The following is a 144,179-nucleotide window of genomic DNA, read 5'->3' as shown; positions in this document are numbered from 1 at the left end:
AGTGAAATATTTTAGGACATTTAATGGTTCAAACAGTATTCCATTCATTTACATTTTTGAGAAAATTATTAGAAGTATTTATACCAAAAATAACTCAACCAGTATAAAGATCTCAAAATAGGAGAGGATGAATGAGTCTAAAACAGTGCTGAATTGAAACTAATGAAGTGAGTAGTAAAATATCCACATATATTAACGTGCTTGGAAACTGCTTGAAAAGGATTCTTAAGATAGGAAAGGTAAATATAATGTACTAATAAAAATATCTGTAACGCATACGAATGATAAGACACTAATACTGAAAACATAAAATTTGACAAAATAACAATCTTAAAAATCTATGAAGATGATGAGTACAAAGTTTGCAGAAGTAGATATCCAAATGGTCATTAAACTCACCTTTTCTAGTATTACACTTCCAGTCATCTTTCAACCCACTAAGATAAACAATCCATTGATTTTTGCCACTTGTCACTGTCCCTCATTTCCTCTCATATCCTTATTTTTTTTTTTTTTGTGAAGAAGATCGGCCCTGAGCTAACACCTGCCAATCTTCCTCTTTTTGCTGAGGAAGACTGGCCCTGAGCTAACATCTGCCAATCTTCCTCTTTTTGCTGAGGAAGACTGGCCCTGGGCTAACATCCGTGCCCATCTTCCTCTGCTTTATATGGGATGCCACCACAGGATGGCTTGCCAAATGGTGCATCAGTGTGCACCCAGGATCCGAATCGGCGAACCCTGGGCCGCCGCAGCGGAGTGCGGACGCTTAACCGCTTGCGCCACCAAGCCGGCCCCTCATATCCTTATTTACCTCTTTACCTACCAGAGATTTTATGGTACATTTTATTAATCACTCTGTTGTGTCAATCATACACTCATTAGTTTTTCTACCCCTTCCTCATATTGGTCTGGCCAAGTTCCAATCTTGGCAGCAAAGGGTGGCTGGAGAAATCCACACAATAGTGCTGAATAGTAACATTTATATTCATAATCATGACTATACAGCATTCTGATTTCATTCACTTTTCCACTCTTCTAGAAGACCATTTCATACTTTCTTTGCTGTTCTCAACCTACAAAACCACTTTTGCTTTCATGACAAAGGCCATCAGAAGAGAATTTCCACAAACTCTTGTCAACCAGCTTATGTGCATCTGATCCGTTATGTTCTTCCCATCCTTTTCTGTGGATGTGCTACCCATGTCATACAATGTCAACCCTTCCAGAACTGCGTTAGATCCCATGCCTACTTACTCTCTTGACTCTTCAAGAATATCACTCCACCAATATTTCCCTTTTCCTTGCACAATCATTCCCTCATCTCATGAATGTTATTTCTTCCATGATAAAAACAAAATGCAAAAATCTCTTTACCCTACGTTGGCCTCCACAATCGCTTCATTTCTCTGCTCCCTTTACAGCAAACTCTTAGAAAATGTTGACTGTATTCAGAACCTCCAGATTCTTTCCTCCTTGAATCCAACCCAGTGGATTTTATCTCCACCACCTCATCAGACTGCTCTTGCCAAGTTCACCGAAAGCCTTCACATTGCTAAATTGTATGGCAAATCTTAACTGACTTATTATCAGCATTGAACACAGTTAATTATTATTTTCTTCTTGGAATCTGCCATTTGGCTTTTGGAACATTACTCCCAATTGGTTCTCCTTTTATTGCACTGGCTAGTCCTCCTGAGTCTCCTTTGCTGCTTTCCCCTCATCTTGAACAACTTCTGAATATTAGAATCTTTCAGGACTCAGTTCTAGAGCCTCCTCTCTATCTACACTTACTCCATGGATGAGCTCATCTAGTCTCACTCCTTTAAAAATCATCTGCAAGCTGATGACTTCCAGGTTTACGTTTCCATTCTGAACTTTTCCTCTGAACTCAAAACTTCTCTCTCCAAAAGTGTACTCAGTATAACTATTTGGCTGTCTAATAAAGCTTTCAAATATAATGTGCCCTAAATTGAACTCTCAGTTCCAACCTCCATACCTGCTCCCACCACATCTTTTCCTCATTTCACTAAATGTCAACTCTATCATGCCAGTTGTTCAAGTAATATAAGCTTAGAATCATTCCCAACTCCTTTTTCTCTGAGATTTGCAGCACCACCTTCAAAATATATCTAAAATCCGACCTCTTCTCACCACATCTTCCACTAATACCTTTTCCCAAACTTCTGGTACCAATGGCTTTGATTATTGCAACAGTTTCCTAACTTGTCTCCATGCTTCAGCCCTTGCCCTCTACAGTCCACTCTCAACCCAATCGCCAGAAAGCTCCTATAAAGGAATAAATCAAATAATGTCACCTTCCTGCTTAAAACCCTTCTGTAACACCCCATCTCACTCAGCGTTTAAACCAATACTGCAATGGCCTTCAAGGCTCTATATAATCTTGTTTTCTTTTATCTCTGTGACGTCCTTGATCTTCATCTCAAGGATGGAGATCCTTGCCTGACCCCTTAATATTCTTAAGGTATTTTAAGCATGATCCTGCCTCAGGGCTAGAGGTCTTCCCTGAATTTGTAATACTCTTTCCTTATAGATCTAGATGACTCACTCTCTCAGTTGTTTCAAAGGTCATCTTATTAGAGGATTTCTCTGACCACTCTATAAAAGCTACTAGCCCACTCCCAAATCCATTCCACCTTGACCATCTTTTATTTTTCTCCATAACACGTATCACCATCCAATATATTATATAATAATTTCATTATTTGTTTAGAGTCTGTCGTTCCCAAACAATGTAAGCTCCATGAGGGCGGGGCTTTGATCCGCTTGTATCCTACTGTATGCTCAGCATGTGGAACAGTAAGTAGCAGGTGGTTAATAACATTCACTAAATGAATGAATGAACACATAAAAAGATGCTCAAACACACTAAACGGAGCCTGACTGTTAAGATAGTAAGATATCATTTGACCTATTACAATGACAAAAAATTATTGTAGTATCTACTGCTGCTTGTGGGAATATAACTGCAATAGGCTTTCATAAAAAATGTTTATTAGAATTAAAAATGCTATATTTTTCAGCCAGCAATCTCATTATTGGGAAATCTCTTCTAAAGAAATAGAAGCAACACCATGTATTTGTTGTAGCATTGTTTGTAGTGGTGACAAAAATACATTTTTATTGCCCACTGATACGGGTTTGGTAGAATAAATTGTGATAAATCTATACTACAGAAAGGGTCAATTATATTGACCTTGAGGACGCTCAAGATATATAGAAAATTAAAAACGCAAATTGTAGAGTGCTAAAGGCCACTTGTCAAGAAAGTTAGATTTATTATTTACTGTATCAAGAGAGTATTTGGATTTGTTTTAAGTGATTTGGTGAGGGGTTCAAGGGAGCTGGGGTTTGTCCTGTGCTGAGACAGTCAGAAAACAGGAGCAATTCTATGATGACTATCTTAATATTTTATCTAGGAAGAAGAAGGAATGGAGTGAGGCTAAAGTTGTCATTGGTGAAGAACTATCAATCACTCATGTTAGCTGAAAGAAGGATGTTTAATTATTTTTGTGGTTCCACAGTGTTCTTGCTTTTCTTTTAGCTTAGACATAATTACAGAATGATCTTGTTTTTCTCTCACCTATCCAGTCACAGAGTGATTTCATCTGATATTGGTGTTCTGTGAAATCTGTTATGTTAAATAGGAAACATGGCCAACGTGATAATGCTGGGCCAGCTACCACCTGATAGCTGGCTACCGTCTAGGCTACCTTTTTCTTTCTCAAGATTAATGTGCAAAATGTGATATCATTTTAATAAGGACATATCATAAACAGCAACAACATCAGCAAATCATAAATATATTGTATATATCTGTGTGTATATATGCACATATACATGCCCATACACACATACATATTAGAGGCTATGGAAATGTGTAGGAGTGTGGAAATAATCAGGAAAAATACACAACAAATGATTAACATTAGCCATGGGAATGGGAAAGTAGGAAAAGCTTGAAGAGCAGAGAAGGAAAAATTATCAATTATTTTATTAAATAATTATGAAATCCTTCACTGGTTGCCATGATCATGTATGTGTAATAGCTGTAAATCTGAATGGGAAAGTTAATAAAATTTGAAGACAAAAGAAAAAAAAACAATTTAAAGTCCTAAGGAACAACTTAATTATAACCTAGGACCAGGAGCCCCCAAGTTTTCCAATAAAACCCAGGAGTTGGAATAGGGGGAGAATAGGAAGGAAAAATCATCTTAAAGTTCTCAGTATACATGCTGTGTGAAAGAGAAAGCTATAAATGAAGTAAAATTCTACTAAAGATTTTCTCTTCTGGAGGATAATATTTTATTTGATGTGTGAAACTATATATCTCTGATAATTTGAAAAACTTTTGTATTATATAAATATAAAAATAGAAAAGATATTAGAATTTACCAATAACCTGGGGAACAAAATGCATTAAAAGAATAAATAGTAATTTTAAAAACTAACTAAATAAAAATGTTAAAAATCTTGAGCAATCTAAAAAATAAGAGAAGTGGGAAAGAAAGAAAGAGAAAGAGATTAGTAAAAACAGATAAAATAAGCATTTTTAATGACAGAAGATACATGTCAGGAATAAATAGGACACTGAGTTTAAAGTTATGGTGTGAAATATACAAACAGATAAAATCAAGGATATTGAGGATATTATTAATATCATTGTGTTTGACATGATTGATTGATATAAAACTTTCTCACAGAGAATGCACAGTCCTTTCATTCATCTATAGAGCATTTACCAAGTTAATTATCCAATAACCCCAAAATACAATAAAATGTAAATATGATACAAATTAAGAAATTACACAGACTATATTGTCTGATCAAGCAATACTAGAAATTTATTATTAAAAGTGAAAACGAAATCACTATCACCTTGAAATTTAATGAATAAAGAAATGACTCACTCTCCCCAAATCTATTTTTATTTATTTATTTTATTTTATTTTTTTGCTTGAGGAAAATTATCCCTGAGCTAACATCTGTGCCAATACTCCTCTGTTTTGTATGTGGGTTGACACTACAGTATGGCTGATGAGTGGTGTAGGTCCGTACCTGGGCTCTGAACCCACGAACCTGGGCCACTGAAGCAAAGCATGCAAACTTAATCACTATGGCATGGGGCTGGTCCCCCAAAATCTATTTTTAAGATATGCAAGTCTCAAAGTACTAACTTTAAAGTCCTTCTTTTTCATAAATATTCCCCCAGATTTTATGCCCAGATGGAATTTTTTTTTCTGGATCATGTAAGAAACTGGGTTCAAGAGCTGGTAAGTACTATAGCTATGATTATATGCATAGGAAATATGAAATGAGATTTATTTCATTATTATATAGGAAGTGAGACCTAGTAAGTATATAGGTTATAGAAAGAAGTGTCTTATTTTCTGTTAAATGACCTGTAAATTATCTTACAAATCTGGAGTTCTGTAAGAAAACTGTTTCTGTATAGATGATTCCTAAACAGAACAATTAATTTGAATATTTTAAGGCTTCTTTTCTTTAGAACCGATGACAATAGTCATTACCTCAATTTTTACATAACCTCAAAATACATAGTTCAGTAGAATTGAAGGCCTGAATAGAAGGACAATTTACTTGAATAATACTATTTTTAGTCAATAGATGACGAAAATTCTCAGGACTAGAAGGGACTCAAGAGTTTGATACTGCAGTATCACATTTCCTGGAAAACTGCTGATGTGTTCATGCCAATGAATTTAGGAGACAAATGAAGCCAGAAAATATCTTTTTATCTTCTAACTGGGACATGAAACTGTTTATTAAGGGAGATAACGAATGGAATAGTGCAAGCTACGAATTCTTTCATTTAGCTGAGATGGTAAATACCAGTCAAAACAAAAATCAAAAGCTAATGACACCTTGGGATTTCTCTACCAAGGTTTTTATTTCCTACCCAAAGCTCCCAGTACATAGTTGTAAATCCTAGTTGTATGTCATTCCAGTTCTTCTATGTGAGCCACTGCCACAGAGCAGCAGCTGACAGATGGATGGTGTGGTTCTGTGACCGGGAAACGAACCTGAACTACAGAAGCAGTGAGCATTGAACTTTAACCGCTAGGCCATCAGGGCTGTCTCAAGGTTTTTTTTTTTTTTTTTTTTTTTTAATAGTGATTTCTAAATCTCATTTTCCTCTGGAAACTGCTTTCTGTACAACTGGCATCTCTAATTAGTGACAATAGAGTAGAGAAAAATCTAAAGAAGTTTCTAACTATGATTTTATCACTAATGTTTTGTAGCCAAAATGTAATAGAATGAGAAATATGTAATTGATGGAAATGAAATATTATTCCAAAGCTTCCAATTGTTGAGAAATTCTCAATTTCTCTGACCTTGATTTCTTCAGCTACAAAGTAGAAGTCACAGAAATTTGTGAAGATTCAACAAGAAACTGTTTGTAAAAGCATTTTTAAAACTCTAATATACAAATGTATCATTTGACAGCCATGAATGTTAGGCCTTAGTTGAACCCAGAACTTACTCATGACTACTTTTCCTTCAAGTAGTTTATCTGGCTTTAGGATGTGCTGCACCTACGTGAAGGTAGCTGATAATGCTGACTAGGTATGATGAGTCCAAATTACTAGGATTTTCATAATTTCGTTGATGGAGTAAAAATAAAGTTCATCTAGATGTACTTGTACCTATTAGATATTTTGTTGTATTTATATAAATATGTGACATAAATATATGAATATATAAAATATAAAACAAATATATGATATAAAACAAATTATATGTGTGTACATGTATACATAGATATGCAAAACCAATATGAACACACACAACATGTTTAACAGGAAATTTCATGGCTATTCTTAAGTCACTAGTATCCTTTATATCTAGCAAGAAAAGTCTTTCGGGTTGGGGCCATTGCTATTTATAAATTAAAATAATAATATAAGTATATTGTAAGTTTAAGCAGATTTCGTTAGCAGCATATAGATCCCATTGATACGTTGTTTAAAATAATTTAAAACAGTGAAATGGTATCAATTATTATTTATTATTAGCTATTAACATTTCTAAAAATACTTCCATTACATTTAATTAACATCTAAGATTGTCTGATGTAATTTCCAAGACAATGGAAATAAAATATGACTAGGTTTCAGAATACAGCTGGAAAATAGTTTTGTCTCAAGAACAAAATTTCACTCCCTGATTCCATGAGAAATTAACAAAACCAACAACAATAATAATAAAACAACAATGATAAAGAAGGTGTCATTATCCTATTTTTGTGTTTTAATACGTTTTTTGGAAATCATTCACATTTACAATTTAATGAGAAAGAAAATTTTCTAGGCCTTAGGAATTTTTCATTTCAAAATTGTTCAATTAAGAGTCTAAGTAGATTCAAATTTCAGAAAAACTGGATTGAATGTTTTTATATATAGATTTAATATAAATCTTATATAATCTTCACAATTCTATGAGAAAAATGTTATTTTACATGGTAGGAAACTAAAGCTCTCCTATTAAGACCTTGTCCAAAGGTGAGTCTGTGTGTATACGTTTAGTAAAGTTAATATTTGAACAATTATCAACTGACTGCAACATATTGTTCTTTCCATTACATTGTGGTGTAGCCAGAATTAAAGGCAAGATTCTCTTTTCATACTGGACAGCTACATAGAGAAATGGGAAGTGTGTGTATGTGTGTGTGTGTGTTGGCAGGGCATGCACTGAATTTGATGGGAGTGGCTATAGTTCTTGTGAAAATGTTTCCGTGGCATGCAAGTAAATAGTGCCAGAAACTCTATGAGCTCAAATTAACTAATCTCATGGGAGATTCCACTGCAAAGGAAAGCAGAGGGTATTGTCACGTGAGAACAGACTAAAAAAGATAACTTCTCCAACGTTTTAAGTAATAGTTACAGTGTGTACATCACGTAGCCATCCCTGGTTTTAGGACAAAACACTTCTAGCAATTTAGAAGACCTTATCACCAATCACTTCCTCCTTTTGTGTCAGAGGAGACCACTATCCTCACTTTTTGATAATCAATCCTTTTGTTTTCTTTTCATAGTTTTACCAGATATATATTCATCACTAGACAAAGTAGTTTAATTTTGTTTGTTTTACATCTGTAAGGAGCTATTCTTTAGAGGAGTTTGCTTTTTGTACATACTCTTTATCAGATTAAGGAAGTTCCTTTTACTCCTAGTAATCTATAGTTTTTAAAGATCATGAATAGACGTTGAATTTTACTAACAGTTTTTTCTACATCTATTAAAATTATCATATTATTTTTCCTTCTTTAATCTGTTAACATTATGGATTATATTACTGATTTTGGAATGTTAAACTTGAATTCCTGGAATGATCCTGACTTGTGCTTGAAGCTTAATATACATAACTTAAAAAGTTTTTCTAATATTTGTTTTATTATTTTCCCCTATATTTATCAATGTCATTTTCCTGTAATTTCTCTTTCTTGTACTTTCCAAATTGTGTTTTGGTATTATGGTTACCTACCCTCATGGGAGAAAATTTAAAATTACCTATTCTTTGAAACTTTGGTAAAACTTGCCTAGCAATCCATCTAGTCTGGACCTGGAGTGTTTTGTAGGAATTTATTTATCCACTGACTCGATTTCTTATATGGTTACAGGGACAAATATATTTACTCTTTTTTCTTGCATCAGTTTTGGTAACTTATCTGTCCATTTTTGATTTAACTTTAACTTATCAATGCATAAAATTAAACTATATTTTTAATTTGCTCCTGCACAATATATTATCCTATGGCACTTTAACTCTACTTACCCTTTGTGACTTACATGATATTATTATTAAATATTTCTTTCTTTCTCTTTTATGTTTTTCAACTTCCTGAGGTTTTTTTTTTCAATGTTGTATTCAATTAGTAGTTAGATTTAACCATGTATGAACCATTTTCTTTGCTCTACATATAAAATACATGTATGCATATGTGCACACATATAATAAAATTAACAATATTTATGTAAAGATTGAAAATACATAAAATAATACTACATGTTATTCAATGTTAAATATATATATAATAATAGTACAAAGAAATATAAGAAAATTCAAAGAATAGAATTCACAGTTTTGAGGAGCAAATGAGAAGGCAAGGTATAAAGAAATGATTTACAATATTTAATTTCTTCAACTGGCTATCCAATTAGCATTTATTTTATCTCACTTTATATATGATATTATTTATAATATAGTATTAAAATAAATTAAATAACACCTCTGCAATTAAAGTTAAAAATTCAATTTGCAGACCGACCTGGTGGCGTAGTGGTTAAGTTTGTGCTCTCCACCTCAGTGGCCCGGGTTTCGCCGTTTCAGATCCCTGGCGTAGACCTACACACTGCTCATCAAGCTGTGCTGTGGTGGCATCCCACATGCAAAATAGAGGAAACTGGCGCAGATGTTAGCTCAGGGCAAATCTTCCTCACCAAAAAGAAAAAACAATTCAACTTAATGCTTTCTACAAGAAATTCATCTGAAAAAAAAATTAAACATAAATAAAGACCTGGGCAAAAATGTATCAAAAAATGAAGGCAACAGGAAAGAAAAAGGTTTTATGAAATTACTGCTAGCAAAAAAAGCCCAGATAAAGTACCTTAAAGAGTCATGTTGTATATTGTAAAATATAATAAGAATGTCTAATATTCACAAATATTTTGCCATGAATAATGCAGACTCCTTTATTTCCTAATTGTTTTTCTATCTGTTCGTTCTATCAATTATTGAGAGAGGATTATCGTAATCACCAAATATAATCACCAAATATAAATAATATAATCAATCATATAAATAATATAAATAATAATGGATCTATGTATTTCTCATTTTATTTCCATCAGTTTGCTTCATATATTTTGAAGCTCTGATGTTAGGTACATATACATCCAAGATTGTATGTCTTCTTAATGAATTGACACTTTTAATTATAAAATGACCTTCTTTATCCCCAGTAATATTCTTTACTCTAAAAATGTATTTTATTGGGTGTTAAGATAACCACTCCAGGTTTATTATATTAGCATTAGTATGTTATGTGTATTCTCATTTAACTTTTAAGCTTTTTGTTTACAGATAAAGTAGAGGTTTCTTGTAGACAGCGTACAGTTTAGTTTTCCTTTTTTAAAAAATCTAATTTGACAATATCTAACTTTTAATTAAGGTAGGTAAGCCATTTACATTTAATGTGATTATCCATATGTTTGAGTTTAAATTTACCATCCTGTTTTCTATTTATCCTCTCTCTTTTTTTTTTTCTTCCTCTCTACTTTCATTTGGATTAATAGAGTATTGTGTTCTATGATTTTGTTTTATCATTTCGTTGGCTTTTAGATATTTCTCTTTGTTTTGTTTTTCAGTGGCTACTCTAAAGTTTATGGTAAGTACCATCTTTAGCATAATAATCTTAAACAGTATACTCCCTGTACCAGAGGAAGTTTGCACTGTTTTGCCATACGTTTTATTTCTATGTAATAAACTTCACAGTACATTGTTGATATTTTGGTTTTAAACAGTCATCTAACCTTTAGAGATATTAAATAAAATAAGAAAAAAGTCTTTCATATTCACCCACATAGTTATCATTTCCAGTACTCTCCATTCATTGGTATAGAGCCAAATTTTCCTTGGGGATCATTTTCCCTATGCCTTTAACATTTCTTAGGGTGGTAGTCTATAGAAGATTAATTCTTTTGGCACTTGTAGCTGTTTTTTTAAACAGTCTTTAATTAGTATTTATTTTAAAAATTATATTTGCCAGGTGTATAATTGACTGGGTATATATATTAATTAGAAGAGTTTTATTTTCTTTTAGTACTTTATAGATGCCACGCCACTGTTTATTAGCTTGTATTGCTTTTAATGAGAAGTCTGCTTTAATTCTTGTCTGTGTTCCTTTGTTAATTAATGTATTTTCTAATTTTTTCTCTGTTTTTAAGATTTTCTCTTTATCACTGATATTCAGCGTATTGATTATGATGTGCTAGCAGTGATTTTTCTCTTTTTTTAATTGGTCAATTGAACTGCTTGAATCAATGTGTATACTGGATTTATCAAATTTGAAGAAAGCTTAGCTATTATTTCTTTCAATATTTGTTTTTGTATCCACTCTTTCCTTTAGGGACCCTAATTACGTTTATGATAGGCTGCTCTATTCATTCTCTCTCTTTTTTTTTTTTGAGGGGGGAGTGGTTAATTTTCTCTGTGTTTCATTTGGTGTAGTTTTTATTACTATATCTTCATTATTTTTTTATACTGTATCTAATCTTCTATTAATCCTATGCAATGTATTTTTAATTTTAGACATTGATTTTTCATCTCTGGCAGTTTAATATGGGTCTCTTTTTAGATCTTTTCTTTCTCGTCTCACATCCTTATGCTTATCTGTATGTTCTTGACCATATTCTACTTATAATAGCTGTGTTAAAGTCCTTGTCAACGAATTCTATCCTCTGGGTCATTACTGTGACTTTGTTTATTCAATGAGATGTCATATATTATAAGTCATATATTTATACTTTGTTGAATGTCATAACTTTTCATTGAGAATTTAACTTGCTGGGTGCTGGACTTTTATTTTCATTCTTTGGTATTCTTTTAGATATGTGGAGTTTTTGTTCTAGTAGAGAGATATTTGGAATTTGATCCATTAGAAGGTTGCTATTGAGTTGATTAAACCATATTCAGAACATATTTTATTTTAGGGTGAATTTCACCCCACCATTGAGGCAATATACATTTAAGGACTCTAGAGTGTTTGGAGGTCTTTCCACTCTGGCGGGGGAAAATATGAACTGTTCCTAAACCACCTACTGTTTCTGATGGTCCTTTCCCAGTCTCAGTAGTTCCCTCACAAGCATGTGCAGTTCAATGTTCAGCCGAAGACTTGAGGGGACTCCGATTGTTATTATTATTTTTAATTTTAAGAGACTCTTGCAGAAGTAACATATCTCATATTTCTCAGAAAAAATGAATTTAATTGAACATTTAATTAGTTCCTGGTAATTCTGTTTACTCCCATTTATTTTGTTTGTCATGATTTTATGCAACACCCCTGTCAATTAAGCATCAGTTACGCTTATCATAACTCACAAGAGTCTTTTGCTTAAATTTTTAACAATTGCAATAAATTTATTTTATTTTTTTATGGAAAAATCTTTTAATTCTAGAGAGAAATTGAGCTATTTTATAACTAATCTCTACTCTACTTTAGAAGATTATAGTGCCCTATCAGATTATATTGCTTATCAAATTACATTGCCCTATCTGATTGTATTATTTTTCTTTGCAGAAACTTTTAATACAGCTTTGTTTTTATTTGAAGTTTAATTATTTTTTATTTGGTCAAATGTTCCGGATGGAAAGCATGTAAATAGCTTTGAAATAACATTTAATATTATTACATAGGATATAACTGTCATAGCTTTAGTGTCTTCAAAAGTTTTGCAAACTGAATCTCTCTCTCTTTCTCTCTCTCTTTCAGCTAAGTCATTCGTGTAACTTTAATAGGAAAGTAAAAGACTATGTTATGATTTTTTTTTCCCTCTATATCAAGTAGCACTGTCTATGCCACTGCGAGTATCCAGGAAAACAGATGCCAGATGATCTCCTTCCACACTCATGGATGCCATTAAGGTAGGAAAAATAACTCTGTCCAGTTTTGTACTTTTTTTTCCTGAGATTAATAGGTTGTCACATCTGTAATTACAGTAAAAGAAAATTCAGTCATATATTTATTACACAATAAATATATAGTTATATATTAACTAAATACAAATATGTTATAAAATATGTCTCCAAATGTATTTTATCAAATTTTAATAGCTATTGATTAAGGTCCTATTTCAATATTTTAGTGCTATGATTTTTATCTCTTTATACTACATATTTTTTTATTACCACCATTCATTTCTTATTTTTACCTCTTAGCAATGTTTTCCTTGAGTTCTTTCTCATTGTTTAATTTCTTTAATTTGAAGTCATAGAGAATAGAGTAGTTCTGTACTTAAGTACTACAATAGAGATAAGAACAGATCTTATTATATTTTCATCAATTGTTAAATTATTCTAACAAGGCATTAATGTTTTAAACTTAAGCTGATTCAAGTGTGAGTTACTGGGATCTGATAATGTTATCTTATTAATATTTTCAACACCTTTGAGTGCTCTGTGTATCTCGATCTGGTGAAACATCCATTTCTTGTTTAGTATTATGCATCCCAACACACTGCCTTACCTCCTCTGTAGGTCTGTCATTTCCCAGAGTTATATAAATTAGACATAAACAAAGATTTTTTTTAACAGAAAATGTATCTGAGGAAACATATATATCTCCATGGCATGAAAGAGAAGAAAGTAAATATTACTGTACTGGCAAATACACAGGCTTAGATTTAAAGGTGGTGTCTGAAGACATTAAAAGAACAAGAAGCACTGCTCATTAAACTAAACTAAACTAAAATAGTGAATTGAAGAATTTTGTCTGCTAGGCATTAATCCTTTCTATACTCTATATTTTAAATCCAGTAAAAATGATTTTAATGAAAATGTCAGAAGATGCTACTGGTGGTTGAGATTTTAGATTAAATATAGCTTTATACATCTAATGCTCATTTCTAAAACAGAACATTGGCTATTGTTACTCATTGTACCTGGAGATCTAAGACCTAGGATACTTTAATGAAATATTAAGATTTTGAAGATTCATAGACTTTATGATTGTGATTAGAAAGTAACATTAACAGCATCTTTGGTTATGCACACTGAATTTTGATTTGAACAATAGATATAAAGAAAAAATATAAGGTTTTTAAAAATAATTTTGATGATTCAGAAAAAAATAACTGAGTTTCTCTGTGGTATTTTTGCATCCCCTTGGCATTAATAAATATATAATGTCAGAGGAATGGTTTCAAAAGCAACAGAATATGAAAGATAAACCCTATGTGTTCCCAAAATATATCTGAAAGAATTCATGATTTTGTGTCTTAGAAAAAAATAGAGAGCTTAATACTAAATTTTCCTTTGTTGTTGCATGGGTTGGTAGCTGAATGGTTGTTTCTAGAAGATATATGGATAAGAAAGGTTAATTTACTAGTTACCGAATTAATTAAAATTTCCCAAGAACAAAAGGAAGAAAATGTATTTATTTTTCCATATCAGAAGGCAGATTGATTGAAGTAAGAGCGTTGTACTAAGGTTTAGCTTTTCTCTTATTTGAAAGTATATAGGAATTGCCAAAGCTATAGGACCTTGTATATTAGGGAAAGGGAATATAGAAATGTCACTTTGGTGAATGTAAGTATTTCCCCTAGCCGTGCTGAAACCAATATAGATATATATATTATTCTTAGCTTTAGTTTTTTCCTTTACCATATTCCATTATCCCAATCTCCAAATCTCAAGCAATATTAATAGAGTCTATTAAATTGACAATAGTCTCTTCTTACTCAATATTGAGTACACCAGTCCTCAGAGTCAGAGCCTGAAAATGGAAAAGCAGGGAAAATCAGAATTTGAAGAGGATGGAATATGAAAATCAAAACTACAGTGAGATATCACCTCATACCTGTTAAGATGGCTACAATAAAAACAACAACAAAAGATAACAAATGTTGATGAGAATGTGGAGAAAAGGGAACATTTGTACATTGTTGGTGGGAATGCAAAATGGTAGAGCAGCTAAAGAAAATAGTATGGAGGTTCCTCAAAAAATTAAAAATAGAATTACCATATGATTTAGCAGTCTCACTTCTGGGTATATATCCACAAGTATTGAAGTCAGGATCTCAAAGAGATATCTACACTTCCATGTTCATTGCAGCTTTATTCATAATAGCCAAGATATGGATACAACACGTGTCCATCAACAGATGAATGGATAAAAAAATGTAGTATATGCACACAATAGAATATTATTTTATTCAGCCTTAAAAAAGAAGGAAATTCTGCCATTTGTGACAATATGGATGAACCTGAAGGATGGTATGATAAATGAAATAAACCAATCAGAAAAGGACAATTATTACACGATTTCACTCACATGAGGAATCTAAAATAGTCAAACTCTGAGAAGCAGAGAATACAGTAGTAGTTGCCAAGGGCTGAGGAGTGGGGGAAATGGAGAGCTGTTCAAAGTGTGTAAACTTTCACTTATGTTAGATGATAAGTTTGAGAGATATACTGTACAACATAGTCCCCATAGTTAACAATATGATATTGTGCTCTTCAGAATTTGTTAGGAGGGTACACCTCATGTGTTAATGTGTTAAGTGTTCTTTCCACAAAAAAACACAAGGAAATTGGGAAATGTTGGATATGTCTATTACCTTGATTGTGGTGATAGCATCACAGGTGTTTGCATGTGTGCAAACTCATCCAATTGTACACCTTAAATATGTGCAGTTATTTGTATATCAATTATACTTCAATAAAGCTGTTAAAAAAAACAATGAGAATTGGAGGAAAAAATTTGAAGAGGATGTGAGGAAAAAGCACTAATTTAATATAATGAAATGTGGCTGCTGTTGTGTATTTTGGAGTGTTTACAATTGTTTTTCATACAGGTTTTGTATATTTCTTGTTAAATTATACCTAAAATTACTAATTTTACCTGTTTGTCTTTATTGTTATTATGAATAACATTCATTTTATTGTTTCATTCATTTCAAATGTTCATTAAATATTTTATTGTTTCTTCTACTGGCTATTGTTTGTATATATGAAGTTATATTTTAATTTAAATTTTATATCTTACTCTTTTCGTATACTCTCTATAATTGTAATAGTTTTCCAAATATACACTCATATGAACTGTAACTAAAGACAGATTACCTCTTTCTTTCCAATTTTTATATAACTGGTTACCTCTCTTGCCTAATTTTGTTGTCTATATCTCCAAACATATTTTTTATAGTCGTGAAGATGTTGGCCTTCATATCTTATTTTTAAATTTAGTAGAAATGACTAATGTTCCCTCATAACTTAAGCTGCTGGTTTATGAATCATGTTAAAAAAATATTAATTGGTTTCTCTTTAATTGAATGTATTCTTTGTCAGTCAGAAAGTCAGAATTAAGTGTCACATTTCATCAACTGCTTTTTTTATATAGAAGTAATTGTATAATTTTCTCCTTAGTTCTACTAATAAATTATATTCATAGATTTCCTTTTAGTGAATTATTTTTGTAATGTACCCCACTTAACTGAGATGTATTTTTTTACAATGTTTTTGGAATATATTACTAACATTTTACTTAAGATATTTTTATTGGTATAGGAAAAAGGGGTGAAAGGAATTTACCAAGAATTAAGAGGAAAAGGGCACACACAATTCACACTTTTATTATTTATCAACCACAGAGTCTAGATAGATCTCATCTCATTCTGACAATGAGAACTATATTTACTGTAGTGTTCAAAATTCACAGGGCATAACAAGGATGATACCTTTTAAAAATTACCTTTTAATCACATTATGGTTAAGCATTCAGTCTCTGTAGTCAGATAGCCTACATTCAAATCCTGACTGTGTCATTAAGTCTCTAAGTGACACTGAGCAAGTTACATACTTTTCTATGCCTTGGATTTTTCATCTGAAAATAGAGATAATAACATTACCTACCTCAAAAGGTTGTTGTAAGAATTAAATGAGGTAATGTACATAAAATACTTAAAATAGCACATGGCACATTATAAATGCTCAATAAGTGTAAAATTATTGAAAATGCAATGAGAAATTGAAATTCATATAGAAATTAATAAAGTGTAAAATTGATCACAGAAAAAGAGAATTATTCATGAGGATATTAAATTTGAGAAGTGTTTTGAGAATGCATTGTGTAGTAAACAGTTTGTAATATGGACACCATAATTCCACTCCCACTCTGACTCTAGGTTTGGCCAGATAACTCTGACCCTGTGCAGAGCTCTGCTGAAGTAAAATGTGACTTCATAGCATAGGCCTCAAGGGACCTTGCAGATATTGCCCTCACTCTCTTGGAATAGTACTCTGAAACTGTCATGTGTGGAGGCTCCATATAGCTAGACTCTGGAAAAAATCAGCAAACAGCCAGCACCAACCACGAGCATGTATGTGAGACTATCTTAAATAATCTAGCTAAGTAGAGTGTATTTGTCAGAGTTCTCCAGAGGAACAAAATCAACAGGATGTGTGGAGAAAGAAAGAGAAAGAGAGAAAGAAAGGGATTTATTTTAAGGAATTATTTCATGCAATTGTGATAGCTTGATAAGTTCAAAATCTTTAGGGTAGGCCAGTAGGCTGGACACCCAGAGAACAGTTGCAGTTCAAGTCCAAAGACAGTCTGCTGGCAGAGCTCCTTCTTGCTTGAGAAAGGTCAGCCTTTGTTCTATTAAAGCCTTCAACTGATTGGATGAGGCCAACTTACATTGTGGAGGGTAATCTGCTTTACTCAAAGTTCACCAATTTAAATGTTGACCTTATCCAAAAAACACCTTCACAGAAACATCCAGAATAATATTTGATCAAATATGTGGGAATTGTGGCCTAGTAAGGCTGACACATAAAGTTAACTATTACCTAGAGCCACTAGATGACTTTAACAGAATGAAGGATATCTGGCATGATTGGCAGAACTGCCCAGCAGCACAAACTGCTGACCCAAAACACTGGTAGCAAATAAAATCATTTTATTAAAGCTACCAAATTTTGGGTTAAGTTTTTTCATAGCAATACATGAGTGACACACATAGGAACAAAATAAGTCATATTCAAAAATGCTTGATATCAATTTTACAATACTAAGATCTAACCAGAACAAGAAAGAATTTTTTTAATCAAAGTTATCAAGGAAAAATTTTTGAGTTAAAAACAATACACATATATTGGATGAATTCATTACCTAGACACATTATGACAAAAAAAATTTATAGGAATAATGTAAATCACACACATACACTAACAACCACACACATTGTCTTTTTGACAGAAAAAAACATGTGAACTTTAATGTTGTCTTTTGTAACCAGAATTGGAAAAAGACAATAGAGTATGATCTAACTGATATTTAGTGAAAAATGTAGGGATCAAAGAAATCAGTTATCACCCATGCTGTCATCTAGGTGTGAAGGTGAAAGATATATTACTAGCTATACAAAGACTCAGAAAAGTTTTTATCTAAGGGCTAGTCTTGAAATATTTACTTGAAGACTTATTCTATTTAGCTGATAGGTTAATTATATTAGCAACTCAAAGATGGAGAAATTACTCTATGGAACATGTGTTGATTTTCTTTTATCCAAATTATACCCAAAGTCCATGAATTCATACAGAATATTTGTAGTCAGGTGTATGCAGTCTAAGTGGACTTGAACTTGAAGGGCTGTTGTCTCCAATGTTCTCCATTGTTTTTTCTCCATTACCATCACATAGAGAGCATTTGTGTGTGTGTGTGTGAGGAAGATTAGCCCTGAGCTAACATCCATCGCCAATCCTCTCTTTCCTGAGAAAGATCGGCCTGGGCTAACATCCATGCCCATCTGCCTCTACTTTAAATGGGACACTACCACAGTATGGCTTGACAAATGGTGTGTACGTCCATGCCTGGAATCTGAACCTGTGAACACCCCAGGCCACTGAAGAGGAGCAAGCGAACTTAACCACTATGCCACTGAGCCAGCCCCCTAAAGTGCATTTTTGAGGGACTAATTACTACTTACAATCTGGATGAAATTCATTGCCATATTAGTTTATCAATTAAAACAATGATGGTTATATTCTATTCCAGTACTTAATTATTACTAAATATGACATATTTGGAATGTATGGAAAAAGACATATGAAATTAATTTATTTTTTCTCCTCGAAAATGGTTGCACAAAGAAAGATAATGGTAATTTTCATTCCCAAGGATGTTTTGATATTCACAGGTCATGAGATTGGGTTCATATTTATTTATTTTTTTTTGCTGAGGAAGATTCACCCTGAGCTAACATCTGTTGCCAATCTTCCTCTCTTTTGTATGTGAGTCACCGCCACAGCATGGCTGCTGATGAGTGGTGTAGGTCCATGCCCAGAAGCTGAACCTGGGCCACTGGAGCAGAGCATACTGAACTTAACCACTAGCCCACTGGGCCGGCCCCTGGGTTCACATGTTTTAAGTTAGTCATTCTCTTTGTTCCTTTTCTGACTTTCTAGTTTTAGGGAGGCTATTGCTTGATGGTTAGCAGCTTTGAATATGCATTTAAAACTTTTGAAAGAATACAGTGCACCAGGGAGACTATTATGGTTATTCAAAACAGGATAAATCCCCATGTCTAGAACGTACTTCAGAACCATGATCCTCAAGACCCAAACCAGTCAAAATCAAATAAGTCAAAGAAAGGCTCCATTGAAGGAGTTGCTTTCTTAAACCAAGTGACTTTTTTAGTGATCTCATATAGCTGAGTTTCAACTTCTCCAGAAGCGTCAATGCAAGTGCAGCAAGTGGTGTTGGCCATAGCACAAACACTTTCTTGCTTAGCTTAAAGATAATCAAGGGCTATCCTATTATAAAGAACAATTTTGGCCAGAGTTTCTAGGAATTTTTCTTGGGCAGCTATTGCTTTGGCAGTGGATTCTGCAGTGTCTTCAAGAGTTAAGGAAAGGTTTCTGATCACAGCTTCATTTGCACTTACTCCTAGCCAAGGAATCAGTGATATACCAAAGGAAGCTAATTTTGAATTATGAATGCCTTCTTGAAATTCCCATTTGAGCCTATTTTCAGAACTAGAAAGTTTAGAGCCACGGAGACCAGTAAAATTTAGGAGTCTGTAGACTGAACAGGTGATTTTATTCTGGTTACCCTTGCCTTGTGTCCTTTTCTGTGTACAGAGCCCAGACTCAAGGTTCCCTGGATTTTGGGTTGTTAACCAGAGACAAAGAAATGGACCCTCAGGGTTAGGAAGTCTGATACAATAGAAAGGGGGCTGAGTTTGTCCCAGAGATACCGAAGCATTGGAAATCAGGAAGAAGTCTGTGACAGGCAGAACTACAGAATCATCAGTATCATGGCAAACTCAACAGTCGTCTGGAGGTTGGATTATCCCCCTTTACAACCACCTGAGATATGTGAACAATGGTAATATGATTCCAGATCACAGCAAGGCAAAATGTGGGCAAAAGAATCATAAAGACCTTTGCCATGTAGGAATTAGGAAAAATATTGTCAGAGAGGAAAGGAGAAAATGGAAAGAAATGTTTTTGATCCAACATCTTGGGAGGAAGCAGCCTACCTTGAAATCAGCTACTTATCTTCCTAGTCAATTTGATTTTGAGGTTTCCAGCATTTGCACAGGACTATATGTCAGGTGGAGCCTTATTTGGTTGTGAAATACTCACCCAAGTTTTGACACCTTGTAATTGGGCAGCAGTGTCAGTAATCAAGAGTTCTTGATAGGGTCCTTTCCCTGAGTCTCACTTTTGCAAGAGCATCAGAGCAAAACAATAATTGTCTGTAAATGACAAAAGACTTAAAAATGCCCATTGTTAAAGATCTTATGAGAGTTCATTGTAGTGGAATTGACAAGAAAATTTGGTTTCTGTAATACACAACTTTTTAAGATAATAACTGGAATTATGTCTGATAACATTATACCAGGACATATTAGACTTTAGGAATTTTATGCAATTTCTGGAGCTTGTATAAACCTATACAAGTACAACATAAAGAAGTCTTAGTATTACTTCTTATTTGATGATGCTTTCCATGTAATTTAACATATCAAATAACCCTAATTATTTTTACATCTTCCTTTTCATAGGGAGAGAGAATAAATATTTTGAGATGTTCCAGGAAACCCCTGGAAAATCCCAAAGTTACTCTGAGGTTAAAAAGACTTCATCTGGAATTTGATTTTTGGAAAGTTTGTCTAAAATATCTATTTAACCAAAGTGACAATAGACAATGTTAAAGGCAAATACAGAAGGTTACATAGTTGTGAGCAAAACTTAGCTCTTTTAATATCAAGAAGACTAGGTTTACTAAAGTAATCAAAGACCTGAAAAAGACACCGTAAAGCACAATCAATTATTTTGGAATGATACAAAATCTTTGCTGTCTATGTATATTACTCAAAAGAAGATTACTTGAAGGGTAATTACTAAAAAGGTAAAAAAAAAAACGTTTCATGATCTGTTATCAAAAGCAGACGAAAAGTCCAAGGAAACTTTGTCTTTTTTTTTTTTTTTTTTTTTTTTTGTGAGGCGATCAGCCCTGAGCTAACATCCGCCAATCCTCCTCTTTTTCTGCTGAGGAAGACGGCCCTGGGCTAACATCTGTGCCCACCTTCCTCCACTTTATATGGGACGCCGCCACAGCATGGCCCACCAAGCAGTGCGTCGGTGCGCGCCCGGGATCCGAACCAGCGAACCCCGGGCCGCCGCAGCAGAGCACGCGCACCCAACCGCTTGCGCCACCGGGCCGGCCCCTAAACTTTGTCTTTTTAACAGAAAGAAAACTGACGTCTAATTTTGCACCAGTGTATTTTTGATATAAAAATGTATTTTTTAAAAAACTTAAGTAAATTCATTCCAATCTTAGCCAGCTTGACCACGCATAAAATTTATTTCCCAAGATACCAATCTCTGCCTGTAGGGTTCAATGGAAGTGAGAGTGGTGTGAGTCCTTTTTGTTGTTGTTGTTCTAAATATAGAGTGGAAGGAAAAATATTTGTGGAATTAGTTTCTTGGGTATACTGACTCTGGTAAAGATTTATTATGAGTACTTTTGGTTTTTATTTATCCTTTTCCTCCCAGAGATGGTCACTCTTATTCTTTGTCTCTGTCTGTTGTGTCATTTGTGATAAGGAGGAAAACCATAGGGTAGAATGCAGGCCTAGGCTCTATAAGCTTGCTGTTTGAGCCAGCCTCACAGACTGGCAAGTTCACAGTTTTCACCAGACCAGCATCTGGTTAGACCAACTTTGTTATTGGTTAATGTTCACACATGGTAAGGGCTGTTTCTAAGGGACATCTTGGAAGATGAAGTCACAAAATTGATGGGCATGGGTCGAGCACTTGAAAGCTGTTAGAGCACTAGCCACCTAAGTCACTTGGTGGGTGAGAATCACTTGGTCCTTGTGTTAGAATGACTTGGTCATGTAATGCATTAGATTGACACTAGGGTACCCAATGGCTTCAAGAAAATTTCCGTGCAGCAAAGTACTTCATAAAACACCTCATGATCCCCAACCCAGCAACACATCCCTTTTAGGTATTAGCTGGCCCTGAGAGATGCAAGGCTTAGCTAAAACTGTTAATGTGCATATAAGAAAAATGAGATAGGTTTTCCTTTTGTCATTTTTGTGTCTCAAGAGCTCAGCTTTGTGACCAGTGAGAATATTCTTTCTGTTCTCTGCCAGCCAGAAGGTGTACATACTAGTGTGTATCTTGGGGACCAGTCAATTGGTTGGGGTTTTGAGACACAAAGTCACAAGCAGTACTCTCTTTGTCTGACTGTGACAACTCTCAAGGGAGTTTATCATGAGGGGTCCCAGTCCATAAGGGACTTTTGTGTGTCTCAACTTTTATTGTTTTGTTAGTGCTGGAAAAGTCCCATTCCAGTACAACATGCTCAGTGTCACAGATTAGTGGGTCTATGACTGGAGGCATCTCACATTCTCATGAGAAACTGGAGATACCATTTTCACTACATCATTCTTGCCACCTGTAACAATGAAGAGGATTACATTCTTAGACTGTCTTTGGGAGTGAACATTTGGATCATGGGTGCTGCATCTTCTGCACCCACTCAAGCAATGCCTCTTGCGTCCATGGTAAAGATTTATTCTAAACCTGTAAAGTTACCTCCAGGTCTTTCTATGAAAAAGCTTATTTAATTGAGTCATTATTGGAATAAATAAACTGAAGATTCTACTCATAAATGGCCAGATGATGGATCCTTTGAATTGTAAATACTTCCATATTAAAAGAAAATTTTTAGAGAGCTCTCATCCTAAACAGCTGTCTTATTGGTACCTACGGGAAGATCAAATTGAAAAGAGGACGTAAGGAAGTATAACGGCTAGCCTTAGGGATTCCTTTAACAAGATGAAAGAACAGAAATTGGACTTAGCAGAATAATTAAAACCACATCTAATGTAAATTCCCCTTCTCCTCCCTGTTACACAACCCTTTATACCCAACTCCCTGTTCCTGACTTTCCAGAAGATCTTTTGGATCTCTGTATCCCTAGTCTAAACCCCTCCACTCAAAACCCAGCTCCATCTTTTCAGCCAATTCCCTTATATCCTAAAACTCCTCCAACTTCCCCAGAAAATCCTTTAAACACCCAGCTGCCTGTTTTGACTTCTCTTTCTTTACAAGATTTACATAGAGAACTCTGGCCTGATCTCCAAGTCTGGGGTATACAGGTTACTCATGTAAATACCAAAAACTGGGAAGTGAATTTATTTATTTATTTATTTTTATTTTTTTAAATAATTTTATTTATTTATTTTTTTCCCCAAAGCCCCAGTAGATAGTTGTATGTCATAGCTGCACATCCTTCCAGTCGCTGTACGTGGGACGCGGTCTCAGCGTGGCTGTAGAAGCAGCGCGTCAATGCGATCCGAACCAGAGCCGCCAGCAGCGGAGCATGTGCACTTAACCACTAAGCCACAGGGCCGGCCCCTGGGAAGTGAATTTAGCAGAAGCACCCAAAAGGGATGTTAGAGGTCACTTTTCTGTCCTTATAACCCCTCCTACTTTCCAGGGTTATGTAATCAGTCTCTGCCAGCTTCAGGCATTCCCATGAAATGTCCTTTGAGGATATGTCCTGGACCCCCCTCGCAAAAAATTTATGTTCCTTGGGCAGCAGCAGATCTTTTAAATTATAAAGCCCTTTTATCTCCACTTTTGGAAGATCCTACCAAATTTGCAGAAGGGTTGGAAAGATTAGTGACCATTCACAACCCCACTCACAGGGAGCTAGATGGGTTGCTAAGGGTGTTCTTCCCACCATGATTACACTGTAGTTATCAGACAGGCCAGACAGCCCCCTGGGGAAAAGCCCCTTCACAGAAGAAACAGATGACCGGAATCCCTCCCAGGCCCTCCTACAAATGACCAGGAAATGGCTCAGCTGGAGTCTGATATTCAAGGCTTGGTAGGAGTAATGTTAGAGGCTTTCTCTCCTAAAGTGAATTGGTCTAAGGTTGAATTATGTGCTCAGAAAGAAGGAGACCATTCAAAGATCTTTGTTGAGTCCTTTATACAGACTTTCCAAAAGCATACTGCACTGACCCCAGAAGGTCCAGAACATAGAAATCTTTTTTAAATAATTTTATTTATTTATTTATTTATTTCTCCCCCAAAGCCCGAGTAGATAGTTGTATGTCATAGCTGCACATCCTTCTAGTTGCTGTATGTGGGACGCGGCCTCAACATGGCCGGAGAAGCGGTGCGTCGGTGCGCGCCCGGGATCCCCGGGATCCGAACCGGGTCTGCCAGCAGCAGAGCGCGCCGTACCCAACTGCTAAGCCATGGGGCTGGCCCCATAGAAATCTTTTAATTTCTGCTTTCGTGGGAAATTTTCTCTCTGATATAAAAAAACTAATTCAAAACAGTGTGGTTGGGTGGTCCAGGCAACCTCTGATCATCATAATGGATTCAGTCACTTAATTCTTTAACACTTGCTTATAAAAATACAGGAAAAAAGAGTTAAAAGCAGCAATTCTTGCTTTGCAACTTGAACCTTTAGAAAAGCAAAAGCATGACTCTGAGACTAACTTAAACGGCACTCGGAACTCTCTTTATTTGCCTCCAGACAATTACAGATATTGTAAAAGATCAGGACATTGGCAAAAAATTGTCCTGTACTTAAGAGAAAGGAAAGTTTAAGAAACAATCTTTCTAAACCCTGTCACCGCTAGATGGTTTCTTTTTCTCTTCCTGTGGGACAATTCCCCCTCAAATGATGGGGTCATCTGATCTTCAGCCACACCCCAGAGTCCACCATTAAACTTCAAATAGAGGATTGTGAACTGGATTTCTAAATTGACACTAGTGCAACTTTCCTGCTTGGAGGATTTATCTCTACCTGTCACCTGTGATTCTATTCAAGCTCTTGGAGACTCTTGTTGCTGAAAAATTGGGACCTTGTCACCATAGCCAAATCAATGAACACAGGGACAAGGGATTGAGGAAAAGAAAGAGTAATTTTTAATATTGCTAGCAAAATGAAGACGTGATAGGCCAGTGCCTCAAAACTCACTGTCCTCCTGAAGTGTTAGTATCCAGGGTTTTTAAAAGGGGAATCCGTGGGAGAGGATATGTCTTCAAACATCTGGTGGGTGATTATATGAGGGTGCCAGATATTCTGGCACTGAGCCAGCTGTTATCTCTATCTACAGCAGAAGGTCCAGCAGTCCATTGATCAATCTTCCCGTGCCGTTCAAAATTGGGCCTTGGGAAGAAGAAGGAAACTGCCACCAATTAATGATTACAAAGTTTCCAAGATTTTAGGTAGGGGAGGGGGAGTTGTGGCTTTGCAGGTTGGTGCCCTCCCACCAGCCGCCGCCAGCCGCGCCGTTTGCCGCCACCATTTGGCTGATATAAGGGAATCTGCATGTGGGTATCTTTGGTTGTCTGTCTCTGTGATGAATGGTGGATTTCAGTGCCAGGAAGTCAAGGAGTTGGGGGGGCTTCAGCTTCTTGATATTGTCTGGATATCACTTTCCCTGTAACAAAACTTCAAAGGACCTGTAATTAGCCAAACTTCAGTGTGAGCCCCAGTGTGAGGCCACCTGGGCTTTAACAATTTGTAACCTCCATTTACCTTGTGAAATTTAGGGATACAAAGGTTAAAAAAACTGATAATTACATGTGAATGTAACTTTGAGCGCTTTTGGTTTTAACCCCATATATGCTGGGTTCAATGTAGGGGAACTGATTTCAGGGTTGGCATCAAGGAAGAAGTTACAAGACTTTTTAGTTTCTCCTCTGTTACACTCTGGGCAACCTATTTCATTGCCCCTGTCTCATCATGCCTTTCTAGTTTCCAACTCCTTACCAGAGAACCTTTTTGGTAGAGATTTGTTATTTAGATTTAATGCCACTATAAAATGTAACAAGAAAGGCATTTTTATTTCCCTGCCCTCAGATCAAACCCCAAATTTCCTACTTTCCTTACCAGAAACTCATCTTGATTTACATTCCTCCGAAGAGGATGAGTCTTTAAAAGATGTCCCAACTAGTATCAAGGCTACGCGTGCAAATAAAGTTGGATTGTTACTGAATGCAGGGCCTGTGGATCATTATTTGGAAAAAGAATAAACCATTTTTATCAATAGCCCAATACCCTCTTTCCAGAGATGCAGAGTGAGGAACTGAACTTATAATAAACTCTCTTTTGTGGCAGGGTGTACTTGTCTTTACTTCCTCACCGTGTAGCTGTCCATCTTGCCAGTAAAGAAAGAAGGTAAATTTGACTCAGATGGAAACCAAATCTATCAATTTGTACAAGACCTAAGAGCCATAAACTCTTTTGTAATTTCTTGTCACCCTGTATCCCTAATCCAGCTACTATTCTTGCCTCAATTCCTGCTGATGCAGCCTGGTTTACAGTAATTGACTTCTACTCAGCTTTCTTTTGAATCCCATTGCATCCCAACTCACAACTTCTTTTTGCATTTATATTTAGAGGGAGACAGTTAACACAGACTTGCATCCCTTAGAGATATTGTCTCTTTCAGTATTCTCCCAAGTCCTTAAAGTCAGCTTGGATTCTATAGCCTTTACTTAAAGCTCCCTCTTGTCCACTGTTATCTTTTACTTTGTAATCAAACTAAGCAGTGAGCTCTTATAGACTCCCTCATCTTCTTAGAGGCACTAGTTGAATGAGGCCATAAAGCCTCCAGAATTAAACCTCAGTGGGTGCAAACAACTGCAACCTACTTAGGGCATCAGATATCTCAAGGTATTCAAAAGCTCACTGCAAAATGCCTTGAGTCAATTTTGTCCACCTCTCTCCCCCAAACGAAAACACAGTTATGTAAATTTCTAGAAGGCAGCTGGCTACTGCCACTAATGGAGTGTTAATTTTGCTGCCCTTGCTAAACCTCTGTATGCCTTCCTCCAAGATACCACCTCAGAGCCCATTTCCTGGCTTTCACAGGCATTAACCTCCTTTGAAGTCTTAAAATTAACATTGTCCGCACCCCCACCTCTGAGTTTACCTAATTTTGGCAAGGCTTTTCATCTATACTGGCATGAAAATAATGGGATTGCTGCAGGTAGTCTAGGACAATCTTTTGCATCTCAAATACATCCTATTTTTCTCATGCCAGTTAGACTTTGTGGAATCAGATATGCCCCTATGCTTGCATGCAGTAACTGCATCTGCCACCTTGATTGACAAAGCCAGTACTCCTACCTTGGTCTCCCCCATTCACCTCTATGTTCCTCATGCTGTGTTTGCTCTCTTACAAGTTCATAAGACAAAGCACCTCTCTACACGATGACAGACAACTTATGAACAGGCACTTTTGACTAACCCTTCCATCACCTTATATCATTGTAACACTTTAAGGTCAGCTACTTGACTACTTCTCCTTGATAATGGAGAATCCCACTGCATTCCACATGATTGCCTTACAACTATAGAAATGGTTTCAAAGGCACAAGAGAATCTCTTACCCACCACTTTGGACAACCCAGACTTACTTCTATTTTGTGATGGCTTCTGTAAAACAAATACCTGGGGAGATGTAATAACTGATTACGCCATAGTTTCTTCACATGAAACACTCAAGGCACATTCTTTGTCCACTGTAAAATCAGCCCCAAGCTGCTGAACTCATAGCTCTTACTAGAGCTTGCACATTGGTGGAAGGGAAAACTGCCACTATTTACACAGACTCCAGATATAATTGTGAAGTCTGCGGTGCTGGCACAATTTGGAAATCCTGTGGATTATTGACTTCTGTGAGTACCCCTATTGTTAATAGGCATATAATTTCTGCCCTATTACAAGCTATTCACTTCCATTCTAAAATCGCCATGGTCCACTGTTCAGACCATACTAAGACAGATACCATATCTTTCGAAAATGATAGGGCTGACAAGGCTGCTAAGTATGTAACCCCAAATGGACCCCTTTGTTCTTTCTCCACCCAATTTCTAAACATGCCTTTATCCCTTATTGAGACTATTAATTATCATGCAAATGCACCACAATCTGAAAAAGACAAATAGATACAAAAGTATGCCAAACAATTTTCAGACAGATCATACATTGGGCCAAATAGACTTCCTATAGCCAGTTTTCTTTTGATCTTTTGGCTTGCATTATCTCCCACCAAATGGGACAAATGTGCAGATGGGGGTAGTTAAGGAACTAAAAGACAATTGATTTTTCCCAGGCATCAACAAAATTTTTGACCAAATTATTTCCCAGTGTATCACTTATAAATCTTACCAAATTTCAGAAAGAAATCAGTATATCTTAGGAAGTCCTCCTAGGCCTATATTGCCCTTTATGGCACTCCAAATGGATTTTATAGATTTGCCCCCAATTTTAGGCTATTCTCACTGTTTGGTTATTGCCTGCATGTTTAGTGGATGGACAAAATGCTTTTTTATTAGATGGGCTACAACAGTGGTAAAGAAATTAATAACTGATGGAGCCAGGCCAGTGGCATAGTAGTTGAGTTTGCGCACTCCGCTTCAGCAGCCTGGGGATCATGGGTTCGAATTCTGGGCATGGACCTACACACCGCTCATCAAACCATGCTGTGGAGGCATCTCACATACAAAATAGAGGAAGATTGGCATGGATATTAGCTCAAGGACAAAAGCAAAAAGAGGAAGATTGGTAACAGATGTTAGCCGACGGCCAATCTTCCTCATGAAAAAAAAAAAATATATATATATATATACACACACACACACAAAACAAATAAATTAATAACTGAGATTATTCCTTGTTTTGGCATTCCTTTATGGATTGAATCAAAGCAAGGAACTCATTTTACAGCAGAGATAAACCACTTGCTTGAAAAACTCTGGGATACTCATTAAAATTTTATACCGCATATCATCCTCCATCATCAAGGCAAGTGAGACATAAAAATCTAGACATGAAAAGGACTTTAGGAAATATCTGTCAAGAAACTGGACTTAAATGACCAGAAGCATTACCCTTGGCTTACAAAGATCCAGAATACTCCAAATAGGAGACATAGATTGACCCCTTTTGAAATAGTGTTTGGTCATCCAATGCCTACTGGCATCTCTAAACCTTCCATTCTTGGGTTAAGTGAGCATTAGGAGAACTTAAGTGAACAGTTTGATGCTATGACTAATTATATACAAAGACTGACTAGCATATTTGAAGCATATCACCAACAGGTAAAAGAGGTGTGGCCTCCACCCACTAACAAGCCTTGCTATCCTTTTCGACCAGGAGACTGGGTGTACATCAAGGTCTTTAGAAGAAAGCATGCACTGTCATCTCAATGGGAAGGACCTTATATAGTACTTCTAGTCACCTACATTGTCATCAAAATAAAAGAAAAATCCTCCTGGATTCAAGCAAGCCATGCCAAAATAGACCCAGAGCATCACTCTCAAGACAATTGGGAGACAATTCCTATAGATGACCTTAAATTAAGCATTTCCAGGGACAATCCCAGGCCCCAGAAGTAGCTGGTATCATGAAGCAGACAGCATTTCCAAGATCGTGGATCAAGAAACCTCACTTTCACCTATCCCACTCTCCCCTTTTTAAGACACCCTATACATACACACACACACACACACACACAAACAAAAAACAAAACTATAAAAAACACCTTCTCCTATTAATGAATATTTTCTCCACCATTTATTAATCACTTATTGGAAGATTGACTGGAGAGTGCTGGTCTCTATCTACCCTACTTTCCCGCTGAGAGTTTCCACTATGGGCTCTCTTTCAATCTGTGTCTTGCTCTTATTATCTTCTACTTTTTCAACAAGTTGAACATAGACCAAACACCTCTCTATGCCAGTTTTCCAAACCTTGACCATGTTAACTAATCAATCGGACTATTGGTTATATAGACATGTAGATAGTACAAAAGAACCTGAACTAGTTTTCATTCCCGCCAATGTGAATATCTGGTGGACTAAGTATGAAAGATGGAGGAATGACTGGGTATGGTAACCATGACTAGAAAAATATTACTCTGCCTCTTCTTCTGGTAGATTATTTGGGTCCAGGAAAACCTCTATAGAAGCTCAAGGACTGTCCTTTGCCCAGATAAAAACAATAGGTAAAAATTTTTCTCTTTGTATTGAAAACAGACATGCTACTAGATGTTTCCTGGGTGATATACCAGGACAATATTGCAATCAAACTTTGTGGTTGGATTCCATAAATGTCATCTTCAAACCTGTCAAGGGAAAAAGTGACTCTAGTGGTACCTTCTATGGCACAGATGTTTGCCAAATCACCAAAAATTTTGTATGGTTCACAGGCTATTCTTGTATGACTTGAGGTATCTCAGCTGTTCCTCTAATTAAACTGCCCAGTACTCCAAACTATGTATTGGTGGACCAAAAATCTGGACTAACTTGACCAGGTGTCAAAACCAAGCTTCATAGCTGCAAAAGCTAGACTGCAGGCCTCCTATATCAGATATTTTGCAATCTGTTTTGCTCTTACACACTAACAGGATTACATGGAAAGTAGTGATGTACAGACGTTAACAGTACTAGTAGCAAAGATCACGGAATGTCCTAGATCTAGGAAATTATACATTGCGCTTTGACTTTATCTTTGAATCACACAGGAGTTTTTGTCTTAAGTGTTGACAAGGTATACAAAGGGTTCCCACTTAAATGCTCAGGATAATGTGAACCCGAATAGCTGGCTCATTCTGTCAATACATGCCCCACCTTAAATGCCAGCCCAATTACAAACTTGGGCTCCTTTGTTCATAAAGTAATGCTACATAAATGTATTGGATAAGAAGTCACAGAAAATCTGCTTGTGTATCATCACTCCAAGTTCTTTTCAGTGTTGAGGAACTTATTCTCAAGTTTTGGAACTTATGAATTTGAAAAGATGATCTTAAATCTTTCTGTGGTAATAGAACAAGAGTTCAACACTACTTTTCAAACTTTGGAAATACTCCTGTCAAAAGTTGACAGCTTAGCATCTGTTGTACTCCAAAATCATTGTACTCTATATACACTGAATGCCCAGTAAAGAGGAGTTTGTGCAATCATTGGTAAAAAATGTTAATTCTATGTAAAGCAAACAGGAGAAAAAGTGTTTAACTTACGTCTATTAAGAGAGAAGACTAACACTTTCCATCAGCTAAATGAAGCACAACCATTTCACTGAGCTGATCTATTCCCAGGATAGGGAGACTGGTTTAATAGGTTGTAGGGAAATGTGTTTTGACTTCTTGTTCTTTTCTGTTTGTTCATCCTCATTCTAATCTGTATTCTTTTCTCCCTTTGCGGATCACTTACTACGCAGCTACTAACCTGATTCTTCTCTCTGTAGACACCAGCTCAGCCTTTAATGTGTGGAACTTCCAGGTAAGTTTCAGATGAGGGAACTCAAGGGGTTTAAAACAAGTGTCCTCAGAATGTACCACTTTGGCATGCAGGTTATTTTGAGCTGAAGACCATAAAGGCCCAAAAGACTCAGGAAGAGCTTTTTACCAACCCCTTTAACTACCTAAAAGAATCAAACAAAAGACATGGTCAAGGAAGAGAGCTATCACCAGACACAACTACAAATACTACGGACTACGTGTGGTAAACTGGGGGGAGCTTAACAAGGTCTGTTTGTTCAAATTACTCTCTGTGTCCCATTGTCTCTGCACGGCATGACAAACATTTATTTATTATACATTTGCTCTTCCATCTTCCTATGGAATGTCTTCTTTCCCTTTGGAGTCTCAGACACCTACCTCTTTCTCCTTAGCTCAGTATGGTATATAAGCCTCAATTGCCTGGCTGTCTTTAAACATTTCATATCTATGTAAGGCTCCCACACATATAAAATTAAATTTTTTTAAATCCTGGTAATCTATCTTATAGTCAATTTAACTAATAGACCCGGCAAAGAAAACTAGAAGGGTAGAAGAAAAATTTTTTCTCCCCTATATCTTCAATTTGCTTCTTTAGATCAGGGAGAAGATCTTCAACTAAGATGGAAATCAAAAGATATCTACATTCTAGATTTAGAACTTTGTCTTTGGAATGTTTTTCTTACCCTCTATGTATGTTTACCTTAGAGGAGAAGACCTAAAAAAAGTTCCTATCAGGATCTGAATAGCAGCTTCCAATTTGACTTCCAACTTCTAACAACAGAGCTAATTTGAAAAAAATCCTTTCAAATATTTTGTCAAGTTTCATGCACAACAAACAGTAAATATTCCTGGCAGTGTTGAAAAATGCCCCTTTGGATGTGTCAATGTAAATAATCCATAATCAATGTATAAATCAAAATTGGGGTGAGTTTATTATGAGCCAGATCTGAGGACTAGTCCAGGGCCCTCCTTCCCCAATAAAGGAAGGGTACCAAAGAAGTGGGGTGTACAGAGTGGTTATATACCACCTTGGAACCAAGAGCATACAACAAATATGATAGGAATGTCCCTTTTACAATTGTCATAAGATGTTTAGCTGGCAGAGCAAATCAGTGGTCAGCAGGTCAGTGATCACAAGGTGAGTGCTTGTCATTTATTCATCATTTTCCCACTTTTTATCTATAATCTTTTGATAGATATATCATTGATGATCAAAATATTTTCCCTCAGGGGCCAGCCTGGTCATGTAGCAATTAAGTGCGCACACTCTGCTTTGGCTTCCTGGGGTTCGGATCCAGGGCACACACCGATGCACCGCTTGTCGAGCCGTGCTGTGGCAGTGTCCCTTATAAAGTAGAGGAAGATGGGCATGGATGTTAGCCCAGGCCAGTCTTCCTCAGCAAAAAGAGGAGGATTGATGAGAGATGTTAGCTCAGGGCTGATCTTCATTGCAAACAAAATACTGTCCCTCAGCACAAGGGTGGCTGCTGTCTGCCCTGGGTCCATCATGTCCCTCCATGCTAGGCTTTTATATCATTTATTTGCCCAGTTATTCACATTGGGGGGAAATAGTTGGACAAGCATAGAGGTATATATTAACAGAGGAAGCATTTCATAGGTTATAAAATTTTTCAATTAATTTCAGGTAGTTGCACAAACATTGTATATGCGCTTCTCCATGCTCACATTGTTTACAATTATAGAATGGGTACAGTAACAATGATGACAATTCAGTGTTTGAAAAGATTAATTTTAAAGTGAGTTCTTTGCATATCAAAAAAGGGAACCAATATCTGAAGGGGGACAACCAAACAAATCAAGACAGTGTGGAGAATCGCTTAAGGCATTCACCTATTTTTTTTATTTGCTTTAGTAGAGATAACACACTGGAAAATTCATCAGGTATAAAAACACAGCATTCAGTTTGAATGATTGCACATGTACCATCTTGGAATTACAGTTTCTTTGTAATAAGAAGCCAGATGTTGACAAACTTATACATGTTTAGTGATAATATTTCAGTATTTTATTTTATTTGAAAATGACCCAGATATTCAGTGAATTTTTTATCATTTAATTTCACCTAGCAAAACTTCGAAGTTTCAAGTCACCAGAGAGATTTTAGAAGTTATCTTAAATATACATGCCATAACACATAATTATTTTTAAAAGATCAACCAACACTTTTATCTTTTTCACGTTTAGTTAACTCATTCCTGATAATTATTTAGATTGCCTATAAAACTTCATGAGACATTAGTCAAAAATTAGCTATCATTTTATGTTATTATTTTTGCTAACAAGTTTTGTAATAGAGATATCAGCTTATTTGACCAATGAGCGTAGAATAAAGGCTAGATGTCTGTAACATATCCAATGCTGATAATTCTGATGACACATTGTGGAGAAGACACTCAAGATGCTAGATTTTTGGTGAGGGCACTCTTATGGCTGTTTTTCTTACCTTTTTTCCTTTTTTTTTCTTCAGTCTTAGAAATTGGTTATGGGCTAGATTACAGTTCTCAGAGAGGCGAGATGATAAGCTTTTTTGAGATAAAGGAGAGGGATTGTTTCCGAACTGCCTCTAGAACTGTTTTTCCATTTTGCAAGGGTTTGTAAGTTGAAGATAGTTGCTCTCGGAAATTTGGGTTGTAACTTAAATGATACTATAGGTTGATCTACCTGTCCAACTACATCATTCCTAACTTGCTTCTTTCCCCTTGGGTTCTTAGTTTTATTTTAACTTAGGGAAGAAAGCCTAAAAAATTCTTAACAAACTCTGAATACCAGCTTCTAGTTTGGCTGAATTTCTGATGGTAAGTTGCTAAATCCTTTCAAATACTTTTTCGAGTTTCAGCTGGAAAACAGTAACTACCTGGTGGTATTGAACAATTCTCGTAATCTTTAACATAGCAGTTTCCTAGAAAATCTCTCAGAGTCTCATTAACTCTGGGAGTAGATTACTGGGGGTGTCTGTAAAGCTATAGCTTAATATATTTTCATTCAGTTACCTCTTGCAATTTAATTTTTGTTAGATTTTTCCAACAAAAGTTTCAAGATAAAAGGTTATCTTGGAATTTTGAAGTCTTTGCTTTTAAGTGCACTTCTTAAGTGATCTTATCTAATGGGAATGTTCCTTCTGAAGGCCAATGTAATTCCCCTAAGGCTGGCAGCAGTTTGATAGGCTCCTAGCTGTGAATGGAGTGCAACCTACATTTCTGTCTGACTATCTCTGACCACAAAATGAGGTGCAACCACATTTTTGTCTGACCATATTTTGGGCCCCCAACCTAATGATTATTAAGCCAAGCCCTCAGGGTGTGAAATAAGCTTGGTAAGATTTATTTTTGCCTTTTCTTGTAAATATTTACAGCTTCCAGACCTTTAGTTTGAGCAATTGTGCTGGAAATTGGTGAGCCCACCTCTTTAAATATTTCTCTATTACCTGGCTCTTAACAAGGAGCCCCACAGTGGCCACTGTAATTTTAGATTATCCCAGGTTATCTTACCAGCTGTTTACAGCTATCCCCATTTTGTTAAGCACTTGCAAGTTTCAGCATGAAGCCAGCTGGAGTTCTGAGGGGGGCTTCCCATTCGGGAACTGGTTGGCATTTGGAAGCTCAATTTCTCCTTGTTCTTTTAGTTTTATTTTACAATAAAGTCTGAACAATTTCTAGGGACAGTGTAGTGGGTCAAAAATGTACTGCTTGTGAGTATTATTCCCTAGAAAAAGGTCATAAACACTCTCTTACACGCCTCAGTTTCTCCTACTGGCAGTCTAAAACTACCATGGGGGCTTGGAGCAAGTGAGCGACCAATCCTCATATGTGGGTCCTTAGACAAGCTGTGAATTATTTAAAGTGAAAGATCATGATGGAATTCCCTATGGGACTGCTATGCCTCTCGAGGCTCAACCTCAAACACTCCCGCTAAGTCCTCAGTCACCTGAGAATGCCTTATGGCTGGAAGGAGCTGGTTTCCATTTTCTTTGGAGCTGAATGAGTTCAGACTCTCATTTCTCTATCAAGCAGTTCATTCAGACTTTATAAACACAATTCTTTCCAATTTAAAGGCAAATTAAAAAGGTCAGCCTGCCCCATTCACTCTAAATTTCCCCTTAGGTTCCTCTGGCCTAGGAAATTCCCCTAGGTTTCTCTTACCTAGGATATGTACCAGTAACCCCTTAAGACATCTAGTCTTAAGGCTTGAAACAGCCCTTATAAACTCTGACCATTGGGGTCACCTGAAGAATGCAGTGACCTATGATGGGGGGTGCTCAGTGGTCCCCTGTTGATACTGAACACCAGTTCAGTATAGATTCCAGGTGCTCTCCAGTGGGTTTCTCTGAAATCCTGCCACAACTACACCAAGAAATGTCAATGCAAATAATCCATAATCAATCTATAAATCAAAATTAGGATGAGTTTACTGTGAGCCAGATCTGAGGACTAGCCTGGGGCCTTCCTTCCCCAAGGAAGGAAAGACACAAAGAAATGGGTATATAGAGTGGTTGTATACTGTCTTTTAACAAAGAGCATACATCACATATGATAAGAATGTCTCTTCTATAATTGTAATGAGATGCTTAGCTGGCACAGCAAATCAGTGGTCAGCAGGTCAGTGGTCACAAGGTGAGTGGTCACAAGGTAAGCATGGTAGGTCAGTAATTAATCCTTAGTTTTTAGGGAGAGATACTTATCCTAAAGGAAATGTTGATGTGGGGAAGGCTACATCCCTATCTTTAAGGGCATCATTCTTATCTTTGGGGCATAGTATATGTCTCAAACAGATATATAATGCATTCTCAACAGGCCACATCAGGTCTTTTTGGAAAAACAAGGTCAGGCCAAATTAGTTTTAACCCAAATGGCTTCCTCATATACTCCAATATACCCTATTGCTTGTCATTTATTCAACAGATGAAAGAGGCCTCCCCAAAGAGGGTGCAAATGATACCACCCTCCCAAGATCTAGAACCACTGCCAAAAGATAGCCAAAAAAACAGGAGGACTTAGATAATTGCCCTGAGAGCTGGAAAATGGTAAGACACCAGCTGTAAATGGTGTGCAACCCATATTTCTGTCCAGCCTTATCTAGCCACAAATGGGGTGCAGCCCACATTTCTGCCTGGTCATATTTTTGCACCCCCAACCTGATGGTTGAGCCGCCTGTATACACAAGAAACCATAACCTTCCTGCCCCAGGCAGGCAGAAAGCCAAGCCAAGTTCTCAGGACACAAAACAAGACAAATAAGAAGGTATCTGCTGTTCCTGGGTGGCAAAGGGTCAATAACCAACAGGTCTGGATTTGGAAAGGAGGGGACAGTGTGAAATTTTATTTTCCTCTCTTGACTGGATACTTCAGACAGATTGAGTAGAGCTGACTCTGCTAAGAATATGTCCAGACATACTTTGTTCACAGGGGGTGGGGACAGTGAAGACCATGATAGGAAAGGCAATATTGAGTGCAAATAGTTGCTAGGGAACCAATAGAAGGATAAACTTTTAACAAGAGGTTAATCTGCTTAGTAATGTAATGAGTAGGGAATGCTAAGAGTGAACAAATCTATGTAATCTTTTCTCCATGTTAGATCATGTTTCTCATCATATTACACTTACCTAACTGGGATTTATTTAAGTTCAACCTCTTAATGGCAAATGAGCACTATTAAAGTTCCAGCTAGAAACTTCAGGTAAGAAATTTAAAAACCTCATAACAAGCAATATATAAGCAATGTATAATGTACATTTGGACTTATTTTACATTTGGTGTGTTTCATTATTTCCCTTTGAAAAAGTTTTCAGTTCTATTTTGAAATAATTTGGGTTTCTTTTCCCCCAGATTTTACGTTTCAGAATAATTTTATAGATATTGAGAGAACTGTATTATAAAGCAGCAAACTGAGAGTTTTATTTAAGTGTCAGCTCATTGTCTGCTTTAAAAGTTCGTCTCTTCCCGCTAGTTCCTATTACTGGAGCCTTTGTTTGCTCCTTCATTAGGCAGACATAAAATAAAAAATAAGCCTCTTAAATTGTTTTTAATTTCCATTTCACAGATGAGAAAACTGAATCTCAGAAATGTTAAGTATAAAGTTAATCTAGGATTCTTTGGCCTAAATGGTTCTAAAATATAAATTCTTTTCATAACATCATGCTGACTCTAATATACTATGCTGATTTTTGCTACAGTTATACACGAAATTTTCTTGTCTTCCATTGATAGACTGTAAAACAGATATGAGAAGTATCTCTTTGATTCATTTTTCACCTAGGAGGGAGTTTTGTGCCTAACAGTTGCCCAATAAACAGATATAAACTGAATAAACTATGTTTCAATTGTTTAAAACTGGATCTGATTCCCTACTAGTAAATAAAATGACCAAAATGACAGTGAACTGTGACCAATTGTTCATTCTAGTGGATCATGACTGCTGTTTCAAAGTCTCCTGGCAAGTAATTACGGACCAGGCTGACACCAGCAGGCAGAAATTTTGCGCATGCCATAAGATCTTACTATACAGAGCTTTGAATTGAAATCCACCTTGTGAACTAACCTCATGATTCCTCTGCTAAGCTTTGACTAGTACTTTGTAAAAGTTAGTTTTAATGAAGCAGTCAATATTTCACAGCATCATCTTTGGTAATGGTGAGCTCAGAGGAGACATTATTAAAAAGTAGAGCATTTCTAATTTCAACAGAGTTATTAACACAAAAAGAGTCATCTCAGCTTATTCACAGACACATGCACACACATGCACATTTTTCTTAGAGGCCATTTTACTTGGATGACTGAATCCTACGTTATCATATGTGTTACACAAATTTATATGGTGCATTTTATATGGTGTCAGCATGTTTTGAGAAGTTTATGGCTCATGTAAATGGTACCTTTTAGTTGATAAGGGGATGTGATGCACTGAGAGAGCAATGTATCCTAATGGTAAATAACAATAGACTCTGGGAACCAAAGAACATTAAGGCTGTAACCACCAGTTCCTTTCTTATTTTGCGCTATGAACTTGACAATTCCTTTCTTTGATGTAGGAATAATTATAGTACCTATCTCATTGGATCTTATTTTAGTGAGAAACAAATGAGATTAACATATGTAAAACACTTTGCACAATGTCTGACACATAGCAAGTACTTAATAAGGGCTAGCAATTATTAAAGGCTGAGTCTAGACGTAAAGTAGTCCTTATTCCCACAGGCTAGCTAGATTTTGAGCAGCACTTTCCATAGAAGCATGCTTAAATTAGCAATTCTCTTCAAATAGCTCCTATTCTAGTAACATTATCCGCAATTTCTTGCATATATTACTTGTACATAGTTTATTCATTTACTTGTAATTTTTTCTCAGTGATTCATTAACATAAAGTATTTTCCTAAACATATTCTTAAAGTAGTAGTAAATATTATGTTTGCTCTATTTGTTTGTACTTCATTTTTTGTAAGTATTCTTTGCGATAATCTTATCTATTAACAATTAGCAACTAGTATAATAATGTTTAATTGTTGCTAATGATGTTATATAAAATGCATTACGTATTGGAAAACCTATAGTATTAGCATATCTACATTTCTGAGTGAGTTCTGATCCTATCTGAGGTTTCAGTATCCAGGTCTGAGTTTAGAGTTGAGATATGCAGTGGCTTCAAGCAATTTAATAATAAGAATTTAACAATTATGAGATGCAAAGAAAGGGTTGAAAGATCAAGTTCAAGAAAAGTATAAGAGAGCAAGAATTATAACCAAAGATTAAGCAACAGGTTGAGAGGTAAAACACAGGAAAACCCCTAACTCTATAATTATGATAAAATATGGAGCTATCATGACTTATGTCCTTTGGTAAAGAGAAGGCTCTTAAGGGTATCAATGGTTTGAATCTAAATTGAGAAATAATTTATCTTTCCTTTTTACTTGAAAAGCAGAGAAATTCATTTGTGGCACATCTCATCAAGTCTTCTACATCAAGCTACATCATGTTAAACAAGAACATTCTGCTGTTGTCTCTTCAGATAAGTTTCCTAGGAACCACTCTTGGTGGGAATGTTCTGATTTGGCCAATGGAAGGCAGTCATTGGCTAAATGCTAAAGTAATTATTGATGAGCTGATTAAAAAAGAGCATAATGTGACTATCCTAGTTGCCTCTGGTGCACTTTTCATCATGCCAACCTCAAACTCATCTCTAACATTTGAAGTGTATAAGGTGGCCTTTGGCAAAGAAGTAATAGAAAGAGTGATCAAGGATTTTATTTTGACATGGATGGAAAATAGACCATCTCCTTCAACCATTTGGAGATTCTATCAAGAGATAGCCAAAGTGCTCAAGGACTTCCACATGGTGTGTCAAGAAATCTGTGATGGTGTTCTCAAAAACCAAAAGCTGATGGAAAAGCTAAGGAAAAGCAAATTTGAGGTCTTGGTATCAGATCCAGTAATTCCTTGTGGTGATATAATAGCTTTAAAACTGGGAATTCCATTTGTGTACTCTTTGAGGTTTTCTCCAGCCTCAACAGTAGAAAAGCATTGTGGGAAGGTACCATACCCTCCTTCCTATGTTCCTGCTATTTTATCAGAACTCACGGACCAGATGTCTTTCATTGACAGAATAAGAAATTTCATCTCCTACCATCTACAAGACTACATGTTTGATACTCTTTGGAAATCATGGGATTCCTACTATAGTAAAGCTTTGGGTATGTAACAAATTTTTTATTACTGTTTGAAATTAAAAAAACAGAGCTTTGTATCACCTCTTGTTTATTTCCCTATGGTTATTCTTTTTCAGTTCTACATATTGATCACGATCTATTACTATCATATGAGAGTAGGAAAGAAGATAAAAGACAATATGCTTTGGAACTACAATGTGTTGTTTTCTAATTTTATAGATTTGAAGATACCAATTAAGTTTTTTTATGGACAAGATATAGTGACAAATACCTTTGTTTAAAACTAGGGCTGGATTCTCATTTAGATATTGCTTTGAAAATAGAAATTGCCTAGAAACTTTAGTGGTTTGTGGGGAAAGCTGAGAGAGATTAAGCTTTCTAGCAGCTCATCATTAATACAGACATTTATATGTGTATGTTTAGAAACATTATGTAAATGAATAATCTTTGATCATTGCTCATAGATTTCCTATTGTTTACTGGGCACTCCCTTAGATAGAGAGGTTACAATAAAAACTAAGATGAAGTTCCTGGCTTTAAGGATTTCACAGACAAGCAAAGAAGTCAGACATAAAACGGAACTTGTAATATGAATGATGTGAATAATGGGAATATGTATAAAGTACAGAGATGTCATAAAGAAAATAGGCAGTATGAATGTGACAGGAGAGAGTGGTATTATGAAAAATAAAAATTAAAAAATGAATTTTTTTTTTGATATTGAATTGCTGAGTTCTTTGTATATTTTGGATATTAACCACTTAGGTATGTGATGTGCAAATATTTTCTCTCATTCTGTAGGTTGCCTTTTCATTTTGTTGATGGTTTCCTTTGCTGTGCAGAATCATTTCATTTTGATGTAGTCCTGCTTGTTTATTTTTACTTTGTTGCCTTTGTTTTTGGTGTCAAATCCAAAAAATCATGGCCAAGAGAGATGTCAAGGAACTTACTGCTTATGTTTTCTTCTATGAGTTCTATGGCTTCAGGTCTTACGTTCAAGTCTTTAATCCATTTTAAGTTAACTTTTGTGTATGGTGTAAGATAGGGGTCCAGTTTCGTTCTTTTGCATGTGGCTGTCCAGTTTTCCCAATGCCATTTATTGAAGATACTGTCCTTTCTCCATTGCATGTTCTTGGTTCCTTGCTGTAAATTAATTGACCATATATGCGGGGGTTTATTGGTGAGGAATGTTAAGGGGGGTGAAAAGAGATTAAAATGGTTTCAAGATTTCTGACTTCAGTAAATGATAAATGGCACAGTAAACTGAGATAGTGAACATGGGAGAAAGCAGATTTGGGAGTTGGACATGTTGTGTATGAGGTGCTTTGGGGAATATCTGGTGAAGTCCAGTAAGCAGTAGGATATATGTGATGAGATCTTAGAGGGAGGGTCATGGGTTAGAGATTTAAGTGTCATCTACATAAAGATGGTATGTATATAATTTTGTCTCTCTGACATTAACCTCATTTCCACATTCTCTGCTTTCCTCTTACATGCAGGACATTCATACATAACATATTTCTAAAACTGTAAAAAACCAAATGATTTAAAATTAGGCAATGGACTTAACAGGTTGTAAATATTATTATCTTCCCAGGAAGCTAAAATCATTTCACAATACATAATTACACTCATATTTTGTACTTAGATGTTAAATATTCAATATTTTACTTTGCTTTTATGATAAACCTCTCAAGCATTTAACCCTAATGGTACTCAGATAGAGGTAGAATGTTTCCCACTTTTGACAAGCTGTATTTCTCTGATTGTTATTAAGTTTTGAGGCTTTAACTTCTCATCATTAACATCAACAAATTAATTTTGATGCTTTCACTTTTTTAGCATAATAATAAAGCCATAATTCAAAGAACATTCAAAGAATTGAACATTGTTGTGCATATATTGCAGAAATTGCAATGTTGTCTGCTAAGCAGAATTTGTGAGGTCTAGAGATGTTTACCAGCTGATGAATGAAAATCCTAAAGGGTATTAAAATTGTTTAAAGATGACAAAGTCCAATGTGAAAAACAGTGGGTTGCATGAAAAGAGAAAATTTGAGGTTCCTCTGTAGTGGTAGCTATTGACACACTGACTTCTTTTCTACAAACCTCTATTCTAAAATAGTTGTAAAATTGATCTATAGCCATCAAAATGGCTACGCATAGGTTAGTGCAGGATGAGAGTGAGTTACTAAACATGGATGAGTATGACCAAAAGCTGGTGAGCCAATCATGACTCACACTGATAACCAGCAAAATCGCCATCTCCTCTGGGTATGTTAAATACCTGCTTCCAAATTCAAAAGTAGATGTTTATCTTCTCAAATGTAAACAAAGACTTAGTTGTTCTGTCATTCAGAGAGAACAAGCATAGCTACTGAGATGATTATAAACTATCCCATGAAGACAGAAGTGAATGGTCAACATTGCAGGGCAAAAAGTGGATCTTCAAAATGAAGAAAGAGGATAAAGAAATGGCAATTTTATGAGGCAATGAAGCTATCAAGATCTGCAAAAACTCATTAATCTCCTCATGCATGTAGTAAACTAATAGTGACACTAAATATGTGCATCTTGGTTATGCAATAGAGGGATACACATGGAGAGTTCCTTGGTCACAATATATGTTTGCATTTTTATCTTATCACTTATGTTTTTATCACCTACTCATTCTCAACCTTGGAATAATAATTATGATGATTATGATGCTCCTTATTCATGTTGGTGAGATTATCCCCGGATAAACTTTCTCATGCTGGCAGTCTCAGAATCACAAGCTCCATTGTATTTTGCTTGTAAGTTAATGCTGATAACAAAACCACACTATTCTCCCGGTCTTAAAACATGAGACTAATCTTTCTTAACAATTTATTCATGAGAATGTAATGAAGATTTCTAAAAACGTTTTTACTCTCCTTTTTGATAATATCATATTTCTAATCAAATTACACTCTTCTGACTTACAATGACTATTTAAGTTTGTTTTTACTAAAATGTGATATTCTTATTGATGTCCAGGGACACGAACACTAATATTCAAAAGACCAGGTAAGAACTAAAAGTACTGACGTGAGAGAGTAATTCATTTTTGTGCAAGATTTTATATGTGTTCAATGATAAATGAGAATGATAGACTCAACTGACTTGTAAAAATAACTTCTTTCCAATGTGTAATTTCAATGTATCTTTTACTTTAGCGTGAGTGCTCTAAAGTTACTGCAATGAATCCATATCTGTTCAAGTCTCAAATTGTTACAACTGAGTAAATAAATAGGACAACTTTCTGTAAGATTACTTGCCTGTAGTGGAATGCGCCAAGAATCTCAAAGTGAGTCCTTAATCTCTGCTAATTGCCAGGAATTGGATATTATAACGTCAAAATGACTTCTTTTTATTTCAGGTCATGGGTATTTGGTTCAAATTCATGGATACCATTATAGTAATACCAGTTAACATTTGTTTATCTCTTCTTATGCACTAGACCCTGTGATAAGTGCTTCTCGTGTGTTATATCTCTTAATCCTTGCAATGAATTTGTGAAGAAAATCCATCACAGATGAGAATACTGAGGCTTGGAAATATCAAGCGTGTTAAAATGAAATCATATAGCTAATAGTTTGGGAAAGTAGTTTTCAAACTAAAGTCTTTCTGACACCAAAGCTTCTAGAAAAATGTTTCTCCTTTAAGATTTCAGTTGCAAATCCATCAATTATTCAGAATATTTTAAACTTTTTTTCTTTCTTCCAATCGATTTAACTTTTGAAATCTATTATATTTCTCACCTATTTTTAATTTGCTGAATGGAGTTTAATTGGGCCATGTTATCACTAGGTAACTTGCTATTCCTTTAGGCATAGGTCTTCATGTGACTGTTGCCTGGGATGATATGCTTGAGGATAGCTTTCCGGTCCTAAGAGCTTCATAAGCAACCCTTAACTTGCTTGAAAGAAAAGCCTTCTGCAGATTTCAAATATATTTGTTAAAAGTTGAACCAGGTAAATTTTATTTTTCTGTTCATATTAACAGCAGAAAAGGCACCAAAATTGGGAAAACATTTAAGAAAAGAATAAGATAGCATTATAATGTCAGTAAAAGTATTTATAATCCATAAACATTACCTATTGCTACCAACAGTTTTACCCTTCGGCCACTATAAAAACAAATAGCTTTTTTGTGTGGGTGAATAATCTTTATACATTAGATTTACATAAATATATAATACTATTATTATATATGAATAATTAGGTGAATAATCTCTAATAACTAGTGCCATCTATAATAACAATAGACTATCTTACACGTAAATTAAACAGGAAAAACAACACATCTTCAAAGAAAATTATGACTATAATATTCATATCTTTACATGAACTAGTTATTCACAGAGCACAGATAATAAATGTAAAATAAAGAGCTAGAAATGAAACAATTTTGAATATATATATATCTCTATCTTCATAGTGTTTAATTTCCAGTAGTCTTTGTATAGAAGAAAAAAATGTATTGGAGTCCTTTCCCTGAACGGTAATACTTAAATTTGGGTTTTGATTTTTCTTTTTTGCTCGTTCTTCCTAGTCTTTCTATTGCTTCACTCTCTCCTTCCTTCCTTTCTTCCTCTATTTTTTTTAGTATAAATTAATCTTAATTGATTAGAATCTTTCAAATGACCTCTGGTAGCATTCCCTTTTCCACAATGACCCATGAGCAAAATGATAGCCATAGGCATGACATCGGAGACGGAATTTGTTGTGGGGCATGCACAATTCACAGAGAGCTATCACTCTTTTTTGCTCCTATTCAATGAAAGAGAATGAAAGTTATAATTTTTATGGGTATAATCTTGAGTTTTAGATCTGTGTATTTCATAAGTCATTTATGAACTTCGGTACTGAACACATTGTTAATAGCAGATCATTTGTGATGTGCCTCAAGACTGAACATGACTGACACGTGTGAAGGGACTTGCTGTGTTTGCGGACATCTGTGCCAAAGCTCAGATGCCCCAGATGGCCATTGTTTGAGGAGCGGAAGAGAGGAGGTGGGTCTAGGTGATGAGATCTGGTTACACTGGTCATTTTTAAAGTAAGATTCTCCCCCTACAATAAAAAAAGCACAGATGCTGTTATGAATAACTTACATGCATTTTTTTTCATTCAGTCCTCACAACTATAGGAAATAGGCACCACTATTCTCCCCCATTGTTTCCAGGTAACTTTGGTTTATAACATTATATAAATTTCAGATGTATATCATTATAATTTGACTTCTGTATAGACTACATTGTGTTCACCACCAAAAGTATAGTTGCCATCAGTCACCACACACATGTACCCCTTTACCCCTTTTGCCCTCCCTTCACTACTTTCCCCACTGGTAACCACCAATCTAATCTCTGTATCTATGTGTTTGTTTGTTTGTTTATCTTCCACATATGACTGAAGTTATGTGGTAATTGTCTTTCTCTTTCTGGCTTATTTTGCTTAACATAATACTCTCAAGGTCCATCCATGTTGTCGGAAATGGCAAAATTTCATCTCTTTTTATGGCTGAGCAGTATTCCATTGTACACATGTACCACATCCTTATCCATTCATCTGTTGATGGGCATTTATGTTGCTTCCAAGTCTTAAATATTGTGAATAATGCTGCATTGAACACAGAGGTGCATTTATCTTTTTGAATTAGTGTTTTTCTGCTCTTTGGATAAATATCCAAAAGTAGAATAGCTGGATCATATGGTATTTCTATTTTTAAGTTTTGGAGGAATCTCCATACTGTTTCCTGTAGTGGTTGCACCAATTTACATTCTCACCGGCAGGGTATGAGGGTTCCCTTTACTCCACATCCTCTCCAACACTTATTTCTTGTCTTTTAAATAATAGCCATTCAGACAAGGGTAAGGTAATATCTCGTTGTAGTTTTGATTTGCCTTTCCCTAACAAAAAAGATGGTGAACATCTTTTCATGCACCTGTTGGCCATCTGTATGTCTTCTTTAGAGAAATGTCTGTTCAGATCCTTTGCCTGGTTTTTAATTGGGTTGTTTGTTTTCTTGTTGTTGAGTTGTATGTGTTCTTTATATATTTTGGATATTAATATCTTATGAGATCTATGGTTTGCAATTATCTTCTCCTAATTGGTAGGTTGTTTTTTTGTTTTGTTTTGTTGATCGTTTCCTTTGCCATGCAGAAGCTTTTTCAGTTTGACGTAGTCTCATTTGTTTATTTTTTATTTTGTTTCCCTTACCTGAGGAGACATATTCAAATGATACTTACTGCTAAGGTGTAAGATGGCAAAGAGTGTACTGCCTATGTTTTCTTCTAAGAGACTTACATTCAAGTCTTTAATCTATTTTGAGTTAATTTTTCTGTATGGTGTAAGATGATGGTCTACTTTCATTGTTTTGCATGTGACTGTCTAGTTTTCCCAACACATTTATTGAAAAGACTTTTCTTTCTCCATTGTGTGTTTTGGCTCCTTTGTTGAAAATCAGGTGTCCATAGATGTGTGGTTTTATTTCCGGGCTCTCAGTTGGGTTCCGTTGATCTGCGTGTCTGTTTTTCTGCCAGTACCATGCTGAAATCAGGGAGTGTGATACCTCCAGCTTCGTTCTTTTTTCTCAGGATTCCCTTGGATATTTGGGGTATTTTGTCGTTCCATATAAATTTTAGGATTCTTTGTTCTATTTCCATGAAAAATGTCATTGAGATTCTGATAGGGGTTGCGTTGAATTTGTAGATTGCTTTGAGTAATATGGACATTTTAACTATGTTAGTTCTTCTAATACATGAACATGAAATATTTTTCTATTACTTTATGTCTTCTTCAATTTTTTTCAACATCTTACAGTTTTCAGTGTATAGGTCCTTCACCTCCTTGGCTAAATTTATTCCTAGGTATTTTACCCTTTTTGTTGTGATTGTAAATGGGATTATATTCTTGATTTCTCTTTCTGCTAGTTTGTTGTTAGTGTATAGGATCACAACTGATTTTTGTATGGCTGATTTTTTTCCCTGCAACTTTACTGTATTTGTTAATTATTTCTAATCATTTTTTGGTGGATTCTTTAGAGTTTTCAGTTCCTAACTCATTTTATAAGGCCAACATTACCTTAATGCCAAAACTAGACAAGGACAACACACACAGAAAAGGATAATTACAGACCAATATCGCTGATGCACATAGATGCAAAAATCCTCAATCAAATATTGCAAATTAAATACAACAATACATTAAAAGGATCATACACCATAATCAAGTGGGATTGTTCCAGGGATGAACGGATGGTTCAATATCCACATATCAATCAATGTAATATACCACATTAACAAAATGAAGAATAAAAATCACATGATCATCTAAATAGATGCAATGAAAGCATTTGACAAGATTCAGCATCCATTAATGATTAAAAATTCTCAATAAAATGGGTATAGAAAGAAAGTATCTCAACATAAATATTCTAATTGGTGCAAATCTATGGTTGACATTTTTCATTTGTGGTAGTCATTTATTGATGTTTCATAGATATTTTTTAATATTATTTTCTGGGCTCTTTAGTTATGTTTAAGATGTCATATTATAAAATATTCACAATTGTGAAACGTAAATTTTTTCTAACTTTTTGTGTTATAAAATGTATCTCAACTATTATATTTAAAAAGTAGAATATAAAAGAGAGAATATTGGACTGGGAACCAGAGTACTTATGCATTTGTCTAATCTGCCGCTTACTAGCATTGTAACTTTGCGATTATTTAAACTTCCTTTGATCTATTTTCTTACTTATGAAATGATGGAATTGAACAAGCTGAGCCCATGTTATCTCCAGAATGACAATCCGACTATACTGTTATTCAACCTTTATTCAGAATAGCTGTAAATGAACCCATAAAGCAAACTCATAAAATAAAATAAAATGTGAGCATTTTAAATTACTGAAATTCAGTTTTGTCATGAAATCAGGCATATTTGGTAAGAGTTATTACTTTTTCCATTGACACAAATTTAAATCTAAGGTTATATATACATATATTCCCAAACATAATTTATTTTTTATCTTTTTATAATTTTTTGAATTTGCAATTATGAAATATGTTAGGCATACAAGAAACCAGAGAAAAAATATAACAGACACTTTCATTGATGCCAGTGAGACTAAACACTTCAAAATCTAAGTATAATTTTAAAACAAAAAAAATCTATATCAGCTATTAATTCTATTGTCTCCTATTGTTCTTCACTAAATTAGATAATTATTTTATTGTCCTGAAGAAACCACCTAACAGTGGCAACTTGACTCCTTGAATTTATCAATCTGCCAAAACTGAAATCAGTTTAAGAGGCAAAGTGTTTATTTGGGATCCAAGAACTGCAATTCAGGGAGCGCAGATTCAGGTAGAAACCCAAAAAGTGTCCCACTAGGGAGTAAAAGTCAGGGGCTTTTAAAGGCAAAGAAGGGAGGTTGTATTACAAAAAATTTTAATTGGAATTGGAGACAGAGAGCTAATCTTGGCTAAACATTGATTGATTATTGATTCTAGCTTCAGAAAATCCACAATCACCAGTCTTTGTGATGAGGATGGCCATTCTTTTGTGAACTTCTCAAGCAATTGTGTAAAACGACTGCTGTTTTGGCTTAGTCCAAAGGTTCGGCCCAGTCCAAAGTTCAAGACAGCAAGATAGTTTCTCCAGAAAGGCAGCTCTGACTCCATTTTAAAATGGCTCCACTATGGTCAATTTTGACAAACTCTTCAATTTTGCTTTTATTCAGGGTAGTTTAGGATTGTTCACATGTATTTGAGATTCTAGGATATATTTCAATAAGCTTTTAAGTGCTATCCTATCCTACTCACTAGTGCTATCACTAGTGAGTAGTTGCTAATTAATTATTATAGTCTACTTAAATGGACCTCAATAAATGGACAAATCTTAGTATTTTATAGATAGACTTTTGGTTATGCCTTGTATATTATTGTGTTTTGTCTCCATGGGGAGACATGGGGAAGGCCATGACAACAACAGATTTCTTTATGAAGATATTTCAAATTCTTTTCACTAGTTTTAATTGCCATCAAGATTATTCATCCTCTTGTTGTTTAGTTTCAAAATCTAATTAATTTTAAAGGTACTGCCACTAGATCCAAATTGAGGCTGACTCTTAAAAGGACACAGATACAATTAGTGTAAAAGCTTCTCTCCAGTTTTTTCCTTTCTCTGCCTTCCTGGTCCTTTTGTTACTTGAGGGCCTGAAGTTACACAATTCAAAGGCAACAGAATGTGAAAAAAAATAAAACAACCCACCACCTAATTCCATTCTCATTTCCTGATTTCTATCCTTTTAATCTCTTTATTTATTCTTATTTTCTCTTTTTAATGGCAACCTCAAATTATTTTAACTTTTAAAATAGCAGCATTATATAGTTGGGAAAGTGATAATAATGCTGGTCTTTGTGCATTGCCAAAGTTCCTAAAGCTAACAAAGTTGAGGCATAAATCTGTAAAAACCCAGCAATGAATCAAAAAATGTCATGATTGTATTTCCAATTGTACTACGTTGTCATATGTTTTTGGGTTTGCGACTCAACATTAAGTTCATCATCCATGAAATGGAGTAAATAACGTCTGCCACACAAGATTGTGAAGAAGACTGAATTAGACAATGCATGTAAAAATGCGTTAGAATAAAGATATCCAACTTGAAGTTACTATAAGTTTTGAGAAAGTGGCTCTAGCAATAAGAACTATTGTTTTCTTAACTTAATTTTGGGAAAGATATATTAAATTGAAGACACATTTTATTCATCTTAATTATTATCACAGAGTACATGGATACCAAGCTTATAACCTACTTGCTTCTTATTCTTTAAAATAGGACCAGATTTCATTTTTGTTGTTAGAATAATCATATTAATGCATATATAAATTTGAATTACATTGTTTTCTTTTTAATCGATAGATCAATTGACCTATGAATGTGTAGTCATCATATTAAATATTATTTCATTTGAGAAAAATATACCTAAATATACTTTGAAAGTTTCTTTTCATCTTAAAAGATCTACAATAGGATGGTTTCCATAAAGGATATCACCATGCCTAAGAAGTTTGTCCAGCTGCTGGTTTTTAATTTCACAGTGACTGAAATTGTTCTAAGTGGGAATGTGCTAATTTGGCCAACAGATGGCAGTCATTGGTTAAATATTAAGATCATTCTAGAAGAGTTGATTCAAAGAAATCACAATGTGACTGTACTGGCTTCATCAGCAACTCTATTCATCAAATCCAATCCTGATTCTCCTGTGCATTTTGAGGTGATACCTGTTTCCTACAAGAAGAGCAATATAGATTCCTTAATTGAACATATGATAATGCTGTGGATAGACCATAGACCGACTCCTCTCACACTCTGGACTTTCTACAAAGAACTAGGAAAACTGCTAGATACTTTTTTTCGAATTAATATACAAATCTGTGATGGAGTATTAAACAACCCCAAGTTAATGGCAAGACTTCAGAAAGGTGGTTATGATGTGTTGGTAGCAGATCCAGTAACAATCTGTGGGGACCTGGTTGCTCTGAAATTAGGAATTCCGTTTATGTACACGTTGAGGTTCTCTCCAGCCTCTACAGTGGAGAGACACTGTGGGAAAATCCCAGCTCCTGCCTCCTATGTACCTGCAGCCTTGTCAGAGCTCACAGATCAGATGACCTTTGGTGAAAGGGTTAAAAATACCATATCTTATTCTCTGCAAGACTATATATTTCAATCCTACTGGGGAGAATGGAATTCGTACTACAGCGAAGTTCTAGGTAAGTCACTAAAATAATCTCTTATTAATAACTCCAGATATCTTATTTATTCTTATTGGTAATATAGCAAAAGGTTTCCATCCCACTGCATATGCCAAGCTGAAGTAAATACACTTCATAAAGTCCTTGATCATTCTCTTTGGAAAAATTCCTAAAAAATGAAATGGCAATATTACTATGTATGCTATTGTTTCAATGCAAGTACTCTTGTGCCTATTTAGGTAATAGCTTATCAATGTGTAAATAAATCTTCAAATATAAATGAAAGTACCTTTACAAGAATAAATTACAACACTGCCAAAAAATACCCTGGCAAACATTTTGAAGTGATACAGGATTTACTTTCCCTCCTGCATTCCTCATTCTTTTCTTTGTCCGCAGAAAACTTCCCAAATCCTAGGATTGGGCATCAGAAACCTGACTTTATACTCTCCTTTGCCTCTCACTATGTCTCCATCCTTAGGCTTTTCTGGGTGTTTGGGCTAGCACTATCTCCGTCTTAATTTCTCAGTATCCTTTGGCAATCCTCAAGTTTCCTTGCCTTGCAGATTCCTTATGAGGATCAAACACAATAATGCAAACTGTCAAGGCCACTTCTGGGTGGTTGGTTATATTACTTTTCTTTCTGACCTTCATGAGCCCTCCTTCATTTCTTTGTCTATTTTCTTCTCTCCGGAATGTTTTTTCTTTAGATCTATCAGTAGAACTAATTAACTAATTAACTACTTTCTTACAAAGGTAATATGCAAAATAGTCTTTTTACACATCTTTCAGCCTTCCTCTCTTCCTCCTTTCATTTGTTTTCCTTCCTCCCTCCCTTCCATCCTTCCTTTCATCCTTCATTCCTTTCTTATTTCTTGCTTTCTTTGTGTAATAAACTGTTGAACACCAATCCAGTACCTGCCACTTTTCTAGGTACTAGGAATACAACAGTTAGCAAAACAGATCATAATCTATCCTACTCCTTTGAAGCTTACATTCTAGGAAGAGGATACAGACAATAAGTAAAATATATAGGATGTCAGACTGTGATATATGCTATATAGTTACATAAGAAGAATAGATAATTCTGGGAGTAGGGTTACACTTTTAAACAGGGTGGCAGGGGAATGAGGGTGAAAGCCAATAGGACCCCTGGAGGCAAAACATTTCAGGCATAGATAAGAACAAGTGCAAAGATCTGTGGCAAGTCATAGATGCAGTGATATCTTTCTATAACTTGACCTTAATCCTACCTTTCGCAAGTAGAATTTGTATAATTTTTTTCCTGAATTTTGGAATATTCTTCATTTAATTTTCCATCACTTAAACTTTTGAACTTCTTTATAAAATTGGTCTAGAGAGAAGGTATTGAACATATCACACATATAAATAAAATATATACAAGGTAATTAAAATTTGTGTATACTTTTGAAGATATGGTAAGTAGAATTTTGAAAGTAAAATTCTGTGTTTTTATATTCGTTGTAATGCGAATTAACCATGTTTCCTTTTTCTCTGGATTCCAAATTTCATATGCCTCAAACATATATTTTGCTTTAAATTTAGATATTATTTATGTGATTATTTCCCAGGATATTTGAAACACATTCTATAACACTCTCTGCCCAGATGTGTTTCACATACTGACTACTGCAGGTTTTGAATAAGAGAGTCTACATTCCTTAAATAAGGGGATTGAAAAAGTAAGATGGTTAAGGGTCTTGGAAAACACATGAGGTTCTGGGTTCAAGTCCAGTTGCTGACTGTGTGATCTCAGGAAAGTAACTTAAACTCTGAGTGACAGTGCTTCCTCCTCTTTAAAATGAAGTAATTATTCCACTGTACTCTTGAGGATGATCATATGACACCATATGTTTGGATATGCTATGTCAATTATAAAGAATTATACTTATGTTGAATATTATTTACACCAACTACACAAGAACTCTGTAATGACAAAGCCCTAATTACACGACCATGGGGTTCTATACATGCGCAATAAACCTCTGAAGAAAACAAATGGCCTCTGGGGTGACTAAATCTTCCTTCTCAAAGGAAGCCATGACAAATTGTTTAATGTATGAAAAAGTCTTTGTAAAATAGAACATTCTTGACTTCTCATTTTCACAGGATAATCTAGTTTCAGAAATCTGACATTTTGAAAAATTGGATATCTTGTTTACCTAAAAACTTTATGCTCCTCATGTTACTAAACATATTTAAACAACAAATAACTACCTTGAATATTTTGTTTCAAATTGAAGTACACTGTCAAGAAGAATTGGTATAATCTAATTTGTCTTTGTTTGCAATTACATTCTTAAAGTCTTAAGGATACCTGATAACTGTAAACTGATACTGAAATAGGGCAGGTACCTTATATATGATATTATCAAACACAGGAGAACACAGGAGATTTAATAATATGTCAAGTTTCTGTGAAGTGTCCATTTCAATGGCTGTTCTTCAGTGCTGTGGGAAAAATAAACTAGAAAAACAGCATGTTTAACTGTGGTAAAAAAATCCCTGATATATCTATATTGAAGGAAATAGAAGTAAGTAACAAGGAAATATCTAACTGCATTGATTAAAAATCCTGTTTTATTTATCAGTATGGAGATCTTAAATCTTATGGATTAAGCAAATAAAAATGAGTATCAATTCAATTTTAAATATGATTCAATTTTAAATTTTAATTATTGCTAATCCACACACTTAATGGAACAGATGTATCTGGGAATATGACAATCATTGCTATTCACATCCAGGAGTGAATCTATTAACAAATCTTGCCCAGGCCAAGTGTTCTTTAGAACACCTTGAAATTGCACTTAAACTGATCTGTCTCCTAACCTCTGAGAGATCTGTTGTACAGCACATAGGTAGTTTTCATGTGGGTAGGATTTGGGACTAGTCTTTGATGCAGCTTTGAGAAGGCTGAGGGCTTGAATGCTGTAGTGAAAATAGTTAAACAAGTAAGGCAACTGGGTGTTCCCATTTTGTCTGTGTCTTTTGGTTTCCTGTTCTGCCTCCATCTTTCCAAGTGCACTGCAGATCAAGAGAGCAGACAGCTCAGTACTAATCTATACACCACTTGGCCGGTGTAGCCTGCTTTTACCTGTCAGTACCATGTAGGTTCCATATTGGTCCCTCTTTTCCTGCTGCTAAATTTTAGATGGACTCCCTAGAACTAATGCTACCTCTCCCCACCCCTTGAAAAAAACAAACAAGCCTCAGCATTTCACTTCTACCCTACTTGCCTGGAACTGGGCTAGATAATCACAACATTTTGTATATTTAATCTCTGGCTCCCTTTCTGAACCCAGTGTTTTGTTTGTTTGTTTTTCTGTATCCCTTTCCAATTCTAATCCTCATTACCAACCTCCCATCCTTTCCCTGGAAAACCTGGATCCCTCTGTTAATCTTCCTTCATATAAGCCTCCTAGTTCCTTCTCACATGCGGCTTTCCTATTGTCAGTGTTGTGGGGTTTTTAAAATTCTGTGCAACCTTTCCTTTGAAGTAAAACGTAAACCGTAAATTTCACAGTTCATCGAAGGTTCACAATGTAATCCCACCCACGCAACCAGCACCCAAATCAAGAAACAAACATTGTTATACCCGTAACTCCTCCTCCTTTCCCATATCAATCCCTGCAACTCCCATCTAAGGGTAACCACTTTCTTGGCTTCCAATGCCATAGGTTAATTTTGCCTGATTTTAAACTTTGTATACATGAACCACACATTATGTACTCTTTTGTATTTTGCTGCTTTTCTTAACATTTTTTTTTATATTCATCCGAGTTGTTGTATGTAGGTGTAGTTTGTTCATTCTTGTAGCTATATAGATTCTATAGAATCAATTTGTAAAGGTACATGCACCCCTGTGTTCACTGCAGCATTATTCACAATAGCCAAGACTTGGAAGCAACCTAAGTGCCCATCAAGGGACGAATGGATAAGGAAGATGTGTTATATATATACAATGGAATACTACTCAGCCATAAGAAACCATGAAATCCAGCCATTTGTGACAACATAGATGGACATTGAGGGTATAATGCAAAGTGAAATAAGTCAGAGGGAGAGGGTCAAATACCATATGATTTCCTTCATTAAGTAGTAGATAATAACAACAATAGACAAACACACAGAGACAGAGATTGGATTGGTGGTTACCAGAGGGGAAGTGGGTGGGAAGGAGGGTGAAAGGGATAATTTGGTACATGTGTGTGGTGATGGGTTGTAATTAGTATTTTGGTGGTGAACATGATGTAATCTATGCAGAAATAGAAGTACAATGATGTACACCTGAAATTTTTACAATGTTATAAACCAATGTTACTGCAATAAACAAAAAATTAAAAAAAAAAAAAGAATCAATTTACTGCATATTACTTATCCATTCTGCTGTTGATGGACTTGCAGACTATCTTGATTTGGGTTATTTATGATAAACATTGCTATGAATATTCTTGTGCATGTCTATTGGTGAATATACGTGTGCTGTACTGTTGGGTATATACATAAGTTTGGAATTGTTAGGTCATAGGGTAGGCATATGTTTAGCTTCAGTACATACTGCTAAAATCCAGTTTCTCAAGTGCTTGTGCCCATTAATAATGCCATCAGCCATTTACTAGAATTCTAATTGTTCTCCATGCTTACCAACACTTTTTTTTTAAATTGTAACAATGCTGTTGATGTGTACTATTATTCCATTATATATATTTTAAGAGTTAATTTATATGTGGTACAAAAAAATACATGAAATATACAGTGTGGTTTGTTTTGTGAAATGTATATACCTTTGTAACCAACACATCAATCAGTCTCTGGGATCTCTTTCTAACAAAGCTGCTCTCCAAGATCTTTTCAGATGCTTAGAGTTAGTAATTCCTACCACTTTGTTTTCATTCTTCATCCCGATTCACTTCCATTTTTCTTTTATGGGCCTTTTAATGCATCTTCTAATCATTTTAACCGTAAAAGTACCATGATTATGTTGTCACTCATGTTCAATTTGCGGTGCATCAAGCATCTCTCGTCTGGTTCTCTACTCAGTGATTCTGTAGCTAATGCCTTTGCTAACTGTACCATCTTTAACATTAACTAAATAAATAGCTACTCTTATTAAACACCTACTTGGTACCGAGAGATTTGATAGGTGCATTGCAGAAATTATTGCTAATCCACACACAAAAAAAGCCAGCCAAGAATGATCATTATCTTTTACACATGAGGCATCAAGACTCAGAGAGATTAAGCAACTTTGCTAAGTTCACAAAATATGTAACTGAACCAGATAAGATCCTAAGTCTGTTTAATCTACTATATAAATGAATGTATGGCTCCCAGGAATAAAGCACTCCATAACTTCAGAATTTTAATTTTAGAAGTCACAAATAGGGAAGAGAAAGACAAGTCAGCCCAACTCCCTCCCACTCTTTGCTTGGTGATTTGGTGTTTCCTATGAGCATTCTCTCATCCAACTTTCCTGAAGACACTGCTATGATATCCATTTAACTTGACACAGTTTTTTTGCAAGTTAAAAACCTTTTGAATATTATGGCACGAACTCTCTGTGCTGTCATAGAGGAGTGTATGGTTCTGAGTTTGCAGAACTTCGCTCTGCCTTGTACAAGGCTGCATTCTCAGGGAAGAGCATGCAAGGCCCCAGTGCCCTTGGCCTCTCTTGCTTGTTAACATTGCCATAGGAATTTAGAAATACTCTTAACTAGCTCCTGAGGAGGAAAAGAACTATTGTTACTTTTACTACAGTTAAGTGCAAATATTTAGTTTAAACTGAAATTTAAAACAATTAAGTGTAATTATTAGGTTTAAAGTAACATTTTTATTGTCTCCATTTCAAGAATATATTATTTCTTTTAACTTTTAAAAATCATCTTTTGTGTCTTCTAGAGTGTTTTCCCATGTTTCTTTTTCACATTTTGCATATTTGTTGTTAAATTTTAGCCAAATTATTTAACTTATTTTGTTGTTTTTGGCATTATAAATGGGTTTTCTCTTCATCTTCTCTTTTGCCGGTCATCGTTTGTAACACATAAATCCTAATTATTACTTAATTTTAATTTCATATCCTGACATTTGTCTATATTTTCTTGTGCTTTGCAGTAGTTCTCCAGACACATATTCATATAAACTGCTACTAGAAATAGATTGCATCTCTTTTTCTAATTCTTGTCACTTCTCTTGTCTAATTTTATTTCTGATAAATTCAAAGACTTATTTAATAATGAGAGTTGCCTTTATATTTTATTTTTAAATTTAGTTGAAATGACTCTAAATTTTACTCATTAATTAACTTGCTTATTTATCAGTCCTGTTAAGAAAATATCAATTCATTCTTATTTAACGTTTTCTTTTGTAAATCAGAATTGTGTCACATTTTGTCACTCTTTCTTTTTCCATCTATAGAAAGAGCTATATAATTTTCTAGTTAAGTTAATAGATGAATTATATAAATGGATTTCTCATTACTAAATTATTCCTGGAATGACTTTACAATCACTTTTGTATATATTGCAAATATTTTACTGAATGTATTTGTATTGATGGATGACGGATTAGATAGAAATAGAAAAAAAAATTCCCTTTTGTGCAATCTCTTTAAGGTTTTGGAACCACATCATAGACACTTCATGAAAATAATCTTTGTTTTCCTTCTTTTGCCATGCATGTAACACTTTAAAAGCTTTGTTATTATCTGATATTTTAAGGTTTAGTATAATTTTCTTTTTTTCTCCAGATTTATTGAGATATAGTGGACATATAATATTGTGCAAGTTTAAGATATACAAAGTAATGAATTAATATATGAATACATAGTAAAAATGATTACCACAATAAAGTTAGTTATACATCTATCATCCCATGTAGTTATAATTTAGTGTGTCTGTATGTGGTGAGGACATTTCAAAACTATTCTTTTCGCACCTTTTAAATATACTGTACAGTATTGTTAACCACAGTCACCACGCTGAATATTAGATCTCCCAAACTTATTCATTTTATAACTGGAAGCTTGTACTCTTTGACCAGCATCTCCCTATTCCCCTCTCCAGCCCCTGGCAACCACCATTCTACTCTTTGTTTCTATGAGTTTGGCCTTTTATTAGATTCAACATATAAGTGAGATCCTACATTATTTGTCTTTCTCTCTTTCACTTATTTCACTTAGCATAATGCCCTCAAGTTTCATGTACGTGGTTGCAAATGGCAGATTTTCCTTCTTTTTCATGGCTGATTTATATCCCATTGTGTGTGTGTGTGTGTGTGTATGTATATCACATCTTCTTTATGCATTCATCTGTCAGTGGACACTTAGGTTGTTTCCATGTCTTGGCTACTATGAATACTGCTCCAATGAACATGGAAGTGCAGATATCTCTTTGAGATGGTGATTTCACCCTTTGGATATATTGCTAGATCATCTGTTAGTTGTACTTTTAATTTTTTGAGGAAACACCATACTTTTTTCCATAGTGACTGCACCAATTTACATTATTACCAACAGTGTACAAGGGTTCCCTTTTCTCCACATTCTTGCCAACATTTTTATCTCGTTTTTTTAATAATAACTATTCTAATAGCTGTGAGGTGATATCTCATTGTGGTTTTGATTTGCAATTTCCTTGATGATTAGTGATGCTGAGCACCTTTTCATATACCTGTTGGCCATTGGTGTATCTTTTTTGGAAAAATATCTATTCAGGTTCTCTGCCCATTTTTTAGTAGGATTATTTGTTTTTTGCTATAGAGTTATATGAGTTCTTTATGCATTTTGAATATTGACCACTTAGATATGTGGTTTTGAAATATTTTCTCCCATTGGTACGTTGCCTTTTCCTTTTGCTAATTATTTCTAGTGCTGTGCGGAAGCTTTTCAGTTTGATTTGGTCCCACATATGTATTTTTGCTTTTGTTGTTTTTGCTTTAGGTGTCATATCCATAAAATCATTGCCAAGACCAATACTGAGGACTTTTTTCCCCATGTTTTCTTCTAGTTTTATAATTTCAGGTCTTATATTTGTCTTCAATCTATTTTGAGTTAATTTTTTTTATTGCAGTAACAATGATTTATAGCATTATATAAATTTCAAGTGTACTTTATTATATTTTAATTTCTGTGTAGATTACATCATGTTCACCACCCAAAGACTAATTACAATCATCATACACATGTGCCAGTCACCCCTTTCGCACTTCTCCCTCCCCCCTTCCCCTCAGGTAACCAGCAATCCAATCTCTCTCTCTATGTGTTTGTCTGTTGTTGTTTTTTATCTTCTATTTATGAGTGAGATCATAAGGTATTTGACTTTCTCCCTCTGACTTATTTCACTTAGCATAATAGCATTAAGGCCCATCCATGTCATCACAAATGGCAAGATTTCATCCTTTTTTACAGCTGAGTAGTATTCCATTGTGTGTGTGTGTGTGTGTGTGTGTGTATCACAACTTGTTTATCCACTCTTCCTTTGATGGGCACCTAGGTTGCTTCCAAGTCTTGGCTATTGCAATGAACATAGGGCTGCATATATCTTTACACTTTGTGGTTTCATATTCTTTGGATAAATACTCAGCAGTGGAATAGTTGGATGGTATGGTAGTTCTATTCTTAATTTTTTGAGGAATCTCCATACTGTTTATCATAGTGGCTGCACCAGTGTGCACTGTCACCAGCACTGTATGAGAGTTCCCTTTTCTCCACATCCTCTCCAACACTTGTTTCCTGTCTTCTTAATTATAGCCATTATAACAGGTGTGAGATGATATCTCATTGTAGTTTTGATTTGCATTTCCCTGATAATTAGTGATGTTGAACATTTTTTCATGTGCCTGTTGGTCATCTGTATATCTTCTTTGAGGAATCTTTGTTCAGATCTTTTGCCCATTTTTTAATTGGGTTGTGATTCTTTTTGTTGTTGATATGCATGAGTTATTTATATATTTTGGATATTAACCCCTTATTAGATATATGGTGTGAAAATATCTTCTCCCAATTGTTGGGTTGTCTTTTCATTTTGTTGATGGTTTCCTTTGCAGTGCAGAAGCTTTTTAGTTTGATGTATTCCTATTTATTTTTTCTAGTATTTCCCTTGCCTAGTCAAACATTGTATTTGAAAATATGCCGATAAGACCGATATTGAAGAGCGTACTGCCTCTGTTTTATTCTAGAAGTTTCACGGTTTCAAGTCTTACATTCAAGTCTTTAAGCCATTTTGAGTTAATTGTTGTGTGTAGTGCAAGATAATGGTCTACTTTCATTCTTTTGCATGTGGCTGTCCAGTTTTCCCCACACCATTTGTTGAAGAGACTTTCCTTTCTCCATTGTATGTTCCTGGCTCCTTTGTTGAAAATTAGCTGATCATATATGTGGGGTTTATTTCTGGGCTCTCGATTCTGTTCCACTGATCTATGTGTCTGTTTTTGTGCCAGTACCATGCTGTTTGATTACTACAGCTTTGTAGTGTATTTTGAAATCAGGGAGTGTGATACATCCAGCTTTGTTCTTTTTTCTCAGGATTCTTTTGTCTATTCGTGGTCTTTTGTTGTTCCATGTAAATTTTAGGATTCTTTGTTCTATTTCTGTGAAAAATGTTGTTGGAACTTTGTTAGGGATTGCACTGAATCTGTAGAGGGCTTTAGGAAGTATGTACATTTTAACTGTGTTAATTCTTCCAATCTAAGACCATGGAATATCTTTCCATTTCTTTGTGTCTTCTTCAATTTCTTTCAACAATGTTTCATAGTTTTCATTGTACAGGACTTTCACCTCTTTGGTTAAGTTTATTCCTCGGTATTTTATTCTCTTTGTTGCAATTGTAAATTGCATTGTATTCTTAATTTCTCTTTCTACTACTTCATTGTTAGTGTATAGAAACACAACTGATTTTTGTATGTTGATTTTGTATCCTGCAACTATGCCATATTCATTTATTATTTCTAAAAGATTTTTTGGTGGATTCTTTAGGGTCTTGTATCTATAAAATCATGTCATTTGCAAATAGTGACAGTTTCACTTCTTCCTTTCCGATTTGGATCTCTTTTATTTCTTTTGCTTGCCTGATTGCCTGGCTAGGACTTCCAATACTATGTTAAATAGGAGTGGTGAAAGTGGGCATCCTTCTCTGGTTCCTGTTCTTAGAGGGATAGCTTTCAGTTTTTCTCCATTGAGGATGATATTAGTTGTGGGTTTGTCATACATGGCCTTTATTATGTTGAGGTACTTTCCTTCTATACCCATTTTATTCATAGTTTTTATCATAAATGGATGCCGTATCTTGTCAAATGCTTTCTTTGCATCTATTAATATAAGTATGTGATTTTTTTTCTTCATTTTGTTAATGTGTTGTAACACATTGATTGATTTGCAGATGTTGAACCATCCCTGCATCCTTGGAATTAATCCCACTTGATCATGGTGTATGATCTTTTTAATGTGTTGTTGTAGTTAATTTGCTAGTATTTCTTTGAGGATTTTTGCATAGATGTTCATCAGTGAAGTTGGCTTGTAATTTTCTTTTTTTATGTTGTCCTTGTCTGGTTTTGGTATCAGGGTAATGTTGGCTTCCTAGAATGAGCTAGGAAGCTTCCCCTTGTCTTCAATATTTTGGAAGAGTTTGAGAAGGATAGGCATTAAGTCTTCTTTGAATGTTTGGTATAATTCACCAGAGAGGCGGTTTGGTCCTAGACTTTTATTTTTTGGGACGTTTTTGATTACTGTTTCGATTTCCTTACTGATGGTTAGTCTATTCCAATTCTCTATTTCTTCTTGATTCAGTTTTGGAAGGTTGTATGATTCTAAGAATTTATCCATTTATCTAGATGATCCAATTTTTTGGCAGATAGCTCTTTGTAGTATTCACTTATAATCTTTTGTACTTCTGAGGTGTCTGTTGTAATTTCTTCCCTTTCATTTCTGATATTATTTACTTGAACCTTCTCTCTTTTCTTTTTGTGAGTCTAGCTAAAGGTTTGTCGATTTTGTTTATCTTTTCAAAGAAGTAGCTCTTCATTTCATTGATTTTTTCTATTTTTTTTTAGTCTCTATTTCATTTGTTTCTGCTCTGATTTTTATTTTTTCCTTCCTTCTACTAATTTTGGGCTTTGTTCTTCTTTTTCCAGTTCTTTTAGGTGTACTGTTAGGTTGTTTATTTGAGATTTTTCTCTTTTGTTGAGTTTGGCCTGTACTGTGTAAATTTCCCTCTTATAACCACCTTTGCTGTATCCCATAAGTTTTGGCATGTTGTATTTTTATTTTCATTTTTCTCTGCGTATTTGTTATCTTTGATTTCTTCTTTAACTCAATGGTTGTTTGGTAGCATTTTGTTTAATTTCCACATATTTGTGACTTTTCTGATTATCTTCCCGTAGTTGATTTCTAGTTTCATACCATTCTGGTCACAAAACATACTTGGTACTATTTCAACATTCTGAAATTTATGGAGACATATTTTATGGCCTAATATGTGATCTATCCTGGAGAATATTCCATGTGCATTTGAAAGGAATATGTATTCAGAAATTTTTGGATGGAATGTTCTGTATATATCTACTAAGTGGATCTGGTATAATGTGTCATTTAAGCCAATGCTTCTGTATTGATCTTTTGTTTGGATGACATATCCATTAGTGTAAGTAGAGTGTTAAAATCCCCTATTATTATTGTGTTGCTGTGTAAGTCTCCTTTTATGTCTGTTAATAATTGCTTTATATATTTAGGTGTTCATATGTTGGGTGCATAGATATTTGCAAGTGTTATATCCTCTTGTGGGATTTTCCGCTTTATTGTTATGCAATGTCTTTCTTTGTCTCGTGTAACAGTTCTTGTTTTAAAGTCTATTTTGTCTGATATAAGTATTGCTACCCCAACATTCTTTTCATTGCCATTTGCATGGAGTATCTTTTTCCATCCCTTCACTTTCCGTTTGTGAGTGTCTTTAGGTCTGAAATGGGTCTGTTGTACGCAACATATAAAAACATATAAATAGGTCATGTTTTTTTTTTATCCAGTCAGCCACCCCATGCCATTGACATTTAAAGTAGCTATTGATAAGAATGTAGTTATTGCCATTTTGTTACTTTTTTCTGAGTGTTTTAGCAGTTTTTCTCTGTTTCTGTCTTCTTATTTGCTCTCTTCCTTTGTGGTCTGTTGGCTTTTTTTAATATTACATTTGGGTTCCTTTCTCTTGATTTTTTGTACATTTGTTATAGGTTTCTAGTTTGTGATTACCAAGAGGTTCATGTATAATAACCTACGTATATAGCAATCTGTATTAAGTTGATGGACTCTTTAGTTTGATCTCTTGCTAAAAGCTCTACTTTTTTACTCCCCTGCCCCCATATTTTATGTTTTTGATATTATATCAAACCTCTTTTTTTGTTCATGTTTATCCATTACCTTCTTATCATGGAAATAGATAGTTTTAGTACTTTTGTCTTTTGACCATCATGTTACCTTCGTAGGTGGTTGATCTGCTACCTTTAATGTTTATTTGCCTTTACCAGTGATTTTATTGCTTTTTATTTTGATAACTTTCTTATTCCTATTTGTGGTCTTCTCTTTTCGACTTCAATAAATTGCTTTAGCTTTTCTTGTAAGGCTAGTTTCTTGGTGATAAACTTAAGTTTTTGCTTATCTGGGAAACCCTCTCTCTCCTTCCATTCTGAATGATATCCTTGCAGGGTAGAGTATTCGTGGCTGTAGGTTTTTTCCTTTCAGCACTTTAAATATATTGTTTCACTCCCTTCTAACCTGTAAGGTTTCTGCTGAGAAGTCAGCTGATAGCCTTATGGGGTTTACTTTGTATGTAACTTGTTGCCTTCCTCTTGCAGCTTTTAGGATTCTCTCTTTATCTTTAATTCTTGACATTTTAATTATAATGTGTCCTGATGTGGGCCTCTTTGGGTTTATCTTATTTGCTGCTCTCTGTACTTCCTATATCTGGATGTCTGTTTCCTTCTTTAGGTTAGGAATGTTTTCAGTTATTATTTCTTCAAATAGATTCTCTGACCCTTTGTCTGTCTCTTCCCCTTGGGACTCCTATAATGTAGATGTTAATGTGCTTGATGTTGTCCCAAAGGTACCTTAGACTGTCCTTGTTCTTTTTAATTATTTTTTCTTTTATCTGTTCAGCTTGGGTGATTTCCTCTAGTCTTTCATCCTAGCTTACTGATCCATTCTTCTGTATCATCTACTCTGCTATTGAGTCCTTCTAGTGAATTTTTCATTTTCAGTATTGTAATCTTCATTTGATTGGTTCTTTTCTATATTTTCCAATTCTTTGATTGAAGTTATCACTGAGTTCATCCATTCTTCTCCCAAGATCTGTGAGCATCCTTTTGCCTACTAGTTTATACTCTTTGTTGGGTAGATTGTTTGTCTCTCTTTCATTTATTTCTTTTTCTTAAGTTTTGTCCTGCTTTCCTACTTGGAACATAACCCTTTGTCTCCTCCTTTTGCCTTTTTCTCTGTGCTTATATCTACGTATTAGGTAGGTCAGCTATGTCTCCTGATGTTGGAGAGGTGGCCTTACGTAAGAGATGCCTTAGGAGGTCCAACAATGTACTTCTCTCTAGTCACCAGTTCCAAATGTTCCAGGAGTGACCCCTTGTGGGCTACATGTGTCCCTCTTTTCTGGCATGGTTGCTCTTGCTACAGGTGCCCATGGAGGCTAGGCTGTCCCCCTAGCTGGCTGGTTGTAATGCTCAGCTGCATGTGGCTACTATGGTCCCTTCAGTCACTTTATTGGGTGTGGGGGTCCCAGCACATTTGGCTGCAGGGTGTAATAGCATGTTCCTATTACAGTTTTTCTGTTAAGTGAGTAGGCCCCTGGCATGTCTAGTTGCTAGGCTCAGGGGCTTACAGTTGCTCTAGGCCTCTGGTCTGCAAGGCTGTTATCAGCTCTCTCAGGATTGCCGCTGAGTGAGGTCGGCCCCAGGCATGAGAGCACCCAATTGTTTCAGGCTTTGGAAGGTGGGATCGATCCCCTAAGTAGCTGTTTGAGAAGCACAAGTCTGCTGCAGCTGAAAAGCCCCACAACCCACAGGACCACGCATTCAGTCAACACAGTTCTGCTCCATGTACAGACCACAACCCACTGAAGCAGACCCAGTCACCCCACTGCAGAGGCCCCAAACACTCCACTAACACAGGCCCACCCTTCACCAACCCTTTGCGCCACAGAGGCAGGCCAACTCGTCAGGCTGCAGAGGTTTCCAGCACCCTGCCTATGCTGGCCCACAAGTTTTCTGAAGACATGCTGTTGGGTGGGGCTGATGCCTAGTGTGGGCTGACTTCCCTGTCTGAGCTGGATTAAATCCATGATCTAGTGGTGGGTCAGACCGTAGGCTAACTGGGCAGGGGAATAACTTCAACGGCATCTGCCATCATCTATGTCAGCACTCCTGTACTACATCACAATAATTCCTGCCACCAATGTCAGTCCCCGGGGAGGTGGTCCCAGCCTGGGGACATCTCACTTCTCTCCAAGATGCACCATGAGACTATCAAGTGAGCCTCTTTTCACAAAAGGACTGTACAACCTTTCTTTCTGGTGATTTTAGATTGCTTTCAGAAATGAGTGAATTTCTGCATGGGCCTTTTAAGAACAGGCATTTTTTTCCCCTTATGTCTGATAGTTTTTCTGGGAGTGTCCTCCATTGTTGTTAATAGCCAGCAGAGAAAGACATTATGACACTTTTCTTGGTTGTGCTGAGTCCAAAAGCTGTTTATTGTGGTAACGCTCCCCTAGTCGGATCCCCCACTCTTCCAGGGAAGACTTTGTACCTTCAGATTTCTCCCAGCCAGCCATGAAATGCTATAGCTAGAAGGTGGCTTTTTTCTCTCTGGAAAGGAAGTTCTGCCTCTTCCATCTCAATCAACACTGTCCCTTGTTTTGGGGGTTCTTTTTACCCAGTTTTCAGTTCTCTCTCATGGGTAATTATTCAAGACTAGTTGTAAATTTGTTGTGTCCATGTGAGGAGATGAGTTCAGAGTCTGCCTATGCTGCCATCTTGACCTACTTTTCAAGTTAATTTTTGTGAGTGGTGTTGGATAGGAGTCTGATTTTATTCTTTTGCATGTGAATATCCTGTTTTCCCAGCACCATTTACTGAAGACATTCTCTTTTCTTTATTGTGCATTTTTGGCACCGTTGTCTAATATTAGTTGATCATAGACGGATGGGTTTCTTTCTGGGATCTCAATCTTGTCCCATTGGTTCTATCTGTCTGTTTGTATGCCGGTATCATATTTTTGATTACTACAGCTTTGTAATATAGTTTGAAATCAGGAAATATGATGTCTCCAGTTTTGATCTTCTTTCTCAGGATTGCTTGGGTTATTCAGGGTCTTTTGTGGTTCCATACAAATTTTAGGGTTGTTGTTTCTATTTTTGTAAAAAGTGCCATTGGAATCTTGATAAGGATTGCGTTGAGCCTATAGATTGCTTTGGGGAGTGTGAACATTTTAACAACATTAATTCTTATGATCCATGAACATAGGATAGCTTTCCATTTATTTGCGTCTTCTTCAATTTCTTTCATCAATATTTTAAGGTTTTCCGTGTACAAATTACAAATCTTTCACTTCTTTGGTTAAATGTATTCCTAAGTATTTTATTTCTTTTGGTACTATTGTAAATGGGAGAATAAATAAATTTTCAAAATTTATTTTCAGCTGTTTCTTTCTTTTTTTTTTTTTTGTGAGGAAGATCAGACCTGAGCTAACATCCATGCTAATCCTCCTCTTTTTGCTGAGGAAGACTGGCTCTGAGCTAACATCTATTACCAATCCTGCTCCCTTTTTTTCCCCAAAGCCCCAGTAGCACATCCTTCTAGTTGCTGTCTGTGGGATGCGGCCTCAGCATGGCCGGAGAAGCAGTGCATCGGTGCGCGCCCGGGATCCGAACCCGGGCCGCCAGTAGCAGAGTGCGCGCACTTAACCGCTAAACCACGGGGCTGGCCCATCAGCTGTTTCATTTTTAGTGTATAGAAATGCAACTGATATTTTTATTTGATTTTGTATCCTGCAACTTTACAAAATTCACTTACTTGTTCTATCAGTTTTTGGGGAGAGTCTTTAGGATTTTCCACATATAAGATCATGTCACCTGCAGAGACAATTTCACTTCTTCCTTTCTGATTCAGATTACCTTTTATTTCTTTTTCTTGCCTGATTGCTCTGACTAGGACTTCCAGTACTATGTTGGATAGCAGTGGTGAGAATGGGCACTCTTGTGTTTTTCCTGGTCTTACGGGGAAAGCTTTCAACCTTTCACCATTGAGTATGATGTTAGCTGGTAAAATTAGTTGGCATAATTTTCTATAAAACATCTTGGGCTGGGGAGGTCATTGCAGAGGAGTCTTTAGCTTTCTCTAAACTTCCTAAAATTTACAAGCTTTCTTTTGCATCAATTTTGGTTAATATTAGATAGAATAGATAGACAGATAGATAGATAAATAGATAGATAGGCTATACGATTTTATTTATCTTTATCTAAGTTGTCAAATGTATTTTCTTAGAATTTTTGGAACTAGTTTTTTAAGTGTCTTCTTAATATTCACTCTCTTTACATTTTTTAAAATTCCTATTTATTATGAATTTTTCTGCTTCCCTTATATCCATTTCCATATGCAGTCATCTCCCACACTGACGTTAGTTTTAGCTGTTTATTTTGCCATGGTAACTTTATTTTATTTTATTTTATTTTATTTTATTTTATTTTATTTTTGTGAGGAAGATCAGCCCTGAGCTAACATCCATACTAATCTTCCTCTTTTTGCTGAGGAAGACCAGCTCTGAGCTAACATCTATTGCCAATCCTCCTCCTTTTTTTTCCCCAAAGCCGCAGTAGATAGTTGTATGTCACAGTTGCACATCCTTCTAGCTGCTGTATGTGGGACGCGGCCTCAGCGTGGCCAGAAAAATGGTACGTCGGGGCGCGCCCGGGATATGAACCCGGGTCGCCAATAGCGGAGCGTGCGCACTTAACTGCTAAGCCACGGGGCTGGCCCTGCCACTGTAATTTTAGTGAGTGTAATACAAGTGGCCTCATAAAATTTGAACTTGCTCTCACTGCTCTGTGAACCTCTTATGTTGTGATTTAACCTATCTAGCATGCTGAATGATGAGGGACACATAGCCCCAGGATATTGACCTACAAAGATATAAGCCGGACAACTGCAAAACATGCAAGTGAAGGCCTCTAGGATCAGTTAGCCCCTGCTAACCTGTATTCACATAAGCATCAACAAGACCAACCCAGAACAGCTTTGCCTAGCCTAGATCAGAATTGTGATCAGACTCCCGAGCTAAATAGAAAGTTACTGTTGTAAGACACTAAAGCTTTGGGTAGTTTGTCACCTAATAATGGAAAACTAATAAAAAGTCTTCTAGCTTTGCATTGCTCTATTTGTTAAATCCTAGAACTCTATTTTGTTTTCACTCTACGTATGCACTCTCTTTTCTGCAGTTCAATGTCCAATGATATTCTATAAATGTTTAACAACTGGCTTTCTGTGATAAAAGAAAAGAAAAAAGAAAAAAACATGTTTGTATCATTTACCAGTAGCTGTGGTGTAAATCCTCCCACCTTGACTTACTGGTAATATAACAACAAGCTTGGAAAAACTCCTAAACGTTAACAATTAACTCTTATGAGCCTGTGACAGCTAGGTCCATATAACTTCTGGCAGGTCCATTTATGACACTAGCCTTGATTCATTTATACGCCCAAAGTCCATGAACACAAGTTTTATTGTACAGAATAATGTTGTTCTCCCCGATAGTTGCTGAAGTCTAATATCTGGGCCTATAGATATTAGGCCTAAACATTTTTTTCATATAACAAATACAAAGCATATAAAAATTCTTTGCTTAGCAATGCAGAAACTTATTTTTCTTAGACAAGGGTATTCCTCATGAGAAATCTTGGAGAATAAATAAATGCCTTCCTCTGTCATTCATTTTTATAGTTACAGCATTCTCTATCTCCACTTATGTATATTATGAATGTATACATTTTCATTATACATCACTTTTCACTCTTCAGGAAAATTGTTGATTTTGTAATATTTCTGAAAGACCAAATGGGTAGAATATCTATTCTTTCTCAACATCTTCCAAAATGCTTTTTAAAAGATTACCTTCTAGGAAAAAATATATAATGTAACAACACTTCAATAAAGAACTACTTCAACGGGGCTGGCCCGGTGGTGTAGTGTTTAAGTGTGCGCACTCCACTCTGGTGGCCCGGGGTTCACAGGTTCCGTTCCCAGGTGCACACCGATACATGGCTTGTCAAGCCAAGCTGTGGCGGCCTCCCATATAAAGTAGAGGAAGATAGGCACAGATGTTAGCCCAGGGACAATCTTCCTCAGCAAAAAGAGGAGGATTGGCATCAGATGTTAGCTCAGGGCTGATCTTCCTCACAAAAAAAAAAACCAAAGAACTGCTTCAACAATTGACGGATCTTGAACACTGCAACACAATATTTGAAATTTAGATAAAATGTCTACAATGCACTGGATACCTATAGGAAGAGAAGGGACCATTGTTTATCTCGTCTAATATTCTTAATTTCTTTTGTTTAAAGATTAGTAATTCCCTTTAGGATTTAGTTTTTTGAATCAGAACAACTGTTCTGCATGCCACATGCCTTTTGCTGCTTATATATTTCACTGATAATGTCCACGGACACTAAACCTGAAAATGCAGACCATTTGGACACCATCAAAAATGGGGAACATGAAGGCTAGCATGCTTTTTATTAACATTTGACAATGGGGTCTCTAAAGAAATACTGGATCCATGATGCTTCATATGTTTCTAATGCTAAGTAAAGATAGTAGAAGTTAGATACTTGGCCATGCTCTATATTTTATAAAAGTAATATTCCAAACAGAAATTTGAAAACATATTTTGATCCACATGTTAATTTAATGTGCACCATTAGAATGATGCTGTTTATAGATTAGAAAGAAATTTCTTCCAGTTCTGGAAAAAATGTTACTACACATTAAATGAACATGCTTCATTAAACTGACAAACTTAGATTTTTTCAACTTTGTAAAATTATGCTATCTCTTCTCTCTTGGACATCATCCATGAAAGAAATAATTTTTAAGTTGGACTTCATTAAAGTTAAAAACTTCAGCTCTGTGAAAGACAATATGATCAGAATTAGAAGACAAGCCACCAACTGAGAGAAAATATTTGCAAAAGACATGTTTAATAAAGGACCGTTATCTAAAATATAAAATGAACTCTTGAAACTCAACAATTAGAAAATATACAACCAAATTAAAATATGGGCCAAAGACATTAACAGATACCTTAACCAAAGACGATACAATGATGGCAAATAAGCATATGAAAAGATGGTCTACATCATTTGTTGTCAGGGAAATGCAAATTAATACAACAATGAGACACTACTACACACATATTAGAATGGCCAAAATCTGGAACACTGACAACACCAAATCCTCGTGAAGATATGGAGCAACAGGAAGTCTCGTTCATTGTCAGTGGGAATCCAAAATGGTACAGCCACTTTGGAAGACACTTAGGCAGTTTCTTACAAAACGAAACATACTCTTACCATATGATCCAGCAATTGTACTCCTTGGTATTTCCCCAAGGGAGTTTAAAACGTACGTCCCCACAGAAACCTGCATATGGATGTGTATAGCAACTTTATGAGTAATTGCCAAAACTTGGAAGCAACCAAGATGCCCTTCAGTAAGTGAATGGATAGATACACTGTGGCAGATCCAGACAGTGGAATGTTATTCAGTGCCAAAAAGAAATGAGCTACCAAACTGTGAAAAGATGTGGAGGAACTTTAAATGCATATTACTAAGTGAAAGAATCCAATCTGAAAAGGTTACATACGGTATGATTCAATTATAAGACGGTATGATTCAATTATAAGACGTTATGGAACATGCAAAACTATGGAAACAGTAAAAAGATCAGTGGCTGCCAGGAGTTGGAAGTGGGGGAATGAATCAATAGATGGAGCATAGATAGTTATTAGAGCAGTGAAAATACCCTGTATGATACTATAATGACGGATACATTTGTCCAAACTCATAGAATGTACAACACCAAGAGTAAACCCTAAGGTAAACTCCGGACTTTCAGTGTTTATGGTGTGCAATGTAGGTTCATCAGCTGTAACAAATGTAGCACTCTGGTGGAAGATGTTGCTAATCGGGGAGGCTATGTATGTGTGGAGGCAGGGGGTGTATGAGAAATCTCTTTACCTTCCTCTCAATGCTATGAACTTAAAATTGCTTTGAAACAATAAAGCCTTTTTAAAAATGGGAATGATATTCTTATCTTGGATTAGGAATTGAATTTAACAAATCTTCATTTGGATTCAATTATTGTTTCATCCACTACTTTTATCCCAGCATCAGTATAAGCCTCGTAGTACGTCAACACTCTTTAAACCCCTCCAAACTTCCTGGGGCAATGGCTACACTTACCCTTCTTTACAAGTCTTCAATATGTGATACCTTCAGTATGGCCACCTGGGAGAATTAGTGGGCATCAATCAATATCCATATCCAGCCCACATTCAGACCCTTTTCCTTCCCATGTTTGTTGGGTTGGAACACACACCAAAGTGACTAATTTTGTGTTATGGTCCTTCACCTCATAAAATTCTCTGGATTTCCTAGGAAGCTTTTACTCATGCCTTGTAACACCTTCATGGTTTTGTAATGAGAGTCTTGTTTTCTAAATCTCTCTCAATCAGTCTCTTTACACAATATCTTGTGTCCCTTCTAACTGCCTGGTGCCATCATGTATATTCAACATGTATTATCATAATCAATTTAATTCTTTTAAACTACCCTATAAGAAACAAAGCATTATTCTTATTCACAGAAAACTAAGTTTCACCCTTATTTCTTGCATATTTTTTGAAAATATACCTTTCTGATTCAAAAACCACTTGTCTTTTTACAATGCCTATTCTCTCTAGCTTCACTTCATCCAGTACAACCTCAGACACTCATGGAATAAAGAGAATTTTCATTTAAAAAAATCATCTTATATTTATTGCACCTTTTAAACTTCACTTCTTTGTGTATTCCTCTGGATATTTACTAAACATCTTTCCAAACTCAGCCAGCTAAATAAAAATCAACATTTGACTTTTATTCTTAATTTCAATTTTCTATACTAAGCATTATATTTTTCTTGTCTATCAGTTTTTGTTGATCTTAAGATTATATTAATACTATTGTTCAAGATAATATTATAAATTCTGTTATATTTTGGAATGTGGAAATGTCACTAACTTATTTCTCAATATTGATGTCTATGTGGTTAATCTGTGGATGGCTTACTTTCTTGTGGCACAATCTTCAGTTAAGTATGAAGATCTATGGTGACTTAACTCTCCACTAAAGCATTTTTCTAAACATTTGGATTATTATTATGATTTTTCACAACATACTAACAAAGTCTTATCATTAACTCCATTTTTATGGCCAATGAAAAAAAAAATTGAGAAAAATTAAGTAACTTTCCAATTCACAAACACCATTTTGCGCAACATATGAATGTAGGTCTATTTAACTCTAAGGTCCACTCTACTAATTTCACTAAATAACTTTATAAAGATCCCTGTGGTTCTAGGATTAACTCAAGCCTTAGCTCCCGGTTTTTACAAAAAGAATTCAATGGGAAGACAAAAAATCATTTGATATTGAATCAGGTAACGCTGATTTTCTTTTTCAGAACAGGAAAATACCAATATATTCTTTCGAAAGGGAACAGTAGAGAAAGTTATTTCAATGTTCATCTATATCTAGAGAGGGGAGGCATCCTATACAGAGAGCAGATGCCAGTCATTAATAGCATTGAGGTAATATTGTTAGATGCCAGAACAGGTTTTTTGTTTTGTTTTGTTTTGTTTTTTTGTTTATTGCAGTAACATTGGTTTATAACATTGCATAAATTTCAGGTGTACATCATTATACTTCTATTTCTGCATAGATTACATTATGTTCACCACCCAAATACTAATTACAACCCATCACCACACACATGTGCCTAATTATCCCTTTTGCCCTCCTCCCTCCCCCCTTCCCCTCTGGTAATCACCAATCCAATCTCTGTCTCTATGTGTTTGCTTGTTGTTGTTATTATCTACTACTTAATGAGTGAGACCATATGGTATTTGACCTTCTCCCTCTGACTCATCAAAGGACACATATGATCATTTTCTGACCCTGATTTGAAAATTTGAGTAGACATCTTTTTATGGAGATTAAGGCTCTCCAAAATGTCCTCTTTTAAGCAATATTTTCCTTTTCTGCACTATTCTGTGTTAGCCTCTGCTCTGTACATAATATGAACTGATAACTGCATACTTAAATGGCCATGATTTCCATATCATCCTTCTTTTTCTCTATTTCTTCCATTCACCTTGAGAATTTTCCTTCTGTCAGCTTTGTTTCTGGGCTCAGCTGAAATGCCTTCTCTATCCTGAAGCTTCGTTTGATTTTCTTCACTATAGAGTGAGTGGCATCTTCTGGGTCCCTGAAATGTTGTATCTTTGTATAATATTCAGTATACTCCTCCTGTTATTACGTGATGTATGTGTCGTATCCACATATTAACATGAAACCAGTCTTATGACAAGACCTACATTTTCATGTTTCCCCAAATTATCAATCACCATGCTCCATAAGATACACCATATTATTTTCTAGACTTATTTAAATGGATTTTTCTGTCATATTTAAAAATTGTCAATTAAAAATATGTTTTTATTTTAAAATATTTCATCCACACTTCTAGAATGCTGCAACCATTTCCTCCAAAATATTTAAATATTTCATATCTACTCCTGAAAAAAATATCATATAGTACTGCACTAAGCAACAACATTGACAAAGTTCTTTGCATGTGTCATTCCTTAACTGGAAAAATTAATTTTTAACTTGATCTATGTCTAAATTTCCACTTCATTTCTGTGCCCAGCAAGTATTCAACCTCTGCCAAGCAGTGTGTGAGGGAGCTGCTGTCATGATTTCTGAGAAATGGATTCTGTCAGTTCTGCTGCTGCGTCTCTGCTTCGCTGGCTGTGGATTCTGTGGGAAGGTCCTGGTGTGGCCCTGTGATGTGAGCCATTGGCTCAATATGAAGACTATTCCGGAGAAACTCGCCGAAAGGGGCCATGAGGTGACTGTGTTGGTTTCTCCACAGACTTTCACTATTGACTACAGCAAGCCTTCCACACTGAACTTCTAGGTGATTCCTATGCCACCTGACAGAAATAGTGCTGCAAATGCACTAAATGGCTTTTTAGACATGGCTGTTAATGTCATGCCAACACTGTCACCCTGGCAGTCTGCAATAAACCTGCAAGAATTCTTCCATCAAATAACTGAAATTTTAAAACTTCTGTGTGAGAGTGTAGTCTACAACCAAATAATGATGAAGAAACTCCAGGAAACCAACTATGATGTAATGGTTATAGATCCTGTGATGCCCTGTGGAGAGCTGATTGCTGAGTTGCTAGAAGTTCCTTTCGTGTACACGCTAAGGAACTCTATAGGTGGCATTATTGAGAAATATTGTGGGAAACTTCCAGCTCCACCTTCTTATGTGCCTGTTGCCATGGCAGAACTAGCAGACAAAATGACCTTTCTGGAAAGGGTAAAAAATTTAATGCTTTCTATTTTCTTTGACTTCTGGCTCCAGCAATATGACTTTCAGCTTTGGGACCAGTTATACAGTGAAGCGTTAGGTAAGAGACTCTGCTTTTTATTCTAAAGTAGTTTTTAAAACAAACTTAGGAGGCTTAAGAAAAGTTTAGGAAAATAGGTTTAAAACTTCCACATCCACATAAAACTCTACAAGTGATAGCAATGAACTGTTATCATTAAGTGGGAAGGCGAGGTAAGAAATATCTTGTCATATTTACTCTTCCTTTAGGGTCATCTAACCATTTTGTAAGATATCTTGATACTTAATAGATTGTTATCGAAACATAAAACACACTAATAAATGTTGACCTAATGTAAGATATATTTTTTGTCAGATATAGAATATCACAAATGAGTCTAGTACACGGACTTTTCATAGTGAAGGAGGTTTGACTTCTTATTGATAGAGAGAATGTAATGTTTGTCGTAAGAATAAGATAATCTCCTCGCCTGATTCCACGAATAAACTGAAACCTGAGCTATACTAACAAGGGGTTAAATTTGGTATATAATTTACTTTTGTCTGAATTTCGCTCCACAAATTTGCAGAATCATGGATTATTACATTCAAAATTTATACCATTCTCCTGTTGGACCAGAGTACCTGCCATTCTTATCTCTCTCATAAAATTGGAATCAAACCTCAGTAACTATTTCATCAGGGCTGGTCATACTTAGAAGTTTCCTAGGATGCATTATACTTGCAGCATTATACAGAAACCTGAAAAATTAAATAGAAAACCCTAGAAAGGTTTATAGCTTGGAGTCTTGAAAGATAGCATATTTTTTTTTTTACTTCACTAATTAGATATACTATATTTTTTTATTTCAGTAACATTGGTTTATAACATTATATAAATTTCAGGTGTACATCATTATCTTTCAATTTCTGTGTAGACTACATCACGTTCACCACCCGAAGACTAATTACAATACCTCACCAAACACATGTAGCTAATCACCGCTTCCCCCCGTCTCCTTCTACCCTTCCCCTCTGGTGACCACTAATCCAATCTATGTCTCTATGTGATTGTTTATTGTTGTTTTTATCTTCTGTTTATGATTGAGATCATATGGTATTTGACTTTCTCCCTCTGACTTATTTCGCTGAGCATAATACTGTCAAGGTCCATCCATGTCATCACAAATGGCCAGATTTCATTGTTTTTTATGGCTGAGAAGTATTCCGTTGTGTATATATACCACATCTTCTTTATCCATTCATCCCTTGATTGGCAGTAACCTAGGTTACTTCCAAGTTTTGGCTATTGTGAATAATGCCACAATGAACATAGGGGCGCATGTATCTTTACATATTCGTGTTTTCATGTTCTTTGGATGCCCAGCAGTGGAATAGCTGGAACGTATGGTAATTCTACTCTTAATTTAATGACAAATCTCCATTCTATTTTCCATAGTGCCTGCACCACTTTGCACTCCCACCAGCAGTATATGAAAGTTCCCAGCCCTCCACACCCTCTCCAAAACTTGTTGTTTCCTGTATTCTTAATTATTGCCATTCTGACAGGAGGAAGGTGATAACTCATTGTAGTTTTGATTTGTATTTCCCTGATAGTTAGTGATGTTGAGAATCATTTCAGGTACCTGTTGGCCATCTGTATATCTTCTTTGGAAAAATGTCTGTTCAGATATTTTGTTCATTTTTTAATTGGGTTGTGATTTTGTTGTTGTTGAGATGTATCAGTTCTTTATATATTTTGGATATAACCCCTTATCAGATATATGGTTTGCAAATATCTTCTCGCAATTGCTAGATTGTCTTTTCATTTTGTTGATGGTTTCCTTGCTGTGCCAAAGTTTTTTGATGCAGTCCCATTTGTGTTTTTTTTCTATTGTTTCCCTTTCCTGGACAGATATGGTACTTGAAAATATGCTGCTAAGACTCAGGTCAAAGAGCGTACTGCCTACGTTTTCTTCTAGGAGTTTCATAGCTTCAAGTCTTACCTTCAAGTCTTTGATCCATTTTGAGTTAATTTTTGTGCATGATGTAAGACAATGGTCTACCTTCATTCTTTTGCATGTGGCTGTCCAGTTTTCCCAGCACCATTTATTGAAAAGACTTTCCTTTCTCCGTTGTATGTTCCTGGGTCCCTTGTTGAAATTAGTGGACCATATGTGTGTGGGTTTATTTCTGTGCTCTCCATTCTGTTCCATTGATCTGTGTGTCTGTTTTTGTGCCAGTACCATGCTGTTTTGATTACTGTAGCTTTGTAGTATATTTTTAAATCAGAGAATGTGATACATCCAGCTTTGTTCTTTTTTCTCAGGATTCCTTTTGCTATTCAGGGTCTTTTGTGGTTCCATATAAATTTTAGGATTCTTTGTTCTATTTCTGTGAAAAATTTTGTTGGAACTTTGATAGGGATTGTATTGAATCTGTAGATTGCTTTAGGAAGTATGGACATTTAATTCTTCCAATCCAAGAGCATGGAATATCTTTCCAATGCTTTGCGTCGTCTTCAATTTCTTTCAGTAATGTTTTACAGTTTTCAGTGTACAGATTTTTCACCTCTGTGGTTAAGTTTATTTCTGGGTATTTTATTCTTTTTGTTGCATTGTATTTGTAAATTGCATTGTAGTCTTAATTTCTCTTTCTGCTACTGCATTATTAGCATATAGAAAGTCAACTGATTTTTGTATATTGATTTTGTATCCTGCAACTTTGCCATATTCATTTATTATTTCTAAAAGTGTTTTTGGTGGATTCTTTAGAGTTTTCTTTCTATAAAATCATGTTATATGGACATAGTGACAGTTTCACTCTTCCTTCTCAATTTGGATCACTTTTCTTTCTTTTTCTTGCCTGATTGCTCTGGCTGGGACTTCCAATACTATGTTAAATAACAGTGGTGAAAGTGGGCATTCTTTTCTGGTTCCTGTTCTTAGAAGGATGGCTTTCAGTTTTTCTCCATTGAAGATGATATTAGCTGTGGCTTTGTCAGTTATGGCCTTTATTATGTTGAGGTACTTTCCTTCTTTACCCATTTTATTCAGAGATTTTATCATAAATGGATCCTGTGGCTTGTCAAATAGTTTCTATGCCTCTATTGATATTATCATGTGATATTTTTTTCTTCATTTTCTTAATGTGGTGTATCATGTTGATTGATTTGCAGATGTTGAACCATCCTGGATCCCCAAGAGTAAATCCCACTTGATCATGGTGTATGATCTTTTTAATGCGCTGTTGTTTCGATTTGCTAGTATTTTGTTGAGGATTTTTTCATAAATATTCATCAGTGATATTGACCTATAATTTTCTTTTTCTGTGTTGTCCTTGTCTGGTTTTGGCATCAGGGTAATTTTAGCTTCCTCGAATGAGTTAGGAAGCTTCCCTTCCTATTCAATTTTTTGGAAGCGTTTGAAAAGGATAGCCATTAAGTCTTCTTTGAATATTTGGTATAATTCACCAGGGAAGCCATCTGGTCCTGGACTTTTATTTTTTGGGTAGTCTTTGATTGCTGTTTCAATTTCTTTACTGATTATTGGTCTATTAAAATTCTCTGTTTCTTCTTAATTCAGTTTTAGAAGATTGTATGGTTCTAAGATTTATCCATTTATCTAGATTATCCAATTTGTTGGCATATAGCTTTTTGTGATATTCTGTCATAATCTTTTGTATTTCTAAGGTGCCTGTTGTAATTTCTTCCTTCACTTCTGGCTTTATTCACTTGAGCCCTCTGTCTTTTTGTTGGTGAGTCTAGCTAAAGGTTTGTTGATTTTGTTTATCTTTTCAAAGAACTAGCTCTTCATTTCATTGATTTTTTTTATTTTTTCTTTTTTTTGGACGATTGGCCCTGAGCTAACATCTGCCAATCCTCTTCTTTTTGCTGAGGAAGACTGGCCTTGGGCTAACATCCATGCCTTTCTTCCTCCACTTTATGTGGGACGCCGCCACAGCATGGCTTGACAAGCACTGCCTCTGTGCATACCCGGGATCCGAACCGGCGAACCCCAGGCCGCCACAGCAGAGTGTGCTCACTTAACCATTTGCGCCACTGGGCCGGCTCCTTTTCTATTGTCTTTTTAGTCTCTATTTCATTTGTTTCTGATCTGATTTATATTATTTCTTTCCTTCTACTGACTTTGGCTTTGTTTGTTCTCTTCCCAGTTCCTTTAGGTGCACTATTAGATTGTTCATTTGAGATTTTTCTTGTTTGTTGAGGTATACCTGTATTGCTGTAAACTTCCCTCTTAGAACCACTTTTGCTGTATCCCATAAATTTTGGCATGTTGTATTTTCACTTTTCTTTGTCTCCATGGATTTTTTGTTTTCTCCTTGATTTCTTTGTTGACCCAGTCATTATTCAGTACCATTTTGTTTAAGCTCCATGTATATGTGGCTTTTCTGATTTTATTCCCATTGTTGATTTCTAGTTTCACACCATTGTGTTCAGAAAAGATGCTTCATATTATTTCAATATTCTTAAATTTATTGAGACTTGTTTTATAGCCTAACATGTGATCTATCCCAGAGAATGTTCCATGTGCATTTGAAAAGAATGTGTACTCAGAAGTTTTTGGATGGAATGTTCTGTATATATCTACTAAATCCATCTGGTGTAATGTGTTATTTAAGGCCAATGTTTCCTTATTCATCTTCTGTTTGGATGGTCTATCCATTGGTGTAAGTGGAGTGTCAAAGTCTCCTACTATTATTGTTTTACTGTCTATTTCTCCTTTTATGTCTGTTGACAATTACTTTATATATTTAGGTGTTCCTGTGTTGGATGCATAAATATTTACAAATATTATGTCCTCTTGTTGGATTGTTCCCTTGATCATTATGTAGTACCCTTCTTTGTCTCTTATTACAGTTTTTATTTTAAAGTCTATTTTGTTTGGTATAAACATTGCTACTCCAGCTTTCTTTTCATTGCCATTTGCATGGAGTATCTTTTTCCATCCCTTCACTTTCAGTTTGTGAGTGTTTTTAGGTGTGAACTGTGTATCTTATATGCAGCATATATATGGTTCTTGTTTTTTTATCCAATCAGCCACTCTGTGTATTTTTATTGGAGCGTTTAGTCCATTGACATTTAAAGTATGTAATTATAAGTATGCACTTATTGCCATTTTGTTACTTTTCTTCTGGGTGTTTTAGTAGTTCTTCTCTGTTCCTTTCTTCTTCTCTTTCCTTGTGGTTTGATGGCATTCTTTAGTATTATGTTTGGGTTCCATCCTCTTAATTTTAAGTTTATTTATTATAGGTTTCTGGTTTGTGATTACCATGAAGTTAATATATAATGACCTTTATATATAGCAATCTGTATTAAGTTGATGATCTCTTTAGTTTGACCTCTTGCTAACGGCTTTACACTTTTACTCCCATCCTCCCACATTTTATGTTTTTGATATCATTTCTAACATCTTCTTTTCTGTGTATGTGTCCATTACCCCCATGTCCTGTAAATAGATAATTTTACTACTTTTGTCTTCTGACCTTCATATTAGCTTCATAGGTGGTTGGTCTGCTACCATTACTGTTTATTTGCCTTTTATCAATGATTTTATTGCTTTTTTTTTTTGATAATTTTCTTATTCCTATTTGTGTCTTTTGTTTCCCACTTAAATAAGTCCCATTAGCGTATCTCATAATGCTAGTTTCTTGGTGATAAGCTCATTTAGTTTTTGCTTGTCTGGGAAATTCTTTACGTCTCCTTCAATTCTGAATGATAACTTTACCAGGTAGAATATTCTTGGCTGTAGGTTTTTTCCTTTCAGCATATGAAATATATCATACCACTCCTTTCTATCCTGTCAGGTTTCTGCTGAGAAGTCAGCTGATAGCCTTATGGGGTTTCCTTGTATATAACTTGTTGCCTTTCTCTTACGGCTTTTAGGTTTATCTCTTTATCTTTGATTCTTGACATTTTAATTATAACATGTCTTGACGTGGGCCTCTTTGGGTGTATCTTGTTTGGTGCTCTCTGCTTTCTGTACCTGGATGTCTGTTTCCTTCCTTAGGTTAGGAAAGTTTTCAGCTATTATTTCTTCAAAGATATTCTTTGCACCTTTGTCTCTCTCTTCTCCTTCTGGGACACTTATGATATGGATGTTAGTGCACTTGATATTGTCCCTGAGGTCCCAAAGACTGTCGTCATTCTTTTTAATTCTTTTTTCTTTTATCTGTTCAGCTTGGGTGATTTCCTCTAGTCCTTCATCCACCTTGCTGATCTGTTCTTCTGTGTCATCTGCTCTGCTATTGAGTCCCTCTAGTGAATTTTTCATTTCCAGTATTTTATTCTTCATTTGATTGGTTCTTTTTTATAGTTTCCAATTCTTTGATTGAAGTTTTCACTGGGTTCATATATTCTTCTACCAAGATCAGTGGAGCATCCTTATGACTTTTTGTTTGAACTCTTTATCAGATAGATTATTTCTGTTCAATTTAGTTCTTTTTCTGAGGTTTTGTCCTGTTTTCTTACTTGGAACGTAGTCCTTTGTCTCCTCCCTTTGCCTCTTTCTCTGTGCTTAGATCTATGTATTAGGTAGGTCAGCTACACCTCCTGATCTGGGAGAGGTGGCCTTATGTAAGAGATGCCTTATGAGGCCCAACACTGTGCTTCTCTCTAGTCACCAGTTCCAAATGTTCCAAAAGTGTCCCTCGTGTGAGCTATGTATGTCTTTCTCTTTTGACAGGTTTGCTCTTGTTGCAGGTGCCCAGAGAGGCTAAGCTGTCTCGGTAGCTGGCTGGTTGTAATGCTCAGCTGTGTGTGGCTGCTATGGACCCTTCTGTCAGTGTATCAGGCCTGGTGAGCCCCAGCACAGTTGGTTGCAAGTTCTGATAGCGTGTTCCTATTGAAGTTTTTCTGTTAAGTGAGTAGGCCCCTGTTATGAGAGGTTTGGGGATTCGATCAGAGATGTAAAAGACACTTTCCACTCCAAACAAATGGACTGAAGGTATATTTTATTATATAGAGGATAGTAAAGGTGATAGTCCGCAAACAGATCCGAATAGGTCAAATAATAAGAGGGAAAAAACACCAGCTCGACTGGAAAGGGAAAACATCCACATCAGCTGAGATAGCAGCAGATCCGAATAGGTCATATAATAAGAGGGAAAAATATCAGATCGATCGGAAAGGGAAACACCAGATCGACTGAAGAGAAATGACACAAATCAACCGGAAAGAGAAACACCAGGTTGACCGAAAAGAGAACACATCAAATTAGTTACTTTACAGTAAATCAATTACCCACAACATCCACGCCCCACTGCTGGGAGAGTCCTGTCAATCGACATGGCTGGGCAAGGATCACACATCCTGGGCAAGGCGTCCCTTCCACAGGTGGAACTCTCACCAGGTCTCAGCTTCCAGCAGTTTATATAAGCAGTTACAGAGTTTACAGAGCAAGCATCTAGTGTTCCCATGCACAAAACAGTTATCAGTGGCGTACGTGCACTGAGCCCCTTGGCTAACGTCCCAGCCCAGTGGTTGTGTACGTGCATTGTTTTCTTTGGTTATCGTCTTAGCCCGGCACAGATGGCCAGTCCATCCCGTGCTACGACGCTCCAAGAGCCTTGAACTGTTACAACTTGCAACTCCGTCCATGGGAGAAAGGCCAGTTCCCGGGAAAAGGCCAGTTCCCACCACACAGAAAGCAGCTTTGTATTTCTTTGTGTGCTGGTGGCTATAGGTCAATGGAGAGGCTAAACATGGCTGTACTCATGTCAAGATATATTCGGCCATGGCCGTCTCCATTAACCATAAGACACCATACGCACAGACAATGAACTTTGTACACAAGCGCATAAGGCACATCCAAGAATCCAAAATCCAATGACTACAATAATTATAAAACTATCTCGCAATAAAGGACCCAAACCCCAAGGTAGCCAATCAAATAACCCCTTAGAATATGAAATGTTATTAACTTGATCTTGCAAATCATATACAGCATCAAAGATAATGTTAGATAAGGTAATACTTAGGCATAACAAACTAGCTTGCAGAAGTCCAGACCAGCCCCCATCACGGAGGGTAACAGAAGGCAGGGTAATAGAGAAATTATAACTAGTTTTGTGTGACTGATCATATATAGGCTTGTATCGAGAGATTGCTTGATGTTTCTGAGACCAAATTTCTTGGCCATTCATAGTCCAGGTTATAGGTCCCACTGGTGTAGAGCAGTTGGTCTAACAGTAGAGGGTCAAAGGTTGTCCTACAGAGGCATTAGTTGGTGTGTAGGTCTGCAGCAGGCATGGAGGTGCAGCACAGCACAGTGAACACAGCAGGAATATCTATTTACGCAAAGAAACAGAATTTTTAGGAACATGATATAACTGTTTATTTCCTGGATATATAACTATGAGTGTTGTAGTGGGCCCTTGGGCCACTACTTCTGTGGCACGGGGAGCCGCATTGGGTGGATGTGTCACCCACACCTTTGCTCCAGGTTTTCATCCATCTGTAGACCCAAATCCTTGCATTTCTCTTTTAGTTAATTCACTTGGAGGCTGCCCTTGTGACACATTTGGAGTCAAAAGGGGAAGCACCAATAATTGTCCCACTCGTTCCCCAGACTCTATAGTTAGTACTGTGTCACTACCATTATATAATATAAATTTTATTTCTCTTTGGTAATCTGGATCAATGACTCCTCCCAGTACATCAATACTTTTTGCTGCCCGTCCAGAGCGTCCTTTTAACAAACCAAAGGTATTTTTGGGAAATTGTACCCCTATCCCAGTAGGGACTATAGACTGCTTCTTAGGGGGCAATTGAATAGAATGAACAGTAGATAAATCCAATCCAGCCGCTTCGGCCGTGGCACGAAAAGGCGGTTTAGCAGACTGAGTCAGGGGCCAATAGGTTAAGGTCATAAGCTCATGGGTGGCGGCTGCCACTTCTGTAATCTTTGCTGGTAACAACCTTGACAGAGGAGTCTTATTAGGGCCTAGTGGCCTGTTATTTAACATATTTAGAGTAGTCCTTAGATGGTTGTGCCACCCCTTTAATGAGCCATGACCAAGTTTCCTCAATTGTTGTTTAAGCAATCCATTTATTCGTTTTATGAGGCCTGCAGCTTGGGGGTAATAAGGTATATGATAAATCCATTTTATATAATTTTCCTTGGTATAGGTTTGAATCAACTTACCTGTAAAGTGGGAACCATTGTCACTCTGAATTTGCCTTGGTGTTTCATAATATAACTTAATTGTATCTAATAATTTTATGTCACTCTGTTGGGTGGCAACTTTAGCTGGTATAGCCAATAAATAACCAGAATATGTATCAACAGCAGTGCAGACATAAGTATAGCCACAAGAATTTGGCAATGGTCCAATAAAATCTATTTGCCAGGTATGGGCAGGAAATAATCCCTTTTGGATATGACCTTGGTAGGGATGTGGAACTTCTCGTTTATTTAATTGTTGGCATAACTGACATTGTTGTACTGCAGTGGCAATATCATCGTGGGTGACAAGGATTCCCCTTTGTTGTGCCCACCTGTATGAAGCTTGTTTTCCCAAGTGTCCACTCTTTTTGTGGACCCATTGTGCTAAGCCTGGGTTGTGCGTTGCACGAATCTGCACCAGCTGATCAGCATGAGAATTATGCTTTCGTTTTGCAGAAATTAAAGAACTGTGAGCATCAACATGAAATACAGTAACAATTGTGTTTTGACACCATAACCATATGTCTTTCCATAATTTCTTTTTCCATATTTTTTTATTATTAATTTTCCAATCATGTTTTTTCCATTGTGGCATCCACGTTGCCAAACCTCGTGTCACTGTCCATGAATCAGTATATATATGACATTGTTGCCCCTGTTTTTGTTGAAGTGCCTGATACACCGCATAAAGTTTAGCATATTGGCTACTCATATTATCTCCGGTGGTGACAATTGTTTGTTGGGTGGATGGGTTATAGGCAACTGCTTTCCATTTCCGTGAGCCCGATATCATTTTGGCAGAACCATCCGTAAACCAGGTATGTTTTTGTTGTTTTTTAGTCAATTGGTCATATGAGACACCCCATTTAACAGGAGATTCTGTTATATGAGTAATCAAATCAGGGACAGCCGCTTGAATAGCCGGAGTCACTTTGTTTAGCTCTCTGTAATCTACAGTCATTCTCCATGTCCCATCACCTTTTTTAACAGGCCACATAGGATTATTCCAGGCTGTAGTTACTCTGCGAAGGACTTTTACAGCCAAATAATCTTCTATGGTCTCAAATATTTCTTGTTGTCCTCCAGGGATGCGATATTGTCTTTGATTGACCACTTGCGTGGCAGGTGGAATTTCTACTTTATGATGCAAACATCCCACAATTACAGCATTAATATGAAAAGACAAAGCTCTAATAGCAAATTGGTATTGTCCATTAGCCAAATTTAATGTCAATCCTTTTAGAATATCAATCTCAATTATATATTCTGGTATTGGCACAATCATAACTAGATACGTGTGCCGGGGTAGTTGCCCAATTTGCATAGAAAGATTAGTGGTAACTGCCTGGATTTCTTTTCCTCCCAATCCAGTTATCAGAATTGATGTATCTTGAAACTTAGTTGGATTCCCATAGATAAGGGTGGCCTCCGCCCCTGTATCTATAAGTGCCTGCACCCTAGTTGTAGATCCATTCTTCCAAAATATTTTAATTGGTACATGTGGTCTAATATCTTTTCTTATAGTGGCACTAATCGATACAGAGGTTTGGCCTTCCCCTCAATCACATAAGTCAGCAAAAAGAGGATCCGAGGGAGGAGGTGGTGCACTAGGTGCAGTGGGCACTGGGTTGGAAGCATTCTTTATACTGTCCCCTCTGTTTACTTGTTTTATATTCAGCCCTTTTTCTTTATATAGTTTTTATAATTCTTTAGTGTCAACTCCATCAATCTGGTCTTTGGGTACTCCTGCCCGGAGTAGGGCCAAAAACATATCACCTCGAGTCATTTTATCCTTTTTAAAGAATGTTTTCCTTTTTTCCCTTCCTGGAGAGTTTTTAGTTGTCTGCCAGTCTCCCAAGTCTGCTAGCTGCATAATCTTATCTGCAAGTGTTGCTATAGGGTTTTCAGTTTCATTTATGAGAAGGGTTGTAATTATTTGTTTGTATGCCGGAGGTGCAGTTTTTATCAACTTGTTTCGCACCTGGACACTTAAAGTTATTTCATTTAAAGCTTCACCACACCTCAGAAACACAGCCCGTTTCATGGTTTCTTCTCTCATCTTTTGGACACAATCTTTTAAAGTATACCACGGTCTATTAGTGTCCGGCCACATATCCTCCGTGGGGTATTTATCTTGAGCTCCTTTTACTGCAAGAGCCAATAAAGTTGTACTATCAGTGTCTTGTCCACGATCATTTGGGGGGTGAGCCTTCATGCTCCAATCTCTGAAAGCTCCCCGTATTACTGGATCATTGGACAAAATTACAAATTTGAAAGCATCTCCTGCATCCAGATTAATTCCTGTAGGGCCCATATCATATAGGCGAACAAGCCAGGTTATAATGGCTTCTCCAGGCTTTTGTGTAGCCCTGGCTAAAATATCAGAAATTTCTTGTTGGTTAAAATCCTCAATCACATCTTTCCTTACAGAATGATTACCATCCATTTCCATCCGCCGACGGCGAAGAGGACGTGCCTCTGTGCGTTTGGGCGGCTTTTCCTCTTCCTCATAATCAGTTTTAGAATCATCATCCCAGATATCACCATCCCATGTGTCCGGGTCCCACTTAGGACCGGCCGATGCTATGGCCATATGAGCTTTTCGTTCATTTACCTTTCCTCTCCTCTTTCTATATTTATATTTGGCAACTCTTACAGCAGCCTTTTCTGTTATAGCTTGGTAGTTACGAGCCTGATCTCCCAGTGCATGATACTGACATTGAATCATAGCCAAGCGAAACTGCAAATCTGAATTTTTTTTTTCCAAGAGTGCCTTCTCTTTCTGTATCTTATCCCTATCTTCTATAGCCCGGCGATAAGCAGTCAACAAACACCAACCTTGCCGTGCCAAAAAAGAAACATCATCCTTCTTTTTCCTTTCCACCGTTTGCAAAGCTTTGGTCACATCCAACGGTTTAAATCGTCGCAGACGAGCATCCCAAGCTTCACATAACCCTGACCTACGAGCCCACTCCCCAGCCAGAGTGTAAAAGGGAGGGTCCTCCCATCCTGGAATTTCTTCCACCTTGGCTTTAGTTACCTTTCGTTTGAATAGGAAAGGCATCTCCTTAATGGAATCCTGCTCACAGCGCCAATTATGTTATGAGAGGTTCGGGGATTCGATCGGAGATGTAAAACACACTTTCCACTCCAAACAAATGGACTGAAGGTACATTTTATTATATAGAGGATAGTAAAGGCGATAGTCCGCAAACAGATCCGAATAGGTCAAATAATAAGAGGGAAAAAACACCAGCTCGACTGGAAAGGGAAAACATCCACATCGGCTGAGATAGCAGCAGATCCGAATAGGTCATATAATAAGAGGGAAAAATATCAGATCGATCGGAAAGATCGACTGCAGGGAAATGACACAAATCAACCGGAAAGAGAAACACCAGGTTGACCGAAAAGAGAACACATCAAATCAGTTACTTCACAGTAAATCAATTACTCACAACATCCACGCCCCACTGCCAGGAGATCCCTGTCAATCGACGCGACTGGGCAAGGATCACACATCCTGGGCAAGGCGTCCCTTCCACAGGTGGAACTCTCACCAGGTCTCAGCTTCCAGCAGTTTATATAAGCAGTTACAGAGTTTACAGAGCAAGCATCTAGTGTTCCCATGCACAAAACAGTTATCAGTGGCGTACGTGCACTGAGCCCCTTGGCTAACGTCCCAGCCCAGTGGTTGTGTACGTGCATTGTTTTCTTTGGTTATCGTCTTAGCCCGGCACAGATGGCCAGTCCATCCCGTGCTACGACGCTCCAAGAGCCTTGAACTGTTACAACTTGCAACTCCCTCCGTGGGAGAAAGGCCAGTTCCCGGGAAAAGGCCAGTTCCCACCACACAGAAAGCAGCTTTGTATTTCTTTGTGTGCTGGTGGCTATAGGTCAATGGAGCAGCCAAACATGGCTGTACTCATGTCAAGACAGCCCCTAGCATGGTTGGTTGCTAGGTTCAGAGGCTTACAATTGCTGTAGGCTTCCTGCTTGCAAGGCTGTTGTCAGCCCTCTTGGGATTGCATCTGAGTGGAGCTGGCTCAAGGTATGGGAGCACCCAATGTTTTGAGGCTTTGGAAGGTGGGGCTGATCCCCTATTTGGCTGTTTGAGAAGCACAAGTCTGCTGCAGCTGACAAGCCCCACTTCCCACAGGGCCACATACCCCTTCAACACAGTGTTGCATGTGTGCACACTGACCCACTGAAGCAGACCCAGTCGCCCCACTGTTGAGTTCCCACACACTCCTACCAATGCCCCACACACTCCACCTGCTCCTAGTACATGCCATGCCCCGGAGAGGCAGACCCACTCACCCAGCTGTAGTGGTTCCAGGCATCCCACATATGTGGACCCACAAGTTGTCTGAGGGCTTGCTGTTGGGTGGGACCAGTCCCTAGGGTGGTCTGCCTGCCCTGGCTGAGCTGGATTAAATCAGTGCTCTAGTAGGTGGGTCAGACCCCTATGCTTACAGGCCAGGGAAAGAACTCCAATGTCATCTGCCAGTGTCTATGTCAGTGTGCCTGTACTAGGCACAATAATGACTGCTGCCAATGTGTCAGTCCCTGGAGAGGTCTCACCCCTCACCGAGATGCACCCAGAACCTAGAAAGTGAATCTCTTTTCACCAAAAGTCTGTGCACCTTTCTTTCTGGTGATTTTAGGTTGCTTTCTGAAACAGGTGAATTTGTGCATGGGCCCTTGAAGAGCAGCGTTTTTTCCTCTTATTTCAGATAGCTTTTCTAGGGGTATTCCCTGTTGTTGTTAATAGCCAGCAAAGCCAGATATTATGACACTCATCTTTGTTGTGCTGAGTCCAAAAGCTGCTTATCGTGGTAAAGTTCCCCTTCTCAGATCCCCCACTCCTCCAGGGAGGACCTTGTTCATACCTTAGGATTGTTTCTAGCCAGCCGTGAAGTGCTGTGGCTCACCAGGGTGGCTTTTTTTCTCTCCAGAGAGAAATTTCTGCCTCTTCCACCTCAGTCAACATTATCCCTTATTGCAGGTGTTCTTTTTATCCACTTTTCAGTTCTCTCTCATGGGTAATTATTAAAGAGTAGTTGTAAATTTGTTGTGTCATGTGAGGAGGTGAGTTCAGAGTCCTTCTACACCACTATCTTGACACCATCTCTTATATACTCTATTTTTAATTGCTTTTTCTAATAAGAAATTATTTTACTTTGCAAGTTTCACATATATAGGTCTCATCTGATTTCATCAACTGAGGCAGCTTTTACTTCAACTATATCTGAGAATCATTAAGAAACGTGAACTACCAAACAAAAGATCATATTGGGTATTAGAAATATTAACTAATTTAAGTCTCTGATTATATTAGTTTGCTAGATCTGCCATAACTAAATACCACAGACTGGGTGGCATAAACAACAGAAATTTATTTTCTCACAGTTCTGGAAGCTTGAAGTTGAAGAGAAAGGTGTCATCAAGGCTGGTTTCTCTTGAGGCCTGTCTCCCTAGCTTGTAGTTATCCATCTTCTCACTATGTCCTCTCATGGTCTTTCCTCTGTGTATGCACATATCTAGTGTCTCTTCCTCTTCTTATAAGGAGGCCAGTCATATTGAATGAGGGCCCATGCTTATGACCTCATTTAACCTTAACTACTTCTTTAAGGGCCCTATCTCCAAATACAGTCAGACTTCAACATATGAATGTGAGACAAACACAATTTAGCCTATAACACTGATTTTCCAATAGACATTGTTTCACAGAACTAATGTTCAAAGGAATGCGCTTTAAAAATCCTTAATGTTATACACATTTTGAATTTATACTGAATTGATTTCACAGTAAATAATTTAACAACCTGTAAGCACTACCTGGATGTAGCCAGTGTGTTAGGCTTTATAGATTTAAAGTAAATAAGACCAGGGTCTTGGCCTCAATACTACTCTCAGAAATAAATGCAAGACATAGAACTCTAAATATATTTTGATAATTAGGGATGTTTCCCTGGTTTCAATCAATAACTTTCTCAGACATTTGTCATATTATGCATAAATAGAGAAAAGGTATAGAATTCTTTATGTGTAAATATTGTGGAATAAATGGAGTCCTTAGAAACAATGGCAAATTTTTAACTCTATCATCTTTAACAGACTGTTCTTTAGCTGTAAGTACCTTCATTTACATATGTTCTTGTATTCTCTCTTGTTCCTTAGGTAATTTTGAATGCACTATGAGTATAATTTCATTTTTATTCCAGTGACTTTATTGAGATCATAATGGCTAATAACATTGTGAAATTCTGGGTGTACATTATTGTTTATCAATTTCTGAGTAGACTTCGTCGTGGATAAAGAAAATCTGTTTTCTTTATCCATGCATTTGTTATATTCCACATATGAGTGAAATCATGCCGTGTTTGTCTTTCTCTGCCTGGCTTATTTCACCTAACAGCATACACTCAAGCTCCATCCATGTTGTTGCAAATGGGACGATTTTGTCTTTTTTTATGGCTGAATAGTATTCCATTGTGTATATACACCACATCTTCTTTATCTAGTCATCAGTTGATGGGCACTTGGGTTGCTTCCATGTCTTGGCTTTAGTGAATAATGCTGAAATGAACATAGGAGTGCATAAGTCTCTTCGAATTGTTGATTTGAAGTTCTTTGGATACATACCCACTAGTGAGATAGCTGGATCATATGGTATTTCTATTTTTAATTTTTTGAGAAATCTCCATACTGTTTTCCATAGTGGCTGTACCAGTTTGCATTCCCACTGGCAGTGTATGAGTGTTCCCTTTTCTCCACATCCTCTCCAATATTTGTTGTTTTTTTATCTTTGTAATTATAGCCATTCTGACCAGTGTAAGGTGATATCTCATGGTTGTTTTGATTTGCATTTCCCCAATAATTAGTGATGTTGAACATCGTTTCATGTGTCTGTTGGCCATCTGTCTATCTTCTTTGGAAAAAGTGCTTGTTCATATCCTCTGCCTATTTTTTGATTGGGTTGTTTGATTTTTTGTTGTTGAGTTGAATGAGTTCTTTATATATTTTGGAGATAAACCCCTTGTAGGATAGGTGACTTGCAAATATTTTCTCCCAGTTGGTGGGTTCTCTTTTTGTTTTGTTCATGGTTTCCTTTGCTTTGCAGAAGCTTTTTAGTGTGATGTAGTCCCATTTGTTAATTTTTTCGTTTCCCTTGCCCTATCAGACATGTTATTTGAAAAGATGCTGCTAAGATCAATGTCAAATAGTGTACTGACTATATTGTCTTCAAGGAGTTTTATAGTTTCAGGTCTTACATTCAAGTCTTTAGTTCATTTTGAGTTAATTTTTGTGTATGGTATAAGGTAATGGTCTACTTTCATTCTTTCACATGCGGCTGCCCAGTTTACTGAGCACCATTTATTGAAGAGACTGTCCTTTCTCCATTATATGTTCTTCACTCCTTTGTCAAAGATTAACTGTCCATAGATGTGTGGTTTTATTTCTGGGATTTCAATTCTTTTTCATTGATCTGTGAGTCTGTTTTTGTGCCAGTGCCAAGCTGGCACTATATATACAAGCTGGCATGTTTACTATAGCATTGTAGTATATTTTGAAGTCAGAGATTGTGATGCCTGCAGCTTTGTTCTTTTTCTCAGGATTCCTTTGGCTATTTTGGGTCTTTTGTTGTTCCACATAAATTTTAGGATTCTTTGTTCAATTTCTGTGACGAGTGTCATTGGGATTCTAATTGGGATTGCACTGAATCTGCAGATTGCTCTAGGTAGTATGGACACTTTAACTATGTTGATTCTTCTGACCCATGAGCATGGAATATTTTTCCATTTATTTGTGTCTTCTTCAGTTTCTTTCAATAATGTCTTATAGTTTGCCATGTATAGGTCTTTCATCTCTTTGGTTAAGTTTATTCCTAAATACTTATTTCTTTTTGTTGCAATTGTAAATGGGACTGTACCCTTGATTTCTCTTTCTGCTAGTTCATTGTTAGTGTATAGAAATGCAACTGATTTTTGTAAGTTGATTTTGTACCCTGCAACTTCCCTGTAGTCGTTGATTATTTCTAATAGTTTCTGATGGATTATTTAGGATTTTTCTATATATAGGATCATGTCACCTACAAACAGTGAGAGTTTCATTTCTTCCTTTCCAATTTGGATTCTTTTTATTTCTTTTTCTTCCCTAATTGCTCTGACCAAAACCTCCAATACTATGTTGAATAGGAGTGGTGAGAATGGGCACCCTTGTCTTTTTCCTATTCTCAAAGGGATGGTTTTCAGTTTTTCACCATTAAGTGTGATGTTGGCTGTGGGTTTCTCACGTATGGCCTTTATTATATTGTGGTACTTACCTTCTATAGGCATTTTATTGACAGATTTTATCATAATTGGATGTTGGATCTTGTCAAATGCTTTCTCTACATCTATAGAGATGATCATGTGGTTCTTATTCATCATTTTGTTAATGTGGTGTATCAGATTGATTCATTTATGAATGTTGAACCATCCCTGCACCCCCAGGATAAATCCCACTTGACCATGGTGTATGATCCTTTTAATGAATTTCTGTATTCAGTTGGCCAATATTTTGCTGAGGATTTTAACAACTATGTTCATTAGTGATATTGGCTTGTAATTTTCCTTGTACTGTCCTTGTCTGGTTTTGGTATCAGGATAATGTTGGCCTCATAGAATGAGTTAGGAAGTGCTCCATCTTCTTTGATTTTTTGGAATAGTTTGAGAAGGATAGGTATTAAATCTATGAATGTTTGATAAAATTCTCCAGAGAAGCCATCTGGTCCCGGACACATGTTTTTTGGGAGCTTTTTGATTACTATTTCAATCTCTTTACTTGTGATTGGTCTGTTCATATTCTCTACTTTTTCTTGATTCAGTTTTGGGAGGTTGTCTAAGTCTAAGAATTTATCCATTTCTTCTAGGTTATTCAATTTGTTGGTGTATAATTTTTCATTGTCTTATAATCATTTGTATTTCTGCAGAATGTGTTGTAATTTCTCCTCTTTCATTTCTAATTTTATTTATTTGAGCCTTCTCTCTTCTTTTCTTGGTGGGTCTAGCTAAGGGCTTGTCAATTTTGTTTATCTTCTCAAAGAACAAGCTCTTAGTTTCATTAATCCTTTCTACTGTTTTTTTAGTCTCTGTTTCATTTATTTCCCCTCTGATTTTTATTATTTCCCTCCTTCTGCTGACTTCAGACTTTCTTTGTTCTTCTTTTTCTAGTTCTGTTAGGCATAGTTTAAGGTTACTTATTTGAGATTTTTCTTGTTTGTTGAGGTGGGCCTGTATTGCTATGAATTTCCCTCTTGAGACCACTTTTGCTTTATCCCATAGGAGTTGCTATGTTATATTTTCATTTTTGTTTGTCTTTAGGTATTCTTTAATTTCTCCTTTGATTTCTTCATTGATCCAATGGTTATTCAGTAGCATGTTGTTTAGTCTCTGCATATTTCTGAATTTCCCAGTTTTTTTCTTATAATTAGTTTCTAGTTTCATAGCACTGTAGTCAGAAAAGAGGCTTGGATGATTTCAATCTTCTTAAATGTATTGAGGTTTGCCTTGTTTCCCAACATATTGTCTATCTTTGAGAATGATGCATGTGCACTTGAGAATAATGTGTATTCTGCTGTTTTTGGATGTAATGTTCTGTATATATCTATTAAATCGATCTGATCAAATGATTCATTTAAATACACTATTTCCTTGTTGATTTTTTGTCTGGATGATCTATTGACGTAAGTGGGGTGTTGAGGTCCCCTGCTATTATTGTGTTGTTGTTAATTTCTCTCTTTAGTTCTGTTAATAGTTGCTTTATGCATTTTGGTGCCCCTGTGTTAGGTACATATATATTAATAAGTGTTATGTCCTCTTGGTGGAATGTCCCTTCTATCACTATATACTGCCCCTCTTGGTCTCTCATTGTCTTTTTTAACTTGAAATCTGTTTTGTCTGATATAAGTATAGCAACACTTGCTTTCTTTTGTTTGCCATTAGCTTGGAGAATCATTTTCCATCCCTTCACTCTGAGCCTGTGTCTGTCTTTAGAGCTGAGATGTGCTTCCTGGATGCAGCATATTGTTGGATCTTTGGATCTTGTTTCTTAATCCATCCAGCTACTCTGTGCCTTTTGATTGGAGAATTCAATTCATTTACATTTAGAGTGATTATTGATATATGAGGGCTTAATACTTCCATTTTATCTCTTATTTTCTGGTTGATCTATGTTTCCATTGTTCCTCTACCTTTGTATTTCTGACTGCCATTTCATTTTGGTAGTTTTCCGAGGAGGTTTTCTCAGTTTTCTCTCTTTTTGTGAATTGTGGCTCTGCTCTGATTTTTTGTTTAGTGGTTATGGTGAAGTTTGTATGAAATATCTTATAGATGAAATAGTCCATTTTCTCATAGCCTGTTATCCCCATTAGCCTAAGCTGGTCCCATCCGCTACCTCTTCCCCTTCTGAATTATTGTTACAAATTATTCTGTTTTTAATGCTGTGAGTTTGTGACTAAGTTGAAGTGTTTATAGTTATTTTTGATGCTTTCCTTCATTTTGTCTTTAGGTTATAACTGAGTATTTGTTTCCCTGTCCTGATAGAGAACAGCAGTTTTCTGATTTTGTCTGTCTAATTATCTCCTTGCTCAAAGCTTTGTAGGTTTTTGGTTTTTTGTTTGTGGTGTGAGCAGATCTTTAATTATTTCTCATGGGAGAGGTCTAGTGGCAATGAACTCCCTCAGCTTTTGTTTATCTGGGAAACCTTTTATTTCTCCATTGTATCTGAATGAAAGTTTTGCTGGATAGAGTATTCTTGGCTGAAAGGTTTTGTCTTTTAGTATTTTGAATATATGGTTCCATTCTCTCCTAGCCTGTAGAGTTTCTGCAGAGAAATCCACTGAAAGCCTTCTGGAGTTCATTTGTATGTTATTTTCTTTTGTCTAGCTGACCTTAATATTTTTTCTTTGTCATTGACTTTTGCCACTTTTACTATTATATGCCTTGGGGAAGGTCTTTTAGCGTTAATGTAATTAGGCATTTTATTGGCTTTGTGTATTTGTAAATCTGGTTCCTTCTCCCGGTTTTGGAAGTTCTCGGCTATTATTTCTTTGAACAAGCTCTCTGCTCCTTCCACCCTCTCTTCTCCCTCTGGAATATCTATAATCCTTATGTTGCTTTTCCTAGTAGAGTTGGATATTTTTCAAAGAATTCCTTTATTTTTTTTAAATCTTATTTCTGTCTCATCCACCGTAGCATCTTTTCTATACTTTGTTCCTCTAAATCACTAATTCTTTCCTCCATAACATCAGTTCTATTCTTTAAGGGTTCTAGATTGTTTTTTCATTGATTACGTTTTTTGTATCCCAAATTTATGCTTGTTTTTTTTTTTTTATAGTTTCAGTCTCTTGGTTGAAAAAGTTCATTTTATTCCTGAGCCTACTGCACTGTTTTTCTGTGTTCTCTTGTAACTTGTTGAGTTTCTTTATGACAGCTATTTTGAATTCTCTGACATCTAGATTGTAAATTTCTGTGCCTTCAGGGTTAGTTTCTGGTGAATTGCCATTTTCCTTCTGGTCTGAACTGTTACTGCAGTTTCTCATGGTGTTTTACGAACTAATCTTTTGTCAGGGCATTTGTGGTAGTATTAGGTCACAGATTCCACCTGCTACTTCTCAGGGGAACAGGAGCAGAATTTTTGGTCCCACTCTGTCTGCTGGAAGTTGTGTGGGTACTGTGGGCACTTGTACTGGCCTGAAGAGCATTCAATTACTTGTGCAGACTGTGCTTTGTGGATGGGGCTTCTTGTGGTGACCCAGCCAGGCCCACTCTTTGGGGCCACAGGTACACGGTGGGCTCTCCACCCCTTCCAGCAAAGCAATCACCAGTGGGCTAAGGACTGCCACTGTCTCTTTCTAAAGTCTCTCCAGGACATATTCCATTCCCACTTTTGGGGCACTTGCACCAGGCTGGAAAGCAGTACTGTGTGCCCACAGGGCTGTGGGGGGGGGGTAGGAAGTACTCACCTGTCTCCACCACTTTCCAGTTGGTCAGTCCATCCACCCTCAGATGTTATAGCTGCATGTGTCTCTCAGGCATCCTGTTGTGCTGTGTAGGCTTCTTCTGTTGGTCAATAAATGTCTATTTAATTGTAGTTCTAAAGGCAGAGAGACAAAGGGAAGAGCTCACTCCACCATGTTGCTGATGTCTCCTAAATCTCTATAATTTCATTTTTGATGTCATAATAAAAATAACTAATGCAAATGGCTAAAAAATTTAGATGGAACAAATGTATATATAATGAATGATAATTGATTTCATATTTCTCTTATGTAAACACTATTAATTTTACTTGTCTTTACATCAATATACTGTCTATGCATTATCAAACATGAGTATTCATATACATATTTTTTCTCTTTTTACCAATAGGAGCAATTACTAAATATTCATTTTTGCCTTTTTTTTCCACCTAATGTAGATTTTACATATTTCCACACAACATTTTAAAATCTGTATTATTCTTTATATTGACTTAACAATATTCATTTGAATGGAGGTAACAAATCATTGAACTAATCTTGTGCTAAGAGCTACTTGGGTTGTTCCAGTTCTGGTATTACAAAAAACTCTGCCCTAAACTTATTGTACTTATATCTATGCCAAAATATCCTCTAAAATTATTGAACCATGTAGCCTTTATCCTCAGACATTTTCTAAGGTAGGTAGCAATTATTCCATTTTCGTTTGGGCTCTGTATCTTATTGACCTATAACTGTTCTGGCATTTTAGGGAATTTAAGCTTTTTTTCTATAATATGCTTCACAAATATATTTTTAAGCCCTTCAATTGACTTAAGGATTTTAAACTAATTTATGCGGATATAAAAATATTTTTTAAATATTTTATTTATCTACTTATTGCTGAGGAAGAATCACCCTGAGCTAACATCTGTGCAATCTTCCTCTATTTTGTATGTGGGTCACCATTACAGCATGGCCACTGACAAGTGGTATAGGTCCATGCTGGGGAACCAAACCCGGGCTGCCAAAGAAGAGTGTGCCAAACTTAACCTTTAGGCCACAGGGTCTGCCTCTTTTTATATATTTTAAAATATTATGCATGTACTTTCAAATTTTAGAAAATATCATACCAATAAAAAAGTGTATAAAATGTAAGTGTACAGTTGAAAGAAAAAAAAAAAAAACTTCTGTATGCCCTATAACCAAATTAAGAAATAGATTGTTGCCGGTATCTTGTAAATGCCCTTCTTTCAATGGAAACCACAGGCCTGACTTTGGTGAACATTGTCTTAGAAATTTTATGTCTGCCATCTATATATGATTCCCTCATCACTTTATTGTTTACTTTTGTGAATATTATACAAATAAAAGCATAGTTTTGCTGTTTATGCTCAATACTCTTTTGGAGATGCAATCATGTATTTTCTTTTTTTTTAAGCTCTATAGGTAGCATTCCATTGTGTGACTACACCATGACATTATGCGGATGGACAACTGGCTGTTAACAGTTTTTTGTATAATGTATGAACCTTCTTGTGTATGTGTCCTATTGTGTAACAGCAATAGTATCAATAAAGTATAAACTACTTATATTTTTTCCCCTACTATGTAATTTCAGACTTTTCTCAAAAATTTATACTTAACCAAGATACACAAATTTAAACTTTAACCAACAGGGCATTTTAGCCCCCGTTGCTCCACATCCTTACTCAGTGTATCATTGAATGACTTTCATTAACGGTTGCATTGAGATTAAATTAACATACGATAAAATTCACACATTTTAAGTGTACAATATGAAGCATATTTACAAATATCTGCAACTGTCACCATGTTCTAATTTTATAATCCCAAAAAGAAATGAATGATATTTTTGTTTTGTCAATCTGATTGGTCTGAAATTATATCTTATGTTTCATTTAGATTTCTTTGATTATCACTGAGATTCAGTAACTTTTCATATTTTAAGGGCCATTTCCATTTCTTTTTCAGTGAATATCCTGCTCATGGCTTTTGTTCATTTTTTTCTAATGAGTTTGCTTTTGTTTTCATTATTGACTCAATAAATTCTTTATATATTCTAGATCAGCCTTTGTCCGTTTTATGTATTACAGATATCTTCTAGCAGTTTATAATATGTTTCTCATTCTCTTAAGTATCATATGATGACTTTCATGTTTTAAATGTAATGGAGTTAATTAACCGTTTCCTTTATGCACCTGAGGAAATCCTTTCTTACTATGAAAGCATAAAGGTTTTCTTTTATATTGTCTTCAAAGAGCTATGGTTTCGCTTTTCCCTTGAAGGTTTTAATCTACTTAGTATTTTATTTTTGTGTGTTTTGTAGATTGGGGTCAATTAGTTTTCTTTTTACTTTTCTTCTTTTACTATTCCTCCTTCTTCCTTGCCTCCTTCTCTCTCTATTCTCTCTTCTCCTTTCTTTCTTCCTACTCTTGGACAGTGATAAGGAGTTGTGCCATCACCATTTATGCAAAGTGCCTTCTTTTCTCTACAGATCTGCAACGTTTGCTTTGCCATTCAGAAATTTTATTACCTAAGTAGTTTTGCTTCTATTCCTTACCTTACTTGTTTTCTTCTATATTGGTTCTTTTTTTCTAGCTTTATTGAGAAATAATTGACATGTAACATTGTGTAAGTTTAAAGTGTGCAACAGGGTGACTTGATACACACATATATATATAGTGAAGTGGTTACCACAATAACGTTAGTTAATACAGCAGTCACCTCACATAATTACTTTTTTTCTGTGGTTAGAATATTTAATATCTACTATATTAACAGCTTTCAAGTATGTAATACAATATTGTTAACTACAGTATCCATGCTTTACATTAAATCCCCAGAACTTATTCATCTTTTAACTGAAAGTTTGTACCCTTTGACCATCATCTTCCTATTTCCCCCACCCCCAGACACTGGTAACCAACATTCTACTCTCTGTTTCTATGAGTTTGTCTTTTATTTAGATTCTACGTACCAATGAGATAATACAATATTTGTTTTTCTCTGTCTGACTTATTTCACTTAGCACAAGTCACTCAAGATTCATTCATTACATTGCAAGTGGCAAGATTTCCTTTTTTCATGTGGTTGAATAATATTCCATTGTATACGTGTATGTATATATATATGTGTGTGGGTGTGTGTTTTACCCATTTCTCCAGAAGTACTACTCACGGACTGTAGCTAGGAGGGGCAGGAGCTGAATATAGGGCCCTTTTAGGATCTCAGACAGCATAGACAGGAGCGGCTCCTACTTGGTCTCCGGGCAGGCAGGTCTGCTGGAAGACTGTAGCTGTGATGGGCTTGGAGCTATGTACAGGGATCTTTCAAGATCTCCTGGGGTGCAGTCAAGAGTGTCTCCTGCCTCATCTCTGTACCAGCACACCTGCTTAAGGACTGTGGCTGAGACGGGCTAGAGCCCAGGTATAGGGCCCTTTCAGAATCTACAGTCTGACTGAGTTTAGCAGGCCTGCTTTTGAGGGCTCTCAGACCTGGCTAAGACGGGCTGGAGCCAGTTCATTGGCCACTTCAGGGTTCATAGTCAGGACCAAGGTCTGTATGTCTATAGCAGACACACAGGTGGATACGACTCCTCCTGGGTCCCTTTGTGTGTGGTGCTGGTGATAGAACCAAAGTGAAAAGGGCTGTATGTGAGTTCTTAGATCTGTTTCCAAGTCTGTAGCCAGGCCACAGTCTGTGAGTCAACTACCTGGTCGCAAGCCTGCCTTCATAGTCTTGGACTGCACCAGGGTTTCACAACCTCCTACCTTGATCCTAAAGCTCCCACACAGGCGCATTTGTCTATGGAAGATGTCAAATTATTGTTGTTAAGGGGGAATACAAGGGACATCTTATTAGGTCACCTTGCTAATGATTAGTTCTTGATATCTGGAAGGATAATAACCCCTCTCTTTGTATCTCTTCTTCTAGAGTACCTTAATTATTCTTAGCTCTTTGCTCTTCTATATAGATTTTAAAATCACATGTAAAATTCTACAAAAATTGCTGAGTGTCATGAAACTCGGGATTTTGAGATTTTAGTAAGAATTACAATGAATCCATAGATTGATTTGGGGAGAATGGACATCTTTATGAATTTTCATCTTCCTATTCATGAATATAATAGCTCTATTTATTTTTCTATAATGGATTTCAATAATATTTTATGATTCTAATCATAAATAGTTTATACAACTCATAAAATTATTCAAAAATTTTTAAGTTGAAGCATACATTTTAATTATATTTTCTTTTGTTTATGCCCAGAAATTGCAGTTGCTAGTTATATTATTTTTTGGCTATCAAAATTATTAAACTCTCATATTCATTCTAATGATGAATATACGGGGAGTCTCAGCTTACCTGGGCAGACACTCAGGAGCAGAGACTCAGAAGTGGAAATTGCTGCAAGAACCAGTGACTGGGTAAGAAAATCTGAATTGCAATTGACTAATTGCTGGAAGTTCAGCGAGGACAAGTCTGCGAGTTAAAAACTCCAGGAGGACCCAGTCATAGGGGTGTCCCCATAATAATTTACTAATGTTTTAATTCCAAGAGCTTGATCAATTTTCCACAGTAAATATCAAAGAAAAATCCCCTGCTTCCAGCTGGGGACGGGGAAAAGAAATTTTGAAATACACCAGGGCACTCTGTTCTTCTTAACAAGGTCAGCCCTCTGGGGAAACTAGTTCACCAGAGCATAACGTGCTAGGGTATGATCAGAGCCTAACTGACCTGGGGGAAGGGAAATACCCAACTCCAGCCCCCTCTAGACTACCGCATGGGCAAAGGGATATACCCGACTCCAGACCATCATACCCTGTGTAAGGTGGGGAAGAAAGAAACTGAGAAACAGTTGTGAAGTTCACAGGCCAGAGGCATAACTAAATAAAATACTAAGACCTACTATTAAGACTGTAGAATTCTTCCCTTCCCCCCATAACTCACCACCACACTAATGAGCCACATTTACAATAGATCCTTTTACCCCGTGCATCATGTCTGGCTATCAAGAAAAAATTACAAGCATACCAAAAGGCAAAAACACAATTTGAAGAGACAGAACAATCATCAGAACCAGAGATGACAAAGATGTTGGAATTATCAAACCAAGAGTTTAAAACAACTCCGATTAATATGCTAAGGGCTGTGATGGATAAAGTAGGCAGCATGCAAGGACAGATGGGCTGTGTAAGCAAAGAGATGAAAGCCTAAGAAAGGATAGATGCCGAGAGAATATTTCCTAATTCATTCTATGAGGCCAGCACTACCCAGATATCAAAACCAGACAGAGATTACAAGCAAAGAAAGCTACACATTAATATTTCTCATAAACATAAATGCAAAAATCCTCAACAAAATATTAGAAAATTGAATACAGCAATGTATAAAAGGTATTATGCACCTCAAACAAGTAGAATTTATCCTAGTTGATTCAATATTCAAAAATCAATTAATGTAATCCATCATATGAGGAGGCCAAAAAAGAAAAATCACCTTCATATCAATAGATACAGAAAAAGCATTTGACAAAATCCAACTCCTATTTATGTTAAAATCTCTCAGTAAACTATGAATAGAAGGGAACTTCCTCAACTAGATATAGAAATAGATATAGAATATCTACAAAAACCCTACAGCTAATATCATCTTCAATAGTGCAGAACTCAAAGCTTTCCCTCTAAGATCAGGTATAAGGCAACAATGCCCTCTCTCATCAGATCTTTTCTTCATTGTACTGAAAGTTCTAGCTAATGGAATAAGATAGGGAAAGGAAATAAAATGTGTGGAAAAGAAGAAATAAAACAGTCTTTGCAGATGACATGATCATTGATGTAGAAAATCTAAAAGAATCAACAAAAAAACCCTCCTGGAACTAATAAGCAATCATAACAAGATTACAATATATAAGAATAGTATAGAAAAGTCAATCACTTTCCTGTATACTAGTAATGAACAAGTGGAATTTGAAAATAAAAACAAAATATCCTTTATATTAGCACCCCCAAACATGAAATACTTAGGTATAAATCTAACAAAATAAATAAAAACTCTGTATAAGGAAAACTACAAAACTTTGATAAGCAAAATCAAAGAACTAAATAAATGGACAAATATTCCATGTACATGGATAGGAAGAGTCAATATAGTCAAGATGTCAGTTCTTCCCAATTTGATCCAATATTCAGTGCAATCCCAATCAAAATCCCCACAAGCTGGACTGCAAGATGGATACTGACAAACTGGTTCTAAACTTTACATGGAGAGGCAAAAAATTCAAAATAGCCAGCACAATATTTAAGGAGAAGAACAGAGTTGGAGGACTGACACTATCTGACTTCAAGATATACATACTATAAAGCTACAGTAATCAACACAGTGTGGTATTAGCAAAAGAATAGACACGTAGGTCAATGGAACAGAATAGAGAGCCCATAAATAGACTCACACAATATAGTTAACTAATCTTTGACAAAGAAACAAAGGCAAGACAATGGATAAGATAGTCTTTCCAACAGATGGTGCTGGAACAACTGAACATCCACATGCCAAAAAGTGAATCTAGACCAGACCTTAAACCCTTCACAAAATTTAACTCAAAATGTATCATTGATCTAAATGCAAAACTATAAAACTCCTAGAAGATAACATAGGAGAAAACCTAGATGACCTTGGGTATGACAATGACTTTTAGATAGAATACCAAAGGCACAATCCATGAAAGACGCGATGGATAGGCTGGACTTTGTTAAAATTAGAAACTTCTGCTCTGTGAAAGACAATGTCAAGAGAATAAAAAGACAAGACACAGAATGGGAGACAATATTTGCAAAAGACATGTCTGATAAAGGCCTGTTATCCAAAATATTTAAAGAACTCTTAAAAGTCAACAATAAGAAAATATGAAACTTGATTAAAAAATAGGCCAAAGATATTAACAGACACCTCACCAAAGAAGATATACAGATGGCAAATAAGCATACAAAAAGATGCTCCACATCATCTGTCAAGAGGGAAATACAAATTACAACAATGAGATGCCACTACACATCTACTAGAATGGCCAAAATGTGGAACACTGACAATGACAAATGCTGGTGAGCTGTGGAACGGGAATTCTCATTTATTGCTAGTGGGAATGCAAAATGGTACAGCCACTTTGGAAGACACTGGTGGTTTCTTACAAAACTAAACATACTCTTACCATACTATCGGACTCCTCAGTATTTACTCAAAGGAGTTAAATAGCTATGTTCACACAAAAACTTGCACATGGATGTTTATAGCAGCTTTATTCATAATTGCCAAAACTTGTAAGCAGCCAAGATGCCCTTCAGGAGGGGAATAGATAAACTGTGGTACATCCAGACAAAGGAATATTATTCAGCGCTAAAAAGAAATGAGTTATGAAGCCATGAAAAGACATAAAAGAACCTTAAATGCATATTACTAAGTGAAAGAATTCAATCTGAAAAAGCTACATACTGTATGACATTGACTATATGAAATTCTGGAAAAGGCAAAACTATGGAGACAACAAAAAATCAGTGGTTGCCAGAGTGGGGTGGGGGGAGGGATGAATAGGCAGAGCACAGAGGATTTTTAGGTCATCAAAAATATTCTTTATGATATGATAATGATGGATACATGTCTTTATACCAAACCCACAGAACTTACAATACCATGAATTAATTATAATGTAAACTATGGACTTCGGGTGATTATGATGTTTCAATGTAGGCTCATCACTTGTAACAAATGTACCACTCTATGGGGGGATGTTGATAACAGGGGAGTCTATATGTGTGTGAGAACAAGGGTACATGGGAAATATCTCCACCTCCTCAACAACTTTGTTGTGATCTAAAAGTTGCTCTAAAAAATTGAAGTATTAATTTTTTAAAAATGACTCAGAAATTGTACATATTAGTTTCCCACATGCTTTGGGAAAGAAATTAATAAGCTAGGGACCCTACAAAAGTTGTCTCTAGTTATCAAACCAGCTAACAAGACTTACTTCTGAGAGATTGGTAACGTTCCCCACTGAAATTCCTTCCTGTCTATCTCACTTACATTAAGGCATTTTGCTGTAAATTCAGGCTACCTCTAAGAAATCTTTGAAATTAAAAGCCATCTTAGTAGACTTATCATGTAGGATTAAAATAATAGATTTAAACAATAACAATATGTACATGGAAACTCAAATTTAATAGCCTATTTATTAATTACATATTATTTATCAACTGTGTTCATGACATATTGTGTGATAATACAATTACAGGAAAAAGGTTGGTGGTAAATTTTAATTCCATATTTTTATTTCATAATTCCTCAGTATAAGATTTAAAATGTCTTATGAAATTATTGATAAGTAACTTTTGCTCAATTTCATTCTCTTCACTTTTGATTGGCTTTATATTTGATACTATGCATCACTGCTTCAAATATAGAATTTTAGTGAATACTTTAAGCTAGATCTTTCTTAAAACATGGTCTACAGGTTATGAACAATAATTTCATCTAGGGAATTGGTAATCAAGGCAGGAAGTCACACGCATGGAACAAGACATCTAAAGGATGTAAACGTACTGGCATAGAAGCTGTGAGGTGATGTTCTCATCCAATCTCTGGCAACTTCAAGCTGAGTGTCCTTAGGAAATGTTTCTTCATTATCAAATTAATGCATTTGACTATATAACCTCAGACACATACTCAAATCCTACATTGTAATGACTCTAAAAAGAGGCTATCCAACTTGGGGTATATATGATCACCAATTTTGATTAGAATCCTTAAGAAAGGAGGATTCTCATCTGAGTTTTATTTTACTTTGATGTAAAACATGTTCTCTGCATGTAAAAATAGTTGACTTGGTCATTTGCAAATGCTTGTTCTTCTCTGCAAGTCTCCTAATATTAATACTTAGAATTTGTCCCTTCCAAAAAACATCATTTAAAAGTAATACTAAAATAAGTGTGTGATATTTGCAAGGTGTATATGTGTACTTCATATTCCAAAGGGGGTTGTATTGGGTATGAATTACTCAGGGAATTCCTACCAAGAAAATAAGGGCAAATCAATTGAATTGATGGGATTTAACTTAGGAAGATAAGAAAACTGATATTGGTGGGGTTCAACAATATGAGTGAACCAGAAACTATAACAAGCTGGAAGGTAGAAATACATTCCAGAATGGAAATTAGAAAACCATTGAGATGTGATTTGGTGCTAATATGGTGGGGCTAATCTACCATCTGCCATTTAATTGGAGAGAAACAATGAGTATGAAATTCATCAGTACTTGAGATTGTGGTTAAATGATTCATTGAATTTTTGTGAAAGAATTTGTTTGTTGAAAGAATATATTTTTGCGAATTTATTTTTATTGAATTTATTTTATTGAATTTATTTTTGTTTTACACATTACTGTCCTTTCAGACCCATTCTCTCTCCCTCCCTCCTTCCCACCTCTCTTTTTTCCTCCTTTTCTTCCATCCTACCTTCATTTTTTCCTTGCCTCCCTCCTTCCTTCCTTAAATTCCTTCCTTTAAATTCCTCATTTCTTTTAAATTTAGACATGATAAGTAATCTAGAGGACCTAGATTTATTTTTTCCTTAATAGCACATCAGAATATTATTGGTACATTTTTTCCCCAGCAAACATATATGCTAATAACCTCCACCCAACTTGATTCTCTTTCTCTAGGAAGACCCACTACGTTATGTGAGACTATGGGGAAAGCAGAAATTTGGCTAATACGGACATATTGGGATTTTGAATTTCCTCGTCCATACTTACCTAATTTTGAGTTTGTAGGAGGATTGCATTGTAAACCTGCCAAGCCATTACCTAAGGTAGGTCTAATACAGTAGAGGATGCTTTTATACCTTATAATAAAATCCTGATTTTCCTTTAAAATTTACAGCCTCAATGACAGAGATGTGCTGCTGGATATCTTCAGTTTGCTGCTCCAAATCTGTCTTCCAAGTCATAGGGGTCTCTTATGAGTGATATTACTTTATTTTGGACTTTACTTTGATATTTAAGCTGAAGAAGAATTAAGTGATTTAAGTGGCATGTTAAAAATATCATTGTGCCTATAGTGTGAGTACTCGATTGCAGGGACAGAAAGTTAGAACCTTACCTTGAAAATCACTAAGGAGACTGCTGTAGTCTTCCTAACAAGCATGATGGAGTTATGAACAAGGACACTTACTATAATTGTTTGAGAGAAAAAGATGCTTTCATGAGAACTCAGGGGTAGATTCCACAGGCTTTGGTCAGTAAAAAGAAGTAAGTGTTGACTGAAGACATAGAATCAGATAGGGCTTCTTGGATAGCAGTAATCTTTACTGAGATAGGAAGATGAGTTCAAGTTTAAATTCAGCCAAAGGAATTTTTTAGGTGGAGATTTCTAGGAATCATTTGGATAATACAAAGTCTCAGTCTCAGCAGAGACCATCAGAAATGGATTGGGAATCAACGTAAAGTAGAAGTCATAGAATTGAGAGACTCAAATGTTGAAATGTTTTTTACAACTATGATGTTAGTTTTTTTTTTTTGGAATGAAAAAGAAAATTGTATGTCACATTCTAAAGTTAAAAAAGAACAAATGTGGACCACTAGAAATGTTGGAAGAAAACAATATTGAGAAGCAAAAAAGAACAATGGGTAAACATAGTAAGGATACTGTATTTAACTATCTTATTAACAAGGAGTGAGGAGACAGTTGCTCATTTGTTTGGGTTTTAGGTAAACGAGCATAATCTCTGTAGAAGATTGCAGGTTAAATGGCATTCCCAGGAGAGTTCTTGATTTCTGTTTAGGGTAAGATGCATATTTAAGTTTAAAATTTCATTTCAGGATTCTGAATATACTTTTTTATACCAGTAAATTTATTGCTTCAGGCAGGCTCTATTGAGTGCTACTACAGGAGATGATAAACCAATATCTAAACAAAGGTACAGAAAGAGACATGGCATATTTCATGGCTCACTAGATAATATCTTGCCACACTATGTTTATTCTCCCACCCCCACTTTTCACACATACACAGTTTCACAAAAATGACTCAGACATGTTTTACAAGAGGGATAAAATTATGCCATTTCAAACTCAAATTTTAATATAGACATGTGGGAAATATGGATACCAATAAGGGCTTATATCTCTGATGAGAAAATTATGCCAGTCACTGGATACGTAGAATAAAAAAACAATGAGAAACAGTCAAATCAAGAATCTAAATCAAACAGGTAGGTGTGTAAGTCTTAATATATATGTGTGTGTGTGTGTGTGCATATGTGTAAGTATATATATATATTTTTTTTATTCAATAACCATCTGTTTAGGGAAATGAATTAAAATCGTAAAACAGCAATTCCTAGGACTTCAGAGACAATCTCCTAACATTAACTAAGCTAAAAATAGAAATCTACTTTTATTTATAGCATCGTCCTTCCCCTAGTAATTTTACTAGACTTAAATTAAGAAACAGTGATTTGCAGGGCAACCACAAATAGTTACAAAGTGAATGCCTGACACATCTCTAGAGGGTGACCTTCACATTGATTATGATGTGAAAGACCCCAGTCCCAAACTTTGCAGCACCCAACTTGTATAACTGTTATTGATGAGCAAGAGAATTTTATTTGCAGAGAAATTTATGTTTTACATCTGCACTAAGGCTCAAATTAAGGGCATCCAACTAGCATGAGAAGGAAGAGAAGCACTGTCTCTTAAACATTATCATGATTATAGCAGGAGTTTGTGTTATCACCTTTTAAACATATTATTATATATCTCATTTCTAAAAAAATTCCTTTTTAGCTCTATTAATCAGGAAAAGAGTAAACATGAGAAAAATATCTTGAATGCCTAACAGGAAGTTAGGTCAATTTATTAATAATTTATTGGCTGTAAATTGGCATGCCAAAAATTTTAAAAGCCTAGTTCAGGACCATTTTGGGGCTTCCTTCCAAGGAATATTTTTATGAGTTTGCAAACTCATAAAACAACTCTGTGGGCTCATAAAATTAAGCCTTGGGTGTAATAGTTCCATGTACGATGAGAAGAGCTGCCTCTATCACTTATTCATTTTGTATATTAGTTTGGTTCCATGACTTAATTTGTAATCACTCATTATGTACTTAAGCCATAGTTTTTAGAAACATATTTCCTGTTAAAGAGATTCTAGATGATTCTAGATGATTCTATGTGGCAAAAAACAGAACCAGTCTAACAGTGTCTCTGAGACTTCTCTTGACTCTGCTTATTTAGAAGCATAGGTGCATTTTTTTCCCCCTGAACATTTTTAATAGAAAGAATTTTATCTCTGAAGGAAATGGAAGAATTTGTCCAAAGTTCAGGTGAAGATGGTGTTGTGGTGTTTTCTCTGGGGTCAATGGTCAAAAATCTCACAGAAGAAAAAGCCAATCTCATTGCCTCAGCCCTCGCCCAGATTCCACAGAAGGTCAGTACAACCTCCAATCTTAATGAGCAGCCACTTTGTCAATTGGAGAGAGAGTGGGACTAATAGTACTCTTTCCAGATGAAAGTTAAAACTCATTATACGCTGAGCTAACTGGCACCACTTTAAGTAAAAGTTACTCAAAACATTAAAATGTTGTATTTGGGCATCTTTATCATTTGCCTGCTGAGCCTTTGCATTACTGTGAAAATACATCTTTTTATGAAATCATTTATTTTCAATGAAATAGAGATGAAAATGTTAAGATCCTAATAACTTTTTACTATTCAAAATCTGATGACCTTTGCTGACTACTCCCAAAACTTCTCAAGTGTGTTACTTCCCTAGTCCAGGTAAAGAGAGAGGTTACACTTAAAGTAGAGAGGAATCGTGCTCAAGAATATACTTCAGATCTCTAGGTTTTATTAGAACTCTATCAAAGTGTAGCTGGTTTAGAAGTAGAAGCCTAACCTTTCTTAGTTGAGTTTTCTACAGTTAAAAACAATTAAAAATCCTATTATTGTCAAACAGTGTATATTTTCTAATTTATGATACTAAATTAATTTTGTTATCATTTCAATTCTAGATTTCTACTCTTTATATACTCCTATTCATGAAATATCCTAGGATTCTATATTTGTATATTAGTTAAAGTACATGAAAGTCTGTAATGGCAAGTGTACTAATTAGGCCTGTTAAAACTTTGGACTTTCATTTCTAAACTTTCCTGTTACAGGTTTTGCCACTTATCAGTATTTAATGTGAAATTTGTTTTGTAGAGTTCCCCAAAAGAAAAAAGTATGTAACAAAAGGTTAACATCCTAACAAGATACTTCATTATATAATGGAACATAAGCAAACTTCTTATCTCATCCCCCCCAGAAACTACAAAAAAATAAAGAGAGAGAGAGAGAGAGAGAGAGAAAGGAGGGAGGGTAGGAGAAAAATAAAGACAATCAATTATCTAAAAACGAGGTCATAAAAAGCTAAAGCTAATTATATTTCTGGAAAACATTACATTTGAAACTTGAGAGCTAGGATGGCCTCATGAAAAATTTATACAGTATTCATTTTTGTTTTAATGCTTTTTAACTCCCCTACTCTGATTGACTAAACTAGTCCTGTTTATTTTCTATTTCTTCACTTACAATCTCACTCCCCAAAGCTTTTAAGTGATAAATATTGCTTTTAAGTGATAATCCTATATTCAGTAGACTATTAGTACAAATTATTTCAAAAAAAAGTGGATGTAAATAGTCCTACTATGTCTTTCAATGATTGCAAACTACTCCTTTTTTATATTCTTCTCAATTATCAAATAAAGTAGAGTGGGTGACATGATTTCTGAATAACTCTAAAGCCTTAACATGCCTTAATTGTGTGTTTTTACTTGCAATATTAAAGCACTGTCTTCCACAGGTTTTATGGAGATACAATGGAAAGAAACCAGCCACATTAGGAGCCAATACTCGGCTCTATGATTGGTTACCCCAGAATGATCTTCTTGGTAAGACTGACAGAAAAAAAAAGCTGTATAGTTGAATGATGGATAAGTTGAGTAACTGTTTAACAGCAAATAAATTTAATAAATATTTAATAATTTAAAATTTTCACATTTTACTTCTAGTTTTAAAGCAGATATAATTTAAGAACTGGCCATTAATTTTATAGATTCACGCTTCCTCTGGTTGACAAAAGAGTATCTCCAGTTAAGACTGTCATCACTCTCCAAGTTTCAATCTCAGTTCAGATATGACCTCCTCAGTAAAGTTTTTACAGACAATGCAGGGAGAAGTAATTCTGCCTTTTCCTGGGATCACAGTTTTCTGAGATATCGATACCGAATGTGCTCAGCTTCTGTAGAAAATACTGTCTTCTTTGAGTTATCCCGTAGTTTTTGCCCAATCTCTCTCTGAAATTCTTTTAATGTATTATAATGATATCCTTACCCACTTCTCACCCAATCCCCAAACTAGGTCACCCCAAAGCAAAAGCTTTTATCACTCATGGTGGAACCAATGGGATCTATGAAGCTATTTATCATGGAGTCCCTCTGGTGGGAGTTCCCATGTTTGCTGACCAGCCTGATAACATTGCTCACATGAAGGCCAAAGGAACGGCTGTGGAGGTGAACATAAACACAATGACAAGCGCAGATTTGCTCAACGCCTTGAGAACAGTCATTAATGATCCTTCGTAAGTACTACTACTTTTAAAGGTTTACCATTGATTATGTTACCTATCATAGTTGAAAATGTCCAAGGTTTCATGCATTTGTAATTGGTGTGTTTTCAAATAACAACCATAATATGGCCAATACAAAAACTACTTTACTATTTTGTTTCCCAAATTGCTGAAGTGATTTGCTAAAATTGGAATAGATCTCTAGGATTTCAAATATTCTATCATTGTTTTTCAAAATAAATAATGTTAATGATTACATAAATTTTCAGATCTTCTTCTGGATAATCTGCTTGTTTTTATAAATATATATGTATATACACACGCACACACTTATTTAAATATTATAACCACTCAGTAAGTACAAAAATGGAAAGGATAACTTGCCCAATATTAATCTTTCAAAAATAACCATCGTTAAAGCTGAGTGTATACCATACATCAGTATATGCATATATACAGGGAAGACACATTGGAATAGTTAATAATTTTATAAATATAGATTGGTACTATGTGTGGATATTTAGACTAAATTTCATTTGATTTAGCTTAAGATAAATTGAAATGAATTTATAAACTATATTGAACTTTAGATACTATATATTATTATATCTTAATTGTTATCTCTGAAAGATCTCACCAAGGTTAAGAATTAATACAAAATATGTATATATAGTTTGGAGTGTTTATTTTTAACTATGTGTTTTAATTTCAGTCACTAACAGTTGAACTCATGCTATGGGAGTAATCTGATCTCCAAGATGTATTACTTAAAATTTTAATTTGTCACTATTTATGGCACTTATTTTCCTCACATTTATTTAGACTTTTTGCTATAAGAAAATCAATAATCACCATTGAATCAGAGGTTCTTTATTCCAAAATACTTTAGATTCATTCACAACTGAATATATAATATGGAATTTTCTTTCAATAAAGACTCATGGATATTAAATTCCCTGAGATCATGTTTAACAATATTTGCTCATTGCCCTGATAAGAGAATGATACCTATCTGAACATAATATACTTAGCTCTCACTTTCTTCTCTTCAGAATTATGTAAATACTACTCATGGTCTTCTAGCTTTAAATGTTGCTGTACAACCAGAAGGATGTGCAGTTATGACATACAACTATCTACTGGGGCTTTGGGGGGAAAAATAAATAAAATAAAATTAAAAAAAATAATAAAATAAAATAAATGCTGCTGTAGGATTTTGAGGGCTATCTGATCATTTTTTCTTTTTAAGTGTTTCTTTTTCAGTTTGGAAAAAAATTATTACTTTTTTTTAATTCAGAAACTTAATTGTGATGTATCTTTAGAAATCATTTCCTACATTATCCCTGGGTTATAGTGTATCCTTTAAACACTGTTAATCTAGGATAAAAATTATTCTATTTTTCTTTTCAGAAATTAATTTTTTGTCTCTTAGTGCCATTTTTTTTCTCTATTTCAGGGACATCAGATTTCAACGTTCTCTCTGTTAAAATACTTTCATTTGTTTTCCTTTTCTATTATTTTCTAATTGTTCTAATCAATTTTTACTTTTCTTAATTCACTGAGATTGCCTCAAATAGTTCATAAATTAGTAAATTCAATTTTTTGCCATGAACATTGCTTGCTGTTTCTAATTCTTTTATTAATCCTTTAAAGTGCTATTTTTAGCAATTTATTTCAACAGCTCACCTTTATCTTTTATCATCTCTTCTTGTTTTATAACCTGATTTGTTATTTTATTCATAATTCTCACATTCTTATTATACTTAAATCTCTCCTTTTTTTAATTATGTACTATGCCTAATTACAGTCTAAGTTAATCATTTTATGTTGTTTTTCCCCAGTATTATGTAAGTTTTAATCAAGGCATGTTCTTCATCTTGCTCTCAGTATTTGCTCTGAATCTGTATATGTGCCTGATATTGAAACTTGCTTCCAGGTTATCTCAGACTCAATTATTTTCATTCAGAAAAACTTGAAGGCTAGTTATAACATTCCATTTGTAGTACTGAAATCTGAAATTTAGGAGGTAGGGGAGAAGGTAAACTCAGATGGAATTTTGTGCAGCTTTTTTTAGTGGAACTAGTCTATGTAAAACCATCTGTTCAAAGCCATAGTACTAGGGTTTTCCAGACAAAGGGGTCAGTGTATTAAATTCCAGAAGGGAGACATTCAATATTTGTCTTGAATCCATCCTAAAAAGTCAGCCCTGGTTGTCTATTTTTCCTTCCCATCCACATTCCAAACCAATTTTATTAATATGCCTGTTTGTCATAATTTTCAGATTATAGATGTCATTAATTCAGGATCTGGGTAAGGGGTTAGGACTCAGCAAGGCTTACTATGATCTTGTTTCTCATACATAATGGCTTTGATGTCTAATCTATTAGATTATTATCAGGTTGTTATTTGCTGTTGGTTTGCTTCATTTTACTAAATATCAGAATAGTTAAGTTCTGTAATTTTTTTATAACTCCACTTCATAGAATGCTCATTAAATTTTATTGTTGATTTGAAAACTATTGACCCAAAAGACAGAATCATAAATACTCAGAATTTTCCAGGAAAATACCTAAAATTGTTTGTTTTAAGATACCTTAACATTAACCCTAATCCTAACACTAACTCTGAAATAATCCAGAAACAAAGGAGTCTAGTGTAGATTGTACTTGTGGATGTACTTGTATTCCATTTTCTTATTTCTTAAAGGAATTAAGGAACACAAAAAATTGCAGTCAAATACATAAACCATAGTAATTTCAATTATTCATAATATTTTAAGATAGTCATAAAATATTAGTATAGAATAAAATATTAAATAATCATTTTAAATTTGAACATAGCCCTTTCTTTTCCTATCTCATCTATAGGAAAGTATACTTTATTTTTATTTAGATTCACATGAATAAGTTTATCTATCAAGTATATATGTATTTCAAATTTTAAATCTCTATAAATGGAGGAAACCTTGAACAAAAATGTGATTTGCAGAGGTAGGCTTTTATCACCACTGTAGTTTGCCTAAAATGTAGTAGGATTAATCAGGTGAAATTACTGTTTTGACCTTACCTATATTTTAATCGAATTTAAAGAGTATATGATTATTCTTTTACCCTGTGTACAAAAAAGAACACAAGTAAATTACTCCCTCCTGTTCGATCTCGTGTACCACATTCACTGGTGAATCATGGCCACATTTCTCCTTTCCTAATTCCAACAATGTCCTGCTCACACTAGAACATCTCTTCACAAACCACTTACCTTCTGTCATCTTCGTATTTTCAGGTTGGAAATTTTATTTAACACAGAACCAAAGGGAAACATACTAATTCTGGTTCAGCCATCAAAAATGTCAAATGAAGACATAACATTTCAAATACGTACCTGTACTCATTGTTGTTTGAGAGACCATTAGAGCTATTAACTCTCTAACTATTGCCACTATGATGGCACATTGATTAGGGACTCTACTTCTATCAAGTTATTTCCATTTACCTTAAAAACTCAAAGTTTATCTCCTTGCCATTTCTAAAATTATCCTAGTATCTCCAACTGAGTTTGACATTGCCAATACAGACAATGTCTTTTGCATCACAAACGTACAAGTGTGTGCAGTGGAGGAATTATCACAGTGCCAAGATCTCAGACACTGCAAAAACGACTCGCTAATGTTGGCTACCATTTTCCCTTGCCCGTTATCATTAACTAGCCAGACATTAGAGTCCATGCTTATGGACTTTTTAATGGATATTTTCGCACAACATTGGGTAAGTCACAATCTTGATGTTGGAACAATCCTGGAAATTATACTTCACACAATATCAAAATTTCTTCTTGGAAAAATTAGGCTTATTTAATTTTTTTTTGGTTTGCATTTGACCACATTCTGTTAAGAACATATTTCTTCCATATACTCCTCTTTACATCTCTCAAAATGCTGTGCAACCAGCTAAGTTCATGTCACAACAAGAATTAAATTTTTCCTCAACATATCCGTGGACTTTGGCTTATGTAACCTTTAATGTGTATCACATACTTAACCTTCAATGAAAACAAAAGCTCTAATTTCTGTCTATGCTTTTGTCAACCAGTTATAAAGAGAATGCTATGAGGTTATCAAGAATTCACCACGATCAACCTGTAAAGCCCCTGGACCGAGCAGTCTTCTGGATCGAGTTTGTCATGCGCCATAAAGGAGCAAAACACCTGCGGCCAGCCGCCCATGACCTCACCTGGTTCCAGTACCACTCTTTGGATGTGATTGGGTTCCTGCTGGCCTGTGCAGCAACTGCTATATTCTTGGTCACAAAATGCTTTTTGTTTTCTTTTCAAAAATTAGGTAAAACAGGAAATAAGAAAAAGAGTGAATAGATATTTTCAAGTTTGGCAATGCCTTGAGTGGACAATTCTATTCATTCTAACCACCTTAATGAAACCTGAACGAAAACACATCATCTCCATCCTGTTTTCAAAATTCCCATTCCTCTACCTTAGCCTAGAGATAAGCTGAGAATTCAACAATGTCATTAACTAGAGAGCACGTTCTTTTCTTCCTTTCTTGTTTCCCAGGTGGCTTTACCCTCTTCCTCAAACTTTCCTGACACAGGTACACTAAAAATTTCATGTACATTCTATTCATAATATCAATTTTTTCTTTCAGTTTTAAGTGATATGCTGACTGATGATATGCTGAATCTTGGGGAACACACAAAATATGAGCTGAGGTTGATGGATGTAGGGAACACAGAAGAATAAAATTCACAAGTTCCCCTAGAACATATAAATCAGGAAACCATCATAGGAGACTAGTATGTTATAAGAGTAATGACGTCATTTTTCGTAAAAATAGGCCCTCCTGCTTGCCTAATGTTACTGGGGTCAGAGCATGAATTGATAATAGTTGTGATGGCACATTACACCAGGAAAGGTTTCCAAATTTCCATTGAACTCATATATAATCGTGACCTATATTCCTGCCTTTAGTCAACGAGTATTTTTGTGTGCCCTGTAGAACAAGAGTCTAGGCCCTGCCTTCAAACAAAAGAGATTGATTGAGTCATAGTTTTTTCTCAGGAAAAGAGAATGTCAGCATTATATTAAAGGTGAAGAGGTCATTTTTAGAGGAAATAAAAATAAGAAAAAATATAGAAAAATTTTTTAGTAATTTTATGAAATTTTTAGTTAACAGTACAATTGATAATCTTAAATTTAAATATCAATTCATTATATTTAAAAATCATTAATGCTCATAATCCATGATCACTATTTAAAATCAAATATGTAGTTTTCTGTCAACAAACAAATATTTACTTGAAATATAAGATCATTATATTATTTTTCAGTTTCTATCTTCTACAAATTTAAATTCATCAATTAATTGTTATGGTAATGATATAAGATATTAGCAGACCTGCTCAACCAAGGATATACGATAGTAAGTATTTATCAATGCAAACCAATAATTAAAGGCAAATGTTCATACATGAATCAGCTTTGTATTAATTTAACTAATTAAAAATAGATTAAAGGTTGTACTTTATTATTTACAAACTTAATATGTCTAACTAAAGTTTTAATTTCAGTATTTGATATATAATTGAGGCAATAAATGACATCCATTGGTTCACTGAAAATTTTGAAATTCTTGTTCATTTCACTATGATATATTGAAAATTACTTCCAATTTAACTGTATAATGGGAACACATAAGTATTTCCTTTGACTATGTATATTACTGAAAATGCAAATAAATTCTACAAATTTTTTTGTGAAGGCTGAAAATGTATTTGTTAAATGTTAACATTTTTAAAATGTGATTCATATTGATGTATTTTGGCTTTTATTATTTTATTTTGTTTTGGGAAGAGTCATTTATGTTTGCTCTATGCCCAGTTTCTACAATTAGAATGCAGCAAATGGCGAAGATCTGATGAGAGGTGGGCTGGCCATCCCTGGCACAGAACACTACTTACCTACGTTCCGGCAGCCATTTAGGTTCTGAAACTGGACACCCTTTTCCTACTAGACTTGCTTCTGCTTAATAGCCACTGTTCACCTGATTTCTCCCTTACTGCTCTCTGATTTTCTACAGGTTTCTTCCTTTGCCTGAATATAATCAGAAGCCAGCTGGCAAAAATTTCTGGATGATATCGACAGAATTAGTTAGTGTAACTGCAACGCATACTTAGATTTAAAAAAATAGGCTGACAATGGACTTTCCTTAGCAGTTATTCATAGAACAGTTCAGATGAGGAAACTCTCATCCCTAAAAAGCAGAATCAAGTCCCATCAGCCAGAGTATTTTTGCACAGCTCTTACATTCTCAGACCTTAGAGATGCTCAGGAGGCTGACCTTAACACTTTTACCTATTTTGTTTATAAACATTCCATGTGCCCCTTATCCTTTGGCGGCATCTCCTCTGGTCAGGGTTCTTTACCTGGTAGAATGATCAAATCTTCACCCACTTCAAATCAATGTGATAATATGTCTGTCTGAATGATTTGTCACAGCTTTCCACTGACTTTTACTGTTTGACATTAGAGTATTAAGATGAGTCCTGATAATCTACTAGATACTAGACATAATTTTGCCTATACTTATCATGTGTCAGTAACGTAGGTTATTTTTGGTATTTTGGACTATTTATCACAGCCAGGAGAGTAACACATTCACTGACTGAATGTTGAAGCAGAGGAGCTCAAAATAATCAAGAAGCGTGCACAGCTTCCAATATAAGTAAATTATGGTCATATCCCTGGGTGGAAATATTCTTCTCTTGAGAAATACAACCTCCAAACTGCTTGACTCCAAGTTGTAATAATGAAAAACAAACTTGTCTAAGGGAAATAGTGAAACATACTTGTTAGAGGACCCATTCATACTTTAAATTCCTTGAGATCTGAACCCATATATTCAAACTAAAATATAGAAGGCATCATATATTAGGCCATGATTTTAAACATATACTGCATCTTTTAAGACAGCACTTAAATTACAGAGGGTATTATCTCCCAGCTAAAACCCTAAAAAGCTTTCAATAGCTAATGATGAGTTTGGTAAAATCAGGAAATTCCGTGGATGTTAGACTTTGTTTCACTTCCTTAGCTGTAAATATGTTTCCTGGTCATACACAATGTTATCAATACTGTGATTTTTACTAAGACTTCATGTCCGTGGTTTGTGATGCTGACAGAAATAGTACAGAGAGGGTGGCAGGAGGAAATCTGTTATTTGGAAATTAGAATTACTTCTATGAAGGAAAATGAATGCATCCTCTAGGATGGAAGGTAACCAATGCAATCTTCTGCCTTTTGCCTGGCTAAAACCCTAGGGAGTGGTACCATATTGGGAAGGAGGTGGGGAGATATCCTCTATTAACAGATTGACCGTATAACAACTGGAGTAGCCAGATAGCCTTGGTAAGGTGAAGTCTATGCTGTACATTTATGTATAGTTTTCATCCCATTCCCTATTGCTCCTCTGTATATAAGCTTTAAGATAAAACTCTGTAGGGTCTGGAAAAAGACGCAGACATCCACAGGATTGCTAATGCAGAACACCTTATTATTGAGACAGTTGTCAGCAGCACTTGAATTCTGGAGGGAATTCCCATGGAATATGAGTATCTTCAAAATCCATGCAAATTCCAAAAGTTATATCCACATAATTCTACCTCAGATCTTCTTGCCTTTAATTTTCCCTCTGATTCTTCACAAGTCTTTGACCAACCAATCAATCTGTTAGTTACTGCACATGAATCTGTAGATCTGTAAAGCAGGCTATTATTTCCCCCATAAAAAGGAGTTATCCAGATATACTGCTTGATGTTGTACCCACTGAGAAGGTTTTGTTTCACCATCTTTCAGAAACACCTTTGAGTGAGGCTTCAACAATGGCTACTTCATGGTGCTGCAAAAATATCTTGCATACTCATACATAAATCGGCCCTGAGAATTTTTTTCCTGCTTTCAATTGGGAATTTCACCATGAGTCTGAAGGTGGGGATTGACTGAGATTTATATACAAACATTAGTAGGTTCCACGAGAGTCTAAGCCACCTGCAAAGACAATTTATGTACTTATTTTTCTGCACCTGCTCTGACCTGCTCTAATATACACTATATCTATTTAATTATAGAATGTTGTTGTTAATGTTCAGTTATATTTTTGTTATCACAACATGACAGACATCAGAAATAGCATAGCACTTGGTGCCCATGGTCAGGTATTCACTCTCAACCAGAGTTCAATAACAACCCAGGGGCTGTTTTTTTTAAAGGGAAGAGATGTCAGGAAAATAGGTTATAGTTTTCTCCAAAATCCTGGGATTGTTTCTTTGGAGTTTGTCAAAAGTTTATTTAACACTGCTATCTGCTACAGGCATAGTAGGTATACTTAGATTTTCCTTTTTTTTTTTTTTTAAATTGTGGAAAAAAAAGATTTTTAAGTGTGCTATACAGTATTGTTAACTATAAGTCAATGTTGTACAAGAGATCTCTAGAACTTGTTCATGTTGCATAACTGAAACTTTATACTTCTTGAATAGCAACTTCGATTGTCTCCTCCCTCCTGCTCCTAGCATCCATCACTCTACCTTCTGCTTCTAGGAGTTTGATTCCTTAAGACACCTTATATAAGTGGAATCATGCAGTACTTTTCCTTCTAAGACTGGTTTATTTCCCTTAGCATAGTGTCCTCAAGTTTCTTTCACGTTGTAGAATGTGACAAGTTTTCTTCTTTTTTTATGTTGAATAATATTCCATTGTTTGTATACCCCACATTTTCTTTATCCATTCCTCTGTCAATGGACATTTAGGTTGCCTCCACAATTTAGCTATTGTAAATAATGCTGCAAAGAACATAGGACTGCAGATATCTCTTTGAGACAGTGATTTCAGTTCTTCCGGATGGATACCTAGAGGAGTAGTTGCTGCATCATATCGTAATTCAATATTTAATTTTGGGGGGAATTTCCTTACTGTTTTCAACAGTAGACACACCATTTTACATTCCCACAAACAGTGCAGAAGGATTCCAACTTCTGCATATATTTGTCAATACTTGGTATTTTTTATTATTTTTTTTTGGTAATGGCTATCCTAACAGGTGTGAGGTGATATCTAATTGTGGTTTTGATTTGCATTTCCTTGATTATTAGTGATGTTGGACATCTTTTCGTATCCATGTTGGCCATTTGTCTATCTTCTTTGCAGAAATGTCTATTCAAGTTCTTTGCCTATTTTATAATCAGGCCATTTGTGTATTTTTTTATTCTTTTGCTATTGAGTTGTAGGAGTTCTTTGTATATTTTGGATATTAACCTTTTATCAGATGTGTGGTTTGCAAATATTTTTCCCATTTCATAGGTTGCCTTTTCAATTTATTGATTGTTTCCTTTGTTGTGCCAAACTCTTTTAGTGAGATGTGCTCTCACTTTATTTTTGCTTTTTTTGCCTGTGCTTTTGGTGTCATATCCAATAAGTCATTGCCAAGACCAATGTCATGAAGTTTTCCCCTATGTTTTTCTCTTGGAATTGCACAATTCCAGATCTTTTTTTGTTGTTCCAGATCTTTTGTTGTTGTTTTTGATTGATTGTTTGTTTTAAGGAAGATTGGCCCTGAGCTAACATCTGTTGCCCATCTTCCTCCTTTTTTCCTTCCCAAAGCCCCAGTAGATAGTTGTATGTCATAGCTGTACATCCTTCTAGTTGCTCTATGTGGGACGCTGCCTCAGCATGGCATGACGAGTGGTGCGTTCCTCTGTGCCCAGGATCCTAACCAGCAAACCCTGGGCCGTGGAAGTGGAGCGCATGAACTTAATTGTGATGGCACTGGGCCGGCCCGGCAGGTCTTATATTTAAGTCTTTAATGCATTTGGGTTAATATTTGTATAGGATGTAAGAAAGTCCAGTTTCATTTTTTTGCATGTGGATATTTTCCAGTTTTCTCAACATCATTTGTTGAAGAAACGCTCCTTTCCCCATTGTGTATTCTTGGTGCCTTGTCAAAGATCACTTGACCATACATGTGTGAGTTTGCTGGGGGGCTCTCTGTTCTGTTTCATTGGTCTATATGACTGTCTTTAAGCAAGGACCATACTATTTTAATCGTTGTGGCTTTGTAATACGTTTGAAACCAGAAAGTGAGAGGTCTTCAGCTTTGTTCTTCTTTCTTGAGACTGTTTTGGATATTTGGGTCCTTTGTGGTTCCATACAAATTTTAGAATTGTTTTTATCTATTTCTGTAAAAATTGCCATTGGGATTTTGATAAGGATTTCATTGAATCCATAGATTGCTTTGCTTAGTATGGACATTTTAATAATATTAGGATTTCCAATGTATGAGCACAGGATATCTTTCCATTTATTTGTGTCCTCTTTAATTTATTTCACCAATGTTTTGTAGTTTTAAGTGTTCAAGTCTTTTACTTCTTTGGTTAAGTTTATTCCTAAGTATCTTCTTCCTTTTGGTGCTGTTATAAGCGGAACTGTTTTCTTAATTTCCTTTTCAGATTTTTCGTTGTTGGTGTGTAGAAAGCAACTGATTTTTGTATATTGATTTTGCATCCTGCAACCTTGTGTCTTGCTCTGTGTGTATAGTTATAATTTTTATATCTTCTTGATGTATTGACACTTTTATCATGTAATGTCCTTATTTGCCTTTTAAAATGTTTTTGGTCTAAAATCTCTTTCTTCTAATATCATTATGGCTGTTCTCTTTTAGTACCATTTACATGGAATATCTTTTCCCATCCCTTCACTTTCAACCTATGTGTGTCCTTATAGCCAAAGTGAGTCTCTTGTGGGCAGCATATAGTTGGGTATTGTTTTTCACCCATTCAGCCACTCTATGTCTTTTGATTGGTGAGTTTAACTCATTTACATTTAAAGTAATTGTTGTTATGGCAAGATTTACTATCACCATTTTTGTTAGTTGTTTTCTCTCTGTCTTATTACATTTTTTGTCTCTCTTTTCCTCTCTTGCTGTCCTTCTTTGTATTTTATTTTGTTTTTGGAGTTACAGGTTTTGACTCCTTTTTCATTCTCGTTTTTGTGTATATTCTATCAGTATTTTGTTTTTGGTTACCATGAGGCTTACATAAAGCATCTTCTAGTTATAACAATTTATATTAAGTTGATATCAATTTCAATTGTATACAAAAACTCTTCATTTTTACTTCTCTCCTTGACACACTATACGTTTTTGATGTCACAAATTACATCTTTATATATTGTGTATCCATTAACATATTTTTATGGTTACAGTTATTTTTATACTTTTAGTTTTATCTTCTATACCAGAATTAACAATGCTTTACATACTGCATTTCAATATTAAAGTATCCTGTATTTATCTGTATATTTACCTTTACAAGTGAGTTTTATATTTTCATGTGCTTTTGTGTTAATGGCTAGCATCTTTTCTTTTTAACCTGAAGGACTCCCTTTAGTTTTTCCTGGAAGGCAGGTCCAGTGGTAATGAACTCCCTCAGGATTGGTTTATCTGGGAAAGTATTTCTTCGTTAATCCTTCAATGATAGTTTTGTTAGATACAGTAGTCTTGGTTGGCATTTTTTTCTTTCAAGACTTTGGATATATTATCCTACTCCCTTCTGGCTTGCAAATTTTACACTGAGAAATCTGCTTATGGTCTTATTGGGGTTCTTTTGTACATGACAAGTCTTTTTTCTCTTGCTGCTTTCAAATTTCTCTCTTTGTCTTGACTTTTGATAATTGATTATATGTGTTTTGGTGTGGATTTCTTTGAATTCTTCTTATTTGGAGACTTTTATATTCCTTGAACATCCATTTCCTTCCCCAGATTTTGGCAATTATTTCTTTAAATAAACTTTTGCTCCTTTGTCTCCCTCTTCTCTTTCTGAGATTCCCATAGTACATTTATGGTCTGCTTAATGATGTCCCCCAATTCCCTGAAGCTTTATTTGCTTTTTGTCATTTTCTTTTTCTTTTAGATCCTCTGATGGGATAATTTCAAATAATATGTCTTTGAGTTCACAGATTCTTTGTGTTAGCCTGTTCAGTTTGTTATAGCATAATACCATAGACTTGGTGGCTTAAACAATAAACATTTGTTTTTCACAGTTCCAGAGCCTGGGATGATGAAGATCCAGGTACTGGCAGATTTGGCTCCTGGTGAGAGCCCTCTTCCTGGCTTGCAGACAGCACCTTCTTGTTTTGTCCTCACATGGTGGAGAGATAGAGAGCTCTGGTCTCTCCTCCTCTTCCTATAAGGAAACTAATTCTCTCATGGGAGCCTCACCCTTATGACCTCATCTAAACCTAATTACCTCCAAAACTCTCACCTCCAAATACCATCACTTTGGGGGTAATGGCTTTAACATATAAATTTTTTTTTTTTTTTTTTTTTTTTTTTTTTTTAAACATTTTTTTTTTTTTTTTTTTATTTTTCCCCCAAAGCCCCAGCAGATAGTTGTATGTCATAGTTGCACATTTTTCTAGCTGCTGTATGTGGGACGCGGCCTCAGCATGGCCGGAGAAGCAGTGCGTCTGTGTGTGCCCGGGATCCGAACCCGGGCCGCCTGCATCGGAGCGCACGCACTTAACCACTAAGCCACGGGGCCGGCCCTAACATATAAATTTTTGAGGTGACACAAACATTCAGTCCATAACAATATTTTTTCTTCTTGATCAAATCTGCTATTGAACCCCTCTAGTAAATTTTTTGGTTTGGTTATTTCATTTTTCAGCTCCAAAATTTGTGTTTGGTATATATATATATATATATATATATACACTAAATGTATATAAATGTATATACATAGGTACCAAATACATATATATATATATATATATATCCTCAAGAATAAAATAAGGTAATCTTTCTCTCTCTGTCTCTCTTTATATATATATATATTCATTTCCTCTGTTGAAATACTTGTTTTGTTAATGCATTGTTTCCCGTGGTCAGTGAGCATCTTTAGGATGGTTATTTTGAACTCTTCTTCTTTGAGCCATGTTTCCTTATTTCTTTGTGTTTCTTAACACTTTTTTGTTGGTGTCTGTGCATTGGAGAAAACAGTCACCTTTCCAAATCTTACAGACTGGCTTCATACAGGGAAAGACCTTCACCAATCAGCCCAACTAGAGATTCTGGGGAGGTCTCTCAAACCTTTTCTCTGGATGTGTTTTCTCTGGACTTATATATGTAAATTCCTAATTAGATAGATATGCTGTCTTCTTTTTTCTCTTGCTTACTCTTGTGTATGACTATAGTACTGCAGGTCACCTGTAGCACCAGCACACTACCTCTCTTTTTTGTTTTTTATTCTCAACAGCCCTAGTCATATAGAGTATGCTAGGTCCCATCCATACTCTAAGATAGAAGAGACAGCTACAAGTCCCTCGGACAGCCCCTCAAAAATCTGAACGTTAGATCTATGTTTTAATCATATCTTTTCTTCCTCAGAGAGAAGCCATGGGCTTTGAGTTTTCCTTATGATATTGCAGTGAGCTGAGGGGAGGGGCTCTGGTGGATGAATGTGTACTAGTTTAAACTATTGCTTTGTTCTCAGTCACTTCCAGACATCTAGAGTATACTGGGTCCTGTCAGTGTTCTAAGGTAGGTGATACAGAAGCCTGTCCCTCATGCAGCCACCCAAAAAGCTGGAACTTTGGACAAATACTTCAATTCTTTCCCTCTCTAGAGAGAAGATGTTATGTAGAGGGTTTTGTCCACTCAGTCTGCACAGAGATGGGGTAAGGGCTATGGTCAGTGAGTGCACATTAGTCCAAACTATTGCCTTTGTTCTTAGCAGCTCCTAACCTCGGGCTTTTTTCTGTGGTGCTCAGACTCAGGCAAGACAAAAACCAGTCTTTGGACAGCCTCCCAATAATTGAGAACATTGGACATATGATCCAGTCCTCCCCTTCCTTCCCAAGCAAGAGGGAGAGATTATGGCAAGAGGATGCCACATATTTTTCTACCAGCTTCAATGTGTATGGTCTCAGGATTACCCAGAGTGTAGGAATTTCTTAATCAGTCTCTGGATTTCTCACAAACGAATTGGTCCATGTGTTGTTGTTGAATCAATATGTCTATAAGGAGAAGGAGGGTCCAGAAATTCCTATCCCATCATCTTTCTGAGGTCACCCTCCTCTCAATTTTCTGAGTTATAAGATGAATATCACATGGTACCCATGGGCAACCTGATCTAAAGTTATGTTAGCTATATACATATTTATTATTTCTTACATATAACCATTTCTTATTTAATATATATATATCATTATATATAGGGTATATCCTATCCTATATATATCCTTCATCCTATATATTAATAAAGGATGAAGCAATACCATAGTAGTCTCTTTATATAATTTGTCCCAAAGATAATGTGATTATTAGTCAATATCACAGTTACCTTCAGGTTAAATCACTCTACATTTTGGGTCCTGTGGCTAGACTTGGTAATTTTTCTGAATCACGTCTTTGATGGTTAAAGAAATCCATTCTGCCTCCACCATTACGAGTTCCAGCTACCCCCAATGAAATTGGGGACTCCAATTACATTACAGCATTTCTCATCTTCGTCTTCTACAAAAGAAAATCACCACAGAGATTTTCAAGGATGCTGATGTACCTCTCACCAATGCATTTTTAATGTCCATGGTATAGTGAAACTACATCTGAGCAGGTTGCACATAATAGAACCTCTCTAACATTCCCATCTCCCTCAGCCTATTGAATCTTTCTCATAGTATATCAAAGAGGTTCTGGCATTTCAACTTTATTAACTATAAGCCACAATTGAGTCCCAGCTTCAAATATTCAACCCAACAGACTGATACGGCATGATTATGATATGGATCAACATATTAGCTTCAAACTCTGGTATAAGCGTAACCTTATATGAAGTTGGCATGATTCAATCTTAAATTTTTTTATTGTTTTGATTCAACACCATGAAAAATGGGCCTCTAGTTCATTCCATCAAATTGATAAAATATTGGTTCTCTATTGGTTTTGTATGTGAGCTTCTCTCAAATCAAACTTTGCAATTCTCCTCCTGGACTGAAGCAATAAGGAAGGGTAGAGTTGGGTTATGAGAAAAATATAGATGTTCTTGTTGGGCCACTATTCTAAGACAAGTAACTAAAAAGTTTTTATACAAGACAAAGTTAGTTTCTTCAGCTAGGAAAGGAGGGTAAACTTGTGCCATTAAGGAAAGCTCAAAGTGTTTTAGAAAAACAAGTTTCTCAGCTATATCTGTGACTGCTGAAATATCACTTCTTAAAACTCAGGATCTGGGTCAGCCCCGTGACTTAGCTGTTGAGTGCGTGCGCTCCGCTGCTGGTGGCCCAGGTTCGGATCCCGGGTATGAACGGGCGCGCCGCTTCTCCGGCCATGCTGGAGCCGCGTCCCACATACAGCAACTAGAAGGATGTGCAACTATGACATACAACTATCTATTGGGGCTTTGGGGGAAAAATAAATAAATAAAATAATAAAAAAAAAACTCAGGATCTCATTCATTCCTAGTCACTACCCTGATATGAGATCAGGGAAATTTGTGAGGCTATGCTTTTAACAGATTTTATGGACTGACAATATGACTTGTTTCCTTTTAAGAAGGAGAAATTTGAAGACAGACTTTGTGTTAAAATGTACCCAGGATTTGTTTTAATCAGATACGGTAAGAGAGCAGTCACAGAAAGGATTGCTACGAAGAAAGTAGTTACACTTACAGATCTCTAGAAACAAGAAGTATGCCATACCATGCAGGATCACATAAGAAAGGATCAGGATTGATCAGAAGGCAGAAGAGGGATAGGGCAGAGCACGGCCCAGATCCTTTATTGGAGTTTTTTGGGGAAGGAATGGTTGAGGCAAGGTAGGTACCTTGTGTAAGCGTAGGATTGGATAGTTTGAATAATTTCAGCAGGCTCTGGGCTATAGAAGTGGTCCTTACTTGTCTGGTATCTGGCCCTGGAGTAACAGAAGGGAGAAAAGATATTGGATTAGTGTATGAAAGCTTGATAAAAGAGATTTTTGCTTACGTAGGCTCTGGAATTATTGGTTTGTATATCTAAGGTGCACACACAGGACAGTCATTTCCTATCTCTAGGAGTTAGCTAGACATTGGAGGGGCTATCTCCAGGATCCCTTCATGATCAGGGCCCCAAATACCAGGGCATCTAGTATACAGAAAATAAGAAAATGTAGTTGATACAGACATACATAGAGTAAGAACACCGTGTAAACAGGAAGACAGCCATCTAAATGCGAAGAAGAGAAACTTCAGAAGAAATCAACACTGGCAACACTTTGATCTCAGATTTCTAGACTTCAGAACTCTGAAAAAATAATTTCTGTAGTTCAAACCACCCAATCTGTGGCATTTTGTATGGCAGTCCTAGAAAACTAATACAATGGGCATTGCAATTCACCACATACATACAATGGGCATTGTAATTCACCACCGCAATTAGATTTGGGGCCTGATAGTCATGATTTCAATTCAGCTACATAACATAAGGTATCATTTTATAAATTCTATACAGGCTATTGTTTCTCCGCCCATGAGTTGGGAGTTCAAGGTCCTAACCTAATCCTTTTTTTCCTATTTTTGCTTTCCAATTTAGTCAGAAGCACTCATCTACATCTGAAACTTCCATTAATATCATAATGTTACAAAGCTTGCCCACTATAAACATATCAATCCAAGATGATTTGAGGAGTCATGATACCACTTGCTATGGACTGAATGGTGTCCTCTTAAACTTCATATGTTGAAGTGCTAATCCACTATGTGACTGTATTTAGAGACAAAGACTATAAGGAGGTAATTAAGGTTAAATGAGGTCATAAAGGTGGAGCCTTCATCCAATAGGATTAGTGTTCTTACAAGCAGAGACACCACAGAGCTCTCTCTCTCTCTCAATGCCATGTGAGGACATATCAAAAATGTGGCTGTCTTTAGGACAGAAAGAAAGCTCTCACCAGAAACAGAACCAGCCGGCACCTTGGTCTTGGATATCCCAGCTTCCAGAACTGTGAGAAAATAGAAATTCCTGCTGTTTAATCCATCAAGTCTATGGTATTTTGTTATGGCAGCCTGAGCAGTCTAATACATGACTGTATGAAAACATTACAATTGTCTTATTTTATTCTGTCAAGAAGGCATCCATATTAGTCAAATATGATAATAACCTCAGACTCTAACTATATAGTCTCTTCCTCAGGGTCATGATTGTACCAAACTGAGAATTGCTCAGTTTCCATGCAGATAACAAAATTCACCTCAGATGTTTCAAATGGGAAAACTTTAATGAGAAGAGTACTTAGCAAATATCTGGACAGTGTGAAGGGAACAGAAAGAAATGGTTAGGCACCCAGAGATTAGCAAAAGTGGAAGCCATTACTAACTCATTAGGCTAAGATATAAAGGAAAGCAGTAATATTCCCAGAGGTTAGTGAGAATTGCAACTATGAAGAAAGAAACAAATGGCAAGAGATGTAGTATTGGAAGGACAAAACAATTGCGTAAGACAAAGTCCCAAGTCAGGAAGGGAACAGTGATGAATTACAATTACTCTTTTCCCCCTTTGTCTGAATCCAACCAGAAGGCACGTGGCAGAGGAATTCAGTCAATATGGTGCACAGAGGTGAGCTTCCTGAGACCCAAAACTAGAAAAGAAAATTGAAGATAATAGATCTGGGAAGATAAATGAAGAACAATCAGAGCATTCTGGGGTCACCATTGAGAGCAGAGACAGAAGAACAAGTGATAGCAAATGAGAATAAGAAAGAGCAGCTAGTTATTAGGAGCAAAACTAGGGATTTTGTTAGGGAAACCAGGAGAGGATGATATTTCAAGAAGGAGGGAATGAGCAATTGTGAAATAATTTAAGCATTCTAAGTGACACAATATGTAAAACCAAGGAATCTATTACACAACACTAAGTTATAAAACACGTGAATTATCACTGAGAAAGAGATCAATGTAATCAGTTTTACAGATATAATTATTTACTTAAAAATCCAAGGTTATTAATTGAATAATTATAAGAATTAATTGAAGCTCAATAAAAGGAGTAGATATTGAAAATTCTATGATTGGTAGAGTTTATTGAATGTAAACTTTCACCAGCTATTTTGTTGGGTGATTTATATACGTTTTTCTAATACTTAGAACTACTCCATGATGCAGACATGTTCATTTTAGTAGAATGAGTAAGAAAGCCATAGGCATTTAAAGGAATTTTGTGGGGATATATAAAATCATAAGTGAAAAAACCAATGTTTATATATGTGTATACAGGTAATTACACTTATATCTTGATATTTGTATAAAATTATGTATGCTAATGAACAATGACTAGAAAGAAATATGAAACAATTCAATCATTATTTCAATCACTCATTTATTCAACAAATATTTTTAGACAATATGGAGAAATTTTGGAGAATCATTGTGTTATTGCAGGGGATATGATAGTTAATAAGATAAACACTATAATTTTCTTTATGAAAAATTAAAATCTAGGAAGAGCTCTTCAAAGTCACATAGCATAGTCTCTATCGTTGATAAATGAATAAGAATACCATGTTTATGGTAGACAAATACAGAAAGACTTGATAATTTTCCAGAAAAAGGACAAAGGAAAGACCAGAATTTTAAGAAAACATGGATACAAAAATAATGTTGATAAGTCTATTATTTATAGAACCTTTGAAATGAGCCAGAATAAATAAATATTAGCAGGACCAAATTATGCAAGTCATGTAAGCCAGGTGAAGCAGTGTGGACTTGCCCAGTGTCTGACCACTAGCCTATAACGAACTCTTGGGCTTTAAGTTTCCCGGAACCCAGATATCAAAAACAAAAGGCTGAAGTATAAGATGTCTCAATATTGAGAAGATGGGGAGGAAATTTCCTTTCCATCTCTTCAACTCAAGTTTACAATGTTTTTATGCATATATTCAGTTGGATGGCACATTTAGATATAATAAACTATCACTCACCAAATTTACAGACTTTTATGCCTTCATTGATGTGATCTTGAGCATGAAAAGAGTCAATAATAAGCATAATGTCATACAGTGGCTGTATCTGAGAAGTAGCTGAATTAAACTTTGAATAATAGTTTACAACCTAAAAATACTTATACAAATTAACTTTCGCAACAGCTCCCTTTGGAGCTATTGAAACAAAGACACTCAAAATATATTTGGATATTTTCTTATAAAATTGATTTAAATTTTAAGAAATCATTTCCCTAAGGAAAAGTTGCCTGTAGTGTGTTAATTTCCTGTTTTGAAGACACTCAGTCAAACAGCATACATGAAATGCTCTCAGAATCCACAAATATGACTTTAGATTTTACTGTCTTACTTGCTCATACCAAGGACAACTACAACTACTATATAGTCAAGCAAGTGATATTATGGAAGCTCCTAAAACTTTTTTCCCTATGGGAGGATATGTAGGTTGAATGGAGATGAGAAGTAGGAAAGAGAACCCAAGGAGGACATTCCAGGGTCATGATGCCTGACTAAAATCTTTAAGGATGAGTAAGTTTACCCACGCAGTTTATGCAAGATTAGCAGGCAGTGATTACAAGTATAGGCATAAGGAGATGGGTTTATATTTCATTTTTTGGAGATTTTAACTTATTCAATAATGGAAATAAGAATATGATCCCTAGTTCTCACATCTCCACTAGTCGTGTCATCAACATCTCCATTCTTTGAATTTCTCATACCAAATGTTGATATTTTCTGTTAGTGATTAACACTAAAACTTTATGATGACTCTGGTTTCCAGTCATTCCTTCAAACTTGCACCTGGATGCCAACAGCCTCAAGTCCTTTTGATTCCTTCTCAAAAGCATTCTTTGAATCCATCAGCAACTATCAAGTGGATCTCTGCAGAGTCTCCTAACTACACTTCTTACTATCACATTTGCCCTCCTTTTTCCACAAGCAGTTCTTCGACCAGCAAGCAGAGTGATCTTTTAAACCTTAAATCAAATTTGTCGCTGTTCAATTCCAAACTCTTCAGTCACAAAGTCCACTTCAATACCATGTCCCTTAAGCACCCTCCTGAATGGGGAAACTCTGGTCAACCTCATCCATTTGCCCCACCACTCTTCCACCGGCACACCATGCTCCTGATATATGGACCCTTTCTGTACCACCAGCCAGAAAAAATCTCATGCTCAAGTTGTTTTCACATTTTGTCCTCTTTCCCTTGAATACCTTTCCCAGCTCTTGTCTAATCCTTCAAATTACAGTTTAAATTTCCTCTTACCTAAAGTAGTCTTATCCCACCCCATATAATTCCCTTCCAAAACTACTCTATCTTGCGCATTTTTTTCTTAAATATGTATCGACCGATAAAATATAGATAATGAAAGGCAAGTACCTTCATCTGTCTTGTTTGTCACCACATTCCCAGTGTCTAGCGGTTACCTGGGAACATATAAGATAGCTGGTAAATATTAACTGATTTAGTGAATGAATAAAAGACATTCCCATTTATTGATAGACAGAGGCTATCATATCAGAAAAAGAGATTGAGATAGGGTAAATAGAAGATAAAAGAAAACCTTCAGAGTTAGTGAATCAGAAACCAAAATAAGAATTTCAGTAGACAAAGTTAAATAGTAATAAATTCTAGTTCATGTAAACAAAAAGACCAAAGTTTTTTTTATCTGACTTAAGGATTTTGTTGCTCATCCTGGCATAAGCTATTTCCATGAAATAATTGAAACAGAAATGGATTACAAGATAGAAGGTAAGGAAATAAGAGGAAATGTATAGACAGATTTCGTAAAATTTAGCTAGGAATGGGAAAAAAAAAAGAGGTAACATGAAAACGCTTGGTATTATTCTAAGTGCTTTAAGTGTATTACTCCACTAATTCTTACAACATTACAGGAAGAGGATTTTTTTTTTAGACACAGATGAGGAAATAAAGGCACAAAGATTAAGTAATTTTTCGTATTACTGGTTAGTGTTTGGGAAGGATTCACCATAAACACACAGAGACCAGAGTCAATACTGTTAAAAATTACATTACATATTTGTGATTTATGAATATATAGCTCTTTAATGGAGAAAAGCCATTATGGAGGACAAGTTGAAGATACAGGAAAGGAGAGGAATAATATAGATAAGGTGAGGACCTTAGGAAGACTAACCTTCACAGGAGTGAGTCTCACCGTAGAAATTCATTCAATGTAAAAGGGGAGAAGAAAAGGAAGTTATACTTGTAGGCAAGTTTGTAGTATTCAAGTTAGGAAGTAAACCGTTTGAATTCTTGCAAAGATAAGATAAAGTGTGTGTTTTTTTCACGTTTTCCTCAAGTTCTATGTCCACTTAAGTGCTTTAGATTCAAGCTATGCACTGCTTATGTTCTTCCATATACTGAGAAACACTTTATTCATCTTACCTGCCATCAAATTACACCTGGCAGCACTTCAAAAACCTTCCAACGTTCCTGGTGAACTCCATGTCCCTTCTTTGCTCTAGGGAGTGACTTCCCCTCCTGTTTTAATAGGAGTGTGCCCAGGTTTTGTGAACCACTTTATATTCCTTCTTCTCCATCTGTGGTCACAGATGTTTCTCTTTCTCCATGTTCAGCCATCCTCATACGGTGGTCGGAGAGCCTTGTTTCAGTTGCAGTCACCACTCATGGTAAATGAGCAGGGACCCTGTGCAACAGGACAATTATTCTTGATTTCTAGCTCCAGAGATAAGTACCAAACACTTATCAAAGTAAAGAGAGTCTTTCTCACATAACCTTGTCCCACAATTTTTCTAAAATATCAATGTAATTCCATACCTACTTCAGTGATAATCCTGGGAAATTTTGTTAAAATTAACACTACCTTTTCAAAACTCTTTCATTAACACCTTAGCTGTCCATCTGCTGTCTATCCTGTTTGTTTTCTTGGATATAACTGCTATCCTACCAATCAGCTTTTGGAAAAGCAAATAGAGTATTGCACAGGCCTTAGAATGACAAATACCACTCCATCAGAGACTATAAAGTGGACGTCTTTATATCTCACTTTGGAGTTACTCATTTAGAGAATAAGTAGCCACATCATACTCATCAGATGTGAACCCTGATCCTTTCTCCCCGTCTCTGGCTAATGAGGCAAGGTCTGTGTGGTTTTGCAATTGTGTCATAAAGCAATTTGATTATGAAATATCCCATTTCTAACTTCTGCAATATGTTTTCTGATTTGTTTACATTTTTGCATATAAAACTGTAGTTTGTTCATTTTCACCATTGTAGTATCCTGTTACATCAATATACCACAATAATTTACCCAAATTTGTGCATATACCTACACAGTAAATCTAAACTAGATTTCAATACCATGTTTTCTTTACCACAGTAGATGTAATCAAAATATCTATCTCAATTTTTCTCTTAATACTATGTATGGACTCCTCTACCTTATGAACATAAGCAAGCTTCCTCCATTATGATTGAATGAATAAGCACATTTCATCATGTAGTTGTATCATAATATTGTTAATCAGAGACAACTTATAAATAATAATATTAATTATTTCACATTGGTATTATCATGATAATGGTTCAGTGAACATACTTGGTGGACATATTGTATAAGTAAATTCTAGAGTACATTTCTGACAGTGGGGTTTCTAGTTGAAAGGTTTGAATATTTTAAGTATTTATTCTTAAGGTTTAACATAGAGATACATGTTGATTGTTAATTAACCAAAAAATATTGAAGGGCTCATCTACAGAGACAAACACTATTAAATATCCCAGACTTTTAAAATAGAGTCATATCCATTTTCCATAACCTATCATATTGCTAGCAGTTTTTCTTGATTTTTTGAATTTACATATTACCAATTACATTGTATTTCCATTCCTAATTTTTACTTCCCTTAAATCTCTCCATCTACTTTCCACTTAGTCCTTTAATTTTCTTAAATCACTAATTTCAACAATCAGTGATTATATCCTAAATTCATTGTAAATTTTTTTCACTTCAGAGTCAAATATTTCATTTTGGTTACATTTCCGTCATACAATTTTAGCTACTTTTTGCTTGTTCTTCATTGAATTTCTTATTGCCTATATTTTTACTTATACACTACACCTTAACCTTAATCTTACTTTATTTCAGGGAGCACTTGTATCAATTCAATAAGATTCCCTGTTTTCCAGAGTTATTTTTCTTAGAGTTTTCAAAGTACAATCTCCAATCTGGGGTTTTTACTTCCTAGCCATTTTTCACATTTCTACATCTGCAACATCCATTTGTCACTGTTCTTGGTTGGGTACACAATTTTTAGTGTCCAGTGTTTCCCTCTTGTTTTTTTTTCTCATATGTATTCCAGCAACTTCCTAACAAAGAACATATTCTCAAATTCGGTACATACTGGCAACTTAGTCTCAAGAAAGTTTGAAAAAAATGAATTCTTTCACCAAATCATATGTGAGTGCCTGCTTGGCCTCTCTGGATAGGATCAAGTTTCTTACACAAACTAACCCTTTATCTGTCATATATGTTCCAGATATAATCTTCCAGCCTGACTTCAGTCTTTTGGTGTCATTAATGGTGTTTTCGACCAATTTATATTTTTCCCAGTAGTGATGTAGTCTATATTCCTATCATTCCTAGGTTGTATCCAACTTGGAAAGAATGTTTCCTATCCAAATTACGAAAAATTACTTCACATTCCCCTAAGAAATTTTTTCTCTCATCACCTTTTTTGGCAATGTTTCCCTTTCTCTGTGAAATGCCATGCCCCCTACCAATTCCAAAAGAAAACCTATTATAACCTTGCTGATTTATGATTATCCAATCTATATCTTGAAACTCTATCACTTTGCCTAAGAATGAGTCTCCATAAACATATAAATGTTTCCATAGAGAAGTCTTATCATTATATCAATCCTTGCAGGAATAAACATCACAGATAGAGCATATTTTTTCCAAACTTGCTGCTAATTTTATGTATCACACTTTACCTAATGATATTATCAGCCTCTTGTTCATTCAAGCAGAAATCACATCAGTGCCTCTGCTCTTATGCATTTTTCCAGGCTCAGATGTAGTCAGAAATCACAAATTTCAACTCTGTTCTTCATATTTACTGGTATCAAGCCAAGCCTCAGCCTTTATGATCTAATACCGTCGTCCTAGCTTTTCCTTATTGCTTCTTATGGGTGTAATAGTGTTTTTCTCTGGGTTTCTGAGCATACTGCACCATTCATATGACTCATCACAATACTGCTTAGAGTACGTTGTTCAGGCATGTTATCCCCAAACTAGCTAGTTGCTCACACGGGAGAAATATTTGGGGATTTGTATTCTCCTAATCACCTGGCACATTCCAACTTAGGTTGTGTAGAATACGTGTGTGAGTGCATGTGTGAGTGTTCGTGAAGGAAATGAACTTTAACAATTTCTAATTTCTAATTTTCCACATTACCAATCTAGATATTGAATGCACCTGTACTTTATGTATTTTAATTTTTAAGTTCTAGAAGGCTGGAACAATTTTGCTGAAATATTTTTGCATTTTTTCATTCCCCAATAAAATTAATTAAACTTGCAACCAATCAATAATATTTTCCTTAAGAATGTGTCATCTCTAGTTGTCAGATTCAAATATCATATATACCTATTAGATCAAGTTTGTTAGCTTTGTTGTTTAGATCTATCATATTCTACAGCTGATATATCATCTGGTATAGCAGTTTCTGAAAGATCTGTGATAAAATCTCTCCCTGCGATGGTGGGTTTAAGTTCTCCTTATAATTCTGTCAGTGCTTGCTTTATAGAATTTAAGGTGGTGATAGTCGATTCATTCACATAGAATTATTTATAGCTTCCCGGTGAATTAAAAATTTTGTCATTATTTTTAAGTGACTTTTAATTATGGTAATGCCTTTTAACTTAAAATCAATTATTTTCTAATATCAATATAACATCTGCATTATTTTGTCACATATGTGATATATTTTTTACATATTTACTTTAAATGTTCATATGTTTTAATGTTTTAGATTCTGTCTTTTTAGCCAGAATATAACTAGACTTTTTAAAATCTACTGTTTATGTGTATTTTCTAAACACAAAATTTTCATCTACTTTTATTTATTTGAAAACCGCTATGTTTCCTTTTCAATATCTTTTCATGGATTTTCTATTTTTCTGTTTATATTTCCCCATATTTCTTTTGGTCTTCATAACTGATGGACTGTTTTTTGTTTTGTTGTGCTTTTCCAATTTTTTCTTCTAGTTATTTGGCAGTTACACACTGTACTAATGTTTAGGTTACCTCTTTGAACCAGTACATAACTGAATTTTTATAACCTAAGTTTTACTTGGAATTTTTTTTTTTTTTTTGCCGAGGAAGATTTGACCTAAGCTAACATCTGCTGCTAATCTTTCTCTTTTTGTATGTGAGCTGCTGCCACAGCATGGCCAGTGACAGACAAGTGGCGTAGGTCTGCACCTGGGAACTAAACGTGGGCCGCCAAAGTGGAGCGTGTTGAACTTAACCACTAGGCCACTGGGGCTGGCCCTTACTTGGGAACTTTTATCCAGTTACATTTGCTAGGATAAATGATAGATTTCGTTTTTATGATAATTTTATATGTTTCTATTTCTCTGATTTTTTCAATTCTTTCTTCTTTTTTATTGCGTTTTTAAGGAATAGTTGAAGTTTTTATTATTTTCCAAGAAGTTCTTTTATTTCATTTAGTTTTCTTCTAAGTGTAAGGCATTCAATACATATTATTTTAGTGACATATTTTTAAATATCAAGAAGATAATTAATTTCTTTACCGTATTGCTTAATAATATAAGAAAGTTAGCATGTATTAGGACCATGTGACATTTCAAGCTTACATGTCTCTTATGTTTGAATTGGCCCAGTTTTCTTTTTTGTTTTAGATCCTTTATGTTTTCAATCTTACTAACTCCTTTGATGATCTCATCCAATTAACTGGTTTTAATTATTATTTGTATGTCAATGACTATGAAATTTACATTTCTTATGGTTTATTTACCGTGTACTGTAGACTTATCAGGCCAGCTGTCATCTGTACATCTACATTTGGATGTTCACATGTATTTTAAATATTTGCTATTTAAAACTGAGCTCCTACTTTTAAACAAGTTGTCCTGAAATCTTTTCTATTTCAATTAAAATCAACTCAGTCTCTCCAGGTACTCAGGTGAAAAATACTGAGCTCATTAATTATCTCTCTCTTTTTCTTTCAAAGTTGGCCAGGAATATCTGTCAGCATTACCTCACAATATATCTAGAATTTGCACCATACTCATCACCTTCATGTGCTTTCCCTGGTTCAAACTACCACCGTCTCTCACTTGGATTAAAATAATAGACCCAGCAGTATAAGCTTCAGCAAAACGAGAGGTAAAATATCATTCTTCATGTTGCATAAAAGTTTATTTCTCTCTACTACAAATATCGTAAGGAAGGAAGGAGGCTGTACTGAGGGATTCATCCAGGCATAAAGGCACTGATTATCTCACTGCTTTGGCATCTCTTCATCACTTTGGATGCTGTTCTTGCACGTATACTTAAGTAAGGACACCTAAATTCTGAACTCAGGATATTAAGGAAGTGAATATTTTCAAATATTCTCCTGTTTAAATCATGTAATCAAGAAATTGTATACAGGATGCTCACTTGCCTTTAACAAGAACTTAGTAACATGGCCCCACGTAAATAGCCTAGTAAAAGTTGTCTCTAGATATCTATCTACCTACCTAATAGGACTTATATCTGAAGTATTGGTAGTTGCTAACCACTGATGACCCCTCCCTTTTGCCTCATCTATAGTAGGGCTTTTGGCTTGTGCTCAGGCTATGTCCAAGAACTGTTTGAAATTAAAACCTTCTCATTTGACTGACTATCTGGGTTTGGAAAATATAGTCATTAACTAAAGTGTATACTTGGTAGCTCAAATTTAATAAACTACTGATTATTAAATATTTTTACAGATTAGTACATTGTCTTTATAACTCAACTGACTGTGGATAATATAACTAAAGGAAAAGGACTATTGGTCACGTATAATTCACTCTTTTGATCAACAATACCTCATATGTCACATTTCAAATAAGCCTTATGAAATAATTAACTAGCTTTTGCATACTTTCACTCAATTTCATTCTTTTATTAGATACTATATTTATAATTGTGAATCACTCCTTTAAATATAGCATTTTGGTAAATGCTATGAGCTCTGTCATTCTTAAAATGTGGCCTAGAAGTCTTGCAAACCAAAATCACCAATGGAGTTGGTAGTCAAGGCAGAATGCGAGGCAAGTGGAACAAGGCATCTAGAGGACATAAACATGTTGGCTCAGGAGCTGTGAGATGCAGTTCTGATCAACCTCTGGCAATTTCATGATGAGTGTCCTCAGGCAAAATTTCTTCACCATCAAATTAAAGGTATCAAACTGTATGACCTCAGATATAACTTCGAACACTAAAATGTGAGCCTCTAAAAGGAGACTTTCCACCCTGGGGTGTATATCACCAACTTTGATTAGAATCTTAAAGAGAAAAGAATTCTCATTTGAGTTTTCCTCTTTAGTTCAGTTGAAAGGCATTTTTTTGTGCATATAAAAGATTGACCCAGTAATTTGTGAATAGTTAATCCTAAAATTAATACCTAGTGTGTGTCCTCCTTCAAAAAACATCAATTAAAGGCAACATTAAAGTGAGTGTGCAGCAGTTGCAGCACATACATGCGTTCCTCACATCCCAAAAGGGTGGTAGCCATGGGTATAAAATACTCCCGGAATTCTTGCTATGAATACAGTGGCCCGTCAAGAGAAGTGGTGAGATTAGACTCAGGAGGATGAGGTGGACTGATAGTCAAAAGACACTTCAAGCATATGAGTGAACCAGAAACTATAACAAATTGAGGACAGGGATACTTCCCTGACTTCAAACTAGAAAATCGTTGATAGTGATTTGTTGCAGATATGGTGGGACTAATTTATCATTTTCAATTTAATTAGATGAACAAAATGAGTCATAAATTCATCAATAACTTGAAGTTGTGGTTAAATTTTTGGTTGATTTTATTACAGTGAAAGTACACTACCATATAACTATTCTTTCTCTACCATTCTCCTCTCTACCTTACTCCATCTTCCCTTTTCTCTTTCTTCCTTTCTCTTCTTCTCTCTTTCTTTCTCTCTCTCTCTCCTTCCTTTCTTCATATTGTGGATTTAATGTCCCCTTTCTTTTTGTATCTATAAACCATAATTATTCCAGAGGACCTAAACTTATTTTTTCCTTAATAGCTTTATCAGTAAATTGGTGATGCAATTTTCCCATTTTAACTTATATGTTAAGTGGGTCAACCTAACCCTTCATTTTCTTCAGGAAGATCCACTATGTTATGTAACACTTGGAGAAAGTTGAAATTTGGCTAATCTGAACATATTGGGATTTTGAATTCCTCATCCATACTTACCTACTTTTGAGTTTATTGGAGAATTGCACTGCAAGACCACCAAAATTTTACTTATGGTAGGCATATTACAGTGGAGTTTTTATATACATCATGATGTAACACTTGACATTCTTTTAAAGCTTACAACCTCCATAACAGTGACATGCTACTGGACATTCTGGTTTGCATTCCAAATCCATTTTCCACATCACGGGGGATTTTGTAAGTGATATGAGCTCTTTTAGACATAGTATCGAGAATTTTAGCTGAAGTATGACATGAATGAAGTGGCATCTTAAAATGCCAGTGGAATTAAAGTAGATAATGGGTTGTAGGCATAGGAAAGTAGAACCATATAGATCACTAGGGATACTGCTTTAGTAATCCTAACAAGTGTGATTGAGATCAGAACAAAGGTATTTACCATTATCGTAGAGAGATAAAGATACTTTCATGAGACACTTTGGGGTAAATTCAAAGGTTTGGTCAGTGTTTCACTGAACAGCGAAAGGAGTTAAGTGTTCAGAGAAGAGAGAGAATTAGGGTGGAATCCTGTATTTCTATCTTTTGTGTTTGTTTGGATAGTGATGGTTTTCAGTGAAATAATAAACAATTGGAGGAACAACTTCTTTGAGGTTAATATGTTGTGTTCTCTTTTGGATTTATTCACTTTGAGAGGCCAAAGCAATATTTAAGTGGAGATGTTTAGAAGTCATTTGGATAACACAAGTTCTCAGTCTCAGCAAACAGCAAAAGAGATGGATTGAAGGTCAACAGCATAAAGGAGAGTTTACAGAAGCGAGAGACTCAAACATTGGGTTGGTTATTTACCAGCATGATGGTAGATTTTTTTCAAGTAAAAAAGAAAATTGTATAACACATTTCAATTCTTCAAAGAAGAAATGTGGAATATTAGGGATTTTGGAAGGAAATAGTAATGAGAAGGAATAGATAGTAATAGATAAATATGGTAACAATACTGTATTTAGGTATCATTAGGGACTGAGGAGAGGGGCTATCTTTTACTTGAATTGTAGGAATACGAACAAGATCTCTTTAGGAAAGTCACAAGGTAAATAGCTTTCCAGCACAGCTCTTGATTTCTGTTTATGGTAAAATGCATGTTGATGTTTGAAATTTCATTTCAAGATTCTGAATAGCCTCTATTTTTTCCTAGTCTAGAAATAACTGCAATGCAACCTCTATTGAGAGTTGTAACTATAGAGGGTAATGAATCAGTATTTATTAGACATACAGACGAGATATGACATTTTTTGTGGCTCTCCAGATAATCTCCCATTCTGTAATATTATATTTATCCTTCAACTCCCACTTTTCACACATAAACACACACACACACATGCATGTGCACACGTACATACACCACAATGAGTCACAATTCTTCACAAAGTCATCTCATATAAGTGACGTAAGATGGGAAAAACTGTTGTCTTCCAAAAAAAATTCATTTATTAATATAAAAGTTTGTGCAGTGTGAGTATCATTATGACTTAATTCTTCTGAAAAAAATTAGATTTAGTAGGGGGTACAAATTGTTTATTGAACATATTAATGTAAAAAGAACTACATTGATGTACATCAGTTATTAATGCAGAGGGATAGATAGATGAATGATTACCCATGTCATATCTTTTTGTTTTTCTTTTTTTGAAGATGATTGGCCCTGAGCTAACATCTGTTGCCAATCTTCCTCCTTTTCTCATTTTTCTCCCCAAAGCCCCAGTAGATAGTTGTATGTCATAGCTGCACATCCTTCTGGTTGCTTTACGTGCAACCCTGCCTCAGCATGACTTGATGAGCGGTGCATAGGTCTGCGCCCAGGATCCGAACCGGCGAACCCCAGACTGCCGAAGCAGAGCACGGGAACTTAACTGCTACACCACCGGGCTGGCCTCTGAACTTCACATCTTGAATCATTATTAGCTGCCTAAATCTGAATATCCAAGGGGTGTATAATCATTTACATAGAGTTGTCTTATTAAATCAGTCACTGCAGGAAAAAAAATTTCAGATAGATCATATTGATTCCTAAATCTGCTGCTAGTTTTGTGTATCATATTTTGCCTAATGATTATTATTAGCGTTTTGATCATTCACACAAAAATCACATTTTTTCACATCTTTGTAGAAAACCACGTATTCTCACTCTTATATATTTTTTTCCAGTCTTAGATCTAATCAATAATCACAAATTTCAACTGCGTTTTTCACATTTACTATTATCAGTCCTTGTTTCAGGCTCTTATGATCCCATGTTTAAGTTACTAATACACATTTTTAATAATTTTCCCTTCTTTTAAACTCTTGTCTTTGTATGCCAATCTAAGGTTAGCTGCCAGAATTGTTTGCTAAAGGAAAAATCTTTTAGACTGCTCTTCTTTAAAACTTGATTAATAATTTTTGCCTATAAATTAAAATCCAAGCCCATAATACCATTGAAGACTACCTAATGTCTCCTATTTTTTTATTTTTAAAGGACAATGTTATTCTACTCTTTTTTTCCCCCCCAAAGCCCCAGTAGATGGTTATACGTCATAGTTGCACACCCTTCTAGTTGTTGTATGTGGGACGTGGCCTCAGCATGGCCGGAGAAGCAGTGCGGTGCGTCTGTGCATGCCCAGGATCCGAACCAGGGCCGCCTGCAGCAGAGGGCGCGCACCCAACTGCTAAGCCACAGGGCCGGCCCCTAATGTCTCCTATTTTAATCTAACTTTCTTCTGTAACCTACTGCCCACAACTTCTCTGTGATTCGTACCCACTGAAATATTTCCCAAATACCCACAAACTTTATTCTTATTCTTTTATTTATTGTGAAGTATGTCTTCTTGCCACACTCTGCCTAGATCCTCCCAAAGCTTTCATCTCCTTCATACCTTATCTGCCTTACTAAAGCTGTTCCTAACTATTCCATATAGGGGTATTTGTGTTATTTCTCTGGATTCTGAACACCCTTTACTATCCATATGACTTTTATCAAAATATTCCCCACAGGTACCCAAGTGTATTTAAGAAAATTAGTTACCATCCCACATAGGGAAAAAAATGTAGAATACATTTTCACCTAAACCACCTGGAACCTTTGAACATAGGGTGGAATGAGTGTTAGTGTGTGTGTGTGTGTGAAAATTAGTAGATTTTTACTTCTTATTTCCCTCAATGTCAATCTAGAGAATGAATATGTCTCAATTCGTGTATTTTATTTTTAAGTTCTAGAAGTTTGGAATAATTTTTCCCAGATATTTTTGCATTTCTGTTTTATTCTCTCAATAAACATTCAACTTGCTAGCAATGAATACACTTTTATCTTTAAAAGTTAATGTTTAACTTGCTCTGTGTCTACATTGCCATTTCACCTCTCTGCTCAGCTGAAACCTCTGCAGAGCAGTGTGTGAGGGAGCTGCCATTATGGTGTCTGAGAAGTGGGCTCTGGCAGTTCTGCTGCTGCAGCTCTGTTGCACTGGCTGTGGATACTGTGGGAAAGTTCTGGTGTGGCCCTGTGACATGAGCCATTGGCTTAATGTAAAGACCATTCTGGAGGAACTCACAGAGAGAGGCCATGAGGTAACAGTGTTGACTCCTCCATATACTAACCTCATTGACTACAAGAAGTCTTCTCCACTGAACTTTGAGGTATTCCATTTGCCATATGACAAGGAATCAGCTGAGAATTTAAATCATAAATTTCTGGACTTAATTTTTAATGTCTTGCCAAACTTAACACCCTGGCAATCAGCGATAAAACTGAAAGACTACTTTGCTGAAATAACTGAAAGTTTAAAAATCATGTGTGAGAGTGTGGTCTACAATCAGACACTTATGAAGAAGCTCCAGGAAAGCAACTACAATGTAATGATTATAGAGCCTGTGATACCCTGTGGAGAGCTGGTGGCTGAATTGCTTGCAGTCCCTTTTGTGCTCACATTAAGAGACTCCATAGGAGGCATGAGGGAGAAACACTGTGGGAAACTTCCGGCTCCATCTTCCTATGTCCCTGTTCACATGGTGGGACTAACAGACAGAATGACCTTTATGGAAAGAGTGAAAAATACAATGCTTTCAGTTTGCTTTGACTTCTGGATCCAGGATTATGATACTGATATTTGGGACCAGTTTTATAGTGAAGCTTTAGGTAAGAGATTCTGCTTTTCATTTTAAACTTGTTATCAAAAGAAATTTAGAAAGATTTAAGTGAGATCTAGGTAAATGAAAGGAATACATTTTAAAATATCTGTCTTATATTTAAACTTTATAAGTGATAGCAATGAACTAGTTATCAAAAACTAAGTGGAAATGGGGACAAGAAATATCTTGCCATAGTCACTTTTTCTTTACAGTCATCAAACTATTTCCCATAATATACCTTGATACTTGTTAGATTCATGCCAAAAAATAATACAAAACACATAAAAAATATTAGTCCTCTGGAAGATTGTCATATTTGGATATTATATATAAGTCCAGCACAATGAGTTTCCATATTAGAGGAAGTTGTAGCTATTCTTGACGAAGAGAGGATAATGTTCATTCTGAGACAAGCTACTTGCCTGACACCAGTAATAAGCTGAAATAACAAAGAAATTTTATTTAATTCATCTGAATCTGCTCAAAAATTTTTATAATTGATTGTGATTACTCTCAATCTTATACCATTCCTATTGGAACAGGATATCCACCGTTCTTATCCCTCTCATAAATTTTAGATGAAACTTCAGAAACCAGGTTCATCATGGCTGGTCACTGAAAAGATTACTAAGATGCTTTATGCTTCTTGGGGGAGTGCTACACAAAAACCTGAAAAAGTAATTAGAAAACTCTAAAAGACTTTGTATCTTGAGCAGTAAAGGAGAGTAGATTTTTTGTTACTTCAGTGATATACACTTATTCCACCTTTTTTTAATTCCTTGACTTTTCTGCTAAAAAAAATGCTTTTTCTTTGCAATTTCACACTCAGCTGTGATCTGAATCAGTCAACTCAGACAGACTTCCACTTCAACTGTCTTTGAGAAGTATGCAGAGACATGAATTAAT

The 144,179-nt window shown here is 35.6% G+C and overlaps 2 protein-coding genes across 4 annotated transcripts in view; both read left to right on the top strand.

Moving 5' to 3' along the window:
- The first annotated feature begins 39,574 nt into the window (after positions 1-39,574).
- Positions 39,575-115,014, top strand: UGT2A1 (UDP glucuronosyltransferase family 2 member A1 complex locus). Of its 3 annotated transcripts, XM_058547212.1 has the most exons (7): positions 39,575-40,292; positions 50,449-51,078; positions 105,699-105,847; positions 108,334-108,465; positions 109,882-109,969; positions 110,439-110,658; positions 114,735-115,014. In XM_058547212.1, the coding sequence occupies exons 1-7, from the start codon at positions 39,575-39,577 to the stop codon at positions 115,012-115,014; spliced, it is 2,217 nt and encodes a 738-aa protein (XP_058403195.1). The 3 variants fall into 3 exon arrangements, with proteins under 3 accessions (XP_058403195.1, XP_058403197.1, XP_058403196.1); XM_058547214.1 differs by lacking the exon at positions 50,449-51,078; XM_058547213.1 differs by lacking the exon at positions 108,334-108,465.
- A 27,542-nt stretch (positions 115,015-142,556) lies between these two features.
- Positions 142,557-144,179, top strand: part of UGT2A3 (UDP glucuronosyltransferase family 2 member A3) — a 10,490-nt gene continuing 8,867 nt past the window's right edge. The window contains exon 1 of the mRNA XM_058547210.1: positions 142,557-143,280. Within this exon, the coding sequence (XP_058403193.1) occupies positions 142,557-143,280 (724 nt within the window). The remainder of the gene's footprint in view (positions 143,281-144,179) is intronic.

The sequence above is a fragment of the Diceros bicornis genome, chromosome 8 (genome assembly GCF_020826845.1).
Source record: "Diceros bicornis minor isolate mBicDic1 chromosome 8, mDicBic1.mat.cur, whole genome shotgun sequence".
NCBI lineage: Eukaryota > Metazoa > Chordata > Mammalia > Perissodactyla > Rhinocerotidae > Diceros > Diceros bicornis.
The sequence above is the reverse complement of the archived record's forward strand: the minus strand, read 5'-3'. Positions and strand labels throughout refer to the sequence as shown.

Coding starts and splice junctions, on each gene's coding strand:
- UGT2A1 (XM_058547212.1), top strand. CDS start 39,575: ATGTTAAACAAGAACATTCTGCTGTTGTCTCTTCAGATAAGTTTCCTA. Junction 40,293..50,448: donor CTACTATAGTAAAGCTTTGG/GTATGTAACAAA, acceptor TTTGGCCAACAG/ATGGCAGTCATTGGTTAAAT. Junction 105,848..108,333: donor CTGCCAAGCCATTACCTAAG/GTAGGTCTAATA, acceptor TTATCTCTGAAG/GAAATGGAAGAATTTGTCCA.